The sequence below is a fragment of the Bos indicus x Bos taurus genome, chromosome 16 (genome assembly GCF_003369695.1).
Source record: "Bos indicus x Bos taurus breed Angus x Brahman F1 hybrid chromosome 16, Bos_hybrid_MaternalHap_v2.0, whole genome shotgun sequence".
Lineage (NCBI taxonomy): Eukaryota > Metazoa > Chordata > Mammalia > Artiodactyla > Bovidae > Bos > Bos indicus x Bos taurus.
In genome coordinates this window covers 41,256,439-41,394,992 of record NC_040091.1, presented here as the reverse complement: position 1 = coordinate 41,394,992, position 138,554 = coordinate 41,256,439, and the positions used below count along the sequence as shown (strand labels likewise).

Below are 138,554 nucleotides of genomic sequence, written 5' to 3'. Positions count from 1 at the left end.
TCTGAGATCTGTGTTTTTAGCTCCCTCCCTCCTGTGACAGTGACAAGGGAACCCTGGAGTCATCCTGTAGCTTCACCCAGGCTGCCCATCATTTCTGGCCTCATCACCCCCTCCCTCCCCTCTGAGCTCTAGCTCCCCTGCCCCCACCCTGCCCAATGGGCTGGGGGACACAGCACCCATAGGATCCCGCAGACGAGCCCTCCTCCTGCTCCCACAGGAGCCCCTTTGGCCACCACCCTCCCACTAACTGCCCTTGCTGTCCCATCTCCCAGTTTGAGCCCTAAGGGCTAGATTAGACTTGGAATGTCCCACCTCTAAAGATCTGGAAAGCCATCTCATCCACTCTTATACCCATTCTACAGGTGGGGAGACCAAGACGCCACAGGGGATGACCTGACATATTCAAGATCACAGGCACCTCCCTCCCTGCTGGACTCAGGCAGCCTGATTCATGGGCCTCTAGTGCCCACCCCAAGAGCCAGCACCCTCCTTTCATCTCCAGGCACTGGCTTAGAGTGACATGTCCTGATGAAGCTCCAAGAACAGCTCTCAGCTCCAAGATGTTCCATCAGCTGGTAGGCCCGGGTCCCTGTAGGGGTCACATACCACCCGTGGACGCAGAACAATCACCATAGCAGGCTGAGATGTGGCCTGGGCTCAGCAACTGCTGTCACTTCTGATTGCGTGTGAGACATGTCCCTCTGTCCCTCCAGTTATCAGGGGAGCAAACGGGGGTGCTGCAAACAGGAATCAGCTCCTTGTCCCTTTTTTAAAAAAAATTTTATTGGAGTATAATTGCTTTACAATGGTGTGTTATTTTCTGCTGTATAGCAAAGTGAATCAGCCATATGTTAATACATATCCCTCATTTTTTGTATTTCCTTGTCCCTTCTGAGGAACGATTTCTTAGGCAGTGGTTCCCAAATGTCAGCTTATGAATCAGCTACATCAGAATCACATCTCAAAAATAGAGCTTCTCAGGCCCCACTCACACATCAAGGAGAAGCCCCAGGAATTGGGATTTGAAAAGCCTCCTGTTCCCACTCAGCCTACTCTGGCCAGTGAGGTTGGGAACCACTGTTCAGGACACTTCATTCACAAAGGGTCTAACATGGGGGCATCTTAAGGACCCTCTAGTCCAGCCCACCCATTGTACAAATGGGAAAACTGAGGCTCACGGAGCTTGTCCTGAGTCACAGAGTGACTCAGTGATGGTGCTCTGACTCAGACCCAGGTGTCCTGCCTCCCAGACTGGGATGCTTGCCCTTCTAGGCTAGCTGCAGAAATAGCAGAAAAGTCCTTCTAGCTCAGGGCTGGAGGCCATGCTTGGTACGGAGCAAAACTGTCATAGAGAATTGTTGGATGGAAATTGAAGAGCGTTGAACTGGAGACAGACAGTGCCTGATTTTGCTCATCTGTCTGCCTTCTATGTGGTCCTGATGAAACTTATTCACAATGCTCTGTGAAGCACAAACACACATCACACCACACACACACACATCACACCACACATGCACATCACACCACACACACACTGGAGGGTGTGTGACTGGACCAGGCTGCCCAGAGTTCTTATCCCCCTGGTCTCTGTGCCCCCTTCTCTTGGATCTGTGAGTAACAAACGATGTTTTCAATGGCAAATACCTCATGATCTCTTGGTCTCACCACACCTAAATAATGATACAACTATACTTTTAAAGGAAATCAACCTTGAATATTCATTGGAAGGACTGATGCTGAAGCTGAAGCGCCAGTACTTTGGCCACCTGATGTGAAGAGCTGGTTCATTGAAAAAGACCCTGATGCTGGGAAGGATTGAGGGCAGGAGGAGAAGGGGGCGACAGAGGATGAGATGGTTGGATGGCATCACTGACTCAGTGGACATGGGTTTGAGCAAATTCTGGGAGATGATGATGGACTGGGAAGCCTGGCATGCTGTAGTCTAATTTCCATCCAAAAATTCTCCATGGGGTCACAAAGAGTCAGACATGACTTAGCGACTGAATAACAAAATACTTTCAAATACTCTCTGAACCTCAGCTTCCCTGTTTATAAGCTGGGAATGCATCCATCCACCCTGCCTCACAGGATCTCAGCAGGAACCAGATGTGATAATGCTGTCAAGAGCCTGGAAACTATAGAGGGCTCAGCAGACAAGAGGAGGCAGGTCCAAACCCAGAGACAGTCCTTTGAGGATGTACCAACAGCTTGTCTCTGCATGATACCTCTTTGGAACAGTTTGGGCCAGAATGATCAGCCCCCTCTCTGGATAGGTACACAGAGGCACCACAAGGTCAAGGACTCACCCAAGGACAGGCTGCTGGTTCTTCAAAGATTCAAGACTTGAAATTGAGAAAGGAGAGGAAGAGTAATCCAGGCCGGCTGGAGTTAACCAAGGAGAGGGTCTTGAAGGAGGTGGAGCATCATGTAAAGAGACACATGGTGCCCGTGTGCACACGCATACACACACACAAGTATGCACACACATGTTCACACCTGCTCTTGCTGCCAGCCCAGGCAGAATTAAGAATGTAAGCAGTCTCTGTATGTGGACTTTAGAAAAATGGTACAGATGAACCTATTTGCAGGGCAGGAATAGAGACACAGATGTAAAGAATGAATGTGAAGACACAGTGGGGAAAGGGGAGGGTGGAACGAACTGGGAGATTAGGATTGACATATATATACTCCCATGTGTAAAAGAGACAGCAAGTGGAAACTTGCTATATAGCACAGGGAGCTCAGTTCAGCGCTCTGTGATGACCTAGATGGGTGGAATTCAGAAGCTGGAGGGGGATCCAAGAGGGAGGGGATATATGTGCGCATAACTTTGGGCTTCCCAGGTAGAGCTAGGGGTAAAGAACACACCTACCAATGCAGGAGATGTAAGAGATGCAAGTTCAATCCCTGGGTTGGAAAGATCCCCTGGAGGAGGAAATGGCAACCCACTCGTGTTCTTGCCTGGAGAATCTCATGGACAGAGAAGCCTGGTGGGCTTCAGTCCATAGGGTTGAAAAGAGTTGGACATGAGTGAAGCGACTTAACACACATAGCTGATCCACTTCACTGTACAACAGAAACTAAGACAGCATTGTAAAGCAATTATACTTAGAAAAAAAAAAAAGAGAGAGAGAGAGTGTATACTTGAGGACTAGCTAGACAATTATCCTGTCAATCCCACTTCTAATGTCTTCCTCCTTGTCCTTGGACAAAACTAGAAATCTCTTTTATTTTTTATTTTTTGGGGAATCTCTTTTAGGTTCACAATTCAGCCCCCTCTCCAGCTGGCACTGTTTCCATGCCTCCTACATGGCCCCTCCTCACCCCACGAGTTTCCATCACGGCCCTCTCAGCCCAGTGAAGCCTGACAAATCCTTCTTGCAAACATGTATGTCTCAGGCTCAGCATAACCTCCCAAAATAAAATAAAAACAAGTTTGAAGTGCCTCCGGATAACTCAAAGTGTTCCGCTCATAGCAGCGTTAACAGCATCTGCTTTCTCCCCAACAGTGCAAACATTTCTTGTCTGCAGTAACCATTCAGGCCAAGTCCAAGGACAGCCAGAGAAGCCTGTTGCCCCAAACACCCCAGATAACTGGACCACAATGAACAGATTCCCCCTACCTTCCCACCCAGAGAGTGTTGGGAGTCAGAAGAAGGAAGACAGCTGGTCTCTTGTGCAGACAGAGCATGATAAGAACAATCATAGGAATTGTCAGTGTCACTTATTATGGCCCAGGCACTGTTCTAAGCGCTTTGCCTACATTAGCTCATTTAGTCCTCATTCCAACTCTGTGACACAGATATTATTATTGTGCCATTTTACAGATGGGGACATTTGCAGAAACAGACCATCTAACAACCCAGGATCAGCATCCTCTCATGGCAATCATCGCTGGAGCATAAAAATGGCTGCCCCTCAAGGTGGGCGTGCACACTCCACTTTGCCACAATCCTCACCACCCCGTGTTGTGTCACACTTTGTCTGCCTGGCTCATTTAAGTTACTTGCTCCACCCCTGCACGTGTCTGGGTTTCAACTCCGACACCGTACTGTCTCCTCCCCTGTGCTTCCTCCACCCTCATCCAAAGAGTCAGGATCTGAGACCTGAAAATCTGAAATAAGTTCCACCCTTCCCCTTCCTTTAGACTGACTCCTCCAGGAAGCCTTCTTTGTTTAATCATCAATTCTGCAGGTACCTGAGGTGAAAGGATTCCTGCAGGTCATCTTTTCGCTTCTCTGGTGGCTCCATGGTAAATTATCCATCTGCCAATGCAGGAGACATGGGTTCAATCCCTGGGTCAGGGAGATCCCCTGGAGGAGGGCATGGCAACTCACTTCGGTATTCTTACCTGGGAAATCCCCTGGACAGAGGAGTCTGGTGGCCACAGTCCACGGGGTCACAAAGAGTCGGACACGACTTAGCAACTAAACAATGACAACCCATCAGTTATATGTGAGAGACTGGGTAGAAAAGAGCCATGAAACGCTGCTCCCTGCCTGTCCCATCACCCATCCCCAACCCACTAACATGGTCTCAACTCTCATTCCTCCCCATGGCAGGGGAAAAGGGCTGGTGCTGTTCACAGGCTTATTTTATAAATGAAGGAACTGAGGCAAGACTCTGAGTCCCTCTTTGCAACATATGAGGCAGCTCTCAGGTCCCAGGTCTCTCTTGCCACCCAGAAAAGGCTGTTTTTCCCCTCATTACTCTTCCCCTTCTGACTCTTCTGTTAGTTCCTCAGCTCTAGGACCAAGTTTGGGTCCCCCTGGCATTCTCCTGGCTACAGGCCTCCAGGGGCCCAAGCCTGGAGCTCCCACTGAGCCTCCTCCCCTGATACTCAGGCCATCTATTCTGCCTCCCCCATTTACAGTCACCCCAGCCCCTCTTTTCCCATGTTCTCCTCTCCCCTTTGCACAGTCCTCCACAGGAGCCAAGGAGGGACTCTGGGACATCGCTGCAATCATTCCCCTGGCTGGCCCTCCCTCCCAGGGCCCCAACCACTTGAGAGACACCCCTTTTCTGGGGTTGGTGGTGGAGTCTCGGGCCCATCCAGGATCATCATTTCTTCAGAGCCTTTGAAGCACAAGCCCTGGCAGATCACTGATCTCCTGCTCTCTCTTCCTCCCCTGGATAGTGCCTGTCTCTGGAGCCCCCCAGCATCTCCCAGACAGCTGTGCAGGTTGCACACAGCACCCTCTGCCCCGAGCAGCCACATGCTGCAGTCCTAATTGTCACTCACTAGGCATCACGGCACGTCCCTCGTGTCCTGCCCTGTGCAGCTGCCAACTGGAGAGAGTGCCGCCGTGGTCTGTCACTCCTGCAGATGGGGGGGCGGGGCGGGGCGCGGTATGGGGGCCTCTCCCCACCCCCACTGAGCACCCCCACCACCATCACCAGGCCTCTAAATGCCCTCAAGCAACTGGGGGTGGACCTCAGGGACTGGGAGAAAAGGTCCCCCCAGCTGGGGAAATCTCACTTGGCTGTAATTAAACTCTGCCACCATGCTGGCAGCAGACAAAAAGGAACCCATAATGGGATTAGAATTGTCATAAATTAAAATCATAAATTCAATAAATGCCTTATCGGCCTCCCTCTGGAAACAGCTGGCCTACAGCGGCCGGCTCTGATAGGCATAATGGAGACGCTTCGGGAAGACGGGTCAGTGCAACCAGGCGGGCAGCAGGCGGGGAAAACTCTGGCCCAGCTGCCAGCCCAAGCTGATGGGGCCTGGCCAGGGGGCCCTTCTCCAGAGAACCTCCCATGAGGGTAGGTCACAGCACCTGGTAGTGCTTCAGAACCAGCCGTGGCTCCCTTTTACCCCCACAACTTAATGCAGCCTGGCTCTTCACCAACTTCCCACTTTAAAATCTGCTGACACATGCTTCTGCCACCCACTGCATGGGCATCCATAAAATGACCTCTGGCCTCAAATGTGTGATGTGATAGAAGGACATGCTTTTTATGCTTTTTTACTGTGGTAAAAAGTTACCTAATGCAAAACATAGTATTTTAACCATATTTAACTGTGCAGTTCAGTAGCACTAAGAACACTCACAGTGTTGTGCAACTCTCACCATGGTCAACTCCTGAATTTTTCACCTTCCTAAACTGAAACTGTCCCCATTAAACACTAACCCCCATACCCCCAACCCCAGTCCCTGGCATCCACCAGTTCTCTTTCTGATTCTATGAATCTGACTATTAAAAGGGCATGCTTTGACACAGTCGAAGGACTTCCCTGGTGGCTCAGGGGTAAAGCGTCTGTCTACAATGCAGGAGACCTGGGTCCGATCCCTGGGTTGGGAAGATCCCCTGGAGAAGGAAATGACAATCCACTCCAGTACTATTGCCTGGAAAATCCCATGGACAGAGGAGCCTGGTAGGCTACAATCCATGGGGTCGCAAAGAGTCGGACACGACTGAGCGACTTCACTTGACACAGTCAAGTTCTGGGTTCTGAATCCCAGCTCCAGCACAGGCCAGTGGCATGCTCTCTGAAAGATATCTGCATTCAGAATCATCTAGCTGCAGGTAATTACAGAGTTCTGAATGAGCGCCAGCTTCTGTGCTCACCGATGGGGGAAACAGCAGTGAGCAAGACACACAGGTCACGGAGCTGGCATTCTAGTGGGAAAGACAGACACATGCAGGTTTCGCGTGTGTTGATCATCAATTCTGCAGGTGCCTGAGGTGAAAGGATTCTGACATTACTATGATTGTCCTTGTCAACAATTTCAGGAATTGTTGTTTTGTCACTAAGTCGTGTCTGATTCTTTGACATCCCATGGACCTTAGCCCACCAGGCTCCTCTGTCCATGAGATTTCCCAGGCAAGAATACTGGAGCGGGTTGCCATTTCCTTCTCCAGGGAATCTTCCCAACCCAAGGATCAAACCATGTCTCCTGCATTGCAGGCAGATTCTTTACCAACTAAGCTAGGAGGACCACCAAGGGGAAGCCAAGGAGACCCAACCAAGTTGAGAAAGGGGACGTGCAGGGAGAGAAGGTCTTTGTGAAGAACTAAAGCTGGAGCTGAGATCTGAAGGATACCTCAAGGTGGGGGTTAATGTTAGTCACTCAGTTATGTCTGACTCTTGGCAAACCCATAGACTGTAGCCCACCAGGCTCCTCTGTCCATGGAATTCTCCAGGCAAGAATACTGGAGTGTATTGCCATTCCCTTCTTCAGAGGATCCTCCTGACCCAGGGATCAAACCCAGGTCTCCTGCACTGTAGGCAGATTCTTTACCATCTGAGCCACCAAGACTGCTAAGATGATGGGAAAGAGCTCTCAGTGCAAGGAAGAGTGTGTGCAGAGTAGCAGGGAATCCTAAATTTTCAGGATATGAAGTTTATACAACTTGGGTGGGAGGTGGGGAATTTTTACAAAATAATGCAAAATAACACTCTTCATTCAAAAGAATGCAAAATCAGGTGTGAAAGTTAATGTTTATTTAGAAAGAAATATAATGAAATAAAGTTAATGTTTATTTAGAATGAAAAAGTATAACTTACATGTTTTTAAAGCTGACACATACCACAAACATTCCAAAATCCAGGGGGGGGGGGGGGGGAATGTTTTTTTCTTAACTGCCTAGCACCTCTGTAACAGTTTCTTACATTTTGGCTACATACTGTTGGATTCCGCCTTCACATGTCAAGACTTTGGAATCTCATTTTCAAGAGAGAAGACAGAAAGATAATTCCTTCAGCATGGTTGAATAAAATGCACACACATGTATATATTAATCTATACACAGAAGAGAGTTTGTTCATATGGAATGCATAAAACACAAGCTTCACACACAGACACACTCATTGTCTGTAGAGCTGATACAGTTTATGTCCTACTGTTATCTACAAAAAACGTTTCCCCCAAAGATGTCTATGCCCTAATCCCCACAACCAATGAACGTTTGGTTACATGGAAATGGGAGCTAAGGTTGCAGATGGAATTAAGGTTGCTGATCAGCTGACCTAAAATAGGGAGACTGTCCTGTATTAACCAGATGGGCCCAATGTAATCCCAAGGGTCTTAGAGGTGGAAGAGGGAAACCGATGAGAGAACCAGAGAGATGGCAGCATGAGAAGAACTCGGCCCAGTGTAGCTGGAGGAAGGGGTCACAAGCTAAGGGATGCAGGCATTCCCTAGGAGCTGGAAAAGCAAGGAAACAGGTGTTTCTCTGAAGCCATAAAGGAATGCAGCCCTACCCATACCTGGATTTTAGCCCTTGATTCAATCCCTGGTCCAGGAACTAAGATCCCATATGCTGCGTGGTGTAGCAAAAAAAAAAAGAATCCCAGGAAGAGGACATGGAGGCTGGGGAGTGGGGGAGGATGGGGAGGATGCTATATAAGTAGGACAGATTGAAGGTGGGGCTTGAGGAAGGGGCAATGTTAGGGAGACACCAAGCTTCTGGATCAAAGACTGGACGATTCAAAGAAGCAGTGGCGGGTGTGGGGGCTCCAGGAGAGAGATCCTGTGTGCCCACCTCCCCATCTCATACCCCCCCCCCGCTCATAGGAGAGAGAAGGGAAATCACTCCTGACTTCCCCTGCAGCCCCCCAAACCCCACATTCAAGAGACTGAGAACTTCCCTCTGCATTAACGCTACCAAGCGACCCAGTGCCTCAGCCCAGGAGGCAGAGCAAAAGTCTTGCAGAAAGAGAAACGCGGCTCTCTCCTCATGAACGATGCAGCTTCTCAGGCTCACTCAGGAGCCCACCCATTCCTAAGCCCAGTGCTCACCCCCACCTCTCATGCCCCCGCCCCCTAACCCTCTTGGGGTCTCCATTCCCCAAACTCAACTCTCAAACCAAGCCCAGAGTCATTGCTAGTGCTTATTAAGCCACTAATTAATTGAATTTTTCCCCCTCATTGCATGCTGTTAATTAGTTTCTTGTAGTAACAGAGACTATTATTCTTGGAAGTAATAACTTGGTTCAGGAGGCAGTTTTAATGTTACTTATAATTGCTGGAGGGGGTGGGGTCTTGGGCCCAGGTGGGTGGGACTAATTCAGGAAAGGAAGGGAGTAAAGCAGACACAATTCTCTTGCCTAAAAGATGACTTTTTCATTTGTCTTAATAGTGTCCTGCCTTTTCCAGTTTTCTCCAAAGAAACACATTATTTTTATATCAAAAGAAAAAAACTTAAGGCAAGGAAGGCCTTAGAGTGTCTAGAAAAATCGTGCCTGGGAGAACGAAGCCACAGAGTGCTGGACTGGGGGCCCAGGGGGCAGTGGGCTCCCTTTGCTCCCACAGCTTCTGTTCCAGGCTGTCTTTTCTGTCCCCTCCCCATGAGCCCGCAGTGAGTCAGCCCCAAAACCAGGGTGCAAATTCACGGCTCTGCCTCGGAGCCCAAGGACCTAACACTGATTCAAGCTGAGCTACAAAGAGAAAATCAGTGGGAGCCATGTGTGCCCCAGATCAGGAATCATGAGGCCACAGTGAGGAGATGACAAATAAAAACAACCAAGAGGACTTCTCTGGTGGTCCAGGGGTTAAGGCTTTGCCTTCCAATGCAGGGGCCATGGGTTCAATCCCTGGTTGGGAACCAAGATCCCACATGCCACAGGGCAACTAAGCCTGTGCACCACAATAAGAGAAGTCTGAGCTTCTAGATAAAGATAACTAGATAAAGAAGCCCACGTGGCATAATGAAAAGCCTGCATGTGCTGCAGTGAAGACCCAGTGTAGCCAATTTTTTTAATAAAAAATTAAATAAATAAAAGCATCCAAAATTGCAAAGTCCCTCCATCTTCATGGAGCTTGCATTTTAGCAAAAGAAACAAAGAAAGAAGAAAAACAGAAAATAAAAGAGATCACGGGTGCAGAGAAACATACTGGAGATAGGATGGCCGGGGTCTCCTAGAGGAGATGCCATTTAAGCTGCAAACAGAAGGATGAGGTGGGGGGAAACCCAAACATAAAAAAAAAGGTTTTCTAGAGGACGAGTCTGTGTTTATCCCTGAGGAGGGGCCTCAGTGCACTCCCCCCACCACCAGATTCCTGCTTGTCCTCAGAGCCCTGCAAAAAGCTATCACTCACACCAATAAAAGCACCCGTTAACCTTGAGTCAGCCCTCAATTAGCCACAAGGTCTTAACTCCATCATTAGCCTGGAGGTTAGAGGGGAGGGCAGTGGGAACCGCATCTGATTTCCGAAATGACCTGTGATGTTGCGAAGCGGCCAAATAGAGGCTGACAACTCCTCACTCCTCAACAGGAATTCATTTTGCTCTTCCTCAGTTCTCCCAGGATGAAGAGGCCACTTACTGGCAGGAGGAACATCCTTGGCAGCTCCAATATGATGCCCATCCTTTGCTACTGCGGCAGAGGACAGTATTGGGCAAGGTGCCTAGGGGCACTGGTGTGCAGATAAATGCTTAACAACCAGCTCTCCAAAGGGGAAAAGCCCTGATTTGCAGCATCTGTCAATTTCCATGTTGTCAATACCCTAGCCAATTTCAAACTACCAAGCTGACGTCACTGAACAGAGATGGAGACTGGGGTGAGTCTGCCTGGCACACCACTGCCTTAGGCATGACCCCTCTGCAAGTCTCCCCATCTGCAAAATGAAGATTAAATGAGATCATGGTAAATAACCATCACCCTTGAGAAGCGTCAACAGAGGTTGGTGCTGATAAAGCAGGGGTTCCCTTCTTCCACCTAAGGAAAGCAGAAGACTCCTGGCACAAATTTGAGAAATATCACCTGAGCATTTAGGGATTGAATATCTTGTTGAACCATCTGGGTAGTGATGAGGTGGGGTAGGTTTGCAGGGGACGGGGCAGGAAAGAGAACATAGAATCAATTCCTACCCCCTGCCAAGCTCAGTGCAGAGTTTCACCAGCTGGGTGGTAGCAGAGGGAAGGAAAATGTAGCACAACTTAGGGTCCCCAGAACGGGGACCAGGCTTGGCTGGTTTATGCTCTATGCCCAGTCCCCAGCCCAGGGCATAGCAGGCAACACGGCTGTTCAATAAATGTTTGCCAGATGAGCTAATGAATGAATCCCAGCATTCTCTCCAAGTGGGGGATGGGAGCCTTTCCCCCCTCTCTCTCAGTCCACACACATGCACAGGAGGCAGTCTGAATTGTGGCTCGGGCTCTGGATCACCAGGCAAGCCCTCCACCCCTACCCAGGACCCTGGGGTCTGTGGATGGGCCTGTGGTGCTGCATGAGAGCAGGTTAGAGACAGCCTGTGATTCATTGCAGCAAATGCCCAGAAAATAAATATCACACTGCCCTAGCCCTTCCCATTGCAGCCTCTAATATCGTTTCAGCGGGAAAAGGCCTTATTATTCAGTGCCTGTGGTGACAGCCAATGAGTAAATCAGTGACCTGGAGATTGCTCCCTGGGGAAATTGGATGTGGCTTCTGGTGATGGCCGCTCTGCAGGTGCTGCGTGGGAGGAGGAGGGATCATTTCAGGGCAGGAGTCAGGGCGGGGTTTTCACATGGAGAGAAACTCCCTGCCCATCTTCCTGCTTCCCACGAAGCTCACCTGATTGGGAACTCCACCCCACCCTGTGAGGTCACTCCCCAGGTTCTCACTGGATTGGGAGTACCCCCACCACACCCCCATGGTGTCACTTGCCTTCCTGGGACAGAATCAGCTCACAGACAGAGGCACAACTCAAAGGCAACATCCTGTGGTCTTCTGGGCACTAGTCCTTCCCAGAGCCTGTCCCCCAAGCCCTAAACCCTATACCAGTATCCACTCTTCCAGGCTGGAGTGGGCGGGAACCCAATCCACCAGTTACAATGATGAGAGATCATATCTGTTTCCCCAGTGTTGACACCTAATTCTTTACTGTTTGCCTGGCACATAATAGCCCCTCAGTAAATATTTGTTGAATGAATAGATGAATAAATGAAGGTCTAAAGAAATGGTTACAGAACAGAACAAGCATGTGTGTGCATTTTTCATCTATTTCTCTGCCTTGTTATGTTCCTAATCTTTTCAAGGACGCACCACCACTTTTCATCATAGCAGCTGTATAATGTACCAGGTCACACTCATTTCTAGTCTCTGGCTTTAAATTCTTCTTAGTTTTTCTTTCTTTCCTCCAACTATCATAATGATACTACTCTGCAGTCCTCTTCCCCCATCCAGATGGTGGGCATCATGAGCATGGGCCCTGTGTCCACTGACCTCCTCCAGCATCATGTCTTCCTACATCCCAGCAGGCCCCCACGGGACAGACTTCATGGTCAGTCAGATGCTAAGCTAGTCAAGGAACTACTTTGGGGGCAGAGGGCTTTCCTGTTGCCTTGACATTTCAGCGAAGTAAAAGTTCTCGGCACAGTACCCACAGAGCCACAAACTTGGTGAAGATTAAAGGCCCAGTTCCAAGCTCTCCCCAAGGTCAGCAGGATACAACAGCACCAGCTCCACTACCTGCTACTCTGGCAAATCTTTCTCCTAATTATACCTGAATTATGCAAATCAATACCAATGTCGATATAGGATTTCCTCTAACAAGTCAAGAACATGCAAGAAGTAAAGACGCAGGGAGACGGAAATCCATCTAATTAGGAGTGAGTTTCTCTCTTTCTCTTGGCTGTGCTAATAAATGGTTGCATGATAACCCCAGAGAAGCGGTCAGCGGGTAGAGCAAAGCAGGGCAGAGGGCAGACAGAATGTGAAGATGGGGTGTGAGCCAGAGGGGAGAAGACTGGAGACTGTGGTCACACTGAGAGCACGTTGGATGTAGCATCAGTCACAAACAAAAATGGGATTTTGGAGTCTCTCTTTCCATCAAGCAGTTTAAAATCTGCCAAAGCTGGAAGTTGGGGGCCCAGGAACACAGAGAAGGCATAGTCTCTTACCTCTGGAGACATGGACTAAGAAAGAAAGAAAGAGAGAGACAGAGGGAGGAAAGAAGGAGGCGGGGGAAAAGAAAGAAAGAGGGAGGGAGGGTTTTCATACAGTGAACTTTTGCTGTGTGCCTCTGAGAAGCATTGTACCTCCAGGCTTTCATTTAACCCTCAACACTTTGAGTTAGGTACTGTTATGACCCCATTTCAAAGATGCAAACCGTGAGCTCAGAGAGGTGAAATGTCATGCCAAGTCATGTCATGCCATGGCTGTAAGCAGAGTAATGAGTTTAAGTGCTCAGTTGTGTCCGACTCTGCGCAACCCCATGGACTGTAGCCCATCAGGCTCCTCTGTCTATGGGATTTTCCAGGCAAGAATACTAGAGTGGGTTGCTATTTCCTCCTCCAGGGGATCTTCCTGACCCAGAGATCGAACCCATGTCTCCTGCATTGCAGGCGGATTCTTTACCTGCTGAGACATTGGGGAAGCCTGTAAGCAAAAGACTGGAGCATCAGTTCTTCTAGTCCCATCATACTTATTGCTTCATTATATGCAACTGGGGCTCAAAGGCAGAATGTGGGCAGGTGGAGAGCTGCCTTTGGAGGGGTGGAAGAGAGGACAAGCACACCTACCTTGAAGCCGTAGGAGCCTTAGGCCTAGGTACCCCCTCCAGCAGACCCCTCTGGCAAGGAAGAAGCAACAGGGCCTGAGTTTATCATGAGGGCTGGCTTAACTCCCTTTGCACTTTATGCTCAATCCTTTTATTATAGCTTGTCTCCTCCAGGTAGACTGGAACACACCTGACAAGTAATTTATATACTCCATGATCAAACATCCTCCAAGCTGATGGCCCAGCATGAGGCACCATAGTATAATGGCTAAGATCTTGGCCTCTGGAAGCAGACTGTGTCTATCCACTGGCTTATAACAAGTGACTCTCCATACCTCAGTTTTTCCACCTCTAAAGTGGGGCTGATGACAGTGCTTGATACATACTAGAAACTAAGTTAGCTGTTGTTATTGCTCAAGGCAGGGCACAGGTCTCAAGATGACCGAGGCACCATCTCTATCCTTGAGGAGCTCATAATATAAGAAGAACAGGGAAAAGACAGTGCTGTGGTAAGTCAATTACAGTGGTAAACAAAGGGGCCGTGGGAGACCAGGAAGGAAGCCCTTAACTCTGCCTTTAGGGAGGCATGCTATAGCCAGGGAAGGCTTCCTGGGAGTGGTGACAGTAGGTGATGGTGGTTTAGTCACTACTTGCAACCAGTTTAGTCCAATTCTTACAACCCCATGGGTTGTAGCCTGCCAGTCTCCTCTGTCCATAGGATTTTCCAGGCAGGAATACTGGAGTGAGCTGCCATTTTCTTCTCCAGGGGATCTTCCCGACCCAGGGATCGAACCTGGTTCTGTTGCATTGCAGGTGGATTCTTTACTGACTGAGCTATGGTGTTTGCAAGCAGAGGGCTCAGCCTGTCCAAAGGCCTGGAGGCATTCAGAAAGTCTGCAGCAGGCAGCAGCAGGAGCTGAAGCTAGAGAAATGGGCAGGACCTTGCCTCCCAGAGATCATGACCACCCATCTAAGAGGTTGAGATTTCATCCCAAAGTGCCAGGGAGACCCTGAAGAGAGGCAGGATGAGCCTTGAACTTTGAAACTGTTGCTGTGCATTTGAGTGAAGGCTGGAGAAGAGGTGTAGAGGAGGCAAGGCAGGAAGCTGAATCCTAGCACCCAAGCCCCCAGCTCCTAGCTCCCAGCCAGACTTCCCTCTGGGGGTGGCCCCTGTGGGAGCCTGAGCTCAGCGGGACTGGGAAGTTATTAATCGTTCCACGACGCCGCAGGCCATGGTCCATTTGCTGCTTTTCTCGGTCTGTTTTGAAACTGTGAAATGAGCCCCAGTCTTCAAGGCGGCCGTAATAACCATCCCGATTCTGACATTTAAATTACAGATGGCATTTTCAATTAAACAGGCGCTCTCAGCAGGTTTAATTTAGCTATCAGTTCTGGTCTGTTCTTTAAGTGCTAAAAAAAAAAAAAAAAAAAGCCAGCAGTGAATTCTAGGTCTCTTTCCAGGAGGAGGGAGGGTCTCTGAAATGTGACATAACTCTCATCTTCTGGCTCTCATGGGGACTCGTGAAGCCTCCTGTAAACAGTCACACTCCACTGAATTCACCCCTGTGCACTCCCAGAGGCACTCACAAAACTACACACACACACACAGACTCCCAGCTACAAATCCAGTGGCTTTGAGGGCATCGTTGAAACAATGGAAACAATAGGAGGGGCTTGTGGCCTCTCCTATCTGATTAAAAAAAAAAAAGCAAGAGATTCAGGAACCAGACAAACTTGGACTGAGATCTTTGCTCTACCACTAATTTGCTGTGTGACCTGGAGCAACTTACTTAACTTTGCTGAGTCTCTATTTTCTCAGTTGTAAAACGAGAATAAAGATGAGACCAAGTTGGAATAAGTATTAAAGTGTCCAGCACTGGTGCTGGCTGATATAAGTGCCAATAATCCTTGTGCCTCTCCTTTCTTCTTCCCTTAGTTAGACTGTCACCCATAACTTGGAGCTCTCCCAGTTAAGATTTCCAGTCCTCGGGTCTTGGGTCCTAGATGGTGGCAGGTCACTGTCCGTGGTGCTGAACCACACCTATAGCTTACTTTCAGTTCCTCATGAGTTGTCTTCTCCCTCCTGCCTGGTTGGTCTGCTCTGAGAATCTCCCTCAACCCAGGTTGCTACTGCAGGTGAGTTGGGAGGCAAAGGCCCAAATTTTCTCCTAAGGTTCTGCCTCCCCATATTTCAAAGTCACTAAAATCCAGGCTAGGGAGCAGTGGAACTCAAAGAAACAACATGCCTGGACCCTGTCCTCCAACCCTTATTGACACAGAAAATCCTCAGTTTCAGTCAAGAAACCACCAGCTGCTGGGCTCCATCAGGTCGTATCTGAGGTTTCTGTTGTCCTAGGTTGATCCCTGCTCTATTTGGGGGTTCTGAACAGGATGTAGACAGGCTGCCTTCTCTGGCCACAGCATGTGCTGGTTCAAGTACCAGGGAGAAGCTGGTTCTGGAGAAGCTGCAAGTGGCCAATTATAGCATATTTGCATGCACTGCCTGTCCCCTCACCCTAGAACACTTGTAATCAAGTGGAATTAGGGCTGAGGGAAGGACAAGACAGAGATTATCACCCTTACTTTACAGACCAGCTAACAAAGACCCAGAGAAAACCAGAAATCTACCCAGTGTGGGAGAAGGCAATGGCACCCCACTCCAGTACTCTTGCCTGGAAAATCCCATGGATGGAGGAGCCTGGTAGGCTGCAGTCCATGGGGTTGCTAGGAGTCGGACACGACTGAAGCGACTTAGCAGCAGTAGCAGCAGCTACCCAATGTATCAGGTCAGATCTAATTTCCCAGTCAAGCCCAGTCAGCAGACCAAGTGAAGTTTCGCCCAAAGAATTATAAATTGGGGGGTCAGGAGGCTGCAGCCCAGAATCTGGTTAAAACAGTGTTCCCATGGCTGTGTGTTTGGGGCATGGCTGGCTCTCCAAGGGGGAGTTTTATATGAGAGAAAGCTCTTTGGCTCTGGTAGAAACTTATTTGCAGTTCAGAAAGCACTATCTCAACCACTCACCTCCTTGGCTCTGGCAGCAGGCCTGTGCCCTAAGTACTGTTATCCCATTTCAAAGGGAAGGAAGCTGAGGTTCCCAGAAGTGAAGTAACTTGTCCAAGGCCATCCTGAGAGAAAGCAACAACATGTGGACTTGAACTCTGGACATGGGAAGCTCCATTCTCCTTGTTCTAATGCCCCAGGCCACTTTACTCAGAAGGGAAGGGGAAGTGGCAGGAGCCAGGGGGGCCAGATGCCCTCTTAGGGAAAAAATATGGGGACCTGAGATTGAAACTACAGGTATTCAAACCAGACTCAAGAAGGTACACGGGTGCATATGTACCCATATGCTGCTCTCTTCCAGAGGCCTGGAGTTGCCTATATGTCTTAGGGGAAAAAAATAATAAAATCTGATATTTGTTTTGAGTACCAACTGTGCCCAGAGTTGCACTGAATGCTTTATGTACAGCATCCAATTTCATTCTTACGACTGCCCAACAAGCTGACCCAATATTTCTTCCTATCTGACAGATAAGTTCAGAGAGGGCCCAGCACCACACAGCCAAGAAGAGATGAGCTGGTCACTCTGCAGCAGGACCTGAGCTGGGAACCTTGTGCTCTGCCATGTCTCAGAACCTGACACCAAGTCCATTGCTGTGCTTATCATCACCTACCTTCTGACTCCTGAGATCCCTTGTCCCTGGTGGACAGGGGCCAGGAAGTCCAATCAGGTACTTGAGGACCTCTAAAAACCAGGTCTCTGCCAGCTCTGCCCACTGTCCTCCTCATTTCCTTCCTGACTCCAGAACCTTCCCAATGTTTCCACACTTCCTCCCCAGCCTAGGTCCTCCTCCTCCAAGCCCTTCCTCTCCACCCAAAGGAAACCAGGGCAGGGATGCTGACCTCCTTCCCCACACCTGTGCACACAGCTGATCCCAGAACCCAGATCCGGAGTTGGCAGAATCAGACTGACCCTCAAGAGATGCACATCTATCCCCTCCCCCAACATGGCCTCAGTTTCCTCACCTGTTACTGGAAAGGTGTGGGGTCAGGGCCAGGGAGTGACTTGAGTGCATATCCCTTAGACAGAAAGAGCCAGCAGTCAGGCAGGTGTGAAACAGGACTCTCCTCTCCATCCTCTTCCTCCTCCTCCTTCCTTGATCCCTGGGGGCAGCTGTTTGATTGACAGGGTAGATCTTTCTGGATGTGGTTGGGGGTGGGTAGTATAATACAAAAAGACAGCTGCAATATTAAAACACGACTTTACATTGGGGGAAAATAAAACAGATACTCAGTGTTCTCACAATGCAGGATAGAGATAATCCAACTTGACAAAATTGTCTTGTCTGATCTTGGTGGATCAGACTGTGGTGGGGCAAGAAGTGGGCAGGATTAACTGAGAAGTCGGCAGAACTACTGTGGGGTGAGAGCCCCCATCGCCCCCTCCCCAGATTCCCGCTCCTCTCTCCTTAGTCAGGCCTCCAACCCCTCGGGAACCCCAGCCTGGATGGGATATGCCCCCTCCTTCTCCCAGCAGCTCCCTTGGCCCCTGCTCATTAGCCCTGAAAAACCTGCTCAAATCCAGGGGGAGGGTTTTTCAGCTAAAATATCTCCATCTCAGGCTAGGTTTTTTCTCTCTTCCCCACATCATTAGTGAAAGTGCAGTCTCTGCAGCTCCTAGGCTGTGTGGTGAAGAATGCCCCCACCGACTGCTCCCTGGGGACCCCTGGCCAGACAGAGGGCTACATGCTGGGATCTGGCCTGGGGGTGGGCTGGGGGAGCAGATGGCTCTGGAGACCAAAAGGAAGGCAGAGGGAGTCCTGGCAGAGCCCCTTATATCCTGCCCAAGAGGATGCCGAGTCCCCAGAAAACTGGAAGCAACCCCAGAAAACTGGAAGCAACTGCTGTCAGCAGGGTGGTGGCCAACTGAATGCTTGTCCTGCACCAAACTCTGAGCCAAACACCCACTTGTCCCTGCCTGAGGCTGTGTGGGGTGGGACTCTACGTTAAACTTGCATTGCACTGCCCAGCCTCCTCCTCTCAGCCCTGTGGTTCTCAGTGACTCCATTCCAAGCCTTTCCCATTAGAATGCCACTCCTCTCACCATGATAATTAGCTCAGAAGTGGGCGTATGAACCCCCTGGACTTGATGCCAGAAATACATGGGTCTGGGGGTGCTCAAGTCCCTTCTGGGTGGGTCTGCCTGGGATGAAGCCACACAGAACTGAGAGACAAAGAGAAAAACCCAAGCTCTGAATATACTGTTGGAGTTCCTGGATCCAGCTTTACCTGAAAGAAAGCTATACTGGACTTTTCTGTTATGAGAGCCCCCAAATCTACTTTTTACTTAAACCACTTTGAATTGCATTTCTGTCATTCATAGCTGACAGACTCGCAACCAACACAAGTGTTTTAGCACACCTCGATTTTTCCATCAGGAAACTGAGGCCCAGAGAGGTTACACTACTTGCCCCAGGTCACACAGCTATCAATCTGTGTGTATCGAGCCAGTGATCCAGAGCTGGAGCCGGGGAGAGGGGGAACTCCCAACTGGAACTTGTTCCCCCTGAGGTTCTGAGAGGAAGAGGGAAGGGGGCTGGGGGAGGCTCTGAAGCCATTTTCAGCAGGACAAGGGACAAAAAGGTAACAGGTTGCCATGGTTACCAGCTCACTGTGTGGTTCCAGACAAGCAACCTCACCTCTCTGAACCTCAGGCTGGCAACAAAATGTCTCACCCTGCAGAGTGCAGGTGGCCCTCAGGCAGGTGGGATGACTGCTCTTGTCCCCCACCTCAGAGGTCTGTGAGCAGGTGGCTTCCCCAGCCAGGCAACGGAGGTTCCCCCCACCCTGAGGTCAGGCACTCCCAACCATACACACACTCCACCTGGTTTTAAATGTCTCTCAAATACCAAATTCAATTTTGTATAACTCCACCAGCTCTGCAGTGCAGAATTCATCGGATGAGGAGCCTGCTTTTCGGGGAATAATTCATTTTTCCGGTGTTGGAGAGGAGAGTAATTGATCCAGGGGGCTGACGCCTCCCTCCCTTTCTCCCTCCTCGGGACCATCTGATTCCAAATGCAGCTCTGAGACTGCTAGGTCAGAGTCAGGGGGCTTCTGCTTTAATATATTGGATTATTCCACTCGGCGGTGACGAAAAACAAGATTTAATTCCCCGAGAAACGCCAGCAGAGAAAATCATCTCCCTGCCTGCTTCTGCCTCCTTTTTTTATTCTTTTTATTTTTTTTCAGAGACATCTTTGTCTTTGTGCAGGCTTTACAGCCTTGCTACAACCCTACACCACCAGAGACTTCCTGAACCTGCCTATCCCATCTAGAGTCCTCTTTCCCTGTCTTGAAGAAGATTCAAAACCCTCCCTGCCCACCCCTCCTCAATCAAGGGTCCCTGAGGACAGATGTTTCTATTCAAATTTGGATGACATTATGGTGCTTGTTCAGTCCACGTTGTTCAGTCTCTAAGCCATGTCCGACTCTTCGCGACTTCATGGACTGCAGCACACCAAGCTCCCCTGTCCTTCACTATGTCCCAGAGTTTGCTCAGATTTCTGTCCGTTGACATGATGCTTAGCACATTGATAAATTACAACAAGCCCAGGGAAAAGACCACTTAGTACCACAGCTCTGACTGATGGGACAGGAAGCTAAAAGCTGGCCAAGGAAGTAATTTACTTTCCTACCACCTCTCAGATCAAGAGTCCACTCACTGCCTCCTCCAGGAAGCCTCCCCTGATTAAGGTCCAAGTTAGCTATCCACCTTGGGGCTCCCAAAATACAACAGGCTCCCCACTCACAGCCCTTTTACTATCTAATGGTACTTGCCAGACTTTTATGTATGTAACAAACTAGTCATAGCACTTGCTATGTGCAGGCCCAGATCCACATGCTTTCCAAATATTAATTCATTTGAATCCTCCTAATAACCAGGAACTATGATCAGCCCCATTTTACACACAAGGAAACTAAAGCACCGACTGGTTATGTGACTTGGCCAAGGTCACACAGGTAGGGATGGCAAGAACTGGAAATCCAGGTGTCTCCTCCTTTAGTCTGTGAGCTCCCAAGGGACAGGGACCCTGTCAGTTCGTGAAACACAGAGGCCCCCATCCTCCAACAATCCCACCACTTACAGGACAGAAAACCCCGTAAAAGTTGCATGGGAAAGCCCCTTGATGTGGAGCAAATTCCAGCTCTGGAGTGAGACAGTCATCAGCTAGATTCCAACTGTGCGTCCTTGGGTGGGACTGCGCTGCTCTGAGCCTTAATTCCGTCACAGTCTCTCAAACAGGAATGAAAATGGCACACAGGCGCACTAGGAGGATGAGATAAAGCCATGCACCAATGGGCTTCAAACACACCTGGCATGTAGTGAGCACTCAGTAGGTGTGAAAGATCCTGGACTCAAAAATGGAGGCTTTGGGGATACACTTGACACACTCAGAAAAATAACAAAACCTTATCAATCCAAGTCAATGAAGCAAGCTCTGAAATCTGAGTGGAAGGGTGGATTTTTCTTAATAGTGGTAGTAAGATGGGTGAGTTGCCAAGAACTACCAAAAAGAATTTTGCAAAGCACATGCAATCTATTTACTTCTGGGAGTTACTGAGATGTGGGAGAGTCTGAAACAGGGGCTCACTGGACCAGAAGCAGCACCTGATGGGTGTTTCAGTCATTCAGCAAGTGTGTATCCAGTGCCTTGGAGTCATGTGGAGGTGAGAGGGGCATGAGCGTTGGGGGCCCTTTGGACCCAGCTAGCTCTGTTGCTGACTGCTTTGTGACCTTGACCGTGAGACCCATCCCCAGAACCGCAGCTTCCTCGGCCATAAATTGGGATGATAAAATGAAGCCTCCCCAGGGACTGCTGTGGGGGGCCAATCATGTAACCAGGGTAGCAGATCGAGAGGGAGTCATTCCTTCCCATTTCTCAATAACAGCAGCAGCAGTCAGCCCAATCCCATCAACCTCCCATCTTGTGCAGAAAACCTCAGAGGCACTGGGAGCTGGACCTGGAACCTGACTCCTTGGAGCAGCAAAGCACGTGGGCAGGTGGGGTCACAGGTCCCATTTTATAAATAAGGGGCAAAGGGCTTCCCACGTGGCACTAGTGGTAAAGAACCCGCCTACCATTGCAGGAGACATAAGAGATGCAGGCTTGATTCCTGGGTCAGGAAGATACCTTGGAGGAGGGCATGGCAACCCACTCCAGTATTCTTGCCTGGAGAATCCCCATGGACATAGGAGCTTGGCGGGTTCCAGTCCTTGGGGTTGCAAAAAGTCGGACATGACTGAAGCAATTGAGCATGCACGCATGTATAAGGGGCAAAGCCAAGTGAAATCCAAGTGTTTCTGTCTCCAAATCCATGCACTTGACCCTGGACAAGCAGCCTCCCTGATTCCTGGGAGAAGAAGGGAAGAGGGAGACCAGGGCTGGGAGGAGGCTGGGGACCCCTGTGTACAGGTTCATTTATCAAAGGTGACCCCAGAATGGAGTCCATGAGGCTGAGACAGGTCACAGAGATATCCCCTATAGGAGGAAAAGTAGAGGAGGGTGCCAGGTGGCCTGGGATGGAGATGGGTGAGTGACCAGAGAGCACTGGAGTCTAAGAGAGAAAATGCCTGGTGGGTGCAGGGGTCCCTGGATTCCCATGGAGACTCCCTCTGTGTCTTACAAACATCACCTGGGTGGCTGAGTCCATGCTCTTCATCTCCCTTCTTTGGCTCCAGCCCCTCCCCTAATCCAGGCAGTTCTTCCTTATATCTAACTGAAACCTTTCATGCTACATCACCAACAGACCCTCGCTGAAGCACCAGAAGATGTCCCCAGCCCTGCCTATGCCATCTGTGAGCTGGTGGCACTCCTGGCTCAGGGCGGTTATCTTGCTGACAATTAATAGGCTTTTGTTAGAGGAGAATGAATACCATCTCATCTTAATCTTCCTCATTATTCTCCTTATTCAGCAGAGTCAACACAAGATTAGGTTTAATTTATGGGGAAAAAAATAGCAAAGTCATTACTCACCAGGAGATCAGGATTGGATCTGCCTGGGTATTCTGTGTTCATTGTAAGCGAGGGGCCACAAGGAAGGCCTGGAGTTCTGCTGAGGCAGGGACAGGCTGGGAGGACCTTGGCCCCCAGATCCGTTTGGGGCTGGATCCCTGGAGACCATCAGCCCTTTCCAGTCTTACAGGACTCAGGCCTCAGAGGACCCAGCCTCCTACATGTTTCTCAGGAGCCTTTGCCATAAGACCAGTTCTAACGGAGAGGAGGGAGCTCAGCCTCTGAGGACCCAGATTCAATCCGAGTCCACGGATAGAAATCAGGATTTGGATTCAGATTCTGACTTCGAAGACCACTTCCTCTGCAGATAACTGGCCAGAACCGACCCCGCCTGGGGACTCCCTTGACAATGCTGACACCTAGCGGTGCTTAGAGGAACTGGCGCTTCCTTCCATCCTCCCTCTACATCCCCAAGCAAACCCATACCACGTACAAAAAAAAAAAAAAAAAAAAAAAAATCCAGATTTACAAAGTAAATCAGAAAGGGAAAGAGGGACTTTTAGCCATTTCAAAATGGTTAAATAGATTTCCACCAAGAAGTCTAAAAGAAAATTCATCTTATCTTCCCTGACCCCTTAACCAAAATGGCCCAGGCCCCTTAGTACCCCCTCTTTCTGCCTGGGGCGATAATAAGCAGAGAAGCCCAGAGGCCTCACAGTCCTTGTCATTTCCAACTCTTTCCACTTCCCCTTCCCCAACTCTGTCCTCTGGCACATACTCATCTTGGACCCTGTACCACAGTGGAGTAGCTAGGACCAGCTCAACTACTTACTCGTCATATGACCCTAGGCTAGTTACCCAACATATGAGTCTTATCTCTTTCATTAATAAAATGGGAGTGCCTGTATCTACCAGAGAGGGCCATTGAGCAGATTAAACAAGGCTGTGTGCTTAGCACAGGAACTGGCAGCAGAAAGTCCTCAGCAAATGCCTATAACCCTCACCACCATCATCACTATCATCCTCTTCATCCTGTTTCTCTGAAAATTTGGTTTCATCCACTAGACTGTAAATTTCTAAAGGTGGCTCAGTGGTAAAGAATTCCCCTGACAGTGCAGGAGATACAGGTTCAATCCCTAGGTTGGGAAGATCCCCTGGAGGAGGAATGGCAACCCACTCCAGTATTCTGGCCTGGGAAATCCCATGGACAGAGGAGCCTGGCAGGCTACAGTCCATGGGGTCATCAAAGAGTTGGACACAACTGAGCACACATGCTCACACCTCTAACTCCTCATCCCCAGCTCCTGCTAGACAGAAGAGATTTTTTTCCTTAAAGGACACTGATAGTATCTCTGCTTCTTGCAGCATTTATAGCTTTTTAGACAGATCACGCGGTAGATGCTCCGGAAACTCTCAGGATCATCCGCCAACGTCTCCAACTTCATGTCAAACCACTTCCCCACTTGTTCACTCAGCTCCAGTCACGCTGGTTGCCTTTCTAATCTGTGAGTAAGTTCATTCCCAACCCTGGGGCTTTGAATTTACAACTCCTGCAATGTTCTTCCCCCAGATATCTGGTTTCTCATCACCATTCGAATATCACTTTCTCAGAGACATCCTCCCTGATCACCTTGACCGTGCACAGCAGCACTCCCATGCTCACTCTCAACTTTGTTCACTATGCTATAGAGGTCAAGTGCCTAAGTGGCTGGGTAGAACTCCAGTTCTACCGCTTACTAGCTGTGTGGCTCAGACAACTTGCTTTACCTCTCTGTGCTTCAGTTCTCATATGTAAAAATGGAAATATTAATAATAATGGTTCCTACTTCATAAAGTTATTATGATGAATCAATATATGTAAATCTCTTGTAGTAGTGCCTGTTGTCTCTAAGTGTTATATCACGTTTGTAATTATCCTATTTATTTAACTGCATGTGTTTATGTTTCTCCATCTAGACTAGCAGAGAGCAAGTGCTTAAAAATATCAGTTGATTAGACAGAAATCTTAGGGCCAGGCAGGCCTCTCCTTAATCACGTTCAGGTGCCTTTAAGCTAAGTGGCCAACCAGTCCACTATCTCTGGCTTTCACACTCTCAGGGCCCTCGGGCTCCCCCTGCTGGACAGCGAGTAGGTTTTGTTTTCTTGCCTTGAGGCTCATCGCAGCCTGCGGTAGCGGTCAAATTTCCACGCCCGCGTAGGGGACAATAAACCTGGCTCTTTGGAGTCAGACGCACCTGGATCAGAACTTGTGCTTCTCCAGTTATTCTTCACGTCATACGGCAGGAAAGTCTCTCATTCGAGCCTCCTTATGGGCAGAAGGGGGGTAATGATGCCCTTGCCCCCTCCCCCACATCTAACTGGGTTTTAGGCAGTGTGGTGTGAGGGTACCCCGTACACAGGGAGACCTGCAGGCCCCCATACCCCCATTGTCAGCCCTTGGATGATGCACGAGAAGCCGTCTTTTCTTCCAAAGGTAACCACCACCAGGTATCCGCTGTTCCTCCAGGGACAGACACGCAGGGACAGTCTGGAGCACCCCATTATCTGAGCCCCTTGGGTCTCCTCTGTGGGCCCTGTGCCCTGGGGAAAGAATCTGGCCTCTGTCCCTCTGGCTCCTTCCTTTGAGAGCTGGCAGTTGGCTGGAGAGGGCCTTCCTGAGCTTGCATTCTCCTATTCACTTGACCCCCACCTCCCTGGCTGCTGTCTCCCCCATCGTGGCCTCAGAGGCCAAGGGTTCCCTGCCTCATTCCACACTTGTTTCCAGATCTCACAGTGCCCTTGGCTTTGGCTGAAGACCACAGACACTGCAACTCCTTTATCTCCAGCCCAGACTCCTTATGGCCCTCTTTCCCGAACACCCCCTGTAGGTAGGGGAGTTCTCCCTACCTACAGCACCTTTCATGCCTCCCATACTCATGCCCTAACACCGAGTCCTTGTGGACCCCTGGACTCAGATTCTTGGCCTCTCGTACCCACTGCAACTCTCTGTCTAATCTCTTCCCAAACCCCCAGGTGGTCTCTGGTCCTGACTCATCCCCATCTGGCTCCCCATGTGCCCATCCTATTCCCTCACTCCCAAAGTATCACCTTGCCCTTTACTCTTTTACTTAAAGCTGGGAGCTCAAGGGGCTACCCTCTTCCTTCATGGCTCCTCAGCAAACTGGGCCGCCAAGGTAAGGTATTGCTTACCCTGTCTGATTGACAACTCAGGTACGTGTGAGCAACACCTTTCCCACTGGACTGTGAAATCCTCTAGAAAGGGCCAAGGGTGCTCATGGGACAGAGGGCTACGGCTGCACCTTCAGACTCGGAGTTTTCAGGGATGTGTCTTCCCTGACTGAGGATGCTCCCAGAGCAGGGAGCATATCTCCACCATTAGACAGGATATAGCCCTTCCCCATATGCCCATCCTCGATGTGGCCAGGAAGTTGACTTTTCCAGGGACAAGGACTGTCTTTCTCCACCTTGTAACCTTAGGACCCTGCACTAGGCCTGGCCCCAGGTTGGGACTTTAGGAATCATGGGTGAATAAATGAACCAAAGAACAAATGCAGGCAGGCTGCTGTTTAAACTCTGCAAGCCCACTGGCCAGCAGGTGGCATCAAGGAAAGCTGGAGGGGCAAGGAGATTTTATTGGTCATCCTTTTGGAGAGAACAGATTTCTCAAGACCCTCAACCACCCCCAAGACCAGCAGCTGAGAGTCCTGGGGAGGAGGCTGGGTTTGAGAGCTACTGGGGAGGCCAGAAAAAGAGTTCCTGTCCCAGAGCCTGGTACACATCCTTCCCTCCACCTCTCCCTTTGAACTAGTGCCAGGGGCTGGCCTTGGGCAGGGCTTGGAAAATGACCCATGAGACTAGATGCTAATGACTCCTGTTCAATCCGATACTAGGCCAAGGAAGACAGCATGAAGTGGGTATGAACTGAAGAGAGACACCAAGCTGACTTTTCTTGTGCCTCCCACCTGGTCACCCTCCCCCCAGTCTTCCACCTTGAGCCACTAGCACTAATCGTGGGCCCAAGAGAACTGGTACCGTAGACTAGGTGCTGCCTCACTCACCATCCTGCCTTCAGAAAGGAACAGGGCAGGGGATCAAGACAGGCCAGGAAGGGAGCCCCCACACACGCCCTGTTCTGGCTTCTGGGCAGTTTGGGTGTCAGTCAGGCGCCAGGCTCAGCTCCCCATCCTTGGCCTCACAATCCCAGCCTTTGTCCCGCAGGTCCAGGCCCGGCTGGCTCTGCACCCGCCCAAGGGCCCCTGGAAACCAGAGCAGCTGGAACCCCACCAAGTATTTTTCCAGCCTGGGCCAGAGGCCCTCAAGAGATAGAGACTAAGCAAAGGGAGGGCGGTTCATTCATCCATTTGTTCATTCATTCCTTCCTCCGACAAATAATATTTATTGAACGCCCACAGTGGCAGGCACTGTGCTAGAGGACAAGTGCTAGGGGATTTAGTGGTCCGCCCAGTGCAGACCCACACCCTCACCCATCTGATTTTCTGGATGCAAATATATACCAGCAAAACCTCTCTCTTCCTGTGTGGGGGCTGGGCTTAGAGTATGGGACAGAGAGGAGTGCGAGGGGGTGGGGAGGGTGAGGATGCTACTAAGGCCTATCTAATCCCGGGCCTCTGCCCTTCCAAGGCAGCTGGGAGAGGCTAGAGGACAGGTCACTCAGGGCTCCACCCACACGCTGCTGTTGGTCACCCGGGCCCCAAACCAGCCCTTCCAGTAGACGCAGTCCTGTCCCCCGTGCTCGAAGCGGACGAAGCGGACGCCGGGCCCATAGTCGGTGAAGGTGTGGGAGATCTGGAGATGGGGAGTTAGGAGAGGGTCAGACTCAGAGCCCTGGGGCCTCCCCCAGCCACCCCTACCCCGGCGCCCTGACTCTCCTCTAGTCCCCTGGACTTTTCAGCGCAGCATCCCTGCTCCGGGTCTCTCCTACTGTCAAGGCTAGCCCCGCCCACAAGCCCCGCCCCTCGCCTCCAGGCCCCGCCCGCCACCCTCCGGACTCCGAGCTCACCTCAATCCAGCCACCGTCGTCGCTGTCCGCCGGCACTGCCACCTGCCCGCTGTTGAACTCGGCCAGCACGTCCTCGTGCTCCGACAGCAGCTTCACGGTGAGCTCGTACAGGCAGCCGGCGTCTCTGCGACCAGAGTACCTACCCCGAGGGAGAGAGCGAGCGCCCCGGGCAGGCTTCAGCCCTGCAGAGCAGGTACTCTGGGGCCAGCTCTTAACGGAAATTAATCCTGCCGGCCGGTACTACCAATGACCCCATTTTACAGATAAGGCAACCGAGGACGGAGAGAGAAAATGACTCGCTCAAGGTCCGAACCCAATAACTAAATCCCAGATGGGCCAGACCGAACTTTGGGACCAAAACCAAACCTGCCGAGAAACTTCTTGTTTGGATCGCAGATGGATATTGAAAAACAAAACCAAAAAAGCTTGTCAACCTTTAAAACTCAAGAGGGGAGGCAGATTTCCACCTTCTCCTGAAAACCCGTGGCCCATGTTGTCGCAGCCTCTAGAGTTGGGAGGCAGGGGTCCCTGAAGCGGGGTAGCCGGTTCCAGTTGGCCCTCGACCCCACTCCCCTAGCCCCCCGGCCGCTCACCAGTCCTTCACCACGATCGCCGGCTGAGTGGTGTCCAGTAGCTCCTCCCAGTAGCCCTCAGCCTGCAGATCAATTATCTGCGCTTTGCGACACCACCTGGGAGACTGGGGGTTAGGATGGAGTGGAGGCTCCTCCCCTCCCCTTCCCATCCGTCCCCCTTCTTACTCGAAGGAGGAGGCGAAGTACTTCTTGACGCTCTCATCATGGATGAATTCCACCCCACAGTCTCCCGGCAGCTCCTCCACCCTCCAGCCGTCCCCACCGTGCTCCACGTCGCACCAGCCCTCCAGGTCCTCTGTAGGAACACGACAGCCCCATGCTGGCCACCCAGTCCCTGCGAGGGTGTGGGGAGACTGGCTCTTGCCCCCATCGTGGAGGGAGGGCAAATGTGGTCCTTGAACGTTGGGCAGAGGGAGGTGGGAACGGTGAGCACTTCTGGTTTTCCCCCGGATTTTCTCACGCTCTCGGGAGGGTCTTCCGCGGAACCTGTCTTGCCCCAGGTCCCCGGGGATGGAAGGATCCCCAAGGAAAGAGGACCCCCCCAAACCTAACCCAGGGAGCAAGACAGAAAGATAATACTACAGTATGTATTGGGGATACTCTGTGCTGGGCACAGCGCCAAGCACTTTATCTCATCTACCGCTCAAAGCAAGCTGGCCTTGTTACGGCCCATTGTATAGAAGGGGAAGCTGAGCTCCCAAGGCCAGGGTGACAGGGCGCGACCCCTCACCTTCCCCACACGGGTTGCGCAGCAGGTTGCGCCGCCTCTTGCTGAGGAAGTAGAACTGCTGCCAGTGGTCGCGCTCGTCCTCGGGGCCGTCCTGGGGCACTAGACCCTCCTGCTGGCATTTGAGCAGCCACAGGGGGGCGCCGTCCACCAGCTCCTTCCAGCGCAGGCACACCAAGCGGCAGGCCTGCACCAGCTGGGCAGCCGGCAACTCGGCCAGCACACGCAGCAGCAGCGGCTCGGGCAGCTCGTCCAGGTATGCCGCCTCTTCCTCACCGTCGTCCTCGGGTCGCTCCTGCCCGCCGTTCGCCTCCTCCGCGCAAGCCTCCTCCTGCTGCTCCTCTGGGCTTGCCTCCTCCGGCTGGCCCACGCTCTCTGAGGGTGGGCGGGGCGGGGGTGCGGCTGAGACTCCCCACGACTGTCCCCCGCCGGGCCCCACAACCTCTATGTGAAGGGCATCGCCTCCACCCACGCTCCGACAGTCCGCAACTGGGGCCGGATTCCGTGACCCGAGAGTAGGGCCTTGTGGAGGAAGCCCAGGGGACCAGGGCCACCGACCAGCCCCAGGTCTGAAGAGTGGCCTCAGAGGACTGTTTCCCTTGCAGGGCCAGTACACCACATACATACCTGAGCCGAGAGCAATAACTGATGATATTTCTGACACATGGAAGTCCCTTATCCCTCCGAACAGCTCTCTGAGATCTCTGCTCCAGTCACCTCCTCAAAGGAGCCCTCCTGGACCTCCCCTATTACAAAGTCCTCTCACCTCACTGTTGGAAGTTCCGCCCTTCCTAGCTTTTATCTAACCCCTCCTGGGTTAGGAAGATCCCCTGGAGAAAGGAATGGCTACCTATTCCAGTATTCTTGCTTGGAGAATTCCATGGACTGAGGAGCCTTGAGGGCCTACAGTCCATGGGGTTGCAGAGTTGGACGTGACTGAGCGACTAACACTACCAACAGTTAGGCCCTATTTCATTCTAAGCATTTAAATTGCATTTACTCTTTAAATCATCACAGCATCTCTTCAAGGTTGTCGGTATTATCGTCCCATTCCATTGATGAGGAAACTGAGGCACTGAAAGGTGAAACCACCCAGGATCACACAGCAAATGAGTGACTGGAACCTGAATTTGAACCCAGGCAATGGGGCTTCCAAGGTGATGCTAGTGGTAAAGAACCCGCCTGCCAATGCAGGAGATACAAGAGATGTGAGTTCCATCCGTGGGTCAGGAAGATCCCCTGGAGAAGGGCATGGCAACCCACTCCAGTATTCTTGCCTGAAGAATCCCATGGACAGAGGAGCCTGGTCACATGGGGTCAAAAAGAATCAGACATCACTGAGGCAACTGAGCACATCGTCAGGCTCCAGCGCTACCTTTAACCACCAGAGCCTTGAGAAAATGATTCGTGGAGGTGGGAGTTATAATTTTGATTTCACAGGTGAAAATGCTCAGGCTCAGAGGTGTGGAATGACTTGTCAAAGGTCACAATGCTGGTATTCAGGCAGGGGACACAGGGACCTGAGGCCTGAAGGGAAGAAGAAACAGGGGCTTGGGGATGGGGGAGAGAGGCTCCTTAAAAGACAGTGTGTGTGTCAAACAGGGAGATGTAATACGTACTTGGGAAGGAGGGTTTCTTCACTCCTTTTCCTATCCCTGGTCCTCAGCTCCCTTGTCTATAAAATAGGAATAATCCCTGTGCCAAGGCATTCAGATGGTACTGATGATCACCTCCACTGAGGAGTGGGCAAGGGCATTCTAAATTATGATAGGGACCCATGTCAGGAGCTGTGGGCTGAACTGTCTCTTGGATCCTGGCTGGCCTCAGCTGGGCCATTCACGCCTTGAATAAGCAGATACTGTGTGCCCAGTGTCCCTGGAGACGGTAGGGAGGAGATGGAGCCACTCTGAGTGATAGGGGAGGCCATTGCTCCAGACATAGGAAGGGGTGGGGAGGGTTCCTTAAGGGCTGGGCCCTGGAAAGCCAGGGCAGTGGTGAAAACAGGCCAGGCACCATGGGAGGAACAGGTAGGGCCCAGACCCAAGGCTAGGGGTTGCCAGGACCTGGCCAGGTCCTTCACCTCCTCACATGCAGCATTCCCCACCCCTAAACCCCAGTCAGACCCCTGAGAGCCGAATCAGGGATTACCTCTTCAGAGCCCAGAGTACACAGAGAGTCCTCAGTATATCTTATTCAGTGGATCTTATTAGTTAGCACAGTTCCCTTCATTATTAGCTTTTTTTTTTTTTCTTTTTTGCCACATCTTTATGATATGGTGCTTTACCCACCCCTCTGGCCAGGAGGAAACTGAGGCCCAGAGAGGCTTACTGGCCTCTCCCAAGTCACACCATAGAACTGTGGGGATGGCGGAGAGGAAAATGCCTGCCCTGAAGCCATGTCACCTGCCTGCCCTGCTGCCCACGGCTCTCCAGGGAGCTGGGCCCAGTGTCCTCACCTCTCTACCCCTCCCCCTGCCCTGCCCTGCCCTGGCCCTGGTGGACACCTGATGCTCCCCAGAAAGGTGCACCTCGCCCAGTCCCCTCTCCTGGCCCCAGGCCTGGCACTCAAGGCCTCAGATCTGATTACAGGCCCCCCACCCCCTCTGGAGCAAATACAACTCCCCACATTGTTGCCTTCGGAAAGTTATCTGGGTCCTGGAAACTGCCTCCGAGGCTTATTCACTCACTTGGATTGGGCCCTTGAGTCCGGGGAATAGCTGGGCCCTGGGAAAAAGCAGGAACCCATTCTGGGTCCTATGAAAGGTGTGGCAAGGGGGCCATGGATTGGGAGCAAGAGCTGAAGGAGGTAGGATTTTCAGGGCTAGAGGCAACTCAGGCTAGAGGCTAGGGGGCAGGGCAACTCAGCCAGCCTAGTGAGCATCACTGTTACCCATTGTCTCCCCCAAGCAATGGCCTCTCAGATGGGCCTGATGACAAAGGGGTGAGGGAATCTGGGAATGGGCAGGTCTTGTTTCTACCCTGACTCAGCAAGCACCCCCTCCAGGCCCAGCGGGAAGTCCTAGAGATGAGGAGGGGGTCTTTGGTGCCAGACAAGATGACTGGGCAGTCTCAAAGGACTCTAAGCATCAGCTAGAGCTGATGCCTGAACTCTCTCACCACTGGCCTGGTGCCCACTGGGCATCCAGCCAACCAAATGAGGATAGCCCCTCCAGACAAGGGATCCCAGGAGGAAGGCTTGGATAAGGTAGGGAGAGGCCAGTAACCCCAAGAAATTCGTGGGGATTCAGACAACTCACGGCCCAGAGTTGGCAAATGCAAAAAGCTGATGGAATAAAAAGGCTTGTGGCCTCTTCCATGGCAGATGGGTCCCAGACCCCGGTCCAATTAGACCCTCAAGAAACCAGGAGGAGGAAGGAACATGGATCACTCCTATGATATCTGCGGATTAAATGGGACCCAGGAGTCCTCCCTTTGCCTGTCATCTCTCAAGGCCTCTGTACATCAAGATATCAGACAGAAGGCTGTGCTCCTTAGAGACTGTCTCAAGGGCTCCGCTTGGGTGAAAGTTTGCCGCTCTGGGTCTGGGGGGCCCCCTCGCTCTCTGATGCCCCCTCTCCGTAGCATTCGCCCGCCTGCCCCGGTCACCCCTCCTGGACTGAGAGAGTGGATCCAGTGGCGGCGGCTACCTGGGTCACCGTCTCCGTCCATCGTTGCGGAGGGCGTTCGCGAGAGGAGGACCCGGAGCGCTGCGGGGCTGTCCGAGTCCCGCGGCGGCGGCGAGTCAAGGCGCTGCCCGCGTCTGAGTCGGGTCCCGGCGGACTGAGCCTTTTAAAGGCCCCCGCCTCCGCCCCCGCCCAGCGTTTGGCCCCGCGCCGGGACGCCCTGCAGTCCGGAGCGATCGGCTAGAGGCCGGAGGCTCTCGGTTCCTTGGCGGACCCAGGAGGCCTGGAAAGGTCGGGTTTTGTTTTTGTTTTTTAATGTAGGAGGAGGGGGAGCCCATTCCGGGCGTCTCCCAGCGCCCTCCTGGGGTGACTGCTCGGAGGAGGCGGTGCGGGGGCGGGTAGAGTCTGGCTCACGCGGAGGGTGCGGGGTGCGCGGCCCAGGCGGAGGAAGAGAACAGAAGCTCCTCCTGGCACCGCCCGCCCCCCCCCGCCGACCAGCGCCACCCCAGGTAATTTTCCTACATCGGTGAGGGGCGCGTCCCAAGCCTGACGCTCCCCAAGCGGCAGGGCCCGGAGCGGGCTGCGGGGGCGGGGCCAGGGCGGGGCTTGGTCGGCCGCGGAGGCGAGGCCGCACCCACCGCTACTGCAGGTCCAGGCAGGCTCAGCCCCGGCGGCCAAGCGGGATCGCACAGCGGCGGCCGAGCGCAGGTGACCGGTGGGAGTTGGCGCGGGGAGCGCCGGGGCGAGGATGCGGGTTCCGGGAGCCGGGGACCTCGGCGGTTCCGAGCCCCGCCTCAGTGTGCCGAGAGAGGCCCAGCGCGAACAAGGCCCAGGCGGCTGGGTTGCGCGGCGCGGCCTCGAGCGGCGGCGCGGGCGAGAGCCCCAAGTGGGGTCGCCATCGATGCGCAGGGGTCCAAGCCTAGACTTTGAAAGCCACAAGGAGAGATGGGAAGTCGAAGACGCGCGAGGGCACCTGGGCCTGGAGCCCAGCCACGGGGATGGGGGTGGGGGTATAGGAAAGGCGGCTCGCCCTCGCCTACCGCTTCTTCAGTCTCACCCAGGCAGGTCATTTCCTCCGTGGTCTCGGAAAAGTGGCTTGAGCCCTTTGGACGTCGGTCGAAGACAATGACAATTATGCTTTCCCCTCCTCTGTTTTGCCAGACAGGCTGCGGGGCTTTGCGTTCATATTTCCAGGCGAAAGACTGGCCTATTGAAAAAGGCTGGCTCTAGACTCAGAAAGGGCTCAGGCTCCTTTCCGCTGCTCCTGTCCGTTTGGCCTCGGGCAGACACCACCTCTTCTGCCTCCTTCGCCTCCCCTAGGGGCTATTGTGAGGTGACAGTTAAAAAAAAAAAAAAAAAACAAACCAGAGCTCACCTTTTACTGAGCTTCTCCTGAGAGGGGTCCTTGAACGCTTTCCAGGAGGTAAGTACTGTTCCTAGCCCCATTTTACAGAGCAGGAAACTGAGGCTCAGAGAAGCCCGGTGACTTTCCTGAGACAATCAGTGGCAGAGCTGGGAGGAGAACCTCCACCACAGGGTGCTGCGAGTACCTGGTTTCGGGAGGAGGCCAGGTCTGCAGTGTAGCTTGTCAACGCCCACAGGAGAGCTATGGCGGTGGGGAACATCAACGAGCTGCCTGAGAATATCCTGCTCGAGTTGTTCACACACGTGCCCGCCCGCCAGCTGCTCCTGCGCTGCCGCCTGGTCTGCAGCCTCTGGCGCGACCTCATCGACCTCGTGACCCTCTGGAAGCGCAAGTGCCTGCTCGAGGGCTTCATCACTGAGGACTGGGACCAGCCCGTGGCCGACTGGAAGGTCTTCTACTTCCTCCGCAGCCTCCGCAGGAACCTCCTGCATAATCCATGTGCCGAAGGTGGTATGCTGACTGGCTCTGACATGCCCCCAAACACACACACTGTTGTGATGTCAGCTAACATTCATTAAGCACTTACTATGAGCCAGCCAGGCACTTTAGGGGGCTTAATGCCTTTCATCCTCTCACCGTAATCCTAAGAGGTAGGTGCTGTTAGGCACCCATCTTTCAGATGGGAAAACTGAGGCCAACAGTGGCATTTCCTATTCCACTCTATTACTCAGTGACCTTTCTGAGGAGAAGGAATGTTGGCCAGTTGGAACTAAGTGTGCCCAGGACACAAGACCCAGAAGTCAGAACCATATTTTCTTGGCCTGGTTCCCAGACTCCAGGATTAAACCTACTAGGAGTGTCCCAGAGGACAAAGGGGACTTTGCTCATGAAAGAGGGAGAGATCCAATCTTCTTTCCAACACATTCCAACCGCAGGCGAAACATGACTTCTGTGGTCATCCAGAGGCCCCCCTTTCTGTTGCTGTGTTGTAACTGATTAATTAGACACTGGGATGGGATGAGAACCTCATTCTCCATTATGTGGTCAAATTCTGGAGTGAAATAATAAAACCACCCAAAGCTGTCCAGAACTTTCAGATGCCTCCTCACTTGACTCCCCAACAGCTATGTTCTTGACCAGCAGTTGACATACCATGGTCCATAGGCCAAATCTGGCCCAGGAGCTAAGAAGAATTTCTAAGGTTTTATGTGATAGTCAATATGTAGCCCACAAAACCTGACACTTTGTGGAAAGACTTTTCCAGTCTCTGACCTGACCCCAGTTTACAGAGGATGAAACCAAGGCTCAGAGAAAGCAGCTTGCATAAGGTCATAGAATCCAGTATTGGTAGAGCTGGGACTAGATCCAGATCTGCCTGGCGTCAGAGCATTCCCTAACAGAAGTCATCTGGTCATTCCCACTGTCAGGATTCCCAGTAGAAGTCAGTCATGGTGGCGCCTGGCACACTGGATATGCAGGGTTCCCCAGCTGTGGGCTTGAGGGCAGCTGCTGAAATCCAGGGAGAAATGCTGGAAGCAAGGGGCCCTTGGGCGCTGACCACTAGGGGGCCTCCCTTTGATGTGAACTCTGCTTTTACGCCAGAGGGGTTTGAATTCTGGAGCCTGGACGTGAATGGAGGTGACGAGTGGAAGGTGGAAGATCTCTCCAAAGACCAGAGGAAGGAATTCCCCAATGACCAGGTCAAGAAATACTTCGTGACTTCTTATTAGTAAGATCCATGGGGTCTCGGGGAGGCGGGGGAAGCCCAAGTCACTGCACCTTGAGGACTCCTGCTCTGGGAAGGGCAGGCCTAGCCCTAGAGGGCCCTGGTAGCGAGCCCCAGCCCCTCCCACCCCTCCACCCACCCCCAGCACCTGCCTCAAGTCCCAGGTGGTGGATCTCAAGGCCGAAGGGTACTGGGAGGAGCTGATGGACACCACACGGCCAGATATCGAGGTCAAAGACTGGTGAGTGCCTGGGGCGGGGCCTTGGGCGGGGAGCCTGCCACTCAGGTGCCCCACCCCCACCCTGCCCTCCATTTCCAAGGCCCTAATGGGGCCTCCCTCTGCCTGCAGGTTCGCAGCCAGGCCAGACTGCGGGTCCAAGTACCAGCTGTGTGTTCAGCTCCTGTCGTCAGCACACGCACCTCTGGGGACCTTCCAGCCAGACCCAGCAATGATCCAGCAGAAGAGCGATGCCAAGTGGAGGGAGGTGTGTGAGTCGGGAAGGGGACAGGAGCACACTGTCCAAGGCTGAGACCGCAGTCACACAGGCCTGGGTTCAGATCCCAGTTCCACTGCTTCTGACCTAGGCTTTGGCTGCTCTGACCTTTAAAAGACTTCAATGAAATGATGCTGGTAAAGATATGTTCAAAAAGGTTGACTACTACTAATTACTACCAGTTATAACTATTATCTAGGTCAGGGTTCAGTGATCTTTTTCTTAAAAGGCCAGATACAAATAGTTTAAGCTTTGCAGGCTGTATTGTCTCTGTCTCAACTACTCAGCTCATCAGCTCTGCCATTGTCATGAAAGCAGCTTTAGCAAATGGGCATGGCTGTGTTCCAATAAAACTTTATTTATAAAACCAGGTAGTGGGCCCCTAGACCAGTTTCCTAACTCCTGATCTAGACCAGTGATCTCCAGTAGAACTTTCTGCAGTGACAGAAACGGTCTGTCTGCCCTGTCCAGTTTGATAGCCCAGAGCCACACGCAACAACTTAAAGCTTAGTAAGAGCCAGTTTGTAGTGTAGCTGAGGAACTGAATTTTTAATTTTATCTAACACTAATTAATTTTAACTTAAATAGCCACGTGTGCTCAGTGATGACTGGACATCTTTTGGCAGCTTGCAAAGTTTCCTTCAGTTCCTTTGAGCTGCACTTACATAAGCCCATGGAGTGGATCTGGCAAGATTCTGCTTCATTTTACAGATGAGGAAATTGAGGCATAGACAAGGGAGGCAGTCTGCCCAAAATCAGAGTAAGGACTCAAATTCCATTCTCCTGACTCTGGGTCAAGCACTAAGCCCTCAGCCCATCCTGGCCCCATCATCCCCTCAGGCAGTACCACCCTCGGGGTCAACTCTCCTGACCACTCTCCTTACCTCCCCTGCCGCCCCCCCCCACCAGGTCTCCCACACTTTCTCCAACTATCCGCCTGGCGTCCGCTATATCTGGTTTCAGCACGGCGGCGTGGACACTCACTACTGGGCCGGCTGGTACGGCCCGAGGGTCACCAACAGCAGCATCACCATTGGGCCCCCACTGCCATGACACCCCCGAGCCCCCAGCCACCTAATCCCAACTGAAAAACTGCTGTCAGAGAAGGGCTGGGCTTGGGAAAGGGAGGTGGAGGCCAGGCTCCCCCAGACTTCCTAGTTTATCTTTGCCCCCAACTCCCCAATTGCCACTTTGTGGAGCCTCTTTGTGCAGCCTTCATATGTTATGGGTAGCTAGTTCTCTGCCAGGGGTCTCAGTCTGAATGATGGGGCCCCTGAAGTTAGGGAGGTACAGGTCATTCCCCCAGGCTCCTCCCCCTGTCACCTCTGAGGGAGGGTCTCCAAGCTCTGCTGGTAACCCAGATCTGTGTGTCTACCTTCTCTCCCTGGGCCATTTTCTCACTGTCTTCTTTGAGAGCCCTCAGAGCAGGGTCAGGATTTCCAGAAAGCCTGTGACTGCCCTATGTAGTACAGATGCTGGGAGGTGACCGTGTAGCTCAGACAGGTCTAGGAGTGGAAAGAGGGTTCTGCTGGCCCATCCTCTGCCCCCTTCTCTACCACCCTCAAACTCTCTCACTCTGTGCCCCTACTCAGGGAGGTGGCTTTGGCCCAGAGGCTCAGGCCTGGTCTGAGATAGTCAGGCCCAGTGGGGTGGGGTCCTGGCCAGGTCTAGATAGTCTTCACTGTCAGGGAAGCCCCAGAAGCCACATAGGTATTAAGTGGGGGCAGGGCTCTCCAAAAGACCCCCCTGGAATTCTGTGCAGGGTAAGCCAGGGCAGGGGGGTGGTGGGTGCCAGGACTGGTCCCTGAGAACTGGGATATGTGAACCCTGAATGAGTAGGATAGGGGTTTTCCAGAACCACCTGTCCACCTCCATGCCTAGACCATGCTTTCTGTAGCTTGGAGAGCATTCCAGGCCCCCACCCTACCCTCAGAACTACCATTCCCAGGACCTCCCCACCCTGTCTGCCCACATTCCCACCTCTCCCTCATGCTGGAAAGAGAGCTGTGCTCTGGTCTTACCCCTGCTGCATGTGGCCAAATAAAAGGTATTCCCAGCCCAACATGTGCCCTGTGTTTTCTGGGGGAAAATGGCAAACTTCATGGGAGGTCCTGCCTCTGACCTGCAGAAGGTACAACTTGTATGGCTCTGTCCAAGGTACAGAGAGGGGTTGACATTTCAGGAGCCAGACTTCGAAGAATGAGGGTCCTTGGACAGACCGTTGGAAGAGCTGCTGACCCCCACACTCCAGCAGCCCTCCAGTACTACTGGCTTCCTCTGGAGGCCTGGCCACCAGCTGGGGAGTGAGGCATGCAGGTTTCTTGGGCAGCTCTTGCCTACACCTCTTGCTGGGTCAGCAGTGCCACCACAGGCAGTATTTACTGCTGTTTTTCCCACTGCCCAGAGCTTTACTGACATTGGATAAAGCCTAAGAATTTATAGTGGCTCAGCTGGTCAAGAATCCGCCTGCAATGCAAAAGACCTGGGTTCGAACCCTGGGTTGGGAAGATTCCCTTGGAGAATCGAAAGTCTACCCACTCCAGTATTCTGGCCTGGAGAATTCCACGGACTGTATAGTCCATGGGGTCGCAGAGTCAGACACGACTGAGTGACTTTCACTTTCAAGAATTTATAAGGGTGCCTGGCACACAGTAGATGCTCAATAAGTACTGTTAGGTTGCATTATCTTCACTCAACAGTTAGCTAAATTAGGGCCTCAACCAGGGCAGGGACTGTTACTGACCAGGGTTTTCACTCTCCTTATCAACAGAAATTGATAAGATGCCAGATAAGAAGTTCAAATAAGCCTTTATTGGGACCTCCACTAGAGTTGGAGGGAAAGAAATCAAATAACAGGTTTCCTTGCTCCCTGGCTAGCTCCAGGAGTGCAGGGGTGGGAGCAGGTGTGGGGGTGGGGGGACTCAGCTCGGTGAGCTGGTTCCTTACATAGGGTGACGGTAGGGTTGTTAGGGGTGTGTCCAGGGCTTGGGCTGGAGGGGTGGCCTAGGTAGTTTGCCCACCCCTTTGGTGATGTGTGCGAGGGGGCATCTGTAGTATTTGCTTTTGCTCCCAGCTTTTCAGAAGTGACAACTGGATTTTTGGTCTTTTGTATCTAGTCCATAATTTCCCCCAACTTAGTGTGCAGGCAGTTATTTTCAGTGTCTTATAGTTTCTTTGTATTTTGTTGCTCAAGGGGACTTCTGAGCAGGTGCAAGCCCTGCAGCAAAGAGTCCCTGGTCCCACCCAGCCTGTCTCAGAACCACCACCCACTTAACTGTAGGGCAAGTCAGCAAAGGACACTCTGTCTTGGAGGAGACACAGCCCTGAGTTAACAGCCTAGCCTGGATCAGGCACCCCTGGGCAGTGCGGGCCTTTATGACCCTTTGTGATTGCCTGAAGTGTTGTTCTTCAGTTGCTCAGTCATGTCCGACTCTTGAGACCCTATGCACTGCAGCCCCTGGGCTCCTCTGTCCATGGGATTTCCCAGGCAAGAATACTGGAGTGGGCTGCCATGCCCTCCTTCAGGGGATCTTCCCAACCCAGGGATTTAACCCAGGTCTCCAGTTCGGCAGGAGGATTCCTTACCACTGAGCCACATGGGAAGCCCCTGAAGTAGGTGCTAATTATTTATTGAATAGAGAAAGTGAAAGTTGCTCAGTCGTGTCCGACTCTTTGCGACCCCATGAACTATACAGTCCATGGAATTCTCTAGACCAGAATACTGGAGTGGCTAGCCTTTCCCTTCTCCAGGGGATCTTCCCAACCCAGGGATCAAACCCAGGTCTCCCACATTACAGGCGGATTCTTTACCAGCTGAGCCACAAGGGAAGCCCTGAATAGAGAAAAGAATTAACTTTATCTTAACAAAAAAACACAGAGTGGATTACCTTTGAGTTAATTGAGGGCTACCCGAGAGATGGTAGGAGCCAAGCTCAAGGCCAGAGTTTCAGCAGTCTCCCTCCAGACCCACTTCGCTCCCGGAGTCCAGGGATCCCGGGTAGTTGTCTAAGGAGTGGCCCCAGAGGGGAGGAGCTGGGTCAGGAGGCTTCCCGGGAAGGAGGAGAGAAGGTCAGTCCCCGCCGCTGAGCCGCCCGCCGCCTAGAAGGGAACGCTTGAGGCCTGGAGCTCCCCTGACGCGGCCCCAGACTCCCTGGCACACGGTGGGTGAAGGGGTTCCGGCGCTGGGTTGGCGAGGTCTAGGAGCGGCCCAGAGGGAGGCGGCCGCAGCGCGGCGCGGTGACGCAGGCGCGGGGCGGGGCGAGAGCGCACGGCACCTAGGAGGCCGCAGGCTCCAGGCCGATACCGAGCTCCGGTCCCGCGGAGCGCTCCTTCCCGTGCCCAGGTCTCAGCCCAGCCGGGGGACGGGTAGGGGGGCGACAGGCGCGGGATGGGGCTTGGATGTCAGGCGCTGCGGGTCTCTGGTTCTCCCAATGTTGACCGAACCCGAGAACAACGTCACTGGCGGGCCGACACCCGCGGCAGGCGGAGAGAGACGGAGGGAGCCCCTTCCGGGCGTGGCGGGGCGTGGCGGGGGCGGAGCCAATCGCCGGGGTCTGGTCGCTGTGGCGCGTAATCCCTCGCCTCCCCACCTGGCTGTCCCGGAGCATCCTAGGCTTCCGGGGCCATTGCCGCCTCACCTCCAGAGCAGCACCCTGGCCAGGAGACAGTCTAGGGACTCTGGTCATCGTCACGCCCGCGGGGCCTGGGACGAGGCCAAACTTACCCAAGCCTCAGCTTCCGCTCTCCGAAATGGACTTAGTAACAGGGTCTCAAGGGGTTCTGGGGAGAGTCAATGGAGAAAAGGCTAGTGCGTGGCTTCTGGACTGGTACGCAGGAAGCCCAGTAGGTGCGAGAGGCTGCCTCCTAGCGCTGATGTAGACGTTTCCACTTAAAGAGTGCCCCAGGATGACCTTCACCCCCCCCACCCCCCCCCCCCGCTACCCCCTCTGCAGTCAGGCTTTGGGAATGGGGTTCAGTAATAACATGGGTTGCCATGCCCTCCCTCAGGGGATCTTCTCGACCCAGGGATCGAACCCGCGTCTTTTATGTCTCCTGCTTTGGCAGGCAGGTTCTTTACCGCTAATGCCACCTGATGTTAGTCGCTCAGTCATGTCCAACTCTTTGCAACGCCACGGACTGTAGCCCACCAGTCTCCTCTGTCCATGGGATTCTCCAGGCAAGAATACTGGAGTGGGTTGCCATTTCCTTCTTCAGGGATCTTCCTGACCCAGGAATGAAACCTGGGTCTCCTACATTGCAGGCAGATTCTTTACTGTCTGAGCCACCTGGGAAGCCCAATATCATGGGACCAGACTTTGGACAACAGGTTAAGACACTTCTAACTTGGAGATACAACCAGTCCATCCTAAAGGAGACCAGTCCTGGATGTTCATTGGAAGGACTGATGTTGAAGCTGAAACTCCAATACTTTGGCCACCTGATGCGAAGAGCTGACTGATTTGAAAAGACCCTGATGCTGGGAAAGATTGAGGGCGGGAGCAGAAGGGGACAACAGAGGATGAGATGGTTGGATGGCATCACTGACTCAATGGACATGAGTCTGAGTAAACTCCAGGAATTGGTGATGGACAGGGAGGCCTGGCATGCTGTGGTTCATGGGGTTGCAAAGAGTCGGACACGACTGAGCGACTGAACTGAACTTTAAGCCCAGGGACTTTTATTTGGCCTAGACAATGCTTTTAGAAGTTACCAACTTTTAAAAATCGACAGATTTCATGTTTAAAAAAAAATGTTTAAAATTTCTCCTGAAAAATGGGAAGACCTGGCCACAAGGAGTATTTTTCCATCATTGCCCAAAGGACCAGGGGACCATAGGAGCCAGGCTCGAGGCCAGAGTCTCAACAGGAAACTAGGGTAGAGGTCTAGGGAGTGGCCGCGCAGGACAGGGGCTAGGTCAGGAGGACTCTTTGCCTTCCCAGAGGGAGGAGGAAGCAGAGAGAAGGTGAGTCCTTGCAGGAGCTACATGTACCTTGTGGTGGTGGTGGTGGTGGTGGTTTAGTCACTAAGTTATGTCCACCTCTTTGCGACCCCATGGACTATAGCCCACCAGGCTCCTGTCCATGGGATTTACCAAGCAAGAATACTGGAGTGGGTTGCCATTTCCTACTCCAGGGGATCTTCTCGACCCGGGGAAAAGTACTTTATTTATCTGTTTATTTTTTTCTCTGCTGCTGCTAAGTCCCTCTAGTTGTGTCCGACTGTGCAACCCCATAGACGGCAGCCCACCAGGCTCCCCTGTCCCTGGGATTCTCCAGGCAAGAACACTGGAGTGGGTTGCCATTTCCTTCTCCAATGCATGAAAGTGAAAAGTGAAAGTGAAGTCGATCAGCCATGTCCGACTCTCAGGGACCCCATGGACTGTAGCCCACCAGGCTCCTCCGCCCATGGGATTTTCCAGCCAAGAGTACTGGAGTGGGGTGCCATCACCTTTTCCGATTTTTTTTTTTTCCTCTAGGATTAGTAAAATGCTTCTTCCTGGGCAGGTGCCAGTGTGCCCACCCTCATTTTTTATGGGATGAATGTGTTGAGAAGACTGTGAACAGTGTGAAAATTAATAAAGGGAAACTGATAGTACAATCCCAGCATCAAGAGGCATACTGGGCATTTCTGGCAGAAAGTGACAATACTGCTGCAAACAGAAAGCAAAAAAGATCTTCTCCTTGTTTGGCAACAGCTCAGCCAGTGAGAGACTAACAACTCAACCAATGGCAAGCCATTATGCTTCCAACTCCTAGTATCTTCCAGTGAATTTTTTTGTTTATAACAGCCCCACCCAACTTTCCCTTCTCCTCTATAAAAAGAGTCCCTTCTCCTTTACCGGAGTACGACTTGTAAATAGCTTGCTGAAGTTGCATAGCCTGAATTGCAGTTCTTTGCTGCTCCAAAATAAACCGGTTTTGCTAGTAAAAAAAGTGACCATTTTACTGTTTTAGGTTAACTTACATGGAGGTTTCACTGAGATCCAGAGAAGATCTTCCAACAACTCCAAGGCTGGTGAGCAAACAAGTGCCGCAACTCAAGGAACCCACTGGGCTCACTACTTTCTTGCCAGCCTGGCAGTTTGAGGGTAAGTTTTCCTCCTGGATCCGAGCTCCGCTCTTTCTGCAGCTCTCCAGGCTTTATTTGGGGGCTTCCCTAGTAGTTTCAGACGGTAAAGCATCCGCCTGTAATGCAGGATCCCCGGGTTCGATCCCCAGGTCAGGAAGACCCCCTGGAGAAGAAAATGGCAACCCACTCCAGTATTCTTGCCTGGAAAATCCCTATGGACAGAGGAGTGTGGCGGGCTACAGTCCATGCGGTAGCAGAGTTGGACACAACTGAGCGACTAACACACAGGCTTTATTTGGAATCAGTTTGAAGGCACCATCCTTTTTTATTAAGGCCTTGTTTGTCTGTGCATACTCAGTTAGCCCTTAGGCCTCACTCCATGTTGAAATCAGACTGTTCCTAACTGTGCTAGCTTCCAGTCCAACTACTTTTAGAACCAGGCTTTTCCTATTGAAACTGTGCTGATATTTGGCCTGGGGGCTGTTTAAGAATGATTCTTTTGCTCCAGAGAAAAAGCCCTGAAAAATGGGATCCTAGTTATACAAAAATGTTTTGACGGTGTTCCCCTTTTCAGGGACCTGAGGCAATTTTATGTTAAAAGAAAAAAAAAACCTACTGTCTCTCCTTGTAAGCATTTTTAACTAAATGGACCAACTGAAACAGATGTAATTTAGAACATCAGTGACCAACGTAGGAAACTTTTGAACTCCCCAGATTTCCTTTCTTAAAATTGTTCAAAGTAACTGAGGCAAACATTAAAGACAAAACAGTTTCTGAGGCCTTTTTTCCCCTGCCCTCTCTTCTTCGTCTGTGGATGCTGGCTCCCCAATGCTCCCTTGCTCTGAACCTATCGGAACATGCTCCTTAAAGTCAATCTTCTGAGGATTGAAATAAATCCCAGATTACCTATGTTCCCTGGACCAATTGTGAGCCATAGTTAAAGCGTTTCCTAAAGTAACTGAGGATCCCCCATAGGTTTGCTGGAGATTTTAATACAGTTTTTCAAACCTGCCAGTCTGGTTGCTCAGATTGATATCAATCCATGTGCTTGTTGGTGAGTGTCAAGTAAGCACTGGATGAAAGTAGCCCCATGGGAACATTCTGGAAGGGTTTTAGTAGAGCAAAACCCTACCTTTTGGCAAGAGGCTAGAACACTCATTGAAAACCTCCACTGAGCAATGACAGTAGCTTTTCCTAAGCCTGTTGACTGGAACGAGATGCAGCCTTACACACAAAAATCTGATGATTATTCTGTTCATGATTAGTCTAACCGACTTAAGGTTAATTTTTTAAAATATATGTATTTTATTGACATATAGTTGACTTACAGTGTTTCAGGTGCACAACAAGGTTGTTCAGTGATACAAATACACATATTATTTTTGAAATTATTTTCCATCATGTGTTATTACAAGATATTGACTATAGTTCACTATGCTACATAGTAAACCTTTGTTGCATATCTATTTTTTAATTAAAAATCTAGCATTCTATTCATACTAAGTCAAACAAGTGGAATCAAAATGTCATAAATTTTTCAGTTAGGCAAAAATGTGTAAGTTTTCTAAAGTATATATAATACATATTTGTATATGTATACAAAAGCTTTTCTACTACACTTGATAAAGGCTTGAGAAAGAACGTCAAAAAAAAAAGAGATGGAGATATTGGAGAACATAAACTAGATGAAATGGGAACACTGAATATGAAATAGAAAAAGTGAAACAAACTAGATACAAGTAAAAGATCATCATATAGCCCAGTTGTTTTTAAACAGTGACTGCCCATTAGAAGCATTTCTGGTGCTCTGGAGGGAAAAAGCAATCTCTGAGCATTTGTATGATTTCAGGTTATTTTTAAAGAAATATTCAACTTCCTTCGGATGTTGAGTCCCCTTGGGTAACTGTTACTTCCATGTTTATTAATGGACTGGACTGGGATCTTTTTATTTTAGTTAAAAGCATGAGAATGGAATGGGAAACTGTGTCCACTCTTAGATTCATTTGGTAAATCAGATTACTTGCTTCCTAAATGAGCCACCAGAAAGAAAGGCCTCTAAAATTCTTAATCTTCAGCTCCAGCAAGTGAAGGTCCCTAAACAGATCCAAAACCTTCTAGTTTCTGGTATTGCAGAGAATCAGGGTATCAGAAAAAAGATTTTTACCCATTTAAGCATTTCAGGAGCTTTCAGTCTTCTCATCACGTCTCTCATCAGCCTTTCCAGTATCCTTCTAATGCCCAGTGAGAGGGCTCCAAGAACTACAGGGGCTTTTCCCAATCCTCCCTGTTGATCAGCTCGACAATCCCACTGCTGGGCATACACACCGAGGAAACCAGAATTGAAAGAGACACATGTACCCCAATGTTCATCACAGCACTGTTTATAATAGCCAGGACATGGAAGCAACCTAGATGTCCATCAGCAGATGAATGGATAAGAAAGCTGTGGTACATATACACAATGGAGTATTACTCAGCCATTAAAAAGAATACATTTGAATCAGTTCTAATGAATCAGTTCTAATGAGGTGGATGAAACTGGAGCCTATTATACAGAGTGAAGTAAGCCAGAAAGAAAAACACCAATACAGTATGCTAACACATATATATGGAATTTAGAAAGATGGTAACGATAACCCTGTATGCGAGACAGCAAAATGCGAGACACAGATGTATAGAACAGTCTTTTGGACTCTGTGGGAGAGGGAGAGGGTGGGTTGATTTGGGAGAATGGCATTGAAACATGTATAATATCATATAAGAAACGAATCGCCAGTCCAGGTTCAATGCAGGATACAGGATGCTTGGGGCTGGTGCACTGGGATGACCCAGAGGGATGGTATGGGGAGGGAGGTGGGAGTGGGGTTCAGGATTGGGAACACATGTACACCCGTGGCGGATTCATGTTGATGTATGGCAAAACCAATACAATATTGTAAAGTAATTAGCCTCCAATTAAATAAATCTAAATTAAAAAAAAAAAGAAAAGAAAGAAACATCTCTCCAGATTAGGAAGGAATTTCTGTCCTTACTGAGAGCAGAGCCACACTCTTGGAGCTCAGCCCCACTGCAGAGAACTAATACAGTTCAGATAGGGGATCTCTAATAACCTTCATCAGGCTCCTGTCTCCAAGCCTTCTCCCTTTTGTTTGGGCCTTTTGAGAGATACACACCCATTCTCTTAGCTCCTCCAACTCCATTCATTATTAGGTTAAGGCTTCTTGGAAGAGTATTATACCAGAATTTCTTCCTCCCAAAAGGTGGAAATAATTCTAGAATTTGACACTAGCCATCAAAATAGCCAGCCAGGTAAATGAAAAGACCTTTTGACATCTTTTATTTGTTCTGTGTCTAACACTACAGGGGCTGATTCTGGAAATACCAATTGTTTGTCCCTGATCAATCAACTACCACCCTCCTTAAGGGCCAAATCTCAAACTGATACTGGCAAAATTCACAATGTACCTCCATTAAGATTCAAATAGATCCCTCTAAACTCTCCAGAATTAATCAATAGTCTATAAGTAAAAAAGCCCTTCAAGGTGTAAAGCCCATAATAGAAGATTTCAAGGCTCATGGTCTCATTATCCATTGCAGTAGTCCCTGTAATACCCCTATTTTACCCGAGGGGTAAAACCCAGGTGCTGAAGATGGCTTGTCCAGGACCTCCAAGCATCAAACACTGCTATCTCTCAACACCCAGTTATTCCTAACCCCCACATGCTACTGACGTCTGTTCCCTGTGGAAGCAAGTTTTTCACTGCGATTGATCTATGCATGTATTTTTCAGTACTCCAGTTGATAAAACTAACCGGTAATCTTTTTGCCTTCACCTGGAATGGACAACAGTACACCTGTACAGTGATGCCCCAGGGTTTCACAGAAAGTCCTTACTTTTCACATTTCTTCAAAGCTGATTTAGATGATATAAAGTTTTCTACAGATTCTCCTTTGTTAAAATACATAGATGACTTGCTCTTGTGCTCTCCTTCTCAAACCTCCTCACAGGAAGACAGCATTCACTTGCTAAAACTTTGAAACATAAAGTCTCCAAAGAAAAACTGCACTTTGCTCAATTTCAGCTTTGATATCTAGATCACTTGATCTCAGAACAGGGACTATGTTTAGATCCAGATAGGCTCCATAATGGCTTCCTAGGTGGCACTGCTGATAAAGAACCCACCTGCAAATGCAGGAGATGGAAGAGATGTGAAGTTCCATCCCTGGGTTGAGAAGGTCCCCTGGAGGAGGGCATGGCAACCCACTCCAGTATTCTTCCCATGGACAGAGGAGCTTGGCAGGCTACAGCCCATAGAGTTGCGAAGAGTCAAACAAGACTGAAGTGACTTACACTTGCACAACAGGCTCCATGACATCCTAAACTTCCCCAAATCAAAAACTAAGCACCAGTTATGAGGCTTTCTCAGCTCTCTAGTTACTATTGAAATCAGATTCCAAATTTCTCTCTATGGCTCAGCCCTTACGTGATTTATTAAAAACCGGTAAAGTTGACTCCGTTAATTGGACAGGTCAAGATGATACAGCTTTTGAAGACTTAAAGAAAATCTTAATGAGACCACCTGCACTTGAACATCCTAATCACCAGCTTCCCATTTTCCTCTTTGTGTATGAGAAGGCAGGGACTGTCCTCAGACCACTCACCCAAAAACATGGGGACCATCATCGACCTGCAGGGTTTTGTAGCCAACAGCTGGACCCTGCGGTGCAGGAATACCTCCCCCCGACCTCCACCCATGTCTCAGCCATTCCTGCCACTGCCCTCTGCTTAAGGCCACTGAAGAGATAACCATGGGATTCCATTCAACCACGTTTGTACCCTAGGTAGTGGAAGCCCTCCTGAATTCTCATCCACTCAACACTTTTCAGTCAGTTGCCTCACCTCGTATGAAATCCTTTTGCTGACTGCTCCCCACATAACCCTTTCACATTTACTAACTTCAGCCCAGCTGCTCTTCTCCCCTCCTTCACCACGAAACCCCTGCACTACCTGACCCTCACAGGTCACTCTTTGACTCCACATAATCATTTAGAGGAGATACCTCTAATCACTGCAGATTTTTCATGGTTTACTGATGGTCCTTATTTAAAGGGAGAAAATGGTAAATACTGTGCTGTATATGCTATTACAACTCCTTTTGATATTGTTGAAGCAACACCTTTGTTCATTGTTCACTGGCTAAATCCTGTCTGACTTTTTGTCACCCCATGGACTACAGTATGCCAGGCTTCCCTGTCTTTCACTGTCTCCCAGAGTTTGCTCAAACACATGTCCATTGAGTCAGTGATGCGATCCAACCATCTCATCCTCTCTTGCCCTCTTCTCCTCCTGCCCCCAATCTTTCCCAGCAACAGGGTCTTTGCATTAGGTGGCCAAAGTACTGGAGCTTCAGCATCAGTCCTTCCAGGGAATATTCAGGGTTGATTTCCTTTAGGATTGACTGGTTTGATCCCCTTGGAACATCTTTACCTATGGCTTAATTACCCTACAGGTTGAACTATATGTTCTCATGGAGGCTTCAAAGTTTAGCCAAGGCAAAACTGCTTACATTTATACTGACAGTATGCCTTTGGAGCAGCCTATGACTTTGAGATAACATGTGACCCCCTGGACTATAGCCTGCCAGGTTCTCCTGTCCTTAGGATTTTCCAGGCAAGAATCCTGGAGTGGGTTGCCATTCCCTCCTCCAGGGGATCTTCCCAACCCAGGGATCAATCCTCCGTCTCCCATTTACCACTGAGTCACTGCGCAAGTCCCCACAGCTGATAAAAAGAGATATATTTTAATATTGTGTGTGTTAGTCACTCAGTTGTGTCCGACTCTTTGCAACCCCATCAACTACAGCTCGATAGGCTCCTCTGTCCATGGGATTCTCCAGGCAAGAATACTAGAGTGGGTTGCCATTTCCTTCTCCAGGGGATCTTCCCGACCCAAGGATCAAATGCAGGTCTCCTGCACTGAAGGCAGATTCTTTACCATTTGAGCTGCCCGAGGAGCTCAGAAAAACAAAAATCTAAGTACATCAGCTACTGGAATACTGGAGTGGGTTGCCATGCCTTCATTGAGGGGATCTTCCCAACTCAGGGATCAAACCCAGGTCCCCTGCACTGCAGGCAGATTCTTTAGCAGCTGAGCCACCAGGGAATCCCAAGAATACTGGAGTGGGTAGCCTATCCTTTCTTCAGGGGATCTTCTCAACCCAGGAATCAAACCAGGGTCTCCTGCATTGCCTGCAGATTCTTTACCAGCTGAGCTACTATGAAGAACATTGCTCTACCAGAGCATTGTTATTTTTAATGGAAGCAATTAAGCCTTTATTATAAAATCTTCTTCATAGTGTGCTCTTGGGAGATGAAGACCTTAAGTATCACACCTTTCAACCTAGAGATTTCATCTATTGGAAAAGACACCTCAAGAAGGACTCTCTTCAGCCTCCCTGGAAAGGCCCCAGCTGCTGCTAACCTCCCCTTGTGCTGCCAGACTCCAGAGAAGAGACTCTTGGATTCATGTGACGCATCTAAAGAAAGCACCAGACCCTGACTGGACCTGCACACCATCTGGTGACCTGAAGGTAAAGATTTCCTGGAATTGAAGCAGATGACATGCAATGAGGCGGCTTGCCCCAGATGTCTAGACAAGGCCTGTTAGAAGGTTCAATATTCACAGATGTGACTGTCTTTCATCTAGACTATAAAACTGACCCTGGATTCTTAGCCAGTTGAGTCTCTACATTTGCAACCTATAATCTGTACCACTGATGAAACATCTGATTCCAAAGATTTTCTTGGAGATAACAATACTGTCTAATTACTCCATGTTTATTCCTACACTGTGTCATTCCAAAGTTCTTGTTAATTCCTTCAGTTTTGAGCATAACTTTGCTTCCCAGTTGGCACTAGTGATAAAGAACTCACCTGCCAATGCAGGAGACAAAAGAGATTCGGGTTCAATCCCTGGGTGGGGAGGATCCCCTGGAGGAGGGCAGGGCAACCCACTCTAGTATTCTTGCCAGGAGAATCCCATGATCAGAGGAGCCTTGTGGGCTACAGTCCATAGGATCACAAGAGTTGGACACAACTGAAGTGACATAGCAACAAATTGCTGTATTCACTCTTATAAGATACAGACTTTTAGATAGGAAATTCCTGAGAGGTCTCCTCCTGGCCACCCATCCCCCTTGATACTTAAATGTGACCACAGTGGGTATCCAATATGTGCACTTTCCCTCTGACATAGGACAAGACACTCAGGAAAGGTCCTTCCTGGCATCCAGGGACAAAAGGTGATTGAATGCTAGTTAAAAAAACAAAAAACCCTGAGTCTTGATCAGGGATGCTCTTGGAGAAAGATCTTGATCAAAAGGGAGAAATGTGAAAATTAATCAAGGGAAACCTTATTAAAATGGACTGGGGAGGACAGAAAGGGGAGTACTTGACAGTCAATACACATCCCAACAGGAAGAATCAATACAGATCTCCAGCAGGAAGTAACGCTACTAGCGCCAGCAGAGGGAAGAAAATTTTTCTCCTTTCCTGGCAACAGCTTAGCCGATGGGAGACTGTCACAACTCAGCCATTGAAAAGTCACCATATTTGGAACTCCCAGTTTCCTCCAGCAAGCTTTATAACTGTCCCTCCTGACTTCCATGTCTCTTCTATAAAAGAATTCCCTCTCCTTTGCTTGGGCTTCCCTTGTGGCTCAGCTGGTAAAGAATCTGCCTGCAATGCAGGAGATCTGGGTTCTGGCTTGGGACGATGCCCTGGAGAAGGGAATGGCTATCCACTCCAGTATTCTGGCCTGGAGAATTCCATGGACTGTATAGTCCATGAGGTCACAGTCTGACACGACTGAGGGACTTTCACTTCACTTTCTCCTTTGCTTAAGAAAATTTACAAGTGTTTCACCAGTTGTATGTCCCAAATTGCAATTCTTTGCCAGTGTTAGTGTTAGTCTCTCAGTTGTGTCTGACTCTTTGTGACTCCATGGACTGTACCCCACCAGGCTCCTCTGTCCATGGACTGTTCCAGGCAAGAATACTGGAGTGGGTTGCCATGCCCTCCTGCAGAGGATCTTCCCGACCAAGGGATCGAACTTGGGTCTCCCACATTGCAGGCAAATTGTTTACTGTCCAAGCCACCAGAGAAGCAGTTCCTTGCCACTCCCAAATAAATCTCTTCTGCTGGTAAAATATCCGGCTGTTTTATTGTTTTACGTTAACAACTGCTTTTTTGGCCAAAGTCACAGTGGAAAATGAGAAGTCTCCCCAGTGTCCCTACATGTGGGAGGAGACTATTCCCTCCCCCCACCGTAAGCAGATAAGGCCTGAGTGATAGTGGCTACAGGCCCACCCCACCCCACACTCTGAGGGAATCCCCTTAGACAGCTGGATAACCACGACCCCCCCAGGCAAGATTCAGGCCAAGGTGGTGACACCACTCTAATTTTCCCAAACCCCTGTGCAATTCAGGGCTTCCTTGGTGACTCATTGGTAAAGAATCTGCAATGCAGGAGATCTGGGTTCGATTCTTGGGTCGGAAAGATTCTCTGGAGAAGGAAATGGCTACCCACTCCAATATTCTTGAGTGGAGAATCCCATGGACAGAACCTGGCAGGCTATAGTCCACGGGGTCACAAAGGAGAGTCAGACATGACTAAGCAACTAAACTAGAACAAAAGGGCTAATGATGCTGTGGAGCACTTCTCGACCAGCCTTGTGCTCAATGCTTTACTTGTGCCCACTCAGTCCTCCCAGCCCTTTTGAGGTCAGGACAGCTACTACCTCCATTTGGGGCAGTGAGAGGGATTACTTTCCCAGGACAGGGAAGCCTGGTGCGCTGCAGTCCATGGGGTCACAAAGAGTTGGACATGACTTAGCAATTAGACAACAATCTTCCCAGATAATCATTGAAGACCACAACTAAAACACAAGCAATCTTATATCTTCACCCTCAATCTGCTTTTCAGTTTCTGGGCATTTCAGAGTGATCTGAAGCCCAAGCCAGAACTGTCCGGGGGTGGGGGTGGGGTGGGGAACCTCCTTAAGGGGATATTTATCACATTCGTTTTCCAGGCTAAAGTGAACAATTTGGGGAGAGGAAGTTTGTTATCTCGGGACTAGCCCATTACTTAAGTTGTGAGCTAGTCTGTGGATGCAATAAAGATTTTATATTCTAACGGTGAATTCACAGCATTAAAATATCACTGAAACCTTTTGCAGAGCTTACAGACAACAGCATGGTCTTGGCAAAATCTTACAGTTCATCAGGCCCACCAACTAAAAATTAAGCCATTAATTTTTAATGGGGGGATGGAGCCTCTTAAAAAATTAGTCCCTGAAGACTTTATCGATATTTTTGCACTCTTTCAAATGTGCATAACATGTGACCACTTTATTGTGAGGGTCTACCGTATACTAACGTGTGTGCTGCTAAGTCGTTTCCGTGGTATCTGACTCTGTGCGACCCCATAGACGGCAGCCCACCAGGCTCCCCCATCCCTGGGATTCTCCAGGCAAGAACGCTGGAGTGGGTTGCCATTTCCTTCTCCAATGCATGAAAGTGAAAAAATAAAGTGAAGTTGCTCAGTCGTGTCCGACTCCTAGCGACCCCATGGACTGCAGCCCACCAGGCCCCTCCGTCCATGGGATTTTCCAGGCAAGAGTACTGGAGTGGGTTGCCATTGCCTTCTCCGCTAATGTGTGTACTCAATCGCTAAGTCGTGTCCGTTTGCAACCCCATAGACTGTAGCCCGTCAGACTCCTCTGTCCCTGGGATTTCCCAGGCAAGAATATTGGAGTGGGTTGCCATTTCCTTCTCTGGGGGATCTTCCTGACCCAAATCCATGTCTCCTGCGTTTCCTGCATTGGCAGGTGGATTCTTTACCACTGAGCCACCTGGGAAGCCCACCGTGTACTAGAAGGGGGCTCAGATGTTTCCTGGCCTGGGTTCCTGGGGATCTGTGGGGTCCACCTTCCTGGTCAGAGCTCATGACCAGTGTTGCTCCCCACAGGCCTGTGTGTGCACCTCACCCCCCGCAACCATGGCCCTGGTCAGCATCAACCAGCTGCCCGAGAACATCCTGCTGGAGGTGTTCATGCACGTGCCCGCCCGCCAGCTGCTGCGGAACTGCCGCCCCGTATGCTGCCTCTGGCGTGACCTCATTGACCTCGTGTCCCTCTGGAAGCGCAAGTGCCTGCGGGAGGGCTATGTCACCGAGGACTGGGACCAGCCTGTGTCCGACTGGAAGGTCTTCTACTTTCTGTGCAGTCTCCGCAGGAACCTGCTTCGAAACCCGTGTGCCGAAGGTGAGCAGGGGCTGCTTCCCTCCCTTTCCTGAACCTCAGGACCTTTGCACTTGCTGTTCCCACACTACCTGGACTGTTCCCTCACCCCCCTGCCCCAACACTCACGCTCCCTTGGTCCTTCTCATCCATCAGATCTCAGTTCAGAGATGTGCCCTGATCCTGCATCTGAAAACAGTGTCCCCCACCTCTGTCACATCGCCCCATTTCCTTCCTTCATTGCACTGATCATAACCTAGAATTACTCAATCTCTCGTTTTTTTTTTTTCCCCTCTGCTACAAATTTCAAGTTCCTGGGGCCTGACAGATCTTGCCACTTGGCACCCTGTGCCCACATAGCAAGTGCTCAGGACACATTGGTTGAATGAATGAGCATACACCCGGCCCCCCTTCCCATCTAGTTCAGTCTTTGCTGCCTAAGGGCTATGTGCAAGCTGGCTATGTACCTGGTCTGAGTCATTATCTTCCTGTCACCTCATGATACAGAGGACGAATTTTGAGAGGTGACTACGATCACGTGGTTTGAGGCTCCAGTTTTGCTTATGTTCTCTTATATTTGCCAGGGTTTGTTTATTTTTTTCCCCTTTGTTAGCACCTTCATTTCATATCAGGCATCATGCTTCCTGCTGGGATATAGCAGCAACTGATTAAGAGGCCTAGTCTGTATGCTTAGAACCCTTTTCATGCTTGTTTTCTCTCTCTGTTCTCACGAGCATCATGTAGGTTAGCCAAAGAAAAAAGGCAGGGTCCATTTTATAGATGGGGAGTATGAGGCCCCCCCAAGATGAGTGTCTTGCCCAAAGATCTAGAACTGCCCAGCTTCTGGAGTCTGGTCCTGACTACTAAAGTTCCTCAGCCCCATAGACAGCGCCCCACTCAGTCTCCTGGCCTGCCCCCAATTCTGCTCAGAAGCTGCCTAGCAGGTCCAGGCCACCAGCTTGGCTCATCCAGCCCTGCAGAGCTGGCCACCCAGCCTTGCTCAGCTCTCCCAGTGGGCCTGCCCTGGGTAGTAGCCCAGCTCCTGGATTTCTGAATTCTTCCGGTTCTCTGCTGGGGGGCCCCCAGGGAACCTGGGGAATAGATGTGGGCTCCTAGTAGAGGGAGTAGTGTAGTAGTGTTAGTCGCTCAGTCGTGTCCAACTCTTTGCGACCCTGTGGACTATAGCTCCCCAGGCTCCTCTGTCCATGGGATTCTCCAGGCAAGAATACTGGAGTGGGTTGCCATTCCCTTCTCCAGAGAATCTTCCTGACCCAGGGATTGAACCCAGGTCTCCTGCACTGTAGGCAGATTCTTTACCATATGAGCTCCAGGGAAGTCCTAGTAGAGGGAACAAAGGAATAATTTGGAAAAGCTCCCCTGGTGATTGTTCTGGAAAGCCTGGAGAGGAATCACTGTTTCGGGGGAGACAGAAAGGACAGCCTTATGCCTCCAAACCTACTCTGCCAACCTGGTGGGGAACCTGTCCACAAATACACAGTTACTACACAGCACCAACCCAGAGGATGCCCGGACCCCGAGTCCTCCGTCCTGCCCAGGGCAGCAGGTTCCCACCACCCACCAGCAAACCCCCCTTGGATCTCAGTTCCGTAGTTGACCTCCCAGACGTTGACTTCAGGGGGACTGCCAGAAAGTGGTCTGAGGTGGGATGAACTCACCTCTAACCGTTCAGAACAGAATTACCCTCACGGGCCCTGCGTCATTCAGTGGTTTGAGAACTGAAACTTGGGTATTTCCCAGAGCCCCGCTGGCAATATGGAAGTGAGGAAAGTTTGGTTTAGAATTTCTGCTTATACTGTTTTTTTATTTTTTGCCACCAGCTTCACGTCAGGAATTTAGCCGGTCAGAAACAAAGTGGGAAAGTGGGAGGGGAGGGTCCCAGATCAGAGCTGATGTGATGAGCACAGGTCGGAATGTGGAGCAGTGGGGGGTGGGTCTTTGCAGGGTGGCTTCAAAGTGGCGTGGGGGGCATGCCTTGAGATCTGAGCCTCCCCAACTCCTGCCCCGCCTCCCAAGACCAAGTGGAGAGGGCCAGACTGAGCATTCACACAAGGGATCTCCCTGGGGCTTCTGTTTTTTCCTAGAGGATATGAAATCCTGGAAAATCGACTCCAATGGAGGGGACCAGTGGAAGGTGGAGAGCCTCCCCGGAGCACACGGCACAGGCTTTCCTGACTCCAAAGTCAAGAAGTACTTTGTCACGTCCTATGAGTAAGACAGAATGAGTCGAGAAGCTGTGTGGAAGGAGGAGGGTCCAGACACCTGCCAAATCCCAAGGCCTAAGTGAGGGCCTGCCCATGAAGCTCCAGGGAGAGGGTTCCCAAAACCAGCTCAGGGTCTACTGCTGCCTAGAGCAGGAGTCAACTCAGCAGCCACGTTAAGAGACAGCAGGGGTGGAGAGCAGATTGAGGAGGCAGGGAGCCTGTTTTGGTGGTGAGGCTAAGTCAAGGGAGATACAGGCTGTCCCCAGTCTAGGGACCTGAGTTTACAGGTGCCCTCCTTAGGGTGCTGGGAGACTGGGCCTAAGGACTGGGATGGATGCAGCCCAACACAAGTGGGTCAGGCTCCCCGCATGTTCCCCACGGGGCTGCCAGGAAGCAGGAGCCAGAGTCCACAGCAGCAGTGACTGGCCCGCAGTGATCGAGCGGGGACTGCTGGGTCCCTTGAACTACCCCCCTGGGTCCAGGCCATGCCTGCAAACATATGCCTTTCCCTTTGCTCCCCAGCATGTGTCTCAAGTCCCAGATAATAGACCTCAAAGCTGAGGGCTACTGGGAGGAGCTACTGGACAAGTTCCGGCCGGACATCGTGGTTAAGGACTGGTGAGTGGGGGCCCCCACCTGAGTCCCACACTCCGCAGCCCTCCCTCTTTTCTTCCTGAGATCCCCTGTAGGGAGTGCCTGCTGAACCCGGCAGTGTCCTGGGGCACGGGCTGCCCTCCTTCCTGCTGACAGAGCCAGCACTTACTCATTCAACACCTGCCTCCCACCACCACCACTGCCCTGCACCAGTAGATTTTAACCCCAGTTTACAGATGGGGAGACTGAGGCCTACAGATGTGTTGTCACAAACAGGCATGGGAGCAAAAGATACCAGAACCCAGCCTCCTTGGACCTCACAGATACTCACATGCCTCCTTGCCTGTCTGCTACCCCTGCCCCTTTAACCGTTCATCCCACGACTCTATCCCAAGCTCCTGTTCTGTGCCCAGTGCTTTGCAACACTCTGGCCTGGCTCAGGGCAGAAGCTGAGCCCCAGTGCCAACCAGGCCCACCACTCTGAGGGTAGAGGGTGGGGTTTGAGGTGTGCAGAGCTACAGAGGTTTCGGAGGATACAGTGGGGCTGACCAGAGGCTGAGCTCTGTGTCAGCCCCATCACACAAGCCCTCCCTCCCAAACCTCCATTAAAATGTACAGGTGACACACATCTGACAGCCCAGGCCTTTATCTCTGTAGAGAGCCTGTTGCTTTTTAGGTTGAAAAAAAAAAGATTACATTGAAATCTCCACTGGAACACCCAAGAAGGTTGTTGCCCCTTTTCTCAGATGGGCTCATTGAGGCCCAGAGCAGACTGTACTCCAACGGGCACAGTGGGGCACAGGGAGCACTGCAGCCACCTGGGCCTCATGGGCAGAGCAGGGCAATGAAACTCGGGGCCCCAGTTAATGGGCCTGCTGGTTGCCTACTTCCAGGGCCACCTGTCTTGGGGTCCCTAGTCCTGAGCCCCGCCCTCCCACAGGTTCGCCCCTAGAGCAGATTGTGGCTGCACCTACCAGATCCGAGTACAATTGGCCTCGGCCGACTACCTCGTCCTGGCCTCCTTCGAGCCCCCGCCCGTGACCATCCACCAGTGGAACGATGCCAAGTGGACAGAGGTGAGGCCTCACCTGCTTGCCCCTCGCCACCTGCTTCTCCCAAGGCCAGGATGGCAGGAAATCAGGGGCAGCCCCAGGGCCCAGAATGCCCCAGTCCACTGCCTGGAGCTCCTGCCTTCTGGCCGGGAGGCTCTCCCTTGCAGGACCTGGCTCCACCCTTCCCTTCCTCAGCTCAGCCATCATCACTTCTCCAGTCCTAGTGATTGCTCTCTCTCCCCTCCCCCCAGGTTTCCCACACCTTCTCGGATTACCCTCCAGGAGTCCGCCACATCTTCTTTCAGCACGGGGGCAAGGACACCCAGTTCTGGGCAGGCTGGTATGGGCCCCGTGTCACCAACAGCAGCGTTGTCATCAGCCACAGGGTGACCAGGAACCCGCCCCACGCCATGGCGCAGCCCTAGACCTTGCCGGGGCCAGAGGAGGCACCCCACCTTCCCTCCACACTCCATCTCCATAAGCCATCTCTGACTGTCCTCTGACAGCCATCCATCCGTCCTCTGCCTGGGCTAGCCGAGTGCCAAAGGTCCCTTGCAGGCAAGAGCTGAGCCTGTAGGGGGCAGCCCCAGCCCTGACCTGGGCTTACTGTCACATAGCTCTGACTTTTTGTTGTAATAAACGTTTTCAGCAGAACTCGCCTGGGACTGGGGCCAGGGGTGGGGCTACAAGGTCCTTGGCACTTGGGCAGAGAAGCAGCCCCTTCCCTCCAGATAGTGACAGTGCGGCTCAGCCCTGGGAGCGCTTTATTGAAACAACTCACAGCACAGTGTTTGAGACAGACAGCATTGGCCGGCCAAATCCCAGAAGGCTGAGAAACTGAGGTCCCAGCATTCTTCCCTGCCCTCCTGGCGGAGAAGGGAGCGATTCCTCCACGAAGGCAACCAGGCCTGAGCAGCGCAGGGCTGGAGGCAGGGGTGGTCCATACACAGAGACAATAAGAGCACTTGGAATCAGGGTGGCCCTGCAGCACGGCCCAAGGCTGGGCCCCCAAAGTCCGACAGTCGTGGCTTTCCTGGGGGGTACTGGGGAGGGCAGGTGCACCCTCAGCTGCTTTTATGCGCCCGCTCTTCTACGTAGAGCTGCATCTGATAGACAGGAATAGACACCATAGTCAGACAGACAACCAGGGCACCTTCTTTGGGGAACCCATGGGGTCTCTGCCCAGGGTGGGGCTGTGTGGCCACTGCCAGGGGTTAAGAGAAGAAAGGATTGGGAGCCTTATGCCAGGCATGCCCTGTCGTTTCCCCTGAGCCTTTGTCCACAAGCCATCTGGTGAGGCCTCAGCACAGGGGCCCCAAGCGGCTCACCTTTAAGATGTCTGATGTCATGGTCTTTAGAGGTATCAGTCGGGGGTCGTGCATGTGGACATCCTGCTCGTCTGCCAGGATCCAGGGGAAGTCCTGGGGAGGGGACCAAGGGAAGGGTAGCAGGGGGCTGGCTCATTGCCCATCTTCACTTTGCTCCCCACTCCCCTTCCAGAACTGGCATCCTCAGACATCAGGAAGCATCAGAGCCACCAGAGAATTGCTGTGGTGCAGAGTCCCAGGTTCCCCCACCAGAAAGGCCTAGTCTGTAGATCTGAGCTGGCCTGGGAGCCCCAGTGACTCAACATGCCCCAAACACCAGTTTGGAAACTGGATCAAGGCTCCCCTCCTCTCAGCGCTGAGTGCCCAGGTGGGGCGCTGACAAGGTGGTGACCACAGAGCTGATGCAGGAGAGCTACTGATGCCGGGCGCTGCCATAAGCAGTGTGATGAGTACCCGGCCAAGGCAACACCCCTTCTCACACAGAACTCTGATTCTCAGCGCCTCCCGACTGTCTCCTGCCCACCATCCTACACCAGTCCCATCTCTCACCTTGATGACCTGGATCTTCTCCATGTTGCGAGTGGCGGCTTCTCTCGTGTGCACTAAGACAGTGAAGGTACAGCCTAAAAAGGCCAGAGTTCGGTCAAGCCTCGGCCACCCCATGCCTGCCACTGGACACAGCCTTTTCCCACACAGCCTAACTGGCACGGCAGCCCCACAGAGTGTGAACCCAGTGCTCAGACAAGACACTCAACAGGGAGACTTAACCCCAGGTGGAGTCAATCAGGGAGGCCTCCTCAAGTAGGAGGGTTCTTAAGAGGGGTTCTACAAGGCAGGAAGGAAGAGAGGAGGCTTGGTGCAGCCAAGCAGGGACCCAAGGACACAGGCCAACACGGAGCCATGGAAATGCCCAGGGAAGGGGTGGGGACGAGCACACCTGGGGGGTTGTGGTCCAGAACAGCATCACACACACTGATCTTCAGGATGAAGGCTCGGAGCAGCTGTTCCACGTGAGACAGCAGGGAGTCGGAGCTGGGAAGGAGAGAGGAGGAGGTTCTCCCAGCACATGGGCATCCCCCCTCCCTCTGGCAGGCAATCAACCCTGGAAGCAGCCCTGGGGGTAGAGGGCCTGGCGCTTCTGAGGGCCTGCCTACTTGATTCCACATGGTTAAAATCCTCTGGGGAGTTTAAAACCAAAGCCTTGTCCCATCCCAGGCTAATTAAGTCAGAACCGGTTGGTGGTGAGCATAAGGAACCCTAGTAGGTGGTTCTAATGTGCAACCCAGTCTAAGAACCAGGACACCAGGCCAGGAAGGGACAGGGCTTGCTTGAGGCCACACAGCAAGTAGGGACAGATTCTAGTGCCCTGACCTTACCACAGGAAGCTGGCAGCTGACCAGCCCAACACAGCCACCCAAGGTCAACTTCTAGTTGACTATGGACTGGATGCTTGACTGGGAAGTCAGGAAACTGGGTCTGTGTCCTGGCTCTGGGTGACCAGGTCAAGATCATCTGAGAACCAGGACACAGTTGATTGATTTCTGCATCTATAAAATGAGGTTGGGACCAGCCATTTGCCAATGCCGTGATTTTCCAGGTGTGATACAGGAGGGATTTCTGTGTAACCTGTGTGACGTCCACAGAGACTGCTGGGTGGCCAGCTGTGCCTCGGCCACTAACAGGCCTCATTAGGGTGGCACACCTCACCACGTGTCCTCGCGGGCCTTTAGCAAGGCATTCAGGGGTTGCCTTAAAGGGGTTAGAGTAGGGGTATTGCTAGGGAGCCTGTGGATGGGGAGCAAGGCAGCGCACCTGATGGACAGCAGCGGGGGCTGGGTGATTTCAAAGACGAATTTCTCCACTGGGCGGTGCTCCTTGTCCAAAATTACTACCACCACTTTCTCCACGTCATTCTGCAAGGACAAGAACCCCCTCCTCCAGAGCTGGGTCCCTGCCTCCCCTTTCCCCCGCCCACTCCACTCCCTGCCACCTGCTCCCTGCCCAGGGAAGGTTGGGAAAGACACTCTCAGTCCTGCTCAGCTTCCAGGCCCAGAGTCCCTGGGATCCCAGAAAGAGGTTTGAGAAGTTGAGCAGGCACCCCAGTGGTACCCACGGAGAGGAAAGGATGCTGGGTCCCACTGTGATGCTAGGATGTCTCAGGGAGCAGAACAGATAGAGGGAGGAATCCCTGAAGGGCCAAGCCCAGACAGAACTTGGGGCAGAGGGAGAGAAAGGAACTTGGGAGAACGACCCAAAACCCTCAAGGCAGGTCCCACTCAGCGAATTCCAGGAACCAAGGCTCCAGGCCCAGCATGCCTTGAACATACCCACATGCCCTGGGGCCTGTCCCTGGGCAAGGGTGGTCTCCAGAGAGCAGGGAATAGGCTTCTGGGTGTTATTAGTCATATGGACCCGAAAGTGTCCCAGCATTGCCCCATCCTGGAGCATGGAGGGGCACTGGAGGCAGGGTAGGCTGGGGGCCTGGTGTTCTCACCTTCTCCAGGAGTGGCTTGACGCAGTGCAATGTGTCCTGGATATACTGGTTCAGCTCCGGGTGACAGGACATCTACACACAACCCCCACGATGGCTGGTGAGGTTGCAGCACTGATGGGGGGACCCCTGACACCCTCTCCAGCTGCCCAAGGCCCTGCCTGCCTTTGGAGAAAGGCCCAGCTCTTCCCTAGGGCTCCCCGCTAAGAAACAGACTACCCAGCATGAGGCTAAGAACTGAACTATCCACAGAGGGGAAGAAGTTAGAAGATCCTAAGAATTCAGTCCCAACATCAGCATTTAATACAGCATTAGGAGTTCCTAATGCGAGGCCACTGAGCTCCTCCAGAGTCTAAGATGTCTCTAAATTGTGGAGGTTTGGGTATACGGGCATTTTTCCAGAGAAGGGATTCAGGAATTTAATCCATTTCAAACATTAAGAATCTGGAACTAAGGACCTGAGTGGCCTCAGGCTTAACTCCTCTTTGCTTACTTCATCTGTGGAAGATCTCATTTAAAAAGAAAAAGGGAGGATTAAGTGAGACAAGTACCTAGTATACAGTGTTGTTTAGTTGTTAAGTTGGGTCTGACTCTTGCAACCCCATGGGCTGGAGCCCACCAGGATCCTCTATCCATGCACTTCTCCAAGCAAGAATATTGGAGTGGGTTCCCATTTCCTTCTCCGGGGATTTTCTGGACCCAGGGATTGAACCCCGATCTCCTGCATTGGCAGGTGGATTCTTTACCACTGAGCCACCAGGGAAGCATGCTACGCAGTGGGTACTCAGTCAGTGCTGATTCTTGTTTTTCATTCTCCCTATATATCTTTTTGTTGTTTTTTGTTCCCCACCCCCACCCATATCTTTTAAGCTTCCACCACCTTCCAGTGTTCAGTCACTGCTACTGCTGCTGCTAAGTCGCTTCAGTCGTGTCCGACTCTGTGCGACCCCATAGACGGCAGCCCACCAGGCTTCCCCGTCCCTGGGATTCTCCAGGCAAGAACACTGGAGTGGGTTGCCATTTCCCTCTTCAATGCATGAAAGTGAAAAGTGAAAGTGAAGTCGCTCAGTTGTGTCCTACTCTAGCGACCCCATGGACTGCAGCCTACCAGGCTCCTCCGTCCGTGGGATTTTCTAGGCAAAAGTACTGGAGTTGGGTGCCATTGCCATCTCAGAGTGTTCAGTCATTTGTTCTAATATTTACTGAGTGCTTTCTAAGGGGCAAGAACTTCTAGAGGCTGATGATATAGTCACATGTATTTACTGCTTCCTGTGCCTTTTAACCTAAAACAAACTGTTACAATTAGGGTAAACGAGAGGAGAGAGAAGGTGCCTGAGTTTATAGGAATCCCCTCCAAACTAACCATTCATCAGCTTCAGGAGACCTTTAAAAATCAAAGATGGCGGGGCAGGGGGACTCTAATCAGAGGAGCTGGTCCCTAACTTCTGGCAAGGGGAATTCCCAGTTCAGAGAGGAGGGAAGGAGATGCCATGGCAGTGAGGGATGGGAGGTTGTGGAGCTATTAGCTGCTTCTGTGAACTAGAAGGCAAGGTCAGGCCGCTGAGGAATGAGGGCGCTGAGCCTGAAGGTGGAAGAGAGTTAAAAATCCCCTCTCCATCCGCTCTGTGATTCGGCGGTGACCCAGTGCACCCAACCTGGCTGTGGGGGCTCACCTGGACAGGCACGTTGTACTTCTTACGCTTCTGGAAGATGCCCACCGGGTAGACCTCACGCACGTAGAGGATCAGGTGCACCGCCACCTCCAGGAACTCGCAGAGCACATCGGCCACCACTGAGAGGGGGACAGAACCCGGTGCGCTCGTGGAGGGCGGGGGAGCCCGCTAGCCCTGGCCCTCCCTCGCCCCCTGCCCCAGGTCCAGCCTCCCTACCTTGACCAAAGTTGAGGTCCTGTCGCGTGAGCGTGGTCATCCTTCCAGACACCTGGGGGGTGGGGCAGGAGCTAGTTCCAGAGGCCCAGGCAGCCGCAGGGCCCGCCCACTCCCACGACCCCTCCCCTCGACCTGGGAGGGAAACCCGGTAGGGCTGCCCGTCCCTTCTCATAGAACCAGAGCAGCTGGGAAAGCGCCCCCCACCACCCCCGCCCCACGCAGGTGTTAGAGCTGGGAGGCAGCCTAACGCCTGCGATCAGCCTCTGTGCACTGGCCGCTTCGGCCTGCAGTCTTGTGGCGCTAGGAAAGGCCAGAGTTGTGCCCGCATAAAAGGGCACGGCAGCGGCCTCAGAGGGAACAACTGGATGCGCAGGGCCGGGAACGTAGAACTGGACACGCGGAAAGCGAAACTAGGCTGGAATTAGGACTTCACCCTCTGCGAGGCTAGATTCCTCCCCTGCGAGAATCCCGCCCCTCCCCTCTCTCCCCGTACCGGCTCCGGCCTCGATTCCCGGCTAGGGGCCCGGCCCCCAGCGAGGGAGACCACCGATCGGGTTAATTCCGCGCGCCTCCCGCTCAACCCGCGGCCAGGGCGCCGCTCCGTGACGTCCGCGGCGCTCCGCCGGGTCCTAACGCCGGCTTCTAGCCACGCCCACTCCCCGCTCAGCCAACCACGGGTGCGGGAGGGAGGGGCTGTCACAGGGGTGGGCCCTGTCCGGGCGCCAAAATGATCCCAAGTCTGCTGATGCTGCGCCACGCCGCTTCCTTTCAATTAAAGGTGAGCGCAAAAAAACCCCACACAACTTTGGTCTCCACTTCGGATCGCAACATATTTTCCTCCTCAGGGCATTTCTCTCGCTTTAGGACGTAAAGGACGAGGGCGGGTAGGTGTTGCTGGTGAGAGCCACTGTAGGTCACAGACGGGCACTCTGGACAGCGACATCTACCGCTAGCTCCAAAGTCACCATCCCCGGAATCTCAGCTGCCCAACCGAAAGTGAATCCGCCGGCTCCGGGGCGGGGATAGGGGAGGGCCGGCGAGCACCTGGGACGTCCCCGTTCCCACCGTCATCTGGAGCCTAAATGCAGCCAGTCTTTACCTCCCAAGAAGAAAAAACCTCCCGGGATATGCATCGTAACAACAGCTGACATTTATAGAGCCGTTTCCCAGGTGGCTCAGCGGTAAAGAATCCGCCTGCCCGTGCTGGAGACGCAGGAGACAGGGGTTCCATCCCTGGGTGAGGAAGATCCACTGCAGGAGGAAATGGCAACTCACTCCAATGTTCTTGCCTGGATAAGCCCATGGACAGAGGAGCCTGGCAGGCTACAATCCATGGGATGGGGTCTCAAAGAGTCGAACACGACTGAGCATGTACACAAAGCACAAGAACAAGCCAAGTGCCAGAGACTGAGCTAAGTGTGTCCGTGAACCAGCTCACTAAATTTTCAAAACAATTCCACTGCAACAGTTGCTATTATTGTCCCCGTTTTACAGATGAGCCAAACAAGGGTCAGAGGGGTGAAGTAACCCGCCCGAGTTACACAGCTACTGGCGGAGGGTGTGGACACAGATGTCTTCTGCCACTTCAATTTATAGCCCGAATGTTCCCCAGAGGCATGGACTCTGGAAGGGCTGAGAGGATCCTGAGAAATAATATTAATATTAAAAATAATTCCTAACATGAACACCCACTATGTTTCAAGTATTGATTTCTTTAATTTTTTCATTAACAATAACAGCCAAGCCTCCATTTTACAGTCCTACTTCATAGATGGTAAAACTGACTCAGAGATGTTTCCTAATTTGCCCAAATCACACAGCTGGAATACAAACCCAGTTCTGACTTCTATTCTAACTCCAGGGCTTCAACTTATTTTCAACTCCTTTATTTTACAGGTGGAAAAACTAAGGTCAGGGTAGTGGCTGTGGAGTATAGACAACAGACCAGGGACAGAAATCTGGGGATCTTGTCTCTGACCTCCAGGGACACAAAAGCTTGTTAGAAATCATGCCCATCTGTTGGTACACAGATCTAGCCAAGAAAGTTTACTGTTTACTGCTTAGTATCAGCAACCTGCACCCCTTTCACCCCAGATGCTTTCAAACCTGCATTCACACACTTCATATGGCAGTGGTGATGGGGGAGAGAATAAGTAACCTGGCCCATTAAGCCAAAAATGCCAACAGAGCATTTCTCAGAAGCAGTCCCAGGAAATCTGCATCAAAATCCCCGGGGAGCCCGTTAAACACTTGGAACCTGGGCTTCCCAGACCTGTGAGATCAGTCGGGGTGCACAATAGGGCACTGGCCCTTTAACAAGCTCCCAGGGGGCTGATGCCAAAGAAAGTATGGGAATTGCAACCACCCTAATTGCTTAGGGAAAGTCTGCATTTCATAAAATTGCAATGTTTAACCCAATAGAATGAAGGATTTAATTTAGAAATGGATGTGCCTGGCAGCACAGCAATCCTTCCCAAGATCTGGAGACCCTGCCCACATCACATAGGAGAGGACCATTTCCACATGGAGCCAGCTGAGCAGCTCACTTGTTTGTAGGCAGGTGTCCCCTGGCTCCTTGAGACTTAATCACTGTGGATGCTTGGGAAACTGGGGGAAATGAGTGTCCCTCTTTGCCCCTCCCTGGAGGTTGCTCATGCAGCATTTTCATTGGTAACAGAAAGTGGCAGTCTTAAGGGGGCAATTCCTTGTGAAAAGTCCCTTAGGATGGAGCTCTAGGTAGCAGAAGCTCAGAGCCCAGTTACTGTTTCGGAGTAGCCTCCAAGGCACAATGCAAGTGACCTGGGGACTCATGCCAGTGTTCCTTCCATTGACCCTAAGCTCCAGCCCCCTGCCCTAAGAAGACATAGTGCAAGCCACTCAGAGGTCTCCTGCCACACACAGCTGAAGAACTTCAGAGAAACCTTGGTAGACAAACACCCCAAAACTCACATTTTTCCAGTGAGGACACTGAGGTCCAAACAGCTTTGTCTGACCCTGGGGTACCTACCTTGTCAACTAGAAACTGGATAAAAATACCTGTTTGGGGCTTTGGATTCAGAGCTAGCGATTAACAGAGGACGGGGGGCTAGGAGACAGATGAGGAGGGATCAAACTAATCTGACTCCACCCCCCAAAAGGCCTCCATCTCATTTGTGAAATGAACAGGCTGGACAGATGTTCCCTAAACCTCTGATGACCTTGGGTTCCAAAGGGGCCAAGAAGCTGGGGATAGGCAGGGGCAGGGGGCTGAATCAGCATGGGACCATGAGAGAGTTCTGTGAGAGTCATCTGTCACTTCTGTCCACACGGCATCTGATTTTTCGTATCGTAATCACATCAGCATGATGGATGGTCATGGGACCTAGATTACATTATGGAGTTAATTTATTACATTTTTGAATACCCATTTGCTGGGAGTCTGTTTTTCAAAGTTATTTGCATATTCTTCACCATAACAACAATATGTAGGAGGGTACCTGGGAAGGAAGGGTAGATGTTTAGGAGGAGAAAGAGCTTATTTGCTAACTGCAGCAGGTTCCTGAGGGTCTTCAATAGGAACAGAAAGAAACTCAGTCCCTAGAGACATTTAAATTGAAACTGAGAGAAGATGAGATGTAAGAATTTTGCCAAGACTGCACAGACAAAGGAAGATTCCTGGGGTTCACTGAACAACACACAATGAATGAACAGGGTGTAACAACAAGAAATGAAGTGTCCAGACCCCTAAGATATTTCCTTTTGTTCCCAGGATGATCACAGGACATAGCATCCATCCCATCCCTGCCTAAGGTTCCCAGGACACCAGACACAGGAAGGCGGGAGGAGCCACAAGAAAGTCAGCCAAGTTTAGCCTGGTGACAATCCCACTGTCACCAGTGGACAGTGCTGACCGTGGGATTCACCGCAATGCTCAGGAACCCAGCCAGCTGGGACACCCCCTGAGCAGAGGCCCAGCCTCATTCATTCTCTGGGTTCAGCACCTCCCCAATGCCTGGCCAGATCCAGGTTCTAAATGAATGTGTGTCCAATGAGCGAATGAAAGAATCTGAAGGAATGAAATGATGGTGGATAGTGACTCACTGACACTTGCCTGACATGAGTCCTTATTGAGTCTGGATGAAGAGCAAAGACCTCTTTGCTTTTCAGTGGGCGGGCTCTAGGTGGTGGTGTGCAGAGAAGAGCTGCTTTCACAAACAAGCAAGAGCTGCAGAATCCACTCCCCACGGTGCCCTTCACACCCTGCTGTGAGAGGCTGCTGCTTCTCTCCCTACCACTGCCCCTTAACCAGATGAATCTCAATGTCTTCATCTGTAAAATGGGATCGTGGTAGCACCAATTGCATAGAGTTGAGCAAGGAATACGTGTGATAATGTTTGTAAAGACACAAAGTATACAATGTCTGGCATGTAAATACCCAATTAATGGCTGTGATGATGATGATATTAAGGTTGACACACACACACACCACCTAAGCCCCTAGAGCAAACACTCTGGACCAGCTATCACACCTTTCAAAACCCCATCCAAAACATTCATAGCTGTGCCCCTCTTGCTATTTCCATTTCCCCAGGCAGCAGGAAACCCCCCCCCCAAATGCCCTGAAGGGGAACGTACATCCTCATGGCCCAATATGCCTAAAGATAAGGGGCTACAGCTGAAATCAGCACCTCTCCCTGCTCATCTGGCCTTCTGATGTGAGGCCGGACCTATACAGCTGCCCCAGATCCTGGGGTCCACTGCTGGCCTCAGACTCAGGTCACAGCCCTGGCCTTACTACCCCAGTAACACTGGACAGCCTCCAATATATCATCAACGAGGGCAGAGCCCCCATGCCATTTCCTCCCCAAGGTTCTGCTGACTTTCTAGTGTCATTGACCCCCTTGTTGGTCAGGGGGACCTTACAGATCATTTCTTCTTGAACTTTGAAACTTTATCCACAGAAGTGCACAGAAACACTAACTGTTATTCACATTTTAGGGGTTGCCGGGCCCTCTGAAGTCATCCTGGACCACAGGGTAAGAGACCTTGATCCAGCTCAACTGCCAATTTTTAAAAATAACTGCTTTACTGAGATATAATTAAATAAATAATAAATATAATTCAATAAAGAATCCTTTTTAAAGCATGCAATTCGGTGGTTTTTAATATAGTCACAAAATTGTGCATCCATTGCCAATATCTAATTCTAGAACATTTTCTTTGCTCCAAAAAGAAAAACCCACACACATATTGGCAGCCACTTTCCTACTCTCGCCTTCTCCCAACCCCTGGCAACCATCCCCTAGAAAACTTTCTGTCTCTATGGATTTGCCTATTCTGAACATTTTATGTAAATCACACAATACACAGCCTTTTATGTCTGGTTGGTTTCACATAGCATACTGTATTCAAGGTTCATCCAGACTGTGGCATGTATTGGTACTTCATTCCTTTCTGTGGTCAATATTCCACCACATGCATATACCACATTTTGTTTATTCACTCATCAGGCTATGGGTATTTGAGTTGTTTCCACTTTGGCCATTCAAACATGGAGAAACTGAGGCCCAGAGTCACCAAAACCTGGATGGGACAGGATTCCAGACTTCTCCTAACATCTACTTTTCTCCACAGCATCACTCTGGGAGGCCCCAGAGAACAGAATCCAAAAGATCACCCTACCGATGAATATCCATCACAACAGCATTGGAACCAGAGGAGCCAATAATTCACTTCTGGTTCAGTAAATGCTGGGCCACAGCTTCATCCTGGACAGGGGGAATCATGCCCACTGTCGTCCTCCCAGGCCCAAGCTACCACTGCCTCTTTTCTGCCGCAGTTTCCAGCTGGTCTCCCTGCTTTTGTCCTTGCCAAATGCAGTCTATTCTTAACTTTGGGAATCAGAGCCCGTTAGTTAAAACCTGAATCAAATCATGCAGGGTTTCCTTGGTGGCTCAGCGGTAAAGAATCCGCCTACCAATGCAGATTGAATTCGGGTTCAATCCCAGGGTCAGGAAGATTCCCCTGGAGAAGGAAATGGCAACCTGCTCCAGTATTCTTGCCTGGGAAATCCCATGGACAGAGGAGCCTGGCAGGCTATACAGTCCATGGGGTCACAAAAGAGTAGAATATGACTTACCAACTAAACAACAAATCAGATCATGTCTCTGCTCAGCTCATAACCCAATCCATACTGGAGCCCCACAGGCTGATAATATTCCTATTACAATAACAATAGTTGATAATTTTTCTAGATCATATGCTGTGGGGCCAGGACCTGAGGAACATTATCTCCTTACACAGCCGTTGCACTTAATCCTTGATGCCTGAGAGTTAGGGCTAGCGGTGAGCTCAGAGAGGTTAGGCCACTTGAAGGAGAAGGGGAATGGCATCAGAAAAGGAGACCAGGCATCTAGCCTGACTACAGAGCGGAGCTCTTAAACCTCTGAGCCATAATTTGCCACCCTCTGGAGAAAGAAGACAGTCGAAATGGAAGCCGCTGGGACAGCTCTGGGGGCCAGGCAAGACTGATGCTTCGCGCAAACCCGGCCCGCCCCACCGCTCTTTGATCTTTGCTGTGCTGGTGGCCCCACTGACCCCGCCGTGAGTTATGGGGGCCGCGGGACCCATACATAGCATTCCTGGACTCCCAGGGTCGGCACTCTGCGAGTGATGAATGAGCCAGCCCCGAGCGCTGGCTTTGTCCTGCCTGGACCGGGTTTTGGAGCGTCAGACCTATTTTGGACGGGGCGTGGCGAGAAGCGGACTGTGTGTGTGTGTGTGTGTGTGTGTGTGTGTGTGTGTTAGGTAGGGGGACTGTCTTTTTCCCCTTCCCTCAGGCGGACTGTGTGTGTGTGTGTGTGTGTGTGTGTGTGTGTGTGTTAGGTAGGGGGACTGTCTTTTTCCCCTTCCCTCCCAGGGTGTGAGAGTGGGGAGGGGGCTCTAGTGCAGCCGTCAGTGCGCCCGAGTCTCACCTGATAGAGCTTTAAAGACCCCCTAGAATCCCACATGGAAGAGCGACCCCTCCCAGAACCTCGCCCCCAACTCCGCTCACTTTCCGAAGCTGCAAAAGCCCCGCGGTGCGCGGTCCCGCCTTCCTCGTACCGGGCGTTTCTTCCGTCCCATTTGACAGCCTAGGCGGAATAATCCTTTTGGAGAACCGCCGGCCCCTGCTCGGCCAGACTCGCCGCAGCTAAGCGCTCAGCCCCGATCCATTGTTGGGGTCCGCCAGGGACCCCCTGCCGCGGCCCTTTGTCGCCCGCTCCCGAACGGGCCGCTCTAGAGGCGCCACCGCTGCCCGCGCCCCGCCCGTCCCACGCGCTCCAGGCCGCGCCGAGGCGGCTCTTGCACCGGGAGGAGTGGGCCCGCCTCTCCCGGTGCCCGCAAGGCCGCCCGGCTGCGCCCGCCTTTGTCTACCTTCTTTGTCTGCCCCGCGCCCTCGCGGCGGCGGCGGCGGCTAGGCCTCTGGGGAGCCGGACCGGAACGCCGAGCGCAGCTGGCAAGGGCGCGCTGGCCGGGAGCGCGCTGGGCCCGGCTCGGCCCAGGGCTGCCCCTCGGCTGGGGGCAGCGGAGCCCTCTCCCCGCCACCCCTCCCTCTCCCCTCCCCGTGTTCCCGCCCCCTTCCCTCCCGCCCGTCCCCCTCCCCCTTCCCTCCAGCCCCGCTCAGCCTCGGCACATCCTCCTGCCGCCCGCGCACCTCTCCGCGAGGTCCTGGCTTGAGACTCTGCCCTCTGCTGCGCTCGGCTCCCGCAGGCGCTCGGCCCCGAGCCCCTCGGCCCCCGCCCCGCCGGTCAGACAGGTAAGGCATGGCCTTGGCCCGCCCCCGGCCCCGCCCTCCTGCCTCACCTGGTTGCGCGCCCGGACAAAGGTGGGCTACCTGGAGCGCTCAGGAGCCAGGCGCGCTGGGGACCGAGGCTGGAAGTGAGGATGCTGCTTTCTTCCCTGTTCTCCCGGCCCTCGGACACGTCGGTCGGTGGGTCCGCCGCCTCCCCTCCTCGACGCGTCTCCCCTCAGCTCCTGGCTCTGCTCCTGGGCTTCTCGTCTGCCCACCTTCCTCCGGGCACCGACTTTTCCACGTTCTGACACTGCCTCGCGTGCGTCCTCGCCTCGCTCTCCCGGACTCATTTCTCGCCCACTCTCCTCCTCCGCACTAGCCTTCTCCCTGTGGAATCCTGTCTCTTTGTCTCTCTGTCTCTGAGTCTCCGGGTGGTCTCTCGGGCTGAGGATCCCAGTCTGACGTCGTTTGAAGAAGCTCGAAAGACTCCCCGAGCCCCGGGCAGAGCTGGCAGGAGTGTCCTCGGCTTTTAGCGAGGCTACCTACCGGGCTGGAGTGTGTACAGGGAGAGGGAGGCTCTAGGTGCGCCCCCACCCCGGCCAGCACTGCGGGTGGTCCCGCGCCTTCCCATCCTGACCCGGACCAGTTCCGCGCCCTAGTGATCCCGACGGCTCTGGGCTAGCTCTTCTGGCCCCGGTTCAGGCCCTCTCCCGGCCCACTGCCTGCTTTTCTCCAACCGCGCACCGGGGTCTCAGGCGCCTGAGGGAACCAGGTTTGAGACGTGAGGCCTCTTGGGTTTCCCGCTAAATCCTCCCTTGCTCCTCTGGGTGCTCCCTCAGCCCTCGCCTCGGTCTGCTCTCTTGCTCAGAGCACTCTTCCACGCTGCCCACCTCCCAGCCTCGTGGCATGGAAGAAGCGCCCTAGTGTTGGTTCAGTACCCCTCCGGAGTCAGGCAGACGGAGGCTGAGGGACAGATCCTGGACAAAGGAACGTACTTCTCTGAGCCTCAGTGTCTCCTTGATAACTCGGGGATAATAGCACCCACCTACAGGGATGTGTGTGGAAACGGTTTTTTACCATATGGAATGTCTGTGCAGCAGGCACTCGGTGGCCATGGGTGATTCTACAGTCTCTGGGTAGGTGGGGACGAGGCTCCACAGAAAGGGGGAAATGGATCCAAAATTCAAGGCTTAGAGACCCTTAAAAGAAACCTGACTATGGCCCCTCCCTTATCACAATCACCTCCCTCTACACACTCTTCCAAGCTCTCTTCTCTCTTTCTCTCCCTCCTCTTCTCTCCGTGTCCTAAAATCAGAGCTTAAAAATCAGAATAAAAGGGGCCTCTGCTTTCAAAATGAGATCAATGTGGCTGTTGATGTTGTCAATAGCTGGTCATTGATTGTGAGACATCCGTGTGCCTCATTGCCAATTCCAAATCTCCATCTTGTACCCATTTCTTTTTGTTTGTTTGTTTTTTAAAAATATGTATTTATTTGGCTGCACCAGGTTGTAGTTGCAGCATGTGGGACCGAGTTCCCTGACGAGGGATGGAACCTGAACCCCCTCCATTGGGAGTGCAGAGTCTTAGCCACTGGACCACCAGGGAAGTCCCTCTGTTTCTTTTTCAATGTCTCTCACTTACAAGCCACTTCCTTTCCTCTGGGGGGATTGTCTTTTGGACCCTGAACCTGCTGGGGAATCACTCAAACCCTCTGACCATCTGTGTCATCACGACAGGTGGCACACGACTCCAGGAGTTAGGCAGTGATGTGGACTTAGTGGCATAATGCGGGCAACTTTATAACATCGCCTGACTGGCAGGTTCTGGATTCTCCTAGCTGGGTTTTTCAGCCCCAGCCAGGACTGGCAGCCAGAGCCTTTCTCTTTAGAGAGGCAAGAATGGGACTGAGAACACACACACCCACGCGTACACCGTCCAGACTCCTGTGCACACCCTTCCTGCCACTTTCACTGCCTTCCTCACCGTTCAGTCCACCGCTCTCCCTATCCCTAAACCCCTCAATGGCTCCTTGTTTCCACTAAATTAACGACCTTGCCTGCCTCCCACCATGCCCCCATCAGCATCAGAGTTTTCAGCCATGATAGAAGGCTGGTCATCTCCATGCCCTGATGGACTCTGAACTCTTCCTTCTATTTGAAATGTCTCCCCTTGCAGGCCAAGGTCAGATGGCCCATCCTGTGGGAAGCCCTCCTGCTTCCCCTTTGCCTCCCTGTCTCTCCTGGGCTGCACTTCCCTGGGCGGGGTGGGTCTTGTTCCACTTACGGTCCCAGTGCCTGAGACACAGCAGGTGCTCTGTCCATATTTGTTCTGATGAATGGAATCCTTGGCTAAGGGGACAGGGATGAAAATTGCAAACCATAGGTTATCCCTGGGTTCCACTGGATCCTGCTGGCCAGGCCAGGGGCAGAGTGGGCTCCAGAGCAAAGGACCAGAGCTGGGGCAGTTGGAGAGGGAGCAATTCTCCTGGAAAGTCCCTGTGGCATCAGGGCCTCTGCGTGCCTCCAGAAGTTGAGGATGATTTCTGTGCCTGATTGTAACAGAGGAAATAGACCAGACAGGGAAGCAGCTGCCTGAATTCAGCAGACTAGCTTAGCAGTTGTGTGGCCCACACCTTCACTTGTTTCAGCCAGAAATGTGACAGAGAGAGATTTTGCATCCTGGCCTCCCTGATTCCGTATTCTAGGGTGAGCAAGAGCTGGGCATGTTCCTGGGGTGGGGAGGAGTCATCGGGCATCACTCCACTCGCTCCTTCAGGTGAGATTCCCTTCTCTTGCTGCACCATGCCCTCTGTTTGTCCAACCCCAGCCCTTCCTCTCAAGAGGGCCCGTGGAGCACATGTCTCCTCAGGAAAGACCCTGCCCCCACGCCAGTTCCCAGCTTTGGCAGCCACCCGCCCCCCCCCACTACAACACCATGGCCTGGCATTGACTGTCTGAGATATCTTCCTGAGTGGGTGTAGGGGCACAAGTACTAGAATCCAGAGCAGCTGGGATGACATAATTGCAGAACCTCAAGTTTTTAGGACCCCCCTCTGTGCCAGCCTATGGGTTAAGGCCCCCATTTTGTCATATCTAAAAGTCACAGCATCGGCACTGGTATTAGTTACTGAGTAAGGAGAAGGCAGTGGCACCCCACTCCAGTACTCTTGCCTGGAGAATCCCATGGACGGAGGAGCCTGGTAGGCTGCAGTCCATGGGGTCGCTGAGAGTCGGACATGACTGAGTGACTTCACTTTCACTTTTCATTTTGATGCATTGGAGAAGGAAATGGCAACCCACTCTAGTATTCTTGCCTGGAGAATCCCAGGGACGGGGGAGCCTGGTGGGCTGCCGTCTATGAGGTCGCACAGAGTCAGACACGACTGAAGCGACTTAGCAGTAGCAGCAGCAAGCATAAGATGACATGGTCAAAATGTGGCCTTTGAAGTCAGGTGGCCACAAGTTCAAATCCCCACTCTCCCATTCACTCTACTGTGTGACCTTGAGCAAATCCTTCAAATCTTTGTCCCGATGTTGATCCACTGTTACTGTCATTATTACCTGAAAAATATTGTCCACTTCAAGGGGCTAAATTAGACAATACACATAAAGCCCTAAGTCTGAAGAATAGTCGATGCCCTGTAAATAATACCCAAACACTGACTTTTCAGATGTGGGACTGAAGCCCAGACAGGTTAGTTGGCTTGCCCAGGGTCACACAGCTATTAAATGCTGGGGCCAGGATGCACAGCCAGGCTTGCCTGACTCCAGGTGTCTTTCTGCCCCACACTGGCCTCTTCCAGAACTGACAGCAGGCATTTTATCACTTGATGATTAAGTGATGGGTCCAACAAAATTGTCTGGGAACCAAGATAATAACATTTGGGGGATGAGGGCACCAAGGGGATGGCTTAGGAGAGGAGGAGGAGGGCTGGCCAGTACCTGTAATGTAGCAGGAGGTAGGACTCCACCCACCTTCCCCCCAAAATAATACCCTTACATAGATTTTTGTGAGGTGTGAGGCCTTGGGAGGGTGGGAATTCCCAAGGCTGCTGATGGAAAAAATAAAAGCAGATGGAGCTGCCCCTGTGGGGAAGCCAAACCTCATTTGCCAAGACAATGGTCCCCTCCAGGCAGGCCTGGGCCTGTGCTGACCCGCCCCACCGAAGCCATCAATCACCCCACTGAGGACTGAGGACGGGGCTACCTGTGTCCACCCCCTGCACATGCAGGCACAGATGCACGAACACTTCCAGGAACCCACCCCCAAGCCCCACGCCCGCTCTTTCCCCTCCTCATAATAACAGCAGCTACTGTTTATTGCAGCCTTACTGGGTACCACTCACTGTATATCTTTACCTCCCTTCATTCTCGAAACCTCCAGCATTTTATAGGAGAGGAAACTGAGGCTCAGAGGGGTTAAATGATTCGACCGGGGTCACATAGCTCTTTTCGGTCTGTTCAGGGGGCTCTCCCGTGGCTCAGAAAATGGGTTTGGATTGACGTGTGTGTGTTTGAATCAGTAATAATTATATCTGTGCCTCCCTCTGTCACTGGGCCTGCGGCCTCCCTGCCGGGTCAGAGTGGAGACCTCTAGATGGCAAAGACTGTGTTTTTACCCACAGATTAGAAGCTCCCTCCAGCAAAGTTTTCCCCATGTCCTGGGAACATCTGAGGCCAGAGTTGTGGATCCCCTTGCAGACTGGGAAATCCTTAAGGGAAGCAGTCAGATCTCCCCCATTAGACTGGAGGCTTCCTGGGATGGAGGCTGCTTTTCTTACTCAAACAAGAGCTCCCTGAGGACAGCAGCTGTTTCTCATCAGTCTTAAGAGTCCTCCAAGGTGAGACCTAGACCTTCCCTGTTAACCATGAGAGCTCCCCAGGGCAGGGTTTCTGTCCCAGAGTTTACTGGCAGTTTCCAGAAGCAGGGACCAGGTGTTCAGACTGGAGCATCTTCCCTTGCATGGCACCCAGGCTCTGCACCCAGAGGGGATCAGCAAGTGCTGACTACCTGATGTCACTCTCCATCCTGGTGCTGCATGGTCAAGAAGCAGAATTCTCTGTGTGAAGCCGGGTTGGCAGACCTGTGCAGGATGGGTGGGGTCTGGCTGTTCTGAAGCCTGGGGAGGGGCTGAGAGGCCCCTTCCTGTTGAACAGGTGTCACTTTAAGGGTGCAGAGCCTCAGAGAGGCAGGATAGATGGATAGGGACTAGCTCAGGACTGTCAGGGTCAACCTGCCAACAAGCACCCTCCACCCAAGGCAGCTGTTTCAAGTCTCACCCCCAACACCCCCCAGTAAGCTCATCTTTGCTACCTTCCCACCCACCTACACTGCCTGAGTTCCTTCCGTACCTAGAAATGTCCCCTCCTCCAAACACACAGAAGTTCTAATTTCCTAAATAGTCAAATCTCATGACAGGTTAATAATCCCATTTCACAGACAGGGAAATTATGACTTATGATGAGGTGTGATGGTGGGAGGGATTGTGGGAGGGGCTAGAGAGGCAAAATCTGGGCCCAAATTGCCTTAGGAGGAGCCCAGCTGGTGAAATTAAGATCCAGCTCCCCCTCCCCCACCCTCATTGAGGACAGAACTATTTTGTGATTATTTTTTTATTTGTTTATCTTTGGCTATGCTGGTTCTTTGTTGCTGCACAAACTTTTCTCTAGTTGCGGCAAGCGGGGGCTACTCTCCAGCTGTGTTGTGTGGCCTTTTCATTGCCGTGACTTCTCTTCCTACAGAGCATGAACTCTAGGGCAAGCGGGCTTCAGTAGTTGTGGCTCCGGGCATTAGAGCACAGGCTCAATAGCTGTGACACACAGGCTTAGTTACCCCAAGGCATGTGGGATCTTCCTGGACCAGGGATCGAACCCATGTCTCCTGCATTGGCAGGCAGATTCTTTACCACTGAGCTACCAAGGAAGCCTGACATAACTATTTTGATTGAACAATTACAACTTCTCATTTTCCAGCCCTGGGGGAATCAGCTCCCCTTAAAGAAGATAGGAATCTGCTCCTAGGGAACCAGGACCTCTAAGACCCCCACCCCCAACTGGAGTTCCAGATTTGTGGAGCTGACTGCCAGGTGGCCCCACTGTTCTAAGAGCAGAAGAGGGGACCTGGGGATGGCCATCTCCACTGTTCAATTCCAACCATTCCAGAAAGTGTGTGACTGAGCCATGAGGCATCAGAGGGAAGAGTCTGGCAGATCAGTTCCAAGTTAGAGCATTCCTTCTAACAAAGTCTGTCCTGAGCACTACTGAGTTGGGGTTCTGGGCATACAAACGCTGCCCCTGGGGCTCCCAGGTGTGAAAGTGAGGTGAAAGTTCTTTGTGTGTAAAGGAGCTGATCTCTGTCTGCTGTATGTGTTGTGGAAATGTCCCCTGAAGAGTTTTAAGCTGGAAAGCTAGTGATCCTATTTGTCCTTCTGATCACAAAGCTGCAAATGTTTTGGTGATAAGCCAGGGCCAGGGCAGACAGCAGCACCGGAAGTTGTCTGGGTTATCGGAAACATGGCAGGGAACGTGGCATGGCAGGGAACATGGGACCCACTTGGAGGCCAGTCTGACCTGAGACTGCTGCTCTGGACAGAATTCCACCCCTTAGTGTCAGGGTCCCCAGAAGGGAATGGTGAGATGCCCAGAAGGCCACAAAACCCCAGACCCACTTCTCCCATGAGCTGGGAGGGCTCAACACCTGAGCCCAAGAATACTGACTTCCAGACTACCCCAGGGTAAGGCTGGGGTCTCTAAAGGGAACAAGATCCCCATGGAGATGTTTCTTGACTTCCCAAGGGTAGAGGTCTCTTCTAGTCTAGGTTTAGCAGAAGGCAGCTACCTTCTAGTTTCTTTCTTTATTTTGTTTATTTTATTTAATCTTGGCTGCACTGGGTCTTTGTTGCTGTGTGCAAGCTTTTTCTAGTTGCTGCGAGCCGGGGCTTCTCTCTAGTAGCAGTGCTCGGGCTTCTCATTGCAGTGGCTTCTCTTGTTGCAGGGTGTGGGCTCTAGGGTAGGTGGGCTTCAGTAGTTGCACCTCGTGGGCTCTCTAGTTGTGGCACACAGGCTTAGTTGCCCTGCAGTGTGTTGGAACTTTGTTCCCCGACCAGGGATCAAACCTGTGTCCCCTGCCTTGGCAGATGGATTCCTAACTCAACCACCAAGGAAGTCCCAACCTTCCAGTTTCTTATGAGTTAAAGAGGGTTAGAATGTTTCTGTGTGGAGCATCATTTTAAGACCTGAGCTGTGGCCAGGGATGTGGCAGGAATTAGAACCCTTCTCTCTCCAGCTGCCTGACCCCTCAGCACTGTGCACCCCTTTCTGAGGAGCCCTTGAAAGATAGGTGTGCCCCAGTCATCCCAGAGACCTCAGTGCTGGTCTCAGGATGCCCATCCCTGCAGCTCGGTGGGTTAGGATCTCACCTGTGCTGGAGGTCAGGCATGACTGGAGAGGTGGCCAGAGCAAGGCAGAGCTCCTCTGAAATCGAGTGAGAGGGAGGGCTGGCCCAGGAGTGAACTTCTTATCATCACACATGATTGTGTTTTATTTTGTGTCTCTCTCTCTCTCTTTTTTTTGGCAAGGAGCTTGCGGGAGCTTAGTCCCTGACCAGGGATTGGACCCATGCTCTCCAAAATGAAAGTGCAGTGTCCTAACCACTGGACCATCAGGGAAGTCCCACATATTGTCTTTGAACATTCACAAATATGTCCTGTCCCTGCCACCTGTCCCTGGCCCCTGGGGACTCGCTCCAGAACCAGGAGGATATGAGATGTCATCCCTCCCCACAGGGCGCTGTCAGTTGGATGGACAAACAGATGGAGGATCTTGTCACCATGGATCATAAATTCCCAGGCTCCCTTGTCAGAGGGCCCTGGAGACCATTTAATCTAACTCAGTGATCCAGTAGTCTGCTTCCATTATGCTTCCCATCTGTTTTATTTATTTATTTATTGAGCAGGGCCAGTCATTTCCCATGAAATCTTATCCATAATCCCAGATGTTCAGTTGCTGAGTTGTGCCCAACTCTTTGTGACCCCATGGACTGCAGCATGCCAGGCTTCCTTGTCCTTTACGATCTCCCAGAGTTTGTTCAAACTCATGTCCACTGAGTCGGTGGTGCCATTCAATCATCTCTTCCCCTGTTGCCCTCTTCTCCTCCTGCTCTCAATCTTTCCCAGCATCAGGGTCTTTTCTAGTGGGTCAGCTCTTCACATCAAGTATCCAAAGTATTGGAGCTTCAGCATCAGTCCTTCCAATGAATATTCAGGGTTGATTACCTTTAGGATTGACTGGTTTGATCTCTTTGTAGTCCAAAGGACTCTCAAGAGTCTATTCTAGCACCACAGTTCAAAAACATCAATTCTTTTGTGCTCAGCCTTCTTTATGGTCCAGTTCTCACATCCATACATGACTTTTAGAAAACCATAGCTTTGACTATATGGACTTTTGTCAGCAAAGTGATGTCTCTGCTTTTTAATATGCTGTCTAGTTTTGTCATAGCTTTTCTTTGTCTTTTAATTTCATGACTACAGTCACCATCCAAAGTGATTTTGGGGCACAAGAAAATAAAGTCTGTCACTGTTTCCATTTTTTCCCTATCTATTTGCCATGAAGTGATGGGACCAGATGCCATGATCTTAGTTTTTTGAATATTGAGTTTTAAGTCAGCTTTTTCCCTCTCCTCTTTTACCTTCAACAAGAGGCTCTTTAATCTCAGTACTAAGACCAAAAAAGGCGTGATTTTAAGAGCAGTGTGGCACCCCACCACCACCACTAATTTCTTCCCCAAATCAAAATTTTTTCCATCTCATGAAGATACAACTTCAAGCCCTACTTTCACCAGGCTGTCTTCAGCCTCTCCTCCTTGGAGGTGCTATGCAACCTCTTTTACGCCCAATGTACCATATTGCCTACTTTAAAGTAAATCAGTGACAAAAAGAGAAGCTATCCTCAATGGTCTAAAAGAAGACAGTGGATGTCAGTTGCATTTGTCAATATGAAGTGGAGCCTCTAACTGGCTCTTGGTCGTTGGTGCTCAGAAAATCCTGGAGAGTGTAAATAAGTCATAGCAGATGTCAACAGTTCTTTTAAACTGCTCACATTTCATCCCTGGAACACTCTTCACTGACCCAAGAGAAGCCCAAGTTATGGTGGGGCTGTGCAAGAGTTAAAATTGGGTAGAGAATGCATTTGAGAGTGGCTGTTGCTTCCCAGGTGATGCTAGTGGTAAAGAACCTGCCTGCCAATGCGGGAGACATGAGAGACGTGGATTGGATCCCTGGATTGGGATGATCCCCTAGAGGAGGCATGGCAACCCACTCCAGTATTCTTGCCTGGCGAATCCCATGGTCAGAGGAGCCTGGCAGGCTACAGACCACAGGGTCATAAAGAGATAGACACGATTGAAGTTTACCTACAGTATGGGCTTCCCTAATAGCTCAGTTGGTAAAGAATCCACCCGCAATGCAGGAGATCCTGGTTTGATTCCTGGGTCAGGAAGATGCCCTGGAGAAGGAGTAGGCTACTCACTCCAGTATTCTTGGGCTTCCCTTGTGGCTCAGCTGGTAAAGAGTCCACCTGCAATGTGGGAGACCTGGGTTGGGAAGATCCTCTAGAGAAGGTAAAGGGTGCCCCCTCCAATATTCTGGCCTAGAGAATTCCATAGACTGTATAGTCCCTGGGGTCGCAAAGAGTTGGACATGACTGAGCGACTTGCAGCTTGCAAAATAGTTTTAAAACATTTAAAAATTAAGGCTAGAATCAAATGTTTAGAGAATCCCTGAAACATGTCTACCAAATATGGTCGCTCAGATGTGTCACTTTCACACTCAAGATGGAGATCCAGGGTGAAAGGGTGGGGGTTGATAGCTAAGTTCTCCCAGTGGGTGGTTGTCTGGCTCACAGCCTGGACTGAGTGTCATAACCCCTCAGCTCCATTAGAGCCTCACTGATATCCCTGGCCTGGGATTCCCATCTAACCCTTTTCAGCCAGCCCTGCTCCCACCTCCCACCCCCCAACTGCCCCCCTCTCCCCTCCAACCCATCAAGCATCGGGTGAGCTGATCAGTAAAGGAGGAATTCAGGCCCCACAGTTGTCTGCCAGGCGGGTAGGCAGGAGCCTCCGCCTAGTCTCCTGGCCCCTAAATGCAAGGCTGTTGTGGGGAGAGGGGGTGGGGGCTCAGGAGTCAAAGCAGGCTCCAGACTCCATTAACTGCCTTCATTTGCATGTGACACTGCATCCCTGCAGGCTTCTGGATGGAGACCTCTCTGGCAGTTTAACTTCACACAGTATGGGGACAGGATGAGGGCTTGAAACAAACCCCTTCCTCCTCCTTTGTCAGTTTCCTCTTAGCTGCCAGAGCCTGGCCTGGCTTCTGGGCCCTGACTACACTCACAGCAATGGTAGGAGATTACATGGGAGAGGCAAACAACCCCCAACTGAAGCTCAGAGGATGGGTGAGGGGGTGCAAGGACCTGACTGTCCGTGTGTGCTGGGTGCAGAGAAAACCCAGACCCCGAGGGGGGCTCTGTCACTCGCCAGCGCTGTCACCTTGTGCTTGTGGCTCACTTTCCCAGAGCCCGGCTTTTCTCATTTTAAAAATATGGAGAACAACCTGCCGTATGCAGGGCAGTTGAGAGGATGCAATAAAAAATGGATGAAATAAGCTTGTCAGAGCCTGGCTTCCCAGCAGCTCAGGGAATGGCAGCTCCTATGGTGACAATTGCTCTAGCTTAGTTTAGTTTTTAAGGAGCCACTATTAGATCTCTGTTGTGAGAGAGCTATCTCTGGGTGTGGATGGTCCTTCTGTCCCTCAAGTGCTGCTGAGTGTCCCTAGTCCTAAGTAAACCAGACCCAGGCCCAGAAGAGTAGGTTTTGTGTGCAAACCACACGCAGAACCATCCAGGGTTGATGGGGACCCCGGGAAGACGGGGCACCTGCTGCCGCTTCTCTCCTGGCTGCTTGGTGCCTTGGGAGGCAGCCTCCAATTGGCTTCCTGAGCGGCAGAAATGGATCAGAGCCCTCATCGCTGTGGATCCTTGGCACGACTCCTGTAGCAGCCCGCGTTTCCTAAGCAGCTCTTTGCCAGATTGGCATCTTGGCTGCTGCACTGTGCCAAGATTCAAGTACAAATCCTGTGGGCTTGGAAAGAGGACTCCATGCTGTCTTCAGGGCAAAGAGGCTCCGGGATCCCCAGCTTTCAGTCCAGCATGCTCTCTCTCTCTCATCCTCTCTCTGTCACACACACACACACTCAGACACACACACACACACTCAGACACACACACACTCAGAAACACACATACTCAGACACACACACACACTCAGACACACACACACACACACTCAGACACACACACATACTCAGACACAGGAACAGACACACACACACTCAGACACACACACACTCACACACACACACACACACACACACTCACACATACATACCCAGACACACACACACATACACCCTCCCTGGGAATTTATGTATGATCTTGGGCTCAGGTATCAGTTTGATTCCATTCTGATCCATAGTTGTTTAGTCTCTTAGCGTGTCCAACTCTTTGTGTCTCCATAGCTCGCCAGGCTCCTCTGTCCATGGGATTTCCCAGGCAGGAATATTGGAGTGGGTTGCCATTTCCTTCTCCAGGGGATCTTCCTGACCTAAGGGTCAAACCCGCATCTCCTGCATTGGCAGGTGGGTTCTTTACCACTGAGCCACCAGGGAAGCCCAAAGTTATAAGTGCCTATTATTTGCAGAGCCTTGTAAATGTGACAGGAACAGAGGGAAAAGGGGGACAGAACTTCCTGTCTAGTCGGGGGTCTGATTGGCCCAGCAGGAAATGATCTGGGCAGAGCTGTGTGGGATCCCTGAGGAGGGAACTGTATCTCAGTGGGGAACTAGAAAAGGCTTTCTGTCAGAGGGGACATCTGGGACAAGTCCCAGAGGACAGGAAGGATTTCCATAGAGTAGCATCAGCGAGAATAGAGAGACAAGAAAGATGCGGGGTGGGGGTGTTCGAGGCCCAGGGAATAATCTCTATTGGCTGTGATGGGGAGGAAATAGAAGGCAGGGCTGCACAATTAGGTTGGGGCCATGTTACACAAGATCTTGAGTGCCAGGGTGAGGAGTCTGTGGTTAAATGGGAAGGGAATAGGGAGCCAGGGACAGTTGTAAGCAAGATCAGAGTAGTTTGGCAGCAGTATGGGCTATGGCCAGGGGCAGGATGGTACCAATAAAAGTCTGAGGAAGGGGATGGCCGGCATGCTGAAATCCTCCCTTTCCTGCTTCAGGTTGGCCCCATACATGATTTGTGGGGTGCAAAGCGGGCAGGGAACAAAGATGGCACTGAAGTTGGGGTTCCTGGGTACAGTGAACAGACCCATGGTCACCAGCAAGGGCTTGGTATCAGGACTTCATTGGGAGAGATGGCAAGTGTGGATGGGAGAGATGGCAAGTGTGGATGGGGTTGTGATGCAGGAGGTTGTCTAAAGTTGGGGTGGGGCTGGGCTTCAGCTCCTGGCTCTGCAGGGGAGATGCTGTCCTCTGGGACTAGTGCCAGGGCTGGTCACCGAGCTCAGAGGCCAGTTCTGAGTCATTGATTGGTCTCATGTGTGTCCACAGGGACAGCAAGCTGCCCCTACACGACATGGGGCTGCTCACCCCTAACCAAGACTAATCTGGTCTCTTGCCTGCACTTTTTGGGTGACTCACCTTGCTTCTCTCTACCCTCAAGATGGAGGGATTCTACTCCCTGCTCAACGCCCCAAAGGTTCCCTGTCGATGGAGGCGCTCTGTGGGTTTCTCCCAGGCTGTCCATGTGATGTCCCTGCAGGACAGAAGTAGGGGCTGGGTGGGGAACAGCATCCAACACAGACTCCATCTCCCTCAGTCACAGGGAGAGGAAGGTGGAGTCTGGTAAATGCAGCCTGGCATCTGCCTGAGGCTTGGAAATAGGGTTTGAAGTGTCCCCCGGAGCAGAACAATGCTTGACTGACAAGCCCCTCAAAGGGCCCCTCCTCCTCCCACCTGGCTGCCTCTGGAGTGCAGGCCCGCCTGAGCACCAGCCTCCAGGGCTCTCATTATGGAAAGGCTGGGGGTGAGGCTGGCAGGGCAGAGCCCAGGGAGGTGGAGGCCAGGGCCCGAGCCTCCCCGGGGACTAGGACATGCCAGGCGGGAATGAAGGGAAGGAAGGGAGGCCAGTGACCAGGCAAGGTGGGGGAGGAGCTGTTTCTCTCCCTCTGCTTCACCCCACCCCCCCGACTCCTCCCCAAGTGGGTCAGCCTGCCCTCCCTGCCCGCTTCAAGGGCCCCTCAGTTGGGGTTAACTAACGGTGAACCTGGGGCAGGATGGCCATGGCGGAGGCTGCAGGAACTGACGGGGCTGGAGGGAGAGCTGCTGGCCAAGGTCCCCAGGCCATCAACCTTTCCTCAGCCTTGGGCAGTTATAAGGCCACAAATCACAAGGAGACGGTTGTGTAAGCACCTTTGCGAGCTTAATGGAATACGCAGGGGACCCAGGGAGGCTGTAAAAATTCAATCAGCCCAGCTAACCTGGTGCCCAACTCGCCTGGGACATGGTGAGGTTGGTGGGGTCAAGGGGAGAGGGGAGGACTGTGGGGGAGGGGAGGGGACATCCCCACTGTCCCCCAGCCACACTTTTCCTGAGCCTTAACTCCAAGTTCTTCTGGAACATTCGGGAATGTTGACTCTTCCTCCAGTGCAAAGAGGGGAGCAGTGAGGTCCCATGAGATGCCCCAAGTTCCAGTGCAGAAGGACAGGCTGTCCCCAGGGGAGGTCAGAGGTAGTTCACCCCACCCTGCAGGGTCAGAGTCCAGCCTCCAAAGCGCCCCCCATCCCCCGGCCCCAGGAGGGACAGTGCCGGCCCTGTCAGAACCTGCCTGGAACTTGGAGGAAGAGAGAAGGCAAGGCTGGGCTGTCCGGGAACAGCACGTGGGGGCTCAGGGCACAGGCTTAGCAATGACTAAATGCCACTTACTCCATGTGACTCAGCCTCTCTGAGCCTTAATTTCCACTTCAGAAAATAATAGGCGCCACTTCAGAGAGTCAGCGAAAGGACCAAGCACGGAACACGATTCTTTCTTACAGCACGTGCTCAAATGCTTTTATTTCATTTGTTTGATTTTAGGCTTTGAGTCAAGTCTCTGGGACTATAAGCCTATTTCTGAGCTTGGAGGGACTCAGCTCATTCCTGGGAACTTAGCCCAAGGCAGAGGTTTGCACAGAAGAAAGGAATCTAGACTGGAACCTGGGTGTTTCTTAAAGAAACTATTGAAACCCAGGGATTCTCAGCTTCGGCACTGTGGTCTTTCTGGGCCGGGACAGTCCTGTGCATTGGAGGGTGTTTAGCAGCATCTCTGGCCTCCACCCAGTAAAGTCAGTAGTGCTAGTTTGGGCCACCTAAAATGTTTCCATATGTTGCCAAATGTCCCCTGGGTGGGGGGAAGATCAAAGTCCCCCTCCATCCCTGTTGAAACAGACGGGGCTATAACAGTGTAAGTTAGCGGGGGACGGCCCTGGTGGTCCAGTGGTTAAGATTGCATGCTTCCATTGCAGTGGGCATGGGTTCGATCCCTGGTTGGGAAACTAAGATCCCGTATGCCTTGTGGCATGGCTAACAGATAAATAAATAAAAATAAATGTAAGTAAGCAACTTATAAAAGAAGAGTGTGAATGAGAGGACTGTGGATGTGGAGGAGGAGGGCTGCAGAGCTGCCCCCTCATGGTCCTACTTTTCTTGCAGGAAGAAGCCCTCAGCTGAGCCCACCACCCACGCTGCCCCCATGCTGCTCCTCGCCCTCCTCCTGCTCCTGGAGCTGAGCCTGGCAGGCTCCCTGGGACCTGGAAGCTCTGCTCAGAACCTCCCGGAGAATCACATCGACCTCTCGGGACCAGCACTGTGGACACCTCAGGCCAGCCACCACCGTCGGCGGGGCCTGGGCAAGAAAGAGCGGGGCCCAGGCACACCTGGCTGGACCCAGGATGGGGCTGTGGTCACTGCCACCAGGCAGGCCTCCAGGCTCCCAGGGGCAGAGGGGCTGCTGCATGGGTCGAGTCCTGCAGGTCTGCTGCAGGACAAAGGTCTGCTCCGGGGGCTGACTCGGCCCTACCCCGAGAAAGAGACCCAGGCTCCAGGGTCAGAGAGGGTGAAGAAACGAGGCAGGGAGCACAAGAGACGGAAGGAGAGATTGAGGCTGCACAGAGGTAGCTGGAGGTCTGCGAGGGGGTGGGGCCCTACAATGGGGGGAGGGGGGCAGTGGGGGAAAGGGGTCAGACCCAAATGACCAAGGGGACGGACTTCAGGTGACGGACATGGAGGCTGGAGGGGGGGTCAATGGCAGGAGCTTCCTGGGAGGACAACTGGATGCCCCAAAGAGGGCAGATTGTGAACCCTCAGAGGAAGAGAGGGGTCTCACTAGATTCAGAGGGATCTGGTAAGAAGAGATGCTGTGAAAGGCCGGAGTCAGGGTGGAGCAGGGGAGGAAGAGAAGGATATGTAGCCATAGGAGCTCAGTCTTATCCATAGATCCTCCTGATTCAGGAAGTTCTACCTTGTGTCTGGCCTAAATCCATCCCATTGTAAGTCCTGAGCAGAGATGGGACAATTCAGTGCCTCCCAAGCACATCACTTAATCAGCGCTGAAACACAGAGCAGAGGCCAAGAGCTTAGACTCTGAAGCCAGATCTGCTCCAATTCAGATTCTGGCTCCATGACTTCCTGGCAAGTCACCTTTCTGTGCCTTGGTTTCTGCAAAATGAAGGCAAGACCCCCTCTTATCCTCACGGTAGACTCAGAGAAATCTTGCTATCCAGAGTACCTAGAACAGTGCCTGTCATTTGGCAGGGGCAGCAGCAGTGGTTGTTTCTATTCAGTAGTTAATTCTCAACTTTCTCTCAATGCTGAATCCACCCATGTCCTCTGACCTGGACATGGCTGATCCAAGGAGAGCGGTCACGTCCTTATTTCTCCTGCCTCTGCCCTATTTGTTGATGGAGTTTCCTCCCCATCCTTATTTGTTGTTGTTCAGTCAGTCAGTCGTGTCCGACTCTTTGTGACCCCATGGACTGCAGCGTGCCAGGCTTCCGGGTCCTTCACTATCTCCCAGACTTCTCAAACTCATGTCCATTGAGCTAGTGATGCCATCCAACCATCTCATCCTCTGTCATCCCCTTCTCCTCTTGCTCTCAATTTTTCCCAGCATCAGGGTCTTTTCCAATGAGTCGGCTCTTTGCATCAGGTGGCCAAAGTATTGGAGCTTCAGCTTCAGCATCAGTCCTTCCAATGAATATTCAGGGTTGATTTCCTTCAGGATTGACTGGGTTTGATCTCCTTGCTGTCCAAGAGACTCTCAAGAGTCCAACCTCCTTACCTTCCTTCATGTTCCCAAATGCCCTGTGAGCTACAGACTCCCCGGAACAACATGTTTCAGCATCTCCACCCAGCTGACCCCTCCCCAGTCTCCCCTGGCGAGAGTCCAGGCAGGCAGCCTCAGCTTCAAGTCTCTTTGTGTGACAAGACTGCCTTTAGGGGTGGGCCAAGAGCCGCAGGCATAGATGGGGACGGGGTTCTGCAGGAAGTGGGTGATGGAGGCTCAGCCCCCTTTTCTCCTGCAAACAACTGAGGCTTGTTTCCCTGCCAGGCCCACTGAAACCCCTCAGGTGGACAAAACACAGTCAGAAGAGGGGAGCCCAGCTTAGATTCTCAGCCTCCCACCCCCGGGGATCATGTGTCAGGTTGGTGTGAGGGTAGTGACATCCTTGATGTCAAACTGGAAGGCATACACCCTGCATGGACTCAGCCCAGCCCAGCTCCAGTCCCAGCTCCAGTGGACCAATGGGGCCCTCCCACAAGAGTGAGTGAGTGGAGGAGGGGACAGTGGGCATCTAGAGCTCAGGCTGGATTCATCTCAGAAGGGTGGGGTGGCCCCACCAATGGACCCAACCAACCTTAAAGTCAGCTCTTGTCTGAGAAAAAGAGGCAAGCATAAGCGTGGGCCCTCTAGCTTTTCTTGAAGCTTCCTGGCTCCTGTGTGCGTGTGTGTGTTAGTCACTCAGTCATGTCCTGCTCTTTGTGACCCCATGGACTGTAGCCCATCAGGCTTCTCTGTCCATGCAATTTTCCAGGCAAGAATCCTGGAATGGGTTGCCATTTTCTTCTCCAGGAAATCCTCCTGACCCAGGGATTGAACCCAGGTCTCCCGCATTGCAGGCAGACTCTACCGACTGAACCACCAGGGAAGCTGCTTCCTGACCACTTCCCAACCCTGCACTTTCCCCCTCACACTCATCCTACCCCATGCCTGTGTATCTTGGAAGGGCGGCATCCGTGGTTAAAAGTATTGATTCTGCATTAGATGGACCTGGGTTCAAATTCAGATTTCAATACTCGCTGGCTGTGCACCATCAGGCAAGTCACCTAACCTCCTTGTGCTTTAGTTTCCTTCCCTGTAGATGAGACTGAAAGAGTACCTACCTCCTACAGCTCCTGCAAAGGATAGGTGAAATAATGCTTGTAAAGCAGGACCCAGCATGCAGCATGGTCCCAGCTGCAGCATGTGCTCAGCAAGCAGGGTCATCATCACCACGTAGGGAGCTCTCACTTCCCAGCCTTCTCAAAGGCCTCTCCCCTCTGCAATGCTTCTCAGCCTCATCACCTTACTCCCCTACTCAAACTTCACCTCCTCCAGGAAGCCGTCCATGGTTAATCCTACAAACTTCACCTCCTCCAGGAAACCTTCCATGGTTAATCTTACTGGTTTCCATTTGTTGCACTTACATCCCTGGCTGCACTCCATCAAGCTGGACTTGGACTTGCTGGAATGTTGTTTTAGAAGGAGAATCCCCAGCAACACTGCAAGTTCATCCTAGACATTCCCCCTTATCATGCCCCCAGCCCCCTGTTTCCAGCCCCCTCCCCAGGAGGGTGGGCAACGGGGATGCTGGTTGAGCCAATAACTTGTCCTATGGTTCCTGCTGCCCCCTAACTAGCAGCAAAAAATGCGGGTCCTGCTGTGGGCTGATAAGGGGTGATGAGCAGATAAAGTCGCTGTGTTCCCTGCTCCTTGTCTCAGGCCGAGCCTTGGTCAGAGGCCCCAGCTCCCTGATGAAGAAGGCGGAGCTCTCAGAAGACCAGTCCCCAGATGCTTTGATGGAGGAATCCTCCACCAGCCTGGCCCCCACCATACTCTACCTCACCACCTTTGAGGCACCTGCCACTGAAGAGTCCCTGATCCTGCCGGTCACATCCCTGTGGCCCCAGGTAAGGGGCTGGGAGGGTCCTTGGGATGACCTCATGCAAACCCTTCCTAGTACCTTTAGGGAGACTGAGGCACAGGGGCAGGAGGGAGTTGGTCCAGGCTCATGAGGCTGGTGGAAGCCGGTTCTCCTGATGCCCATCTAGCCCAGCTATGGCCAGCTGGCCCACTGTCCAGGGAGTGCTGCCACTGTCCAGGCAGTGGTCCAGGGGCTCATTCTATGGAATGCCAAGGAATCAAGTGCCAGCTCAGCCCACTGGTCTCTGAACCTAGAAAAGTCAGGCTTTGGGGGAAGAATTTTGTACATCCCACAAAGGTCAGAGAATAACAATGTCTAAAACCATGTCCCCACAATCCAGAATTAACAAGCTTTAGTTAACACTTTGACGCATCTGCTTCAGACCTTTAAAAAGAGAGGGAGCAAGCAAGCAAATGTGGCAAACACACCAACCATTGGTGAGTCTATGGTAGTTTAGTCGCAAAGTCGTATCCAACTCTTTGCAACCCCACGGACTATAGTCCACCAGGGTCCTCCATCCATGGGATCTTCCAGGCAAGACTACTGGAGTGGGTTGCCATTTATTTCTCCAAGGGATCATCTCAACCCAGGGATGGAACCTAGGTCTCTTGCATTGCAGGTGAATTCTTTACCAAGTGAGCCACCAGGGAAAACCCCTTGGTGAGTCTAGACAAAGGGTATTTATTCTTGCAATTAACACAAAGTGTGTCATTGCACCTCTTCTGTGGCTTTGAACATTTTTTCAAAATAAAATCATTAAACATAACCAATAAAATAATATATGTAGAAGAAGTAAAACTTTTTTAGCAGGAGATCTTCCTTATTCTCTTTTTGGGTCTTGCACTCCCTTGAGATCCTGATAAACCATTTCCAGCAAATCCACTGTTATCCATGCCATTGAAGGGCTCCCTGAAGCCCATCTGTTGAGAATCCAGCCCTATGGCATGCTTACATGCTCAATCACTTCAATCATGTCCCACTTTTTGTGACCCTATGGGCTGTAGCCTGCCAGGCTCCTCTGTCCATGGTGTTCTCCAGGCAAGAATACTGGAGTGGGTTGCCATGCCCTCCTCCAGGGGATCTTCCTGACCCAGGGATCGAACCCAGGTCTCCTGTGGCTCTCATGACAGGCGAAGTCTTTACCGCTGAGCCATTATTGCCCATGTTCTACTGTGCACAGATCCAGCCCCGAAACCACGAAGGGTGGGGCCGAGGGGGTCTAGAGTGGAACTGAGCTATGGGCATGGCCTCAACAGTGCCATGCCATGGAGAACTGAGGGCATCTGTAGGGGAGAGAAGGGACAGGGGAGCCAGCAGCTGGGCTTCCTCCCCAGCGGACATGGCTGCCTCCCCAGCCCCAGCCCGCAGAGAGCCTGGGGACTGCAGCAGCTGCCTATAGGTGCTGTCCTGCCTGGGGGTGGCTGCTCTGGGAAGACACTGCCCAGGTAGCTGCTGGAGCCCAAGTCCTGGAGGCCATCTCGAATTCCCCAGGCTGAGATTGCAGGCTGTCCAACACGCCATGAGCTGGCCTAGGAGGAGCCCCTCCTTTGCCCTCTGATCCTGGGACCCCACATTTCTTCTTCCACCTTTTGGGATCTTCAGGCTCCCTCTTCTCCACCCTCCTCTGCAGGCTCACCCCAGGCCTGACGGGGAGGTGATGCCCACACTGGACATGGCTTTGTTCGACTGGACTGACTATGAAGACTTAAAGCCTGAGGTCTGGCCATCCACAAGGAAGAAAGGTACGTCTGCCCACCCCTCTATGCCCCTGCTGGGCTCCTCCCCTCCCCCACCATGCCGTGGGATAGGGGCCTGGTTACCCCAGCCTGACCTACAGATGTCCAAGTTGGGGAGAGGGGCATGGAGCCTATAAGGGAACAGATACCTGAAATAGACATGTTGCTCTCAAGTGCTCATCACACACCAGACGGATTCCAAGTAGCTACTCCTTTAACCTGAAGAAAAAACAAAACAAAACAAAACAGGTCTGTTCTGCTGTTGATCCCCTCTGCCTTTTTAAAAAGTATTTAAAATTTTTGTTTGTATTTATTTATTTTGGCTGAGTCTTTGCTGCTGCTGGGCTCTTCTCTAGTTGCAGAGAGCGGGGGCTACTCTCTAGTTGAGTTGAGGGGCAGGGACTGCTCACTGCGGTGGCTTCTCTTGTTGGGGAGCACCGGCTCTAGGGCAGGTGGGCTCCAGTAGATGTGGCTCCCCAGGCTCTAGAGCACAGGCTCAGGAGTTGTAGCACACCAGTTTAGTTGCTCCGAGGCATGTGGGATCTTCCTCACCAGGGGATTGAATCCATGTCTCCTACTTTGGTAGGTGGATTCTTTACCACTGAACCACGAGGGAGTGTGTGTTAGTAGCTTAGTCATGTCTGACTCTTTGGGACCCCATGACCCTCCAGACTCCTCCGTCCAAGGAATTCTCTAGGCAAGAATACTGGAGTTTGTTGCCATTCTCTTTTCCAGGGGATCTTCCTGATCTAGGTATCGAACCCAGGCCTCCTTCATTGTAGGCAGATTCTTTACCATCTGAGCTACCAGAGAACCACCAGGGAAGTCCCCCCTTTTTTTTGTCCACTCCATGTGGCATATGGGATCCTAGTTCCTCAACCAGGGATAGAACCCGTGCCCCTTGCATTAGGAGCACAGAGTCTTAACCAGTGGACTGCCAGGGAAGTCCCCGATCCCATTTTAGAGAAGATAAAACTAAGGCAGAGAAGCTTCATGTCTTACCCAAGCCACACTGTGGAAGTGGTGGTGTGAGCACTCTGACCCTGGCATCCAGTGCTTAATCTCTGCTCTGATGAGCCTCAGCCTCTAACCACAGGTCCTGTTTTCCCCAGAGAAACACCGCGGCAAACTCTCCAGTGATGGGAACGAAACATCGCCGGCTAAAGGGGAGCCCTGTGACCATCACCAGGACTGCCTGCCAGGTACCGAACCAGCATCGTGTTCCAGGCAGTAGACAGGGCACTGGGGGAACTGTTGTGGGGGGTGGGAGTGGGTGGGTCTTCCCAGACACATGAGAAGGATCCTTTAGGGGTAGTAAATAATAACAACCACTTTGATGAGAGTTGCTGCCATACTTTATTCTATTTCATCCTCACAGCAACCCAGACAGAGAGGGACCCTGTCATTCCCAATTTTCAGGCAAGGAAATTGAGGCTCAGAGAGGCCAAGTGTTTCAGCTGTGATCACAGAACTCGGAAGTGGCTCAAACCTGAGTCTGCTGGTTCTAACCACTGCCCCACACTGCTTCAATTCAGGATGACCCTTCTCCCGACTTCTCCCTAACGTCTTGTCGGGCTTCATTCTGTCCTCATCCTGTTGTGACACTGCTGGGCTCCTGTGGGTGCTTTGATAACATCCTGACCTGTTCAGCAGCTAAGCCCATCAAGACAGTCTGAGAACAGGGACCTGGGGTTTGGATGGATGGTCTAAACCGCTAGCCCTCAACTGGGTCACTCAGGACTTCTGGGAAGCCGAAACCGAGATGGAGTTAGAAGGCCAGGAGGTTTCTGGGGATGGTGGGGGATAAGGCCTGTGAACAATGAAAGCGGGAGGAAGGAGGAATGGACAGGAGTCTGATACAATCTCAGCCAGCCCAATGGGCAGCTCCAGAACAAAGACTCCCTGTTAGAAGAGGCCCCCACTGTGCAGAAATAGCCAGGCCCTGGCAGCCAGTCACTGCCTGGGATGTTCTGCTCAGGCCCAGTGTGACATCATCAGCCCAGGAGGCTCCTGCAGGTGTTAACAGCGGGGGCTGGTGGCTAACTGCTCTCTTGGCCAGTGGATTGCAAGGGCAGAGACTCGAGTGGCACACCTTGGCTCCTGTTAACTCAGTAACCAGAATATTCTACAAAACAGCAACCAAACCATTTGGCATTGTGTAAGCCAGACCACCAGCTCCCTGACAAGCTGTTTCCCTTCCAAATGGTTTTTCCACCCAGAGCAGGAAGAAAAGGCTCAAGTTTGGGCCAACTGGACAGCGGCTCTGAGAGCTGGCTCTGTGGTGGGCGAGGTCATGCCTGGGGCTGTGTCTCAGGGGCTTCTGTTTCCCCATCTGTCAAAAGAGGACGTTGGCGTCCATGATCCCTGCAGCCCCTCCCAGCTCCACACTGACTCCACACCTGGCGGCCCCCTAGCCTTTCCACCCAGTGGGGAATCAACAGTGCCTTTCCTCCTCCCATGATCAATCAATTGCCCATCTGGGGCGTCTAGGGTCTCAGCCGCCCGCCCTCTGGGGACCTCAGCCAGGACATCCGTTGGTGGTTCCGGCTGGGAGGCTTGTGCACCATATGGTCCACCCAGCCAGGGGCAGCCCCGCCATGGAGATGATGGATCTCCTGTCCAGCGGGAGCGTGTATGGGGCGGCAGGGGGGGTCTGCTCGGCACGGCTGACCGCGTGTGCTTGCCATGTGGGCAGGGACCTGCTGCGACCTCCGGGAGCATCTCTGCACGCCCCACAACCGAGGCCTGAACAACAAATGCTTTGACGACTGCATGTGCGTGGAAGGTGAGGCCAGATGCCGGGGGCTCCCTCGGCACCGAGAACCTTACCACCTCCCATTCTCCTCGAGGCAGGGGTGGGCAGAGAAGGAGGTGAAAGAATCCCTGGGGAACTGAAGACACCAGCAGGAACAGCTTTGCTCGGTGCTTTCCCAATCTGTGAATTCATTTAGTCTCCATTGCTGGCATCGCTGCTCAGATTTGCTTTTCTCACTTCCTGAAATACAAGCTGGTATGATCTCCCATGATCTGGAGATGGGAGAAGGGAGGAGAGAGAAGCGTATCTTTTAAAAGAAGATCAAACCTGAGAAGGCTGGTGCTTTCACACCAGAATTCTATTCCAGGGGAGACATTCCAAGTGTGATAACAAGGGGTGGGGAGTGAATTTCCCAGCACTTTCCCAAGGAAGGAGGCTCTTATCCAGCTGGCTCCCTCTTTACCTCCTCTGAGCCCCCACCTGGAACAGTGTGTGCCCTTCTGCCCCGGTGTGCCTCGATGAACCCAGCTCTGTGCTAAGCACTCTACCTGTTAGCTCCTCAATCCTCACAACCATCTCAGAAGGGAGCTATCATTCTCCCCATTTCACACAAAAGTAAACTGAGGCACAGAAAGGTTAAGTCACTTGCACAAACCTATGTAGCTAGAAAAGTGGGGGAAATGTTTTAAATTGTGTATTCTGAAAATTTTCAAATACATTATTAAAGTCATCGGAATAGTATAAAGAACTCCCATTTCCTATCATCTAGTTTCAGTAATTCTCACTCGTGGCCAATCTGTGCTGTCCCCACCCCCTCCAGTTCCCCCACTGCAATAGGATTTTTTTTGGGGGGGCAATAGGATTTTGAAGCAACTCCTAAGAATTTAGGTATTTTACCTGTGAATATTTCCATATATACATCTAAGAGATAAGTATTCTTTTAAAACCAAAATACCGAAAATGCACAATAATTACTGGATGTCATCCCACCTCCAAGGTTCACTTCTCTGGGGGTGAGGGGTTTGACCTTTGTCCCTTTGTGAACCGTCCTGAGGTACACGCCCTATTTTTGCTCACATTAGCCTCAAAAGTTATCTCCTGTGAAAGCAATAAAGCTGCTTCAGTCCAATTATTCATTTGTCCAGTTGGTCAAGACATATTTCCGGAGTGCCTACTATGCACCAAGTTCTGATCAAGACATTGGGGATTCAGGGGTGAAGAGAACCAACAAGTTCTCCACCCATGGATTCCATTCTAATGAGATGAGTGACAGTTAGCAAATAACTGGGCTTCCCTAGTAGCTCAGATGGTAAAGCATACACCTGCAATGCAGGAGACCCTGGTTCAATGCCTGGCTTGGGAAGATCCCCTGGAGAAAAGGAAATGGCAACCCCCTCCAGTATACTTGCCTAGAAAATTCTTTGGACAGAGGAGCGTGTCAGCCTACAGTCCATGGGACTGTACTCTACAGTCTCAAAGAATCAGACACAACTGAGCGACTAACACACACACACACACAAGCAAATATTTAGATGTCTGTAAAAAGGAGTAGAACTGTAAAGACAGTAATTCAGGCTGGCCTGGGAATTATTTTAGAAAGGATGGACAGGAGCGGACAGCAGAACTAGCCACCTGAAGATGAGAAGTGGGGTGGGAAGGGAGAGTCCCAGACAAGCAGCAGGGCAAAGGCAAGGACCTCAGACAGGAGCAAGGCTGGCATGTTCGAGTGCGCCTGGCACACAGCAGCCACACAGTGGCACAAGAGGAGATGGGAGAAGCTGGGGGGTAGGATCAGGACTTCATTTACATTGTCATGGGAAGATGTCGGCAGCTTTTTTTTTTTTTTCTTTTTTTTAGTATTTATTATTTGGCTGCGTCGGGTCTTAGTTGCTCCGCCACAGGTGGGATCCTTGTTTGCCCACCAGGGATCGAACCCATGTCTCCTGTATTGCAAGGCGGATTCTTAACCTCTGGACCATCAGGGAAGTCTCTCAGCAGGTTTTAAGAAAGGGAATGACCTGGTCTGACTTTTGAGTATATCATCTCACTCTGGCTGCAGGACTGTGCAGGGCAGGACTGGAGATGCAGGGACGAGCTAGGAGGTGAGGGGATGGAGGCCGGCAGGGGTGGAGATGCTGAAAAGCCGCCTTCTGTTGCCTGTGTGCAAGGTGGGGGCTCATTTGTCGAAGGAGGAGACTGAAGTGCATAGCAGGCTGGAAGGCACTCCAGTCCAGGGAGCCTGGAATTAGCACCAGGACCTCCAGGTCCAGCCTGCCCAGGTGAGCAGGATGCGGCCCTACTGCTGCACATGCCCAGCTGGTGCCCTGCTGGATGCTCAGTGGGCAGCCCTCTGCCAGGGAAACCATGCTTCCTTCCTCCCCTGGGCCTCAGTTAGGAGGGGGCAGCGTTTCAGGCCTTCAAAAGATAACTGTGCAGTCAAAGCCCCATCTGCTCATTTCTCTGGTCCCTCCCATCCTGGTCAGTCCCGCCAAAACTCTCATTTCCTCCCTGGAGACTCAGACTCTGGGAAAAAAAAAAAAAAAAGAAATTGAGTGGAAATGACAGCTCCTTAAAGATGGTTCTGGAAGAGATTGTCGCCCAGATGCTACAGCAGAGGGATCCAAGTGATGCCAGGAACCCTCATGAGGACCAAGAGTCCTGAGGTACTTCTGAGAAATTCTGAAATGTTGGATTCATGTCCCAGAGCTGAAGTCCAGCAGTCTAGGCCAGCCTGGAGGGTTCCAGAAGGGCTTCTATGGCTACCATCCACTCCTATTCATGATCCCCTGCCCCTCCCAAGTGTCACTCGTGTGGCCACAGATCTGAAGGTTCAGTGATCCATGTGTTGGTTCTAGACCCCTAAGCACAAACTTCACAGCAATTTCTGTATTCTCTTGACAGTGACATAAGCAGATCTTAAACTGGTGATGGCCCCTCTCCCTGTGGCCACTCCTAACCGGAAATGTAGAGATTGCTCTGACCACACTGACCTCTCCTTCCCTAACCCCCTACCCCGAATCAGGAGGATATGGCCTTTTTTTTTTTTTTTTTTTTGGCTGCATTGATGTCTTAGTTGCAGCACACATGATCTTCATTGCGGCATATGGACTGTCTAATTGTGGCTCTTAGACTCAGTAGTTGTGTCGAGAGCTTAGTTGCTCCATGGCATGTGGAATCTTAGTTCCCCAATCAGGGATCAAACCCACATCCCTTGAACTGCAAGGTGAATTCTTAACCACTGGACCACCAGGGAAGTCCCGTGAGGATGTGGCCTGAAATGAAAAACCTGCCTACCCATGTATGCCAGGGGATGTCTATCATGGGCCATGAGTTAGCCCCAGCAGGAACCCCTCCCACTGGTGAGCCAAGAGGGCCACGCCTACTCTAATTAAGGTGGTCAGGGAGGGTCCCTTTGAGAAGGGACTGTGAAGGAGCAGCTATGCCAAGAGCTTCAGGAAGGGATTTCTGGCTGTGAGAACAGCAAAGGCCCTGAGGCTGGAAATGGTGGGGTGTATGAGGAAAAGTGCTAAGACTAGGTGTGGCTGGAGTTAGAGTGAGGAGGAGTGGGAGGTAAAGAGAGCAGACTGGGGGCAGGGCAGGTCCCAGAGAGTCCTGCAAGCCAGGGGAAGCAGTTTAGATCTCCTTTGGAGTGCAGTGGGAGCCACGGGAGGTTTTATAGGGAAGGGCAGAATCTGAATCTCTTTTATTTATTATTATTATTATTTGCTGTGCTGCATGGCATGTGGGATCTTAGTTCCCTGACCAGGGATCAAACCCAAGCTCCCTGCATTGGGAACACAGAATCTTTACCATTGCACTACCAGGGAAGCCCTGCATTCCTTTTAAAAATAATTTTAATAGACTATTTTTAAAGTCGTTTTAGGTTTACAGGAAGATTAGACAGAAAATACAGCAGTCTCATATGCCTCCCCCAGCAGTTTCCCCTGTTATCTCACATTAGTGTGGTGCACTTTCTAAGATTGGTGAGCCAATAGTGGTACATTCTTAAGTCCACAATTACATTAGTGTACACTCTTTGTGTTGCACATTCCTTGGGTTTTGACAAAGACTAGACATGTACCCAGCATTATAGATAGTATCGCACAAAATAGTTTCCTGGTCCTAAATATCTCCTGTGCTCCATCTGTTCACTCTTCTCCGTCTGTGATTCTCTTTTTTAAACCCATTCAGGCTGCTGTGCGGGAGATGGATTGGTTGTAGGGCAGAAAAAAGGAAGGCAGTGATAGTGAAACGGTGCGAGGCCGGGCGGGGGCGGGGAACTGGCTGGTCTCACGTCTGACCCCCCTTGCTTCTCTTCACTCAGGGCTGCGCTGCTACGCCAAATTCCACCGGAACCGCAGGGTCACCCGGAGAAAGGGGCGCTGCGTGGAGCCCGAAACGGCCAACGGCGACCAGGGGTCTTTCATCAACGTCTAGCTGCCCGCGCGCGGCGCCTCCGCACGGGCCTGGGGACTGAGCTCCGGAAGTCTGGAGAAGCCGGGCAGTTTGTTTATAACTAGCGGTGGCAGATCAAATGCGGGACCAGCTGACTGAGGCTGCAGGCTCAGATCCAGGACGCTCCGTCCCGAGCACTGGACGAACTGCCTCTCCCCAGGAGCCGAGCAGCAGCACACCTGCACCCTCCCCAGGGCGGACGGGAGACCCACACTGCCTGCGCATCCCGGTGTCCGTATTCTCCTCGTTGGCAATGTCGAGAGTGCCCTCTATCGTCCGACAGCAGCACTGCAACGGTTTCAAGTTTCCAAAGGAAGAGGCTTTTGAGCTGGAAAAGAATGGAAACTTCTGGAGAGACTGGGGAACCAAAAGGCGGGAGATGAATACCGAAGCACCTCCTATGTACCAGGCACTGTGCTAAACGCGGGCCAGACGTTATCTCGTTTATCACATGACCTTTTAAAGTAGGCATAATCACCATTTTACAAGTGAGGAAACTGAGGCAGGCTTAAATGATCTTGTCCAGGGTCCCAGGTCAATGCTCTTCAAACCTTCACCTTGTGTAGGAATCCCCACGGATCTGGTTAAAATGCAGATTCCAATTCAGTCGATTCTGCATTTCTAACAAGGTTCAGGGATTGCTGATGCTCCTGGTGACCGGGGACCCCACTGAAAGCACCAGGTCCCAGGGAGTCAGGAGTGGAGCCGGCATCTGAACCTGGGTCTGCCCAGCTCCAAGGTTCACATCCTTGCTCTTCCACAACCAAGGACTCATTCCAAGTTCTCCACGGCTTTTGGTGAGAGACACGTGTTCCCTGGTGGTTCCTTTTGCTGTGGTGAAGGCTGGAATAACAGACAATTCTCTTCCTTCTCTGGACAAAAGTGTATCGTTTAAAAGAAAAAGAAAAAAGAAAATGTGCATTAAGCACCTGCTTGCTTACAAGGCAGGATTTGGGCAGATTGGCGAACTGGTGTTCTGAGACCGGAAGTGTTTAAGGGAAACGGTAAAGCTGTTCCTTATGTCTATGGCCCTGCTCACCCCATCCTGGGATGTGTACTTTGGAGGGGCCTGAAAGCTGCCACCCCAGGAGTTCTTTGGCTTTTGGAGTTCATGACCTTTGAGAATCTAATGCAAGCATGGACTCAAAAACACACATTGCCAGTTGGCACCCACTTTGTATACGTCTTAGTGGTTCTAGGTCCCCCAGAGACCATCCCAGGTCTATAGGTCTACACTTCTTCAACAGTCTACTGAGGAGTTGGGGACATCTAACTGCATCCATCACAGACCAGACCCATGATGCCCACCTAAACACCTTTCTGAGCTGATGTGACTCTATAGTGGCCACCTCAGGAGAGTCACTTAAATCCCTCCACCTGGCATCTCACTCCTGATCAACCCTCAGGTCCAAGGCAAACAAGGTTGCAAACCTTCCCTCTCCAGGTGCCTCGCTGGCCTGGACCGCAGCCGGAAGGACCACACCCACAGGATGCCAAGGCTGTTTACTCCATTGGGAAAATCAGTTGGGGTCAGGGGTATGGCACCGAGGAAGGCAAACAGATCTAGAAGAAACCAAATACACCGGCTCTTTTCTCCTTATTCAAGTTCAGAGGCATGGGAATCTTAGGGAGGGGAGGACCGCAAGAGATCAAAGCCGGCTGTTTGAAAATTGAATCCACCTGCAGTCTTGTCTGTTTGAGACCAGACAAGGCCAGTGCTGTGTGCCTCATATGGGGTGGCCGATTTGAGGTCATGATAGAACCCTAGCAGGGGTGGCTGCAGGCAGAGAACCCACAATTGCTTTTGTCTGGTGGTGGTGGGGAGGTGTGTGGTGGGCAGTGGTAAGGGTGGCCCTGGCCATCAATGATGGAAACACAGAAAATTAGGACAAAGCTGGAAGGCTCAGTGGAGCTATCAGTGCCTACCAAGGGAGCTCCATGGCTAGAAATTCAGGGCCTATGGCTTTGCCCTAGCTACTTCCATTTTGCATTTGCAAAGGCAAAGTAAGTGGAATTCTCTTAACTCCAGAGTTAGGGGTCCCAAGGCCCTCTCTGTGTTTAACAAACCTCTCTGCCAGAAGTTCTTCCTTAGGTCTGCCTTAAATTTCTTTTGCTGGTGCATAAGCCAATATCCTTGAATCCAGGGTTCAACAAACTTATCATAAAGGGCCAGATAAATATTAATATTATAGGCTGTGTTCCAATGAAGCTATTTATGAACCTAGAATTTCAGATAATATCACTTGTCACAGATGGTTATTCTTTTGATTTTCATTTTAAAATGTGAAAACCTCTTAACTTGCAGACTACACAGAAACATGCAGTGGGTTGTACTTGGACCCCAGGCCATGGTTTGCCAATCTCTGCTTTAATCTGCTGGTCTCAGCCTTGGCTGCACATTAGGACAGTTTGGGGAACTTTCAAAGGTGCCTGAGCCCACCTGCGAAGATTCTGGTTTAATCGCTCTGGGTTGTGTCTGGGCATTGTACTTTTGCAAGGCATCCGGGTGGCTCTAACGTGTCACCCGAGCCTGGGTCTGGGACCCCTGCCCTCATCCTCCTATGGGAGTGTAGCTGCTGACAAATGGCTTGCTCCACCACTCACTACTTTGGTGACCCTGGGAGACTTCATTAAGGTCTCTGTGCCTGGATTTCTTTATCTGTAAAATGGGGCTAATCATTCTTCCTTCATAGGGGTGTAGTGAGATGTAAATACAAAATCCTAGCAACATGCTTGCTACAGTGCCTGGCACATAAAAAGCCCTCAGTTAATTTATTTTCTAGGATGATTTTAGCAGCTGTTCTGTTTTTTGGCAGTGATCCATCATGTACTCAGAAATCAGTTCAAAGTCACCATTCAGGATCTTTCCTCAAAGCATGTTCCCTGGAACACTGTGAGATGCTCCCTTAGGAAAGAGGGGATGGGGTTCTGTGGTCAAAGAGGTTTGGAAAACTGTTCTGGACTCAGCCCGAAGCAACATGTACAGTTTCTGTCCACTAAGGCAGAGCTGTGGATGTCAGTGGCTGTGCAACAACAGGATCAGGAGTTTCTAAATATATCCCCCTCCTCACCCTGAGGCTGGGAAGAGCTGAACAGGAGGCCACGTGGAAACCAATAGCTACTGGGATGGTCACCTGTGCCCCCTGCATTCCTCCTGAGGGAGCTTTCCAGCCATTCCCCAGAGATACTCACTGTTCCCACGGGGCTGCCTTTCCGTGACTTGTCTGGTGATGCCAAGAGTGGCTCCTGAGCCTGCCAGAGATGGGCGAAGGGTCAGAGGACACGAGAACCATGCCACATGGGAATGTGACAGCTTCACCTGCCCCTTGAGGAGTCACCGAGCCATACATTATGTCCTGAAGCCAAGACCCCTTCCACCACCTAGAAGCTACAGGTGGAGCCTTTGTTGCTAAGTCAGTCAATCGTGTCTGACTCTTTGGCACCCCATGGACTACAGCACACCAGGCTTCCCTGTCCTTCACCATCTCCTGGAGTTTGCTCAGATTCATGTCCGTTGAGTTGGTGATGCCATCCATCTTGTCCCCTTCTCCTCCTGCCTTTAATCTTTTCCAGCATCAGGGTCTGCCTCTTCAAGCCATATTCAACACATCCAATATGATCTGATGTCAAGATGACGGGCGTCAGCTTCCTGGAAGGGATCCGCTTTGCAGCTGGAGAGACATGTATGTAACCTGCAAGGAACATGTTTATAAAACAACAGAACAGCAAGAAAAAATGGGTGCTGGGAGAGACAGCAGGAGAGGCCAACTATTTAGGCTCCTCACTGGGGCTTGCATGCAGTTGACAGGGACACCATGACCTTCATGATGATCTTCACTCCTGTGGGAGATGGGAGGGCATGTGCTGGGGAGGGCATGGTAGGACTTGCCAATCTGAAGAACCAGGGGCTTCCATCACAGGGAGTATATTTACTGAATCCTAAATCAGGATGGTGGTCTGGTGGAGGATAAGCAGCCTCTTCTAGATGCAAAAGGCTTTCTGGTCCCTCCGTCTTTTTTTTGTTATTGTTGGGACAAGGAATAGCGACTTTATTCAGAAAGCCAGCCAACCCCATCTTGCCTGAATTAGAATTCAGGCTTCTTTTATATTTAAAGGAGAAACTCAAACACTTTCTGGTTCCCATCAGCCTTCATCTCTTCCTCCCTGCAGTCAATCATTCACAGGTGGACCTGATCAGGATGTTCCTTGTGTGCTAAACAAAGATATTTTAGCTTAATGCTCATTATCTGGGAAGCAGGGTTCCCAGTAATGGGCCATTATGTGTAATTTAAGTTTATAGGCAATGTCCCTGTAGTGATTAATTTGTAATAGGATACAAAAGGTCTTCCCTGTCACAATTCCCACTGTCAATGTCCGTTCCACAGTCTTGTGGGGGAAAGACCTGGGAACTTGGCAGAGATGCGGGATCCCGGCCCCACTGGGACCTACCTGCTGAATCAGTATCTCTAGGGGTGGGTTTTCACAAGTTCTCCAGGCTGTCCTAGTGCACAGTAAAGGTTCAGAGACACAGTAGATGCAGAGGGGGAGACAGGATGGTCAGACGGCCAGGGACATTTGGATGATTCGGAGGCATTTGCATATGGGTGTGAGGGTGACCAATCTGAGATCCACTTTGCCTGGTTAACAACCAGAGTGACCAACTTGCAGGCTCCAAGGCCCTGCCTCCTGGGCTGGAACTGGCCTTTATTTTTAGAGGAAATGAAGGGGAGCATCTGAGCCTGGGGCCTCAGTCGTTGGGTTTTCTGGCTTTTGGGCACTTCCCTGGGGGACTGTGGTTCCTGTTTATAAAGTATGGGGGCAACAGGGAAACGGGGAGGTGCTACATCCTCGAGTCCCATGATGGCGTGTTGCATGCACTCTCTTGAGCTGTAAATAAAGAGATGATGGTTAATAAGCTTCCCTGTTGTCTCTCTCTGCCCCTCCAGATGGTCTGTCTTGCAGACAGGGAACACTGTCAGGGTGTTTCGGGGGAACTCAGCCTGGTATTTCTCCAGCTACTTATTCATTCACTCTGCACCGTGGATTAAGCATTTGCTCTGAGCTAAGCAGAAGAGAGTGGCAGAGGATGAGATGGTTGGAAAGCATCACCTATTCAATGGACATGAACTTGGGAGAACTCCGGGAGACAGTGAGGGACAGGGAGGCCTGGCGTGCTGCAGTCCATGGGGTCGCAAAGAGTCTGACATGACTTAGCGACTACACAACAACAAAGCGTACACAGGCAGGTAGGGTCTCAGCCCTCACCTGGACTGCATCCTGGTCCTTTAACCAGACCATTGTCGGGGGGACATTTCATATCTTTATCTTCTCCCACTTTAGGGTTGGGGCAGCTAAGGTCCCAAAGAGATTACAAGGCTGGCCATATACAAGGCTGGCAGGCACATTGCAGGCAGAGAGTGCTGAGAAAAGCAGGTACCCGCTTGGGCAGAATGAGGAAAACAAAGCACCGCCACCTAAGACCAGGCCTGGGCAGGCTCAGATGCCGTCTTGGGAAAGGGCGTGAACTGGCTGAGGGTGGACTGTCTTAGCACCAGGAAGGACATCTGTTATCTCAGTGGCAGCTCCAGCCAGCACCACCCAGCTGTGCAGACCAGACCCCCTCCAAGCCCAGCCGATCACAGCAAGGCTATGTTATGGCTCTCAGTGGCTCTGTGTCCTAAAGCCAAGGGAGGGTCCAGACCCCCCTGGGAGCCAGAGTAACCACAGATGTGGGAAGCTCCTAAAGGCCTAGGGTCCTGGGCTTTCCCTGCCCAGGCACCACTGAGGGACTGGCTCCTGCAGCCTGGACAGGGAAAGCCCCCTAACCCAGGGTTTCTATAACACAGGCCTGGGGTGCCAGTGTCAGGATCCTATGAGGGGCAGACCCACAGTTCTGAGCCTACCCAGGCCCCTGACTCAATCTCTAGGGGTGGGCTTGGGAATCTGCATGTTGATAAGTAACCCCTCACCCCACCCCCAGTCCTGAGAACTACTGCACCAAACCTTCCTGAGAACTCACGTTCTTCCCTGCTAAGGCCCCAGGTAGCTAGCAAACCTCCCACTGAGGGTGGATCCCAGGAATCAAGCCCAGGAGGTCCCCCTTCATATAAGCAACTGCTCAACTCAGCCATTGTAGTGCAAAAGGCTACAGAGACAACACAGAAATGAGCACAAATGCATGAACATGGTTGTGTTCCAATAAAACTTTATTGACACCAAAGGGCAGCAGGCTGGATCTGCCCTTGGTCTGTAGTTTGCCAGGCTCTAGTTGTTACTGCTGACCCCGGGGTCAATGGTTATAGAAAGGCATGCTGGGCTTCTAAAATCTCCCTTTGTTGTGGAATGTCAACTCAAACCCATTTCTGCTAAGGAGGGTCTGAGCAGTCTGAAGTGAAGGGTCAATACCAGTTGAACCTGAGGCCATGGGGACTTCGATGCTCTGTGCTGGCAGCATGCATGCAGCCCTCAGCGGATCAGGTGGCTGGATTGGCAGTGTCTCAGGGTTCTCCAGAGAAACAGAACCAACTGAGCATTTGTATTTATGTATCTTTAAGTGTCTATGTGTTTACTTCTTCTTTATATGCGTATTTATATAAAGAGATTTAAGGAATTGGTCTACACTATTGTAGGAGTCATCAAGTCTGAAATTTGCTGGGCCAGCCAGCAGGTGGGAAACTCAGGCTGGGCTCAGTGTTACAGGCTTGAGGCCATGTTTCTTGTTCCCCAAGACCTCAGTTTTTGCTCTCAAGGCCTTCACCTGATCAGGTGAGGCGCACCCACATTCCTGCAGGTCATCTCCTTTATATGAAGTCAGCTGCTTGTTGATGTTGACCATATCTGCAAAATGCCTTCACAGCAGCACCTGGAGCAGTGTGTGATTAAATCTTTGGGTACAACAGCCTGGCCAAGTTAATACAAAAATATAATCACAGGGGCAGAGGCGGGGGGAGCTCCTGGAGCTGGGCTCCCGCACTCCAGATCCAGATCACAACACTTGGGTGTGTGGTAGAATTGTCTATGATGTGTCGTGAAGCTCTGGGCCTCCTTGCTCCGTTTGCCATCAGGTGGCAGCAGCAGCGGTTACCACCTGTTATGTATGTGGGCATGGGTGCTTTGGTGTGCCCAGAGGAGTGTCTGGACCTGAAATTCCACTTGGGGTAGATAGGGTGCAAGGGTGCTGTCAGTGGACCATGTAGGCAAGTGGCTAACAGGGGTGCCCCTTCCTTTCATCGCACCCCCACCCCCAGTGCTGTATCCTGAAACCCACCTGTTTGTGCTGGGAGGCCAGCCTCAGGACAACTGGGCTCCTTCCACACTGGTGCTTGGTCAGTGCGGGGGCTGGGTAGTCAATTCTGCACATTGTGGTCCCAAAATGTCCCACTGTGTTCCCACCCTTGACCTTGCGTCAGCTCCCCGCACATGGTGAAATCCAGGGTTAGCGAAGAAACGCATTCATCTGAACGCTACCCTGAGCTCTGTTTACTGAGCTGACTCCACTGCACGAGGCACATACCCTCTGGTGTAGCTGCAAGTTGTTAGAGCCCATTCTGCAGAGCAGGAGAACTAAGGCACTAAGAAACAAAGGCCACTTGTCCAAACCGATGTAGTTACTTAGTGGCAGAGCTAGGGACACTACCCAAGTGTCTTGAGTCTAAAACCTAACTGTGGGTAATAATTCCCTGGCATTCTAGTCATTAAGACTCCACACTCCCCTGCTATACAGCACAGGGAGCCCAGTCTGGTGCTATGTGACCACCAAGAAGGGTGGGATGGGGGTGGGTGGGAGGCAGGCTCAGGAGGGAGGAGATATATATATATATATTTATGGCTGATTCGAGTTGTACAGCAGAAACCAACACAAAAGCATTTTGTAAAGCAGTTATCCTCCAATCAAAGGAAAAAAAAAGAAAGATTCTATGCTTCCAATGCAGAGGGTGTGAGTTTGGTCCCTGGTCAGGGAACTAAGATCCCACATGCTGTGCAGTGCTACGAAAAATTAAAATAAAACCTGATTGTGTCCACCAGCCTCATGTTCCTCTCAAAGGCCACAAGTTCACTGAGCACCTACTAGGAGTCAGTCACCAATCCTCACCCTCAGGCCCATCCACTTGGCAGATCACAGGACTCTGAGCTCACCCGGGGCCATTAAAGCTACTGTCGGGGCCAGCGGGGGTGGGGAGTGGGACAAGAGCTCTGCCCTCAGGTCCCAGCCCCAGGCTGCCTGAGCCAAAGGTCACCCACTCACCTTCAGGCTGCCTCCTGGAGGGCTCCTCAGAGAGAAAAGGGGTTGAGATTCCTCCCACGGGCTTTCCAGTCCCACCACTGCTTCTTCATTCTTCTCTTATCTCTCTGCCAGCTCCTTAGTGACCCCCAGCATGTGAGCTGAGACCTCGTGGAGCCTGCAGCGGAGACTGAGAGTCGGTGAGCAGGCAGCAGTGAGTGAAAGTAAACACCAAGATAAACCCCACCTCAGATAGGCATCCAGGGCGCCGCAGGGCTCAGCAGCATAACCGACCTTGTTTGTGTTTCTGAGCGATCACTGAGGAGCAGCCAGAGCTCTCACATGCCTCCTTGGACTCCAACCCCATTCACGTGGAGAGATGGGAGGCCACACAGAGAAAAGGAGGCAGCAGCCTGAACTCAGGACAGAACTGGGACAGGCGGTGGAGGCAAGAGGCAGTCAGCATGTTTAGAAAGGAGCCTGTGAGATCAATCCGCCTGCCAGTGCGGGAGACATAGGTTCGATCCCTGGGTCAGGAAGATCCCTTGGAGAAGGAAATGGCAACCCACTCCAGTATTCTTGCCTGGAGAATTCCATGGACAGAAGAGCCTGGTGGGCTACAGTCCATGAGGTCACAAAAGAGATGGACAACAACAATAACAATCTCAAACTCCCAATCCAGCAATCCTCTTTATGTCACCAGGTGTATGCATCCATGTGTGTGTGTGTGTGTGTGTGTGAGCACATGTGATCTCACAGTTGTTCAGTTGCTAAGTTGCGTCCAACTCTTTGCAACCCCGTGGACTGTAGCATGCCCAGCTTCCCTGTCCTTCACCATCTCCCAGAGTTTGCTCAGATTCATGTCCATTGAGTCAGTGATGCTATCTAACCATCTCATCCTCTGCTGCCTTTCTCCTTTTGCCTTCAGTCTCTGGGATTAGCAGATGCAAATCACTATACACACACACACACACACACACACACACACATACAATGGATAAATAGCAAGGTCCTACTGTATAGCACAGGGAACTTTTTTCAATATCCTGTAATAAACCATAATGGAAAAGAATATGATAAAGAATGTATAGATACATATTGTTGGTATTTAGTTGCTAAATCATGTCTGTCTCTTTTGCAACCACATGGACCGTGTGGCCATGTAGGCAACCATGCTCTTCTGTCCATGGGATTCTCTAGGCAAGAATATTGGAGTGGGTTGCCATTTCCTTCTCCAAGGGATCTTCCTGACTCAGGGATCAAACTTATGTCTCCTGCATTGGTGGGCAGATTCTTTACAACAGAGCCAATGGGGAAGTGCACATATATTATATATATACATACAATTGAATCACTTTGCTGTTCAGCAGAAATTAATACAATGTTGTAAATCAACTATACTTCAATAAAAATAAAGAGGATTGCTGGAGAATAGATGAGGGGAATGAAGAAAATGCCATGAGACTGAGAGTTAGAGTGCAGCTGAGGGGCTGGACTTGTATTGGGCGACGGCCAGTCACATTGCTTTCTTTCTGGCTGACATCTCACATGACCACTGGGACACCTCAGGGCACAGGCAGTTTCCTTTCTGCCTTCTCCACACTCACCATGGGGTCCACAGGGCGTTGTGATGAGTTCTCTGATAGCTGACTTGAGCACTCGGGTGTCTGGAGGCATGGGGAAATATTGCTAAGAGTTCAGTGAGGCTGTCCCAGGATGGGGCCCACCCAGCAGTGATTTTCTTAGGGCCCCGAGGAGCTGGCAAAGCAACTGGAACATTAGAAATTATTGGCTGCATTTTAGGGCTCAAGAAGGAGTATTCAAGGAGACTGACTGGGGCCTATAAAAGTTAGTGATGGATGCTGCCCTAAGTCTCAATTCTGTGCCATTGGGATAATTGTTTCAGAATAAGTCTCCCAAAACGAAAGGCATTATTATAATAAAACTCCTCGCATTTGCACCTACCTTTATATATATATATGTATGTGTATATATATAGGAATAAAATTGTTAAATTGTCTCTATTAATGAAAAATGTTCATCTATGTATATATGAACTAATTTAATTAAAAAAAAAAAAGAACCAGGCTCCCTTTCTTATAACTAGTGATACAAACAGATGCCTCCCTGGAGAGGAGGCTCTCACACCTCCTGGCAATGTCCAGGCTCCTTTAGAAAACCCAGGAAGAAAAGAGGAGAGTCACCCACCCTAACATGCCCCCCCAACCCCTGGGGCATGTGCTTCCCCAGGAACCATCCCTTGCCTGGCTCTGAGTGAGTGATGCCATGAACACAAATGATCTTATTGACAAGTCACAATGACCTTTGATACTTTCAGAAACTTGGTATCAACCAGAAACCAGGCCAAAGGATCTGGGAGCTCAAGAAAGCCATACTGACTCCAACCCTACAGGGTTCTCTATTCAAGTTTCATCACTTCTCCTGCCCGTCTCCCACTGTCTTTGCTCAGAAAGAAAGAGATCACATCCTCAGATACAAAGAACAACCCTGACTGATCTGGAGTGGCCTCAGCCTGCAGCAGCTTGAAGCGGGACTTTGGTTCCTGGCCAGAGATTGAGGTCAGGTCTCAGCAGTGAGAGCACCAAATCCTAACCACTAAAAAAGATCCTGGTGCTGGGAAAGATTGAGGGCAGGAGGAGAAGGGGGCAAGAGAGGATAAGATGGTTGGATGGCATCATCAACTCAATGGACATAATCTGAGCAAACTCTAGGAGATAGTGAAGGATAGGTATGCTCAGTCCAGGGGTGGCAAAGAGTTGGATTGAACAACAAGACCAGTGGTCAGTGACAAGGCCCTGACCCTTCGGCTTTGCAGAAAAGAATTCCCACAAAGACAGAAAATAGTGAAACAAAGTATTTGTTAGGAGGAAAAACGGAGTACAGTAAGTGTGGATATACACAAGGGCGAGTTCAGAGGGAGAGTGTCCTCGTGATAGTTTGAATCACTTTTATGGGGCATTTCTTCTGGGTTTCCTTTGCCTGGTTCTGAGGCTGCGCTGGTTTAGTTCGGGGTCCTCCCTCATGTGCATGCCCATCGCTTAGCCAAGATGGATTTTAGTGCAGATGACAGTAGGTAGGTAGACATCACTTACTATGAGATGATGCCTCCTCCTTTTTTGACCTCCAAGGAGCCTTTCTGCGCATGTGTAGTTAGGGAGGTCTCCTTAACTTTGAGTATGAGAACGATGTGGTCTTTTATCTCTTATCTGGCAGGGCCCAGCTTCCTCCATTATCTTCCTTGTAGGGAGTTTCTGCTATTATAACAGGGTCCCCTGTGGCTCAGAGGTAAAGAATCCATCTGCAAGTCAGGAGCCACAGGAGACATGGATTTGATCCCTGGAGAGGGATCTTGCCTGGAGAGTCCTATGGAAAGAGGAGCCTGGTGGGCTACAGTTCAAGGGTTGCAGAGAGTCGGACACGACTGAAGCAACTTAGCACACGTGCACAAACTGTTATGAAGTCTCTGTCCACGGGGGAGAAACTGTTCAGCCGGGGGCCCATCTATCTCCTGCCTCATGACCAGCGAAACACCTCGGCCTTCCCCTAGCCTGCCAGACCTTAGGCCAAGAAACACAGAGCTGGTGTGTTTCTCAACTTCTCACAAGCTGAGAAGCAGCACTGGGGCAGAGGTCTCCAGATCGAATCTGGATCCAGCACGAATCCTGGTGGCACCCAGGGGCCACAGCTCTGCCTTTTGGGCCCTCCCTAATGAGCTTCCTGGGGAGGGCCTGCTCTCTCACAGGTGCCTGTGACTTTCAGACAATATTTGGTTACTTTCTCTGTTTTGTTTCTTTCTGTTGATGTCATGCAGTTGTGGAAGGAAGTGGTCGGATCACAGCAGAACTGTTGAGTGTCCAGTACACTGTGGCCCAGAGGACAGTTAAAAATAATTTCAAAGCCTTATTCAGTGCCTCCCATCACCTGGGGCCTGTTTATCGCTCTCTCCATTTTCGAGATGCAGAAAGAAATTCAAAGAGATTAAACAACTAACCCAAGGTCACACAGATATAGATTGGCAGCACTGGGCGGGGACGGGTGAAGGGGGGCGTACAGTAAAAGCTGGGGAGGCGACAGCATGCTGAAACACTGAGGTCCATCTCCAAGGCTTTGCTAGTGGGAAAGAGGTATAAGCATCTCCCAGTCCAAGGGGCCTTTCCCTGATGCTTCAACAGACATGTATCAGGGGCCAGGAGCTGCTGAGAGATGCCAGAATATGCTGTGGTTTTTTCATAGCAGTATAGCAGTGATTTGCTTATTGAGCACCTACAAAGTGCCAGAAGTTATGTCAAGCATGCATCACCCTGAGGTTTAAGATCACTCTGCTAGGAGGCAGGCCAGGGATCCAAATAATATCTTTAAAGAACACAAGTGACCATGGGGAAGAAATGGCTGTGACTGCTTCATTGGGCATTTGTATAACTAGCAGCACTGAGTGGCTTCCTAACAGAATCTGGATTATTCTGAGGACAAGTGGGTGGCAGGTTTTCCTCCATGCCCATGATGGAAGTGGTGCCAACACACTGGTTCAGCTGGTGTATTCCCTGAACAGTATGTGCCAGGCAAGTGTGGAGATGGCAAGATCCTCCCAGGGCTTGCAGTCTAGATTGAGGAGGGTGAGGGGGGACAGACAATAAACATGTCAACAAATGAATGGAGAGGTCAATACCTTCAAGTACTGATAAGTGCTATGAAGGAAAAAAACCTGGATGCTTACTACCATCTTTGAAAACAGTTTGACAATTTCTTAACAGCTTAAGTATACACACGCCATGTGGTCCAGCCATTCCATTCTAAGATAGTCATCCAAGTAGGCATTCAATAACTATTCCCTTAATGAATAAACGAATGCATCTATTCTGCATGACAGTCTTTTGGGTTTTGTTTTGTTTTCAATTGTGGTAAAAAGAAAGAAAGTTTACCGTTCTAACCATTTTTAAGTGTACAGTTCCAGTAATGTTAAGTACAGGCTTCCCTAATGACTCACACGGTAAAGAATGCCTGCAATGCGGGAGACCCAAGTTTGATCCCTGGGTCAGGAAGATCCTCTGGAGAAGGGAATGGCAACCCACTCCAGTGTTCCTGCCTGGAGAATCCCATAGACAGAGGCTACAATCCATGAGGTCGCAATGAGTCAGACATGACTGAGCAAGCAACACACACACACAATGTCAAGTACATCCACCTTGCTGTGCCATGTTATTTACTTTTCATCCTGAAGGTACTGAGGATAAGACTCAGCTGAGACAGACAGAATTGGTGAGGGACATGAAAATTTAAACTTGACTTCCAGAAGTGTACTCCCTAAAAAATATGGCCCAAAGCCTGTGCTTTGTGAAGGTCCACTTGTCCTTCCATAGTCAGGGTGAGTGGCTCCTTTGAGAACAGTTTCACTTTCCTTTGTCCCTTTGGGCTCCCTCCCCACCCCTGCTGGGTCTGCCCCACCTCCACCTTGGCCCAGAGTGCCTCTGGCCCCAGCTGGTCAGATGAAGGCAGTGTCACTGCAGGGACATTCCACAGATCCAGCCTTGTGCTTCATCTGGCTCCAATCTGTCTTCCCCGCCTTGCCTCACTCCATCTTTGAATCTCAGCCCAGGCTGTATTTTCCTGTGATGTGGGCAGTGGAGCTGAGTGGCTACGTCACAGTCCTGAAACCAGACCTCTTTGGTCCCCAGCCCAGTTTCACACCAACTAGGGATATGCCTTTGGGAAAGCCCCTTAACTCCTCTTAACCTCAGGGATCTTATGGTAAATCAGGATAAGAAGGGCACCCACACCATGGCGGTTGTTATGAATATTTATTATGAGCACTTTTCACATTGTCTGCCACAAAACTACTTAATAAATGTCAGCTCAAATCCCAGGAATTGTTTGTTTTGCATTTTCTCCTTACAAGGTGATCAGTTTTATTATATACCTACATGCTTGGATTAAACACCTCTAGGATCTAGGGTTTATAGGAGATATCTCTTAGAAGGAAACAATATAATAATAATGTTATAATATCCACTAGTTATTGAGGAATTCCTCTCTTCTAGGTACTATGCCAGTAACAATAATTAATGATAATTAACTAATAATGAATATCAAAACAGTAGCAAGTCCTGATTGAGTGCTGTCTGCCAGGCAATGTTCTAAACATTTTTATATATTAACAAATCCTTATTAACAAATTCAAAATAATCATCCTTCAAGGAAGATACTATTATTTCTCTCATTTTACAGATCAGAAAACTGTAAGCACAGAGAGGCAAAGTGACTTGCTCAAGTAGAACCAGTAAGTGGACAAAGTTAGGACTCAAACTCTTTTCTCTGGTCCAGCTAGTCCTCTGGGCTCTGAATCCCAACAATCGTGCCCAGTGTAGCGTATCTGTCCGGTCTCTCTCTGAAGCTTACCGGCTCTCTGTTACTCTGGCAGATGTGCTGTTCTGCTTAGGGGGCTGGACAGCTGTGTCTCCAAAAGGGACATTCAAATAGGCCAGCAGACTCCAGGGCCCTGCAGAAGACCCCACATCCACCTGGAAAACTCCATTCTTTGTATCTGGAGAGAGTCTGTGTCTTGATAGGATCTTAGGACCCACCCAGACAGTTTTGCAGGTTTCCACATGGTCTCTCCCCTCCTGGAAATAAGAATAAGCATTCAGAGGGAAGGACCCAAGGGGATCCCAACAGTCTTGAATAAGTCTTCCTTTCCTTTAAAGCAAGTGTCAGATTCATTTTTTCGTCAAACATGAATTAGTTCATTCATCCTCACAAGGATTCTATGAGATAGGTAACCGTCTTTACTTTCACTGGGGAAGGAGGGAGGACAGACTGTGCCCTCAGGGATGAGACACCAGCTGTTACCACATCTGCAGGTTGTACTTGGAGGTTCCCCCAAGTTCTCCTGGCTGCAGGTGGTCCCGTCGGCCCACATGCTGGGATTTTAACTCGGCGAGATATTGCGCCCTTTGCGACACAAATCTGGACATTCTCCAGCCGCCCCCCGCCCCGGCCCCGTAACTACCTGGGCAGTGGCGCGGTGATGGCTCGAGCGGCAAGACGCCGTCTCCTAGCTACCGGGCAGCCGTCACATGACCTACTCACGTGGCCCCCCAGCCCAGCTGGGGTTGGAGCGTGGGCAGAGGGCAGTCGGCGGGGCGGGGCCGGCAAGTTTGCTTCCCGAGTTCGGAGACCAGGAGCCCCCGCGGTTGTGGCGCAGGTGCTGTCCGGCTGGGTCGCGATGGAGCTGCCAGCCGTGAACCTGAAGGTGGCGATGGGCGGGGCGGGGGTGGCGCGGGGCGGGTCTCCCGGAGCGTGTTGGGTATTTGCGCTTTTAAAGTAGGATTTTAGAGGTGAAAGGACCGAGAGTCTGGGGAAAGTGGAGTGGTGGGGAGAAAGAGAAGCAACAGAGGCCAGGTGGAAGGAGGTGGGGGGATAGACCATACCAGGGAGACTGATCCAGAAGGCCGGCAGGAAAGACCGAGAGGGAGCTGGAGGAGGGAAGCGGCCGTCTCTTCCCGGAGTCAGACCGGTTCTGCTGGGAGCGCTGAGCCCCTGAGGCTCGCTTTGGCCTGCGCGCCCAGAATTTCTCTGGAGAAAGGGGAAGGCGTGTCGGGGAGGGACCCACGGAGAGCCCGAGGCTGGACTTGGAGGCAGGACACTTCCCCTCCACCGAGAGAGGGGTAAAGCTTTCACCTGGACCCCCAACACTGCCCTTACCGCCTCTTTTGTTGGGAAGATCAAGTTAAGGAAATCAGATGATCCCAGACAGATGGCTTTTCAGAGTTGATAGATTCAACGTCTTTATTTCTTAAGCAACACAGACACCAATAGAATTTACTCAAAAGCAGAAACCCCCAACTTTGCACATTTAGGAAAACACTGTAGCTCGCTGGGGTGTCTTCATTTCCTGAGCTGTAAGAATGCCAAAGGCTGTTCTTCTTTTTCTCCCCGCCCTCCCCCAGCCCAGTGCTTCTTGGCCGGGTTTGCCACTGAGAGGCTGAAGCCTTTAGCTTTGGTCTAGCTAAGCTAGGTTGCTTCAGTCGTGTCCGACTCTTTGCGACCCTATGGACTGTAGCCCACCAGGCTTCTCTGTCCATGGGATTTTCCAGGCAAGAATACTGGAATGGGTTGCCGTGGCCTCCTCCAGGGGATCTTCCTGATCCAGGGATTGAACCTGCGTCTCCTGTGGCTCCTGCATTGCGGGCAGATTCTTTACCAGTGAGGCACTGGGAAAAGGTGTTAACCTTGGACCAGACCTGCCATCTGTGGCCTGGATACAGTTTCCTTTGAGACTGTATGCAGGAGTACCCTCTTACTCACCCTTGACAAAGCATTATGCACCCATGGTGTCTGGTACTAAAGTAATGTAAGAGATAGATGACTACAGAACAATACATCATCCATATTTGGATTATTAGATACGGTCTGTGCTGTGACTTAACGTGGGCACATTTCCTTAATATTGAACACTTGCTTCAGCAGACCTCTCTGAGGCTTCCAGTCAGCCGCTGAGGGGGAGAGATGGCTGTGACAAGGGAATGGGCTTGGATTGAAGGTTTAGCAGGGAAGAAATTTACACGAGGGCAATTGAGGTTCGTTGGTATCAACATTCACTCTGTTCCAGGCTGTGTGCGGTTGATGCCAACTACCTTTGCTCTGATTAGAGATTTGCCTGAAATAATTATTAAGGGGGAAGGAGGAAAGGGACAGAGGGGCAGGAACTGACAAGGGAGTGAGCCCTCATTCTTGGGGCGTCTGTGGTGTGCCAGGTTATTAAATCGCATCAACCTTCTGAGATTTTTGTAGTTGAGCCAACTTCAGCTCAGACCAGATAGGTAACTTGTCAAGGCCCCACAGAGATTAAGTGACAGTCAGAATTTGAACCCATCAGGGTCAAACTTCAAAGCTGTGTCCTTTCCTGGCCACCATTAGGGCCCACTTCTGCTTTGACAGTTAATGCCCAGTGGGAGGGCTTAGTCTGTTTGTGGCCTTTTTTTTTTTTTTTTTGGAGAAACTTTATGGGCCTCACAGGCCACACGTGACCACAGATGTGAGCTTTGCTGGCTTTCAGTGCCCACAGTGAAACCGCTGGTCCTTTCTTTGACTTGAGAAATAAAACACCATATCTCCAAGGGTCTTAGCTGCTACCAATCAGAGACAAGTAAGTGCCGAGAGGTCGTGAACAGCTAGGGTTGCCAGGTAACATTGAGGACATCCAGTTGAGTTTGAATTTAAGATCAACAATGAATAAATTTCTTAATCTAAGTATGAAAAGTGAAAGTCATTCAGTCATGTCCAACTCTTTGTGACCCCACGGACTCTACAGTCCATGGAATTCTCCAGGCCAGAATACTGGAGTGAGTAGCCTTTCCCTTCTGCAGTGGATCTTCCCAACCCAGGGATTGAACCCAGATCTCCCACATTGCAGGTGGATTCTTTACAACTGAGCCACCAGGGAAGCCCCAGAATACTGGAGTGGGTATCCTATCCCTTCTCCAGTGGATCTTATATCCCAGGCAATATTTGGAACAGTCTAGAAAATTATTCATTATCTGAAATTAAAGATTAACTGGGGGTTCTGTTTTTGTTGTTGTCTTTTCTGGCCTCCCACAGGAGTCTAAGTGGGATATTCTGAGATCAGAACCCCTTGGGAGCTCAGAAAATGCCCAATCCCCCTGACCCTGCACTTACCCATGCCCTCCTTTCACACATTCCTGGGGCATTGGCTCAGTGCCTGCTTGTGCCCAGCCCACCCACAGTAGGCAGTGGTGCCAGGTGAATAGAAGCAGCTGCCCCGGGCCCTCCAGGTAGTTCCTAACCCAACGCCACACATGAGGCAAGTCCTGAGTTGAAGGAACGTCATTGTGAGAGTTTAGAAAGTTCTAGACTTGGGTTCATGAGGGCTTGTGAGAAAAGGCCCTTGGGAGGAGGGTGCAAGGGGGTAGTATAGCACAAGGGTTAAGAATTCCGGAACCTGACTGCACAATAGTCATGGACGGCCTTGTCTCGGGGCTTCCCAGGTGGCTTAGTCGTAAAGAACGCACCTGTGATGCAGGAGACATGGGTTCAGTCCCTGGGTGGAGAAGATCCCCTGGAGTAGGAAACGGCAACCCACTCCAGTATTGCTTGTCCATGGACAGAGGAACCTGGCAGATTACAGTCCATGGGGTCACAAAGAGTTGGACACGACTGAAGCAACTGAGCACATGCATAGCCGTGTCCCGGAGGCTGACTACCTAGGAGGCAGTGTGTTGAATGTTTCACAGACCCCTCCACCTCTACATAGCCACACAACACCCCCATGGAGCATTATTGTCCTCACTTTAGAAGAGCAAGCGGCAGTTGTGAGAGCTCAGGTGATGGCCCGGAGTCACACAGCTCTAAGTCATGGAGCTGGGGTCTGATCCACATACTTGGCTCCAGCAGCCACACGGTCAACCACTGCCTGCCTCTGCCTCCCCTCTCTGGCAGCCCTGACTACCGCCCCCTGGGCTCAGCCCTTGGGGCTCCTTGGGGATCTTGCTGCCTCATTCAATAGGCCACTGAATGTTTGCACAGGACTAAGAAATATATTCTGGGTTTTTTGTTTATTTTTTGTTTTGGCCACACCACATGGCTAGTGGGATCTTAGTTCCTCAACCATGGATTGAACCTGCCCCCTTGGCAGTGAAAGCACAGAGTCCTAACCACTGCCCCTAACAGGAAATTCCCAGGAAAAATATATTCTGTATATTAATCTGTATGGAGGGGGATTCCCTGGTGGTCCAGGGGTTTGGACTCCGTGGTTTCACAGCTTGGGGCCCAGGTACAATCCCTGGTCAGGGAACTAAGATCCTGCAAGCCTATATGGTATGGGCAAAGAAAAAAAACATTCTTTATGGTGACCTCAAGTCTGTCGACCACCTGGCTAGGCAGTCCCAGCCCCACTGCCATGAGGCCTTCAGTGACAAATGAAGGGTCTGAATCCTGGTCCAAGGACCCCTCGGTTTCCCCTTAGCCTTCCTTCCTCCTGGTCAGACATACTCATTTCCATCCACTCTTCCCTTGCTCTTCCAGATCCTAGCACTGTAGTACAGTGGGTAGAGCACAGGCTTTGGGGCCAATCAGATCTCCCTCCAAGGCCAGGCTTTGCTGCTTACCAGCTGTGTGACCTGAAGCAGGTTTCTTAACCTCTCTGAATATCAGTTTCTTCACAATAAAAAGAGCATAAAAATAGACCCTACCTTCTAGGATGCTAAGAGGAGGATCCAGTGGTCCAGGAGGTGATGTAGCTTCACAGTTTTGTTGTTTTTTTATTTTATCTTTATTTTATGTGTTTATTTTTGGCTCTACTGTGTCTTTGTTGCTGTGCAGGTTTTCTCTAGTTGCAATCAGCGGGGCCCAGCCTCTAGTTGTGGAGCATGGGCTTCTCGCGGCAGTGGCTTCTCTTGTTGCAGAACACGGGCTCTAGGGCACACAGGCTTCAGTAGTTGAAGCACATGGGCTCAGTAGTTGTGGCCCATGAGCTCGGTTGCCCTGCAGCATGTGGGATCTTTCTGGATCAAGGATCAAACCAGTGTCTCCTACATCGGCAGGCGGATTCTTTACCACTGAGCCACCAGGGAAGCCCACATCATGTTTTTATTAGCAGAAAAACTCAGACCCAAGCGACTGATTCTGCGATTTGCATCTGGGCTCTCTTGTCATACATAACTGTTTGGGCCAACGAATCTCTCACAGCCTCAGTGTCTTCATAAGTGAAACATAAGGGTTAAAACTCTACCCCAGACAGTCACAAGGATGACATGGGCCAAGTGTTCAGGGCAGTGTAGATATGCGGCAGGTACATCTGCATCAGTAGCAGGGGTTGCTGTAGGTGACATGGTTTCAGGATGACTGTCTGCAGAGGTTGTGGTTGTTGTTGTTCAGTCGCTCAGTCATGTCCAACTCTCTGTGACCCCATGGACTGTAGCCCACCAGGCTCCTCTCTCCATGGGATTCTCCAGGCAAGAATACTGGGGCAGGTTGCCACTTCCTTCTCCAGGGGATCTTCCTGACCCAGGGATTGAACTCAGATCTCCTGCATTGGCAGGCGGATTCTTTACCACTGAGCCCCCAGGGAGGTGCTTACAGTTATTTCATGGAAACATCCAGTGACTGACTGTCAGATGCCTGTCTCTTTCTGGTTGAGGCACCCCTTTGGGACACGAGGGTGATAGATGCTGCCTTCATGTCACCAGGGAGGAACCCAGGGCTCCAACACAAAAGGAGGTGGCTCCTGGACCAGAACTCAGGTCTCCTACCCCTAGTCCAGCATCTTACAAGCCCCTGCTGCCATGGCTGGTCTCTCTCTCCCTTGGTCTTCTGACGCATTGAACACTGGCTGGGAAAGGGCCAGGCAGCCTGCCAGGCCAGGCGCTACATGAAGAGTCCAGGAGCTCAAGTCTCTCCTCTTGCCCAGCCGGGAGCAGTCAGGCCTCCGCATGCTGGGCACATGCACCCCTCTCTCCCCCATCTCTGTGGCCGTATCTGAGACTCCCCAGTATTCTCTTGGTAACCAGAAACCTCCCCCAGAGCCAGCAGACAGTTCTTTTGTGCTGAGATAAGGGCTGTGGGAGAGGGCAGGGCTGGTTTGGCTGGGTTCCTTTTTCTTTTTTAATTTCTATTGAAATGTGTTGTTGTTTAATCGCTAAGTCATGTCTCTTTGTGAGCCCATGGACGGCAGCACACCAGGCTCCCCTGTCCTTCGCTGTCTCCTAGAATTTGCTAAGATTCATGCCCATTGAGTCAGTGATGCTATTTAGCCATCTCATCCTCTGCCACCCTCTTCTCCTTTTGTCTTCAATGTTTCCCAGCATCAGGGCCTTTTCCAATGAGTCGACTCTTCACCTGGCCAAAGTATTGTAGCTTCAGCTTCAGCATCAGTCCTCCCAGTGAATATTCAGGGTTGATTTCCTTTAGGATTGACTGGTATGATCTCCTTGCAGTCCAAGGGACTCTCAAGAGTCTTCTCTGATACCACAATGCAAAAAGCTTCAATTCTTCAGCACTCAGCTTTCTTTATGGTCCAATTCTCACATCCATACGTGACTACTAGAAAAACCATAGCTTTGACTATACGGACCTTTGGTGGCAAAAAGATGTCTCTGCTTTTTAATACACTGTCTAGGTTGGTCATAGCTTTCCTTCCAAGGAACAAGTGTCTTTTAGTTTCACGGCTGCAGTTATTGAGTATGGTTGATTTACAATGTTGTGTTAGTGTCAGGTGTACAGAAGAGTGAATCAGTTAAACATATACCTGTATTCACTCTTTTTTAGATTCTTGGCTAGGTTTTTTGTTGGAGCTTTCCTGCACATTCAACCCCTCTGGGCCCGAGTGGGTGTGCCCTCCCATTACAAAGATGGGGAAACTAGCCGACGAGGCTTAGTCTTCATGGGTTTATTTTCCCACGGCTGAAGAGACGTACTCCACTGGTGCTAAGTTTCCTAAATATTGAGCAAACAAAAGTGATGTTGCACTGAGGGGAGGTGTGTCTGCTAAAGGCCCACAGGATTTCCAGGTCATACTGTTTTCTTCTCCAAAGAGAGGGCCTAGTTTGGGGGCTTAGCCAGGTGCTCACTCCATATTACAGGCTTTTCCGGCTCCAGGAAGTACTTTATCCCACAGATTATAGAATGGTTTCCTCACAGGCTTTCCTGCGTGTCGCTGCCTTTCCTTTTCTGGGATCCGCAGGCCAGGCCTGGAAAATCACATGGATGGAGGAACCTGGTAGGCTGCAGTCCATGGGGTCGCTAAGAGTCGGACACGACTGAGCGACTTCACTTTCACTTTTCACTTTCATGCATTGGAGAAGGAAATGGCAACCCACTCCGGTGTTCTTGCCTGGAGAATCCCAGGGACGGGGGAGCCTGGTAGGTGTGAGCAAGGAGTTAACCAGGGACGGGGGAGCCTGGTAGGCTGCCGTCTATGGGGTCGCACAGAGTCGGACACGACTGAAGCGACTTAGCAGCAGCAGGCCAGGAGCATCCGTTTATTAAAGACCTGCTGTGTGCCCAGTCTAGAGGTGGGAACCAGAGCATTTGAGAATGAAGACTGTTTCTGAGATAGAAGTTGAGGGAGGGAAGGACTCAGTGTTGATGTTGGGGAGTGGAGAAGTGATATATATGACTGTAACTCCTTCCTTGGTTTCTTGTCTTAGTTAAAAACCCAACACCGGGACCACCTGGCTGGCCGCGTGTGGCAGGTCCCTTCCCCTCTGTGGGCAGGACTTCCTGTCAGAGAGGACCGTGTTTTGCTCTCAAGATAAAGATCAGAATTCTCTCCCACACCTCCCAGGCTCAGCCCTGCCCCCCAGCCCCACCCCAGCTTCCTGTCCCTCCTCTACTCTCCTCTTCCACTCCAGCCACATGGGCCTCTTTTCAGTCTCCAGAAGGTTCCATGCTACCTTCCATCACAGAGCCTTTGCAGGTGCTGTCCCTTTGGCTCGAAATGCTCTTCTTTCCCCCTCTGTCCCTGGTTAACTCCTTGCTCACCCACTTCATCTCCCCTGAAACATCATCCTTCAGAGAAGCCTCCAGTGCTCCCCTCCTCTGATCCAGAATGAGGGTCCTTTTCTTCGCCATTACTTCCTTCTCAACAGACTGTCTGTTCGGACCCCATACTCCTTAGGTAATTTTTTGGTTAGCAGGTGTTCCCCCCCACCCCACCCGGACTGCCAGGTGTCAGTTCTGGAAGGGCAGCCTAAGACTGCATCTGCCTGACTTACCTTTGAATCTGCAGGGTGGAGGCCAAGCAGGTGTCAGCGATGCCAACTTAACCTGTAAATGATTAAGTAACCTGGCACAGTTTGATCACCCTTCTTCAGTCCCTGCAGCATCCTGGATGTCTCAAGTGATAAAGAATCCACCTGCAATGCAGGAGTCATAGGAGGCATGGGTTTGATCCCTGGGTTGGGAAGACCCTCTGGTGGAGGACATGATAACCCACTCTGGTATTCTTGCCTAGACAATCCCATGGACAGAGGAGCCTGGCAGGCTACAGTTCATGGGATCTCAAGGAGTCGGACATGACCGAGCACACATGCACTCATTCTTCCATGTGCTTAGTCAGTCGTGTCTGACTCTTTGCAACCCCATGGACTGTAGCCCACCAGGCTTCTCTGTCAGTGGGATTCTCCAGGTAAGAATACTGGCATGGGTTGCCATGCTCTCCAGGGGACCGTCCCAACCCAGGGATGGAACCCAGGTCTCCCGCATTGCAGGCAGATTCTTTACCATCTGAACGACAAGGGAAGCCCAAGAATACTGGAGTGGATATAGTTCAGTTGAATCGCTCAGCCGTGTCCAACTCTTTGTGACCCCATGGACTACAGCACACCAGGCTTCCCTGTCCATCACCAACTCCCAGAGCTTGCTCAAATTCATGTACATTGAGTCGGTGATGCCATCCAACCATCTCATCCTCTGTTGTCCCCTTCTCCTCCTGCCCTCAATCTTTCCCAGCATCAGAGTCTTCTCTAATGAGTCAGCTCTTCGCATAAGATGGCCAAAATATTGGAGCTTCAGTTTCAGCTTGGGCTTCCCTGGTCACTCAGCTGGTAAAGAATCTGCCTGCAATGCGGGAGACCTGAGTTCCATCCCTGGGTTAGGAAGATCACTGGGAAGGGAACAGCTACCCACTCCAGTATTCTGGCCTGGAGAATTCCATGGATTGTATAGTCCATGGGGTCACAAAAAGTTGGAAATGACTGAGCAACTTGGATTTTCACTTTCTTTCAGCTTCAGCACCAATCCTTCCAATGAATATTCAGAACTGATTTCTTTTAGGATTGACTAGTTTGATCTTGCAGTCCAAGGGACTCTCAAGAGTCTTTTCCAACGCCACAATTCAAAAGCATCAGTTCTTTGGTGCTCAACTTTATTCATGGTGCAACTCTGACATCCATACATGACTACCGGAGAAGCCATAGCTTTGACTATATGGACCTTTGTCCAAAAATGTAACGTCTCTGCTTTTTTACATGCTGTCTAGGTTTGTCATAGATTTTCTTCCAAGGAGCAAGTGTCTTTTAATTTCATGGCTGCAGTCACCATCTACAGTGATTTTGGAGCCCAAGAAAATAAACTCTGTCACTGTTTCCATTGTTTCCCCATCTATTTGCTATGAAGTGATGGGACTGGATGCCATGATCTTTGTTTTTTGGATGTTGAGTTTTAAGCCAGATTTTTCACTCTCCTCTTTCACCTTAATTGCTTTCTGCCATAAGGGTGGTATCATCTGCATATCTGAGGTTATTGATATTTCTTTCCGAATTCTTGATTCTAGCTTGTGCTTCTTCCAGCCTGGCATTTCACATGAAGTACTCTGCATATAAGTTAAATAAACAGGGTGACGATTTACAACCTGGACATACTCCTTTCCCAATTTGGAACCAGTAAATTGTTCCATGTTCGGTTCTAACTGTTGCTTCTTGACCTGCATACAGATTTCTCAGGAGGCAAATAAGGTTGTCTGGTATGCCCATCTTTAAGAATTTTCCAGTTTGTTGTGGTCCACACAGTCAAAGGCTTAAGTGTAGTCAATGAAGCAGAAGTAGATGTTTTTCTGGAATTCTCTTGCTTTTTCTATGATCCAACAGATGTTGGCAACTTGATCTCTGGTTCCTCTCCCTTTTCTAAATCCATTTTGAAGATCTGGAAGTTCTCAGTTCACATACTGTTGAAGCCTAGCTTGGAGAATTTTGAGCATTACTTTGCTAGTGTGTGAGATGAGTGCAATTGTGCAATAGTTTGAACATTATTTGGCACTGCCTTTCTTTGGGATTGGAATGAAAACTGACCTTTTCCAGTCCTGTGGCCATTGCTGAGTTTTCCACATTTGCTGGCATATTGAGTGCAGCACTTTCACAGCATCATCTTTTAGGATTTGAAATAGCTCAGCTTGAATTCCATCACCTCCACTAGTTTTGTTTATAGTGACGCTTCCTAAGGCCACTTGACTGCACACTCCAGGATGTCTGGCTCTAGGTGAGTGATCACACCGTCGTGGTTTTCTGGGTCATTATGATCTTTTTTGTGTAGTTCTTTTATGTATTCTTGTCACCTCTTCTTAATATCTTCTGCTTCTGTTAGATCCATACCATTTCTGTCTTTTATTATGCCTATCTTTGCATGAAATATTTCCTTGGTATCTCTAGTTTTCTTGAAGAGATCTCTAGTCTTTCCCATTCTATTGTACTCCGCTGTTTCTTTGCACTGGAATGGGTAGCCTATCCCTTTTCCTGGAGATCTTCCCAACCCAGGAATCGAACTGGGGTCTCCTGCATTGCAGGCAGATTCTTTACCAACTGAACTACCAGGGAAATCCACTCACTCCTCAGTCCCTGGGGAAAACCTCAGAAGACTAGTTCTACTCTGCCTCGGTTTCCGCATCTTTGTAATAGGAGGGCACATACACTCAGGCCCTGGGTGGAACAACACCTGGCTAAGTCGGGATTGAATCCTGGCTCTGCTCTGTGACCTGGAGCAGATTACTTACCGTTGAGCCTTGGTTTTCTCAACTGTAAAACGGGGGAAATTGTGCTTCAGAGGATTGTAAGGATAAAACACGTTCACAGGCAGAAAAATCTTATCTTGGTGCCTGACACATAGGAAGCACTCATTAATAAAGGTAGGTAGTGACCAAAATTCCTTCCAGAGCTAGCCTTCTGTCATATTGTTCTTGTTCGGTTGCTGAGTTGTGTCCAGCTCTTTGCAACCCCATGGACTGCAGCACGCCAGGTTTCCCTGTCCTTCACCAACCCCTGGAGTTTGCTCAAACTCATGTCCATTAAGTCGGTGATGCCATCCAACCATCTCACCCTTTGTCTTTTCCTCCTGACTTCAGTCTTTCCCAGCATCAGGGTCTTTTCTAAGGAGCTCTTCACATCATGTGGCCAAAGTATTGGAGCTTCAGCTTCAGCATCAATCCTTCCAGTGAATATTCAGGATTGATTTCCTTTAAGATTGACTAATTTTATCTCCTTGCAGTTCAGGGGACTCTCAAGAGTCTTCTCCAACACCACAGTTCAAAAGCATCAATTCTTCAGCATTCAGCCTTATTTATGGTCCAACTCTCAGTCATGTAGGCTCAGCTTTTTTGGTGTCTTGAGACCTCTGTACAGTCAGGTGTGTTGGTCCTTAAAGAGCCATTCTCCTAGTCCTTTGTAGCTGGAAGAGGAGTTCTTTAGGGGTTGGGGACCACAGTCTGGACTTGGTTCACTTAACCTGAGCACTGGGGGCAAGTTGGGGTATCCTGGCCATCTGCCCCAGATGTCATCTGCCCCCCACCCCGTGTGGAAAACATCCATGTGTGTCCAAGCCCAAAGAGGTTCTCTCTCTAGCACAAAGGTTAGGAGCCCTAGTTTTGGAGTCAGACTTCCCATTTAATTACAGTTTTGCCATCAGTGGAGTCATGATCAACTTAATTTACCTCTGAGCCTGGTTTTCTTGACTGTAAAATGGGAATGATTCTAGTATCTGCTTCAGAAGCTCAGAGAAGGTCATGTGAGACATTGGGCCCAGGCCTGGCACGTTGCAGATGTGCAATAAATAATAACTCTTTTTTTTTTTTTGTCTGTACTGGGTCTTCATTGCTGCGTGCAGGCTTTCTCTACTTGTGGTGAGCTGGGGATACTCTCTAGTTGCCACACTCAGCCTTCTTGTTGCTGTGGCTTCTCTTGCTGCACAGGCTCTAGGTTTGAGGCTCAGTAGCTGTAGCACGCAGCACCTAGTTGCCTCATGGCATGTGGGATCTTCCCAGACCAGAGATCGAACCCGTGTCCACTACATTGGCAGGTGGATTCTTAACCACTGGACCACCAAGGAAGTCCAATAGTGATTCTTCTAGAAATGCAGCCAGAGTTCCTTGCTGCAGGTGGCATCCTCTCCTTAACGCCCCCCACCCCCTTGAGCACAAGACTAGAAACCTGGGCCTTTCACTGCAGTCCTTGCTGTGCCACCCTTGCTCTCTGGGCCCAGCATGCCGCCGCTGCCTCAGGCTCTTGGCATCCTTGAACCCTTGGTGCCTGGAGCAAACTCCCTTAAAGGTCCTTGTCCACCACTGGACCCTACTCCTGCCGTCTCGCCACCACCCCCGACCTCAGCCCCATCCCGGCCCTACCCCTCCTCGGGGCTCTGGGTGTTGTGTCCTTGCCTATGCTTCTGGGACACCTGAACACCCTGGAACACCCCACTCTCCCTCCCCTGTGCCTGGCTGGTCCCCAAGTCCCCTTTAGCACCAGCTCCGAGTTTCCCGCTTCTTCTCCCTGCCTTCCCTATAGCATCCATCTGCTTCTTCCTTCCTTCTTCTCTTTCTTTTTAAAAAATATTTATTTGGGACTTCCCTGGCGGTCCAGTGGTTTAAGAATCCACCTGGCAATGCAAGGGACGTGTGTTCGATCCCTGATCCAGGAACTAAGACCCCACATGCTGAGTGAGCCACTAAGCCCTCGCGCCGCAACTAGAGAGCCTGCATAACACAGTGAAGATCCCACGTGCTGCAGGTAAGACCCGACGTAGCTAAAGAAACAAATGAATAAATATTTACTGACAGAGATCTTATAGTTGCAGCATATGGGATCTAGTTCCCCTCATCAGGGATGAAGCCCTGGACCCCCTGCATTGGGAGCACAGAGTTTTAGCCACTGGACCACCGGGAAAGTCTAATACTATATTCTTTACTTGCTTTGCAATCAGGACTCTCTTGATTTCTGGGAATAGAGACCAGTTCCAGTAAAGAGGGCTGTCTCTGAAGGACATACGTGTCAATAAAAAGGGTGGGACAGTGCACGGACTCTTAGTATAAATCCTAACATGTTACCTTCCTGCAGAAAAGCTCCTGGTGACTTCTTCAGCGCCCTTGAGATGAAGTCCATGCTCCTTGCCGAGGTCCTCCAGGCCCACCTTTCCCCTCTGGTCTCCTGCCCCCGGGCTGCTCTCCCATTCCTTGGATGCACTGGGCATCTGCTCAGCCCCACACGGCACCCCAGCTCCAGTGTACTGAAATCAGCCTCATTTGAGCCCCTTCCAGCCATCGAGGCCTCCTCTGGTTTCAGAAGAGATTCCCAGGTTCCCCAAAGGAGCCTCCAGCTTTAGAAACAGGAAGGGGTGTGGGTGTCAGCTGCCCCAAGGGACCGGGGAGGGGTGACCTGGCAGTGTCCTCTGGCCTGACCTGTGCTCTTCCTCCTTTTCTGCCACTGTTGGGGGCCACTCTCTTGCTGGTGTTTGAGCAGACATCCTGAAGCCCTCTTAGGTCCTAGGCAGGGGCTTCTGGTGTTTTTTGGTTCCGGAAGCTTTGCTGCCCATTCATCCTACCACCATGGTGGTCACAGTCGCAGTTCTCTTCTTTACCTCACCCCCTCTTTTTTTTGTGCCACAGGCAATCCTCCTGGTTCACTGGCTGCTGACAACCTGGTGAGTGAGTGTGGGTGTCCAGTTCTGTGTCCCCCTGGTCTCCCGAGATCTGGGTCCACATGTCTCTCTGGGGTCTTGTCCACGTGTATCCTGGGTCCTGTCCACATGTATTCCTGGGGTCTTGTCCATGTCTCCCGACCCGTTCCAAGACTAAATAGCTCATCTGTCAAGATCATCATTAGCAAGCTCCTGTGTCTCAAGGATGTTGGAGGGGCAGGTGGTACACAGAGGCCTTTGCCATCACTGACCCTAGGAGCTTCTAGCCCTCATCCTCAGGAAGACAGCAGCCCAGGGGGCAGTACTGACAGCTCAGACCTTTCTCCAGACACTACCTAAGCCCTTTGGGGCTTGGCATCCCTCTGGTTCCTCCACTAGGGCCTTTGCATCTGGGGCTGTAAGGTGCTGAAGCCTAGGGGCTGGCCTCTCATACCTTGCTGGGGTGGATGTCCGGTGGAGCTCTGTGTGTCTGTGACCTTGGGTGAGCCACTCAAACCCCCTGAGTCATTTTCTCAGCTATAATGTGAGAGTATTACTGACCTTCCCACTTATCCTCTTAAGTCATCTAAAGGTGAAAACACAATTTCTGAAACCATAATAATTGCTGACATTTGTTGAGGGTGCCTTCTGGAGGTTAACTCAGCAGCTCAGCAAGTAGACACATGATGAATCTGAGTACGAGGGTGAGGTCACTCACTTAGGCGTGGACCCTCACCCATTTCATACCCCCTGCCCAGAGACAGTAGACTCAGGATTTAGACTGACCCTGGTCATGTCCTTAGCCCTGCCGTGTTCCAGCCGGGTCACCTTCATCAAATGACTCCACTTCTCAGTACCTTGGTTTCCATCTGTAAAATGGGTGCAAGGATGCACGGCCCTCAGGAGCTGTGAGGAAGAAGCATGGCCTTGCTCTGCTCACCAGACACTGCCCAGGCCTACACAAGGGAGGCCCAGGGACTTCAGGGTGATTTTCATCATTACCTTCTGCTTTATCTGCTTTATCTGTTGAGTTTCTGGGGAGATTTTTCTGCCCGACCAAGACTGGAAACCATTGAGCTCACGTGTGCATTTTGCAGACGTGGAAGTGCAGTGTACGTGTTCGTGGGTATGAATAACAGGAGCAGTGATCATCATGGTTAATGGCCTTGGAGAGCAGAGTGAAAATCCAGATTTCTCAGGCACACTCCCCAAGACTCTGAGTTAATGAGTCCAGGCTGGGGCCCCAGCACTTGCTTTCTCAAAACCAAAAAATGAGATGACTGATTTCCAAGTAAGCCCCATGGTGCTCTGCACTTAACTGCTTTGCACACGTTTCCCATATGGTATACTTCAGGGAATGTCATTTATATTTATGAAGCACCCCACTCTGTGCTTGGGCCGTCCACGTGGGTAAGAGCATGGCCTCTTGAGCCAGACTGCCTGGATTTAAATCTCAGCTCTGCCACTTAGCAGCTGTGTGACCTTGGGCAAGTTCCTTGACCTCTCTGGGCCTCAGTCTCCTCATCTGTAAAATGAAGATGACCGTAGTGCCTCTTTACAAGGATTGTTAACGCATATGCACATAAATGAACCCATTGAAAGCACTCGTGACTGTGCCAGATACTAGTAAGGGGTCTGGGTTAACTATTCTTTTCTTTGAATGGACAAACAGTTCAGTTAGTAGCGATGCCCTACAAGATAAGAGAGTGGGCATTGTGTTAGAAGGTGGTCCTTACAGTGGGGCAGTCAGGGAAAGAGTCTCAGAGTTAACATATGAGCCGAGGCTAAAATGACAAGAACGGACCAAGTGTTCAGGTAGAGGGAACGGCAAGGCAGTGGATGGGAGCCATAGGCTGGGCTGTGTCATCAGACCCACAGGGCCCTGTAGACCATGGTCAAGGGTCTGAATTTTATTCCAAGAAAGTGTTGGAGGACTTTTAGCAGAGAAATGACATCCCCTGATTTACCTTACTGGTTGCTGTTTATGGAGGAGTTAATAAGTGTCTCTAGTGGTGAAGAATTTGCCTGCCAGTGCAGGAACGTAGAGACACAGGTTTGATCCCTGGGTCTGGAAGATCCCCTGGAGGAGGGCATGGCAACCCGCTCCACTATTCTTGCCTGGAGAATCCCATGGACAGAGGACGCTGGCAGGCTACAGTCCATGGGGTCGCAAAGAGTCGGAAACGACAGAAGTGACTTAGTATGCATGCAAGCGCATTTATGGAATGACCAGGATGGGGCAGGAGTGGAAGTTAGGGGAACAATGGGGAGAGGCTACAGCGAAATGCTCAGTCCCAGTAGGAGAAGATGGTGGTTTGGACCTGGATGGATATGGCCAGATTCCGGATCCATTTGGGAAGCAGAGCCGATGGGATGTGCTGACATTTTTGGCACATGGGTGTGAAGTAGGGGAATGGAGAGGGGAACGAGGCCGACTGTGGCCTCTACTCATGGGGGCCCTGAGACAGCGCCCCAGGAGGTGACCTGTAGGAGGGGTGGGCACCTAGAGGGCACCTCCTGACTTGACTCAGGTGCCTCCTCCCGCAGGGGCTGCATCGTGTTCCAGGGCCCCTATGCCTGGACCAACTTCCCCATCCTGGCCTTGGGCGTGTGGGCCATGGCGCAGCGGGACTCTGTTGACGCCATAAGTATGGTAAGCTGGGGGAGCAGCCAGGGAACCGGCTTCAGGGTGGTTGTAGGCCCAGCTCCGTCTTCCCCTTTCCCTGTCCTGTCTTCTCTGCCTTCTTTTTTCCCCATTTTCCATTTTTTAGAGTCCAGGCTCCCAGCCCACATGTATCTTCACTAGCCTGGCCTGCTGCTCTGCCTGCCTGGCTCAGAGAGTCTCCTCATTGTTTTCCCAAAAGGGGCATGGGGTGGACTCCCACCAGTGCCCCATGAGATTGGCCATTCCTGGAGGGCAGTAGGGCATGCGCCAGTAACCCTCCTTGAGGGCCCCCCTAATAGGGAGGGCCTCCCATGAAGAGGGAGCTCAACCACTTTGTGAGGTCAGAGTGGACACAGTCTGGCTAAACTGTCCTACCAGGAGCCCCCGGACACCCGCTCAGACCCCGTGGCTGTGAGCACCAGCACTGGCCTCTCAGGATGGTTAGAGACGGATTTCTTCGGTGGTGGAGATGGAACCAGTGAATTCCAAGGGACCTTCTATCTTAGAGGTTCTGAGCCCACGTCTTGTGCCTCATCATGGCCTCAAGGATGAGAAGAGTTGGGGGAGAGGACTCTGTCAGAGCCTGCAGGCTGGGTCCCAATAGGGACCCCATCCCTGCTCTCAGCCCTGCAGTCCTCAGTCAGGCATCTAGTCTGCAGAGTCCCACCTGCTGTCTTGGTCTGTCTTCCAGCAAACCCCAAGGACACAGTAGGGCACAAATGGAGCTTCCAGTCTGGTATATATGGTGGGGGGATGGGGTGACAGGGCAGCAGCACGCTCACCACCCTAATGACACTGTGGTCACCCCTTGGCCCTGTGCCTGGCTGTCTTGCAGTTTCTGGGTGGCTTGGTGGCTACCATCTTCCTGGATGTGATCTACATTGGCATCTTCTACCCGAGGTCCAACCTCTCGGACACAGTGCGCTTCAGTGCAGGCATGGCCATCCTCAACCTGATCCTCAAGCCGATCTCCTGCTTCTTCGTCTACCACATGTACCGGGAGCGTGGGGGTGAGCTCCTGGTCCACGTTGGTGAGGCCACCACCTCCAGCCAGCTCCCCAGTTCCCCTCCCACCAGCCCCGGTGCTGGCACTGCTGTCTCCTCTCCTCTCCTCAGTCTCTGCCTTGCCCGCCCCCCAGCCCCTGTCCCAGGGAGCCAACCTTGCCCCCTGAGACAGGGATTCAAGGTGCAGGGTGGGGCCTGGTATGGGCTCTGGGCACTAGGCTGAAAGGTATGCAAGTTTCTGGTCTCCTAGAGGAACCCAGGGGTCCCCTGGCCATCCCTGCCTGGCTATGGTGCCATGTCCTTCTCTCAGCTTAAACATGGGTGCGACTGGGGGCCTGATCCCATAGGCACCTGCAGGGCCAGCTTTCCCTCTCAGCTCCCTCTAGCCCCATCGCTGGAACCCCCTTTCCTGCCACCTAGGGGTCTGGGCAACCAGGGGAGAGCCAGTGCTGGCCTGGGTCCTGGGGGCCCCAGCCAAAGCCAGCCCTGAGCTGGACCCCTGCTTGTTGCAGCCCTTCCCCAGCCCCCTGTGACACCGTTCTCATGTCCTTTTTGAGAGAAGTGGGGAGACCTGTGGTCTTCTGCCTTTCACTCTTGAGAAAAGTGGCCTGAGACCTGCTGGGGGAGCAGCTGGGTTGAGGACGGGAATGGCCCAGGGCTGCCCACCCTTGGCAAACCACCAGGCTGCCCGGACCTGCCCCGGGGTAGGGAGGAGCCAGCACTGTCCCTCCATTAGACAGATGAGGAGACAGAGGCCTGGGGTGCTGGGGGCTTGTTCAGGAGCACAGGACAGATGTAGGGAGTGAGGATGGGAGTGAAGGGTATGGCACCCAGAAGCCAACAGCCTGCCTGGCACCATCTGGGCTCTGCAGCTGCGCCAGCCCGGGGGCCTTCTGGAGGCTGTACAACGATGTCCACTGTCCGGGAGAGGAGCTGGAGGGGAGCCCGTGGGTCCGGGGCTGGGCATCCCTCAGCCAGATTCCTGAGCACGCGCTCCCAGGGAAGCACCGAGGCACAGTGGCTGAGCCCTGTCTTTAGCACCGTGCTGCATCAGTTGGAATCCTAGTGTCCTCTGCTTCAAGCTTTATAATCTCAAGCAAGGCAGTTTATCTTTTTAACACTCGGTTTCCTCATCTGTAAAGTAGGGACAAAAAAATACCCTGCTCTATAGGGTTACAGGAGGACTGAATAAGTGATACATGCTAAAGGCTTGGTGCCTGGGGCTGCTGCCACTGTCTGTCCTGGGTACCTGGATGCCCAGCTCTGGCTTTTCTTGTTGGGGTGGGATTGGTGGTGGGGAGTAGGGGGACCTTGGTTTGGCCTCGTGGAATTTCCTAAGTCTTAACCCTTCACTTTTTTCTTTCTCTCCAACCCCCCAGGTTTCCTTGGGCCCTCAGAGGAGCGCAGTTCCTACCAGCCAATCGACTCCTCAGAGGTGCCTGCCGACCCTGAGAGCAAGGCTCACGTGACCCGGGGATACTGAAGCCCAGCCCAGAGGCCAGTCTGACAAACTGTGGAGCCGGCAGAGAGGAGGCCTCATCACCTTCTTTGTGCCTTGGACATCATCCTAGGGGGTGCTCCTGATCGCCCCCTGCTTTCTCAGAACTAACTTGTGTCCTCCAGTTCCCCATCTCAGGGATTGCCTGAGTCACGTGCCCTAAAAGGCCCAGAGCGCCTGTGCACATCTGTCCCCAATTCCTTGAGCCCTCTCCTCCCTTCCGGGTAGCCCACTGGTCTCAGGCTGGGAACTCTGGTTGCTTTTGTCCCCTCCACCCTTAGCTGCTCCGTGCAGGCCCCAGGCCGAGCCATGCCCGAGCCTGGCAAGATCAGGCCTCTAGGGGCCAGTGGTGCCCCCCCACCTCAGCCTCTCCTGAGGTTGGCCATGCCCTCCCTCAGGAGCTCTGAGAGCCTTGGGTCCTGCTCACTGCCAGGAGCACAGGGGTAAGGACCCCTGGCTTCTCACTACCTGGTCGCTTGGTGCCTGAGGACCCCAGGGCTGGAGGCAGGAGGGGTCTGCAGCCCCTCAGACCCCCATCAACCTCCAGCTGCAGGCCACAGCATTAAAGGGAATTCTGCAGCCAAGTGTGTTTTGAGCTGTGTTTCCTCTCCTCTCAGAGCTGGGGCCTGGACTTGCCATTCCCAGGAAGATTCCTGCTGTGAATCTCCAGGGTGCCAGGGCTTAGGTGCTTGTTTCCTTGTGACAGGAGGAAACGGGGGCTTGTGACCAGCTGGGCCTGCCGGGTGCTCAGCTCTGGCCTAGCCGAGGCCGCAGGAGAGGGGGCACTGTCCAGTGTGTCAATAGGCATCCATGTCTCTGAATTAAGTGACAGGTATTGGTTTGAATCCTGCTCTGCCACTGACTGTGTGCCCTTGGGCATCTCAACCTTTGGAGCCCGTGTCTGCTGGAAGAGGGCTAATAACCTGCCCAGAGAGAAAGAGACGACGCAGGCGAAATGTACAGTGCCTGACCCTCGGGAGGGCTTCCTAAATAACAGCAAGGTTTTTGGTGGGGCTGCTCCCTAAGGCCATGCTGATGTTGGTCAGTAGTCCAGGGCTGGCCTCCCCTGGCAGACCTGGTATCTTGGACTCAGAGCAAACTGGGACCACTGTCAGAAGCTCCAGGGGTTTCGTGGCCAAGACCCTACCCCACCCTTACTGGGATGGGTATTGACCACTGGGCTCCAGGCATCTGGGCTTTGTCAGGCCATCCTGGCTTGCTTGTCCCTGGCACAGAGAGGTTAAGGCTAGGTGCACAGCCCCCACCGCCCCATTCTTCCGTATCCATCCATCCAAAGAGGCTGAGTGCCTGCCAGTGCTGGGCATGGGCCTGGGGCTACAGGGGTGAACTCAGGTCCTGCCCTCAGGATAACAGACACTGGGAGTCCTCTGTCAGGAGGCCTAAGCCCTGAAAAAAGGAACATGGGCCTCTGAAGAAGGGACCCAGGAATGCAGAGCAGCTGCAGCTGCAGCAAACCAGAAACAGTCTTTTAGTCAGATGAAGGCAAACAAATAAGCCGTGGTTCATTCATTCTAAGGAATACTGTTCAACAGTTCAGATGAATAAACCAGACATTTCTATCAACGGAGGTCCCCCCAAACATCAGTTGCAGAGTGGCACGTGCAATATGAGAGCGTTAGTGTGAATTTTAAAAGCTCATAGAAATACTTTGTATTGTTCATGGGTGTGTATGTAGTTAAGGCATAAAAGCGTTGACTAGAAGGACCTGTCTCAAGTTCATGATTGTGGCCTTGGGTAGGAGAGAGGCTCCAATTCTCTCCCCTACCCTGCCACCCCGCCCTCTAAAAAAATTTTTTTGGCTGCACTGGGTCTTCATTGCTGCACACAGATTTCCTCCAGTTGCAAAGTGGAGGTTACTCTAGTTGCAGTGCGTGAGCTTCTCGTTGTAGTGGCCTCTCTGGTTGCAGGGCACAGGCTCCAGGTACATGGGCTGCAGCAGTTCTGAAGTGGTGTGCTAGGTACACTACTTTCAGTGGTGCATGGGCTTAGTTGCGGCATGTGGAGTCTTCTGGGACCAGGGGTCAAACCTGTGTCTCCTCCACTGGCAGGCGGATTCCTACCCACTGTACCACCAGGGAGGTCCCCAGTTCTCTTTTTTATACCAGTTCCTGGCACATGGGAGGCTGGCAGTATATGTGCTCCTTGAACATATCAGGAGGCCACCATGGCTGCAAATGAGGACAGGAAGAAGGAATGAGGTCAGGGAGGCAGCGGGGGCCAGATGATGCAGAGTCAGAAGGTCATTTCAAGAACTTTGAATGAGACGGGAGCTGCTGGAGGGCTTTGGGCAGAGTTGGGCATGGTCTGATTTATAGTCTAGAAGGACAGTGTTGGACAGAGAGGTGGGGGTGGTGACAAAGAGCACCAGGCATGAGCTATATCAATCTAGAGTTCTTCAGGTACTTCTGCCTGATAGGGATAGAACAGGTCAGGAATAGGTCGGAAAGATCCCTTAGAGAGGGAAATGGCAACCCACTCCAGTATTCTTGCCTGGGAAATCTCATGGACAGAGAAGCCTGGTGAGCTACAGTCCATAGGATCACAAAATAGTCGGACATGACAGCATAACAACAGGTAGCTGTAGAAGTTCTAGTAGGGCACTGTAGATACGGAAACCTAGGAAACGTTGGAAGACCACTGTAAGTTAATGATCACTCAAGAAAGCTATTGGAAGGTAGTGGAATTGTAGCCTTGCTAAACTATAAAGTCATAAATAAAGGCACAAGATATTCCCCAGGCCATTGTGTGTGCGTGTGGTAAGTCGCTTCAGGTGTGTCTGACTCTTTGGGACCCCATCAACTATAACCCACCAGGCTCCTCTGTCCATGGGATTCTCCAGGCAAGAATACTAGAGTGGGTTGCCGTGCCCCTCCAGGGATCTTCCCTGACCCAGGGGTTGAACCCACATCTTTTATTTCTCCTGCATTGGCAGGCAGGTTCTTTACCACTAGCATCACCTGGGAAGCCCCAAGGCCATTAGGTGAAAGAAAAATGTCACCTCTTTTCTTTTGATTTAATAATCCTAAGAGATCAAGAAGAGATGGCAAGAATACATAGAACTGTACAAAAAAAGTCTTAATGACCTGGATAACCATGATGGTGTGGTCACTCGCCTAGAGCCAGACATCCTAGAGTATGAAGTCAAATGGGCCTTATGAAGCATCACTATGAACAAAGCTATTGGAAGTGATGGAATTCCAGCTGAGCTATTTAAAATCCTAAAAGATGATGCTGTGAAAGTGCTACACTCAATATGCCAGCAAATTTGGAAAACTCAGCAATGGCCACAGAACTGCAAAAGGTCAGTTTTCATTCCAATCCCAAAGAAGGGCAATGCTAAAGAATGCTCCAACTACCACACAATTGCACTCATCTCACATGCTAGCAAGTGCTCAAAATCCTTCAAGCTAGGCTTCAACAGTATGTGAACTGAAAACTTCCAGATGTTCAAAATGGATTTAGAAAAGGGAGAGGAACCAGAGATCAAGTTGCCAACATCTGTTGGATCACAGAAAAAGCAAGAGAATTTCAGCAAAACATCTGTTTCGTTGACTACGCTAAAGCCTTTGACTGTGTGGATCAAAACAAACTGGAAAATTCTTCAAGAGATGGGAATATCAAGCCACCTGACTCCTGCAAAACCTGTATGCAGGTCAAGAAGCAACAGCTAAACCTAGACAGCTTATTAAAAAGCAGAGACATCACTTTGCCACCAAAGGTCTGTATAGTCAAAGCTATGATTTTTCCAGCAGTCATGTACAGAAGTGAGAGTTGGACCATAAAGAGGGCTGAGTGCCTAAGAATTGATGCTTTCAAACTGTGGTTAAGAAGACTCTTGAGAGTCCCTTGGACAGCAAGGAGATTAAACCAGTCAATCCTGAAGGAAATAAACCCTGAATATTAATAAGGACTGATGCTGAAGCTCCAATACTTTGGCCACCTGATGCAAAGACCTGACTCATTGGAAAAGACTGATACTGGGAAAGATTGAAGGCAGGAGGAGAAGGGGATGACAGAGGATGAGATGGTTAGATAGCATCACAGACTCAATGGACTTGAATTTGAACAAACTCCAGGAAATAGTGAAAGCCAGGGAAGTCTGGCCTGCTGCAGTCAATGAGGTCAAAAAGAGTCAGACACAACAACTGAACAAAAAGAACAATCCCTAGTTTGACCTCAGGTCAGACACTCTCCTGACTGATAGGAAGGAGAAGCTCATGATGTAAGCCTCACATCTTCTGGAAGAAGGTCATCTTTTCCCTTCCCCTTTTCCTTTGACAATAAAATTGTAGTCTACTTAATCCTGGGGCAGAGTTCTGCCCCAGAACTCTGGGGCAGAGATGGCCCTCCTGCATCTCTTACAAGCATCCTATGTTAATAAATCTGCTTCTTGCCTATCACTTTGTCTCTTGCTGAATTCCTTCTGTGCTGAGAGACAAAGAATTCCTTCTGTGCTGAGCTTCATTAAGTCCTGAAACCAGGTGTGTGATCTTAGTTGGATGACTCTGGGTTTTGGCTGGGTTCAAGTCCCAATCTGAGGTGAATGGTTTCATGCCCACGGCAACTTGGTATTGGAGGCACCAAGGAAAACACCAGGCACTCAAGCACTGATGGACAGTGCTGGACTCATGCTGAGAAGAAGATGCATGATCAGCATCAGTAGTGGTCATCACTTTGCCAATAAAGGTCTGTATAGTCAAAGCTATGGTTTTTCCAGTAGTCATGTATGAATGTGAAAGTTGGACCATGAAGAAGACTGAGCACCAAAGAATTGATGCTTTTGAACTGCAGTGCTGGAGAAGACTCTTGAGAGTCACATGTCCAAGTCAATCCTAAAAGAAATCAGCTCTGAATATTCATTGGAAGGACTGATGCTGAAGCTGAAGCTCCAATACTTTGGTCACCTGATGTGAAGAGATGGCTCATTGGAAAAGACCTTGATGCTGGGAAAGGCTGGAGGAGAATGGGACGACAGAGGACAAGATGGTTGGATAGCATCACCAACTCAATGAACATGAATTTGAGCAAACTTCAGGAGATAGTGGAGGACAGAGGAGCCTGACATGCTGCAGTCCATAGGGTCCCAAAGAGTCGGACACGACTGAGTGACTGAACAACAACAAGTGGTGTGGGTCCCCTGGGACCAGCAGGTCTCTCCCGGCAGCTGATGGGCAGTTTGCTTGCTGGGCACTCTCATGTCACAGTGGAAGCATCTTATCCCCTCTTGGAGGAGGACAGATAGAGCAGTGGCGTTGGCTGGGTGCCATACGACAGACATGTTTAAATGGAACAGAAGAGCACACACTGGCCTGAAAGAGGGTAAGATATTCCCACACCAGGTGATGAGCTTGGCAAGGCTGTATGGGCTCTCCATCTCTCAGTGAGGAAGTGTCCCAGGCCAAGAAGTGTGGAAAGGCCATACCGCAGAGATTACCTCTCCCAACCTGGAAGCTCTGGGGTCTGTTCTAAAGGCAGAGCAGCAGGTTTCACTCATGGACTGGATACAGGAGAAAAAGAGAAAAGAGGATATCAACATGGCAAATTCTGGGGTTTAATCAGCTGGAGCTACCACTCACCAGGAGGAGGCAGGGAGGCCAGGTTCCGGGCAACGATGCCTAAAACTCGGCCCCTGTGCACCTGGGCCAAACTGAATCTCAGAGACAGAGTTTTGGGTGAAGTAGAAAAGAATAGGTTTATTGCTTTGCCAGTCAAAGGGGGACACATAGTTTTATGGGGCAGGAGTCTGCTGTATCCCCCTTTGCCTGCAAGGCAATAAGGCTGTTCTCTTCTATTTCACCCAAACCTCTCTCCTAGATTCGAGTAGGCCTTGGTGCCCAGAGGCCAACTTTTCGGCATCAACAAGGCCACGAGCTCAGTCTCCAGTGGATCATGCTTGAGGTAATGGGGCTTTCTAGCCAAACATTCTCACTACTGTGGTCTTTCTACTTTTTTTTTTTTTTTTTTGAGCACCTTGCAACTCATGTGATCTTAGTTCCCCAACTAGGGGTCGAACCACAGGCCCACAGCAGTGAAAGAGCTGAGTCTTAAGCACTGGATCCCACCCCTTCCCCACCCAGGGAATTCCCACTTATTGTTTTTAAAAAGCCAGTTTCTGTAGGGATTTGGAAAGAGACTATATATTTTTAACTTATTTATTTTTGACTGCACTGGGTCTTCGTTGCTGCACATGGGCTTTATCTAGTTGCAGGGAGCTGGGGCTACTCTTCATTGCAGTGTGCACGCTTCTCATTGCGGTGGCTTCTTTTGTTGCTGAGCACCGACTCTAGGGCGCACGCTCTGTAGTTGTGGCACACAGGCATAGATGTCCCACAGCATGTGGGATTTTCTTGAGCCAGAGACCAAACCCATGTACCCTGCATTGGCAGCCGGATTCTTAACCACGAGACCACCAGGGAAGCCTGAGAGTCGATATTTTAGTCTATAGTGTTATCTGACATTCTAGAAACTCAACCACAGGGAGCAAATTCCTCTTGCCTTTGGTTCCCTGCTGGCGAGAGCTAGAGTCACCTATCTTGTCTACAAATCTTCTATTTCTTGTCTTGACAAAACTGAGTCTTCCAGATTTAGGAACCAGAGAAACTTCCCTGGGAGGACTGGTGTCTTTTCCTATTGTCAAAACTGGACCAGAGCAGGAAATACCATCCCTCTTTTGCATCAGGCCCATCCTCAGAATCTCCAAACCAGCTCTGGAGCCAGTGAGTCTTTGTTTTAATCCCAACTGTTGCCTGTGACTGGTGCTGTAAGAGACTGGATGGTCCCTAGACTTCACTGAGCCTCAGTTAGATAAA

At 51.3% G+C, this 138,554-nt stretch overlaps 6 protein-coding genes and 1 long non-coding RNA gene across 27 annotated transcripts; 4 read left to right on the top strand and 3 right to left on the bottom strand.

The window, feature by feature from the left end:
- Positions 1-26,060: 26,060 nt before the first annotated feature.
- Positions 26,061-32,847, bottom strand: FBXO2 (F-box protein 2). Its single transcript, XM_027564887.1, has 6 exons — positions 32,435-32,847; positions 28,792-29,163; positions 28,227-28,356; positions 28,062-28,157; positions 27,469-27,607; positions 26,061-27,254 (listed from the first exon to the last, which is right to left on the bottom strand). Exons 1-6 carry the CDS (start codon positions 32,454-32,456, stop codon positions 27,120-27,122), a joined length of 894 nt encoding a protein of 297 aa, XP_027420688.1. The 5' UTR covers positions 32,457-32,847; the 3' UTR covers positions 26,061-27,119.
- LOC113906569 (F-box only protein 44) lies at positions 32,838-38,058 on the top strand. Of its 8 annotated transcripts, none has more exons than XR_003514924.1 (7): positions 33,038-33,118; positions 34,012-34,286; positions 35,379-35,476; positions 35,648-35,743; positions 35,852-35,987; positions 36,585-36,756; positions 36,906-36,996. XR_003514924.1 is itself a non-coding variant. In XM_027564898.1 (6 exons), the coding sequence occupies exons 2-6, from the start codon at positions 34,019-34,021 to the stop codon at positions 37,082-37,084; spliced, it is 777 nt and encodes a 258-aa protein (XP_027420699.1). In that variant the 5' UTR covers positions 32,838-32,919; positions 34,012-34,018; the 3' UTR covers positions 37,085-38,058. The 8 variants fall into 8 exon arrangements, 6 of the variants coding, with proteins under 6 accessions (XP_027420699.1, XP_027420700.1, XP_027420702.1 ...); XR_003514923.1 differs by having other exon boundaries at positions 35,379-35,505; XM_027564898.1 differs by lacking the exons at positions 33,038-33,118; positions 36,585-36,756 and adding an exon at positions 32,838-32,919 and having other exon boundaries at positions 36,906-38,058.
- A 1,972-nt stretch (positions 38,059-40,030) lies between these two features.
- On the top strand, positions 40,031-57,884 carry FBXO6 (F-box protein 6). Of its 8 annotated transcripts, none has more exons than XM_027564889.1 (8): positions 40,054-40,156; positions 42,950-43,083; positions 49,469-49,654; positions 53,092-53,386; positions 55,465-55,591; positions 56,107-56,202; positions 57,119-57,254; positions 57,482-57,884. In XM_027564889.1, the coding sequence occupies exons 4-8, from the start codon at positions 53,122-53,124 to the stop codon at positions 57,653-57,655; spliced, it is 798 nt and encodes a 265-aa protein (XP_027420690.1). In that variant the 5' UTR covers positions 40,054-40,156; positions 42,950-43,083; positions 49,469-49,654; positions 53,092-53,121; the 3' UTR covers positions 57,656-57,884. The 8 variants fall into 8 exon arrangements, with proteins under 8 accessions (XP_027420695.1, XP_027420690.1, XP_027420694.1 ...); XM_027564895.1 differs by lacking the exon at positions 40,054-40,156 and adding an exon at positions 40,229-40,338 and having other exon boundaries at positions 55,465-55,570; XM_027564888.1 differs by lacking the exon at positions 40,054-40,156 and adding an exon at positions 40,232-40,338.
- A 93-nt stretch (positions 57,885-57,977) lies between these two features.
- Positions 57,978-70,441, bottom strand: MAD2L2 (mitotic arrest deficient 2 like 2). 4 transcript variants are annotated; one of them, XM_027564906.1, is made up of 9 exons: positions 70,334-70,441; positions 62,939-62,990; positions 62,723-62,841; positions 61,053-61,124; positions 60,371-60,471; positions 59,496-59,590; positions 59,108-59,181; positions 58,559-58,651; positions 57,978-58,336 (listed from the first exon to the last, which is right to left on the bottom strand). In XM_027564906.1, exons 2-9 carry the CDS (start codon positions 62,976-62,978, stop codon positions 58,295-58,297), a joined length of 636 nt encoding a protein of 211 aa, XP_027420707.1. In that variant the 5' UTR covers positions 62,979-62,990; positions 70,334-70,441; the 3' UTR covers positions 57,978-58,294. The 4 variants fall into 4 exon arrangements, with proteins under 4 accessions (XP_027420707.1, XP_027420708.1, XP_027420706.1 ...); XM_027564907.1 differs by lacking the exon at positions 70,334-70,441 and adding an exon at positions 69,972-69,996; XM_027564905.1 differs by lacking the exon at positions 70,334-70,441 and adding an exon at positions 63,432-63,552.
- Positions 70,442-70,562: 121 nt separating this feature from the next.
- DRAXIN (dorsal inhibitory axon guidance protein) lies at positions 70,563-102,841 on the top strand. Its single transcript, XM_027564903.1, has 7 exons — positions 70,563-70,715; positions 85,451-85,911; positions 88,779-88,966; positions 90,611-90,722; positions 91,829-91,918; positions 93,412-93,501; positions 97,796-102,841. Exons 2-7 carry the CDS (start codon positions 85,491-85,493, stop codon positions 97,906-97,908), a joined length of 1,014 nt encoding a protein of 337 aa, XP_027420704.1. The 5' UTR covers positions 70,563-70,715; positions 85,451-85,490; the 3' UTR covers positions 97,909-102,841.
- Positions 101,536-113,304, bottom strand: LOC113906574. Of its 3 annotated transcripts, XR_003514927.1 has the most exons (4): positions 113,172-113,304; positions 112,562-112,785; positions 106,172-106,325; positions 101,536-101,618 (listed from the first exon to the last, which is right to left on the bottom strand). It is a non-coding gene; the product is annotated as an uncharacterized LOC113906574 (long non-coding RNA). The 3 variants fall into 3 exon arrangements; XR_003514925.1 differs by having other exon boundaries at positions 112,562-113,304; XR_003514926.1 differs by lacking the exon at positions 112,562-112,785.
- AGTRAP (angiotensin II receptor associated protein) lies at positions 113,294-132,308 on the top strand. Of its 2 annotated transcripts, none has more exons than XM_027564909.1 (5): positions 113,294-113,414; positions 126,546-126,580; positions 129,104-129,209; positions 130,057-130,231; positions 131,606-132,308. In XM_027564909.1, the coding sequence occupies exons 1-5, from the start codon at positions 113,388-113,390 to the stop codon at positions 131,707-131,709; spliced, it is 447 nt and encodes a 148-aa protein (XP_027420710.1). In that variant the 5' UTR covers positions 113,294-113,387; the 3' UTR covers positions 131,710-132,308. The 2 variants fall into 2 exon arrangements, with proteins under 2 accessions (XP_027420710.1, XP_027420709.1); XM_027564908.1 differs by having other exon boundaries at positions 113,298-113,414; positions 130,057-130,252.
- Positions 132,309-138,554: the final 6,246 nt, after the last annotated feature.

Excerpts from the sequence above, each read along its gene's own strand:
- FBXO2 (XM_027564887.1), bottom strand. The coding sequence starts at position 32,456 with ATGGACGGAGACGGTGACCCAG. Across the intron at positions 28,357-28,791 it reads GCGCAACCCGTGTGGGGAAG|AGGACCTGGAGGGCTGGTGC; the intron begins GTGAGGGGTCGC and ends GTGTTCCTACAG. Across the intron at positions 27,255-27,468 it reads ACGACGGTGGCTGGATTGAG|ATCTCCCACACCTTCACCGA; the intron begins GTGAGCTCGGAG and ends CCCCATCTCCAG.
- LOC113906569 (XM_027564898.1), top strand. The coding sequence starts at position 34,019 with ATGGCGGTGGGGAACATCAACGAGCTGCCTGAGAATATCCTGCTCGAG. Across the intron at positions 35,744-35,851 it reads GATATCGAGGTCAAAGACTG|GTTCGCAGCCAGGCCAGACT; the intron begins GTGAGTGCCTGG and ends CTCTGCCTGCAG. Across the intron at positions 35,988-36,905 it reads GCGATGCCAAGTGGAGGGAG|GTCTCCCACACTTTCTCCAA; the intron begins GTGTGTGAGTCG and ends CCCCCCCACCAG.
- FBXO6 (XM_027564894.1), top strand. The coding sequence starts at position 53,122 with ATGGCCCTGGTCAGCATCAACCAGCTGCCCGAGAACATCCTGCTGGAG. Across the intron at positions 53,387-55,464 it reads TCGAAACCCGTGTGCCGAAG|AGGATATGAAATCCTGGAAA; the intron begins GTGAGCAGGGGC and ends GTTTTTTCCTAG. Across the intron at positions 56,203-57,118 it reads GACATCGTGGTTAAGGACTG|GTTCGCCCCTAGAGCAGATT; the intron begins GTGAGTGGGGGC and ends GCCCTCCCACAG.
- MAD2L2 (XM_027564906.1), bottom strand. The coding sequence starts at position 62,978 with ATGACCACGCTCACGCGACAGGACCTCAACTTTGGTCAAG. Across the intron at positions 60,472-61,052 it reads TCAAGCCACTCCTGGAGAAG|AATGACGTGGAGAAAGTGGT; the intron begins GTGAGAACACCA and ends TTGTCCTTGCAG. Across the intron at positions 59,591-60,370 it reads CCCCCGCTGCTGTCCATCAG|CTCCGACTCCCTGCTGTCTC; the intron begins GTGCGCTGCCTT and ends TCTCCTTCCCAG.
- DRAXIN (XM_027564903.1), top strand. The coding sequence starts at position 85,491 with ATGCTGCTCCTCGCCCTCCTCCTGCTCCTGGAGCTGAGCCTGGCAGGC. Across the intron at positions 85,912-88,778 it reads GAGATTGAGGCTGCACAGAG|GCCGAGCCTTGGTCAGAGGC; the intron begins GTAGCTGGAGGT and ends TCCTTGTCTCAG. Across the intron at positions 91,919-93,411 it reads TCACCAGGACTGCCTGCCAG|GGACCTGCTGCGACCTCCGG; the intron begins GTACCGAACCAG and ends CCATGTGGGCAG.
- AGTRAP (XM_027564908.1), top strand. The coding sequence starts at position 113,388 with ATGGAGCTGCCAGCCGTGAACCTGAAG. Across the intron at positions 126,581-129,103 it reads CACTGGCTGCTGACAACCTG|GGGCTGCATCGTGTTCCAGG; the intron begins GTGAGTGAGTGT and ends CTCCTCCCGCAG. Across the intron at positions 129,210-130,056 it reads CTGTTGACGCCATAAGTATG|TTTCTGGGTGGCTTGGTGGC; the intron begins GTAAGCTGGGGG and ends GCTGTCTTGCAG.